Raw genomic sequence first — 144,179 nt, forward strand, 5'->3', positions numbered from 1 at the left:
TACTTGCCGTGTCTCGCACTTACTTGCCTTTATAGTGAGTCCTGTCTGGTGAAGGGACTGAAGCACTTCCTTGAGGTGTACCAGGTGTTCTCCTAGGTGGAACTAAATACAGAAGTATCATCCAGACATGCTGCACTGAAGCTTTCCAAGCCTGTAAGAACTCTGTTCACCATTCTCTGAGAGGTGACAGGAGCATTTTTCAAAACAAAGGGCATCACTCTAAACTGAAAGTGGCTTTCAGGTGTTGAAAAGGTAGCCCTCTCCTCATGTCCTTAGGTAAGGGCTATTTGCCAGTAACTTGAGTTCAAATCAAAGGTGCTTAGGTACTTGGCAGCCCCTAGTTTGTCTGTGAACTCATCAGCTCTAGGTATGGGGTGGGCATCAGTTTTGTTGACTGATTTTAGACCTCTGTAGTCCACACATAACCTGATCTCAGGTCTACCTCCTTTGGGGTTTAGCGGGGTACCAGCACCACTTGGCCGACCCAAGGACTACTAGAGGAGCTCAATCACCCTCTACTCTAGCATCTTTGCAATCTCAACTTTGATGCTAGCTTTGCCCTGATCCGACAAACTCTAAATCTTGCTTTTGACAGGCAAGCTGTCCCCTGTGTTCACATCATGGGTACACCAAGTTGCCAGACCTGGGATCGACGAAAACAGCCCAGCAAACGGTTGTAACAAGAGATGGCAATGTTTTCGCTGTTGGTCTATTTGGTTGGAAGAAATAACCACTCCCTCCACTGACCCATCTTTGATATTACGTGACAGTAAGACAGGGAGAGGCTCCCCTCCATCTGTCACCGTGATCATGGTAACCTCTGCTCTGGCATGGTGACGTTTAAGCCTGTTAACAAGACTAACCCTGTCGGGGTTTCTTGGGGTTCCTAGGTCCACCAGATAGGTGACTTCCCCTTTCTTCTCCAAAATAGATAGAGCCCAGTCCACTTGTCTTGGAGTTGCCCTAAATGCTGAAGGCTCCAGAAGCCACAGCAACTCTCATGGTTGGTACTCTCGCATTGAGGACTTCTGGTCATTCCAGTGCTTCACAGGCTCCTGGCTGGCTTCCAAACTTCTATTTGCCTTTTTCATGTAAATTGCCACCCTTGAGTCAAGGCCTAGCACGTAATCCACAATATCTTGATTAGGTTTCTTGAGAAGCCTGTCCCCCTCCCCTCTCACCAAATACAGCGGACCCCTTACGGGGTGTCCAAAGATATGCTCAACCGAGCTGAAGCCAACACCTTTCTGAGGAACCTTCTTGTAGGCAAACAGGAGAACATCCTATCTCCTTCTGAGTTCTTCTGGTAAACCCAGGATCATGTCTTTTAAAATCTTATTAAATCTTTCCACAAGACCATTTAATTGGGAATGATAGGGGGTTGTGCACTTGTAGGTCACACCACACTCATCCTGCATTGTTTTCAGATAGGGTGACATAACGTTAGTACACCTATCTGAGATTATATCTTTAGGGAACCCAACCCTGGTGTAGTATCCAAGGTGGGCCCTAGCTACTGCAGGTTCAGTGGCTTTCCTAAAGGATATAGCTTCTGGATATCTAGTGGCATGGTGCCCTACCACCAAGATGAATCTGTTTCTAGAGGCTTTGTGTCTACGGGATGAACAATTTCAGTCTCCACCCTCTCAAAGTGAGTCCCCACCACAGGTTGTGGTATCAGGGGTGCCTTTGGCTTACCCTGTCTTGCCACTGGCTTGACATGTCATAGTGGAGCCACATACCTCCTTCACCTTCTTAGACATTTGAGGCAAATACAAATGGTTGACCAAACTGTCCCATGCCTTGGTTTGCCTCAGATATCCAGCTAAGGGGATGTCACAGGCCAGATTAAGGAGGAATGGTTTGTATTGTTCGGGGACCACCACTCCTCTGGTTGCCCCTAGTTTGGGGTCCGTGCCACACTATACAGGATTCCTACCTCCCAGTATACCTTATGGGTAGCACTGGCATCTCTTTGTTCTTGCCTGACAGCCAACTGACTCAGGCCTTCAAGAGTGGGAAGCGTCTTTTGACCCTGGCTCAAGTCCTCTCTGACGGGACCTACTGATCTTTAAAGCTCTGGCAACTATGGCAAGTTTTCTAAGGAAGCAGCCACCTCTTCACCAGCCCTCCTGCCCCTTCCATGTTGCTAGAGACCTAGGCCATTCTTCCAGGCTCCAGGATGCCTTGGCTTTCCCTCAAGGTCTTTTGTGCTCTAGTGGAGACACACACCCAATCAGGAAGGCCCAGTCCTTCTCTCCACCTCTGCCCAGGCAGAAGTCTCAAGGTCATATTCAAGCAGACACTCCACTGCGATGGCAGGGGACACCGCTTCTTTCTTTGGGCAAGTGACCTCTCCCCACTCCAAGTTCACCACAGCCAAAGGATGAGACTTTGTGATATTGTCAGAGTTGACAATCTGGTGCACTTTATCAGGGATTATTTGTTCTGCCATGACCAGTTTATCCATGACCATGGTTATGCTGGCACCTGTATCCCTCAGAGCGTGTACTTAAAGCCCATTGATTCTTGGCCACTGCCTATACTGTTCCATGCTTGGAGGCCAGTGGTCAAAGGGGGAACACTTCTAAGAAGGATTTTTAGTGGCCAGGGAAAATTCTTGGCGCTCTGCTAGTTAACGCAAATGTTTGGATAAAAAACAAAACAGTATGGTGCAACCAGGTGGGGGGATAAGCCCTATAACCCCTCAATTTTGTGCGGGTGAAACCCTCACAATGATAAATAAAGCAAAAACTTAGGCACACATAATAGTAGACAAACAGTACGTAGGTAAATACAAGAAATACGGTGAAGTAGCCACAATTTTTTAAAGAAATATCTTCCGATGAGTCGGATAACGTTCAGTCTTTTAATTCATCTTAGGTTTAAGGGCCAACGAACAGAAGAAAACCAGCCAACACGTGTTTTGTCGCAATAGGAAAATAATTCAGAGAATTCCTCAGGGCTGTAAACAGAGGATAGTTGTATTGGTCGTCACTCAGCCAGTGATAATTCCAACACGGCTGGGCTAAACACTCAAGCAGATTTAGACTGACTCTAGGGATACCAATGTGCCGTGACAATGAACATCCAGCACGTTCTGATCCGATCCTGCAGTGATGGACAAGGCCGATCACTGTGTTCCGGGTGGTGTCCACAACCCGGTACACAGTGAGGCAGCCACCGACGACATTAGATCCCTGCTTGACAATGGGGAAACAGCTGCCCTCATCCTTCTGGACCTCTCAGCAGCGTTCGACACAGTATGCCACCGCACACTAATACAGCACCTCAGCAACACCGGAATCGAAGGGAAGGCACTGGAGTGGATCATCTCGTACCTCACCGGAAGAACCCAGAGAGTCCGCCTCCCACCGTTCCGCTCCGCGGCCACCAAAGTCATTTGCGGAATCCCGCAAGGATCCTCGCTCAGCCCCACCCTCTTCAACGTCTACATGAGCCCCCTCGCAGCCATCTCACGCCAACACAACCTTAACATCCTTTCCTACGCCGACGACACCCAGCTGATCCTCTCCCTCACCAATGACCCCGCTACCGCCAGAGCCAGCCTCCAGGAAGGAATGAAAGACGTTGCAGAGTGGATGAAGACCAGCCGCCTGAAACTGAACTCAGACAAGACGGAAGTCCTCATCCTGGGATCTTCCCCCTCCGCCTGGGATGACTCTTGGTGACCCCCTGCCCTGGGCACCGCCCCCAAGCCAACGGACCACGCACGGAACCTAGGCTTCATCCTGGACTCCTCCCTCACGATGACCAAACAAGTCAACGCTGTCTCGTTATCCTGTTTCAACACCCTGCGCATGCTCCGAAAGATCTTCCGGTGGATCCCCACCGAAACCAGGAAGACGGTCACCCAGGCCCTCGTCACCAGCCGACTGGACTACGGGAACAACCTCTATGCCGGTACCACAGCCAAACTACAGAAAAGACTCCAGCGCATACAGAACGCCTCCGCACGACTCATCCTGGACATCCCCCGACACAGACACATCTCCGGACACCTGAGAGACCTGCACTGGCTCCCCGTCAACAAGAGGATCACGTTCAGACTCCTCACCCACGCACACAAGGCTCTCCACGACTTGGGCCCCAAGTCACTCAACAACCGCCTCACATTCTACACGCCTACCCGCCAGCTCCGCTCGACCAGCCTCGCCCTCGCCACCGTCCCACACATTCGCAGAGCCACCGCCGGAGGAAGATCCTTCTCCTACCTGGCGGCCAAGACATGGAACTCCCTCCCCATCCACCTACGGCTGACCCAGGACCACCTCTCCTTCAGGAAACAACTCAAGACCTGGCTATTCGAGCAGTAGCGGACCCCTCCCCTCCCAGCGCCTTGAGACCCTAGCGGGTGAGTAGCGCGCTTTACAAATTTGCCTGATTGATTGATTGATTGATTGATCGGCTGTGAGGTGTCCTGGCATACACGCCACGGATCTATGATGTTACTGGGTTTATCGCTCGCATACAGATTTTCCCTCACGGCATCCTCAACGTAATTATTTCCGATACCTCCGTATAATCAATCCTTCAATCAAGCATTTATATAGCGCGCTACTCACCCGGAGGGTCTCAAGACGCTTGGGGAGGGGGGTCCGCTACTGCTCGAACAGCCAGGTCTTGAGTTGCTTCCTGAAGGCGAGGTGGTCTTGGGTCAGGCGGAGGTGGGTCGGGAGGGAGTTCCAAGTCTTGGCGGCCAGGTAGGAGAAGGCCCTTCCTCCTGTGTTGACTCTTCGGATGCGGGGGACGGCGGCGAGGGCATGGCTGGTCGATTGAAGCTGACGTGTGGGAGTGTAGAAGTTGAGGCGGCTGTTGAGGTATCTTGGGCCCTGGTTGTGTAGGGCTTTATGTGAGTGGGTGAGGAGACGGAAGGTGATTCTTTTGTTGACCGGGAGCCAGTGCAGGTCTCTTCATTCATTCATCCTTGTCCATAATAATGTTTGTCTACTATTATGTGTGCCTAGGTTTTTGCTTTGCCAGTGGGCAAAGGGCTCCATTTCCTCCACACCCAGGGAAACTAAGGTGGCATCTGTGTACCCTCTGCAATTCTCAGAGACAACTCCACCCCCATCCCTACACTAGGAATGCCTTTGGAAAGGGGACCCGTTGGTGACTTTTAGGTGCACACATCTCCCCTCCTGTGCCTTGACTGCTAACAGTCCTAGCACACCCAGCCTTTGAAGGGCCAAATTCTATCACAGGCACCCCCACCACTTGGAATCGATGTGACTCTGGGCTCCCCCTGTGCATATTTTGGGGACTCTTTCTTTTTATCCATGCCCCCTTCTCCCCCCCCCCACCCCCCTGCAGGGGTGCCTGTCTTGATTCCTTATGATCACCTCCATGGGATATTTTGGGCACCTTAGTGCCTACCCATTCTTCATCCGTCTTGCCCAGCTCTCTAGGACCAGATAGCTTAGAATCCTTTCGATGCTGGTGTAACTTCTATGAGGAACAGTTAGTGAGTATGTGTTATTTGACCATCAGATTGCAGACTCCTCCTTAATTGTTCACTCTGTTACCCTTAATCCAGTCCTCCAGAAACTCCACAGAAGCATTAACCCATGTCTCTCTTGCCCCCTTGTGCATGTTCTTGACCTTTTGTCTGTACTCCTTAGGGTTGAGACCAGAGAGCTCAATAAGTACCTCCTTCATTTGTGGATAGGACTCCGGTACCTCATCATCCAGAGTTAAAAGCTTGTCCCTCCCCACCACTAGAACTAGTTCCTACAACAAGGACCACCAGGGTTGGGCACCCACCTTCCTCATCTTAAGAGCCTTCTCATAAGATGCCAGGCACTTACCAATGCCATCCCCCTCTACATATTTAGGTACATACTCTAGGGAAACCCGGGATCATAGCCAACCCCTGCAATTGCCTCTGTGTCTCTGTTGGGGCCACCACGTCCTTGAGGTCAGTCTTCTCTCCTCCAAGGCCAGTCTCCTCTCCTCCAGCTCTAGGAAATGTATTTGGGTCTCAAGGGTTTTGAGCAGCCTCTCTGAAGTTGAGATCTTCTCACTGCCAGTTGTGGAGGTGTACCTTGAAAGGAAAGTGGGGGCTAAGATGTTGTTACCCTAAACTTGTTCCTCAATGATTTGTCTGCCATCATCCTCGACCCCACTGTAAGGGCTTATTTCACTTTCCAGTAGTGCTTGGGCTGTCCTAGCCTCCTCCCAAGGTCTGAGGACCATTTCTAGGCCCTCCTACTTTGCAGAGATGCCCAATCTGATTTTCCTGCCCTTATAGAGCACCCTCAGGTGGTTGATTCTCAGTGAGGATAGGGTTGCCAAGTGAATCTCCATGTTTATCCAAACTTTTTACACTTCCACAAAATTTTACCAAACTTTTTCAGACTTTTGCAAACTTTTCTAAAAGTTTGTAACTCCAGAAAAAATGTGCCTTATAGAATCAGAACTTTGCAGACTTTTGTCATCTCAAAGCTTTTAGTGATTCGACCGATTAAAGCCTCCCCGGCTGCCACCAAGCCACCCCAGGACGCACCCACGGACCCTTCACCTGCCAATCCTGCAAGTTCGCCTGCATCCGGACCTGCAACCCACCCGCCAAGCCAAGCACCATCAGCAATTACCTGAAGTGCATCCTGCTCAACACCCGCTCCGTCCACAGACACGCCGTGGAACTATGGAACCTGCTCGACACCACATCTCCGGACGTCGCCTTCCTCACGGAGACCTGGATGAACGCCTCCTCGGCACCCGACATCGCCATAGCCATCCCAGACGGCTACAAGATCATCCCGATGGACTGCGTCAACCAGACCGGAGGAGGCATCGCCATCGTCCACAAGAACACCATCCGGATCATGACCAACTCCGACGTTACCCCCACAGCCGCCGAACATCTCCATTTCCAGATACACACGGACCCCAAGACCACACTCAGAGGCACCCTCATCTACCGACCCCCAGGACCCCGCACACAATTCAGCGAAGACATTACAGACTTCATCAGCCCACACGCCCTTCCCTCCGCTGACTACATCCTCCTAGGGGCCCTCAACTTCCACCTGGAGAACATAACAACAACATTACCACCACCCTTCTGGACAACCTCGCCAACCTCGGACTCAAGCAACTGGTGAACACCCCCACCCACTACGCCGGACACACGCTTGACCCAATCTTCTCCTCCAGCAAGCACATCTCCTTCAGCCATTCCACCGGACTCCACTGGACAGACCACAGCTGCGTCCACTTCAGCTTCAGAAAGACCACAAGTCACCACCTCCCGCAACAAGTTCCCCGCAGGAACTGGAACAAGATCACCACCGAGCAGCTCACCGCATCACTGAATCAGAACCCTCCCACCAGATCAACGGACCCCAACCAAGCAGCCCTCAACCTCGCACAGTGGATCACCAACTACGCCGACGACCTCGCACCCCTGAAAACCCATCCCAGCAGGCCCAGAAGCAAGAAAGCCCCGTGGTTCAACGACGACCTCAAAAACTCCAAGAAGAACTGCCGCACCTCGAGAATGCCTGGCGAAAGAACCCGACCACAGACAACATGACCGCCCTCAAGCACGCCACCCGCAAACACTACCAGCTGATCCACACCACCAAGAAGACAGCATTCAAGGAACGACTAGACAACAATGCACACAACAGCAAGGAGCTCTTCAGCATCGTCAAAGAGCTCTCCAACCCCAGCGCCGGAAACAACGACATCACTCCCTCACAAGACCTCTGCGACTCACTCGCCACGTTCTTCCACAGCAAGATCGCAGACATACACAACAGCTTCGGCGAACAGACCTCACACCCCACCACGGATCCGACGCCCCCCACCACCACCCTCCGCGACTGGACCCCAGTCAGCACTGAAGACACCACCCGCATGATGAACACCATCCACTCCGGATCACCAACCAACCCATGCCCCCACCACGTCTTCAACAAGGCCGACTCCGTCATCGCACCCCAACTCCAGGACATCATCAACGGCTCCTTCAACACCGCCACCTTCCCAGAGAGCTGGAAACACGCCAAACTCACCGCCCTTCGGAAGAAACCATCAGCAGACCCCACCGACCTCAAGAACTACCACCCCATCTCGCTCCTCCCGTTTCCTGCCAAAGTCATCGAGAAGACCGTCAACAAACAGCTTGCCGCCTTCCTCGAGACGAACGGATCCCTCGACCACTCACAGTCCGGCTTCCGAGCCAATCACAGCACGGAGACCGCCCTCATCGCAGCCACCGACGACATCCGAACCCTGCTCGACAACGAGGAAACAGCGGCCCTCATCCTCCTGGACTTCTCCGCAGCGTTCGATACTGTCTGCCACCGCACCCTAGTACAACGCCTCAGCAACGTCGGAATCCAAGAGAAGGCACTGGAGTGGATCATTTCGTTCCTCACTGGAAGAACCCAGAGAGTCCGCCCCCCCCGTTCAGATCAGAGGCCACCGAAGTCATCTGCGGCGTACCACAAGGATCATCAATCAGCCCCACCCTCTTCAACGTGTACATGAGCCCGCTCGCAGCCATCGCATGCCAACACAGCCTCAACATCATCTCCTACGCCGACGACACCCAGCTGATCCTCTCCCTCACCAACGACCCCGCCACCGCCAGAACCAACCTGCACGAAGGGATGAAAGAAGTAGCAAAGTGGATGAAGAACAGCCGTCTGAAACTGAACTCAGACAAGACGGAAGTCCTCATCCTTGGACCATCACCATCTGCCTGGGACAACGCCTGGTGGCCCCCGACCCTAGGCAGCGCACCCATACCAACGGATCACGCACGCAACCTGGGATTCATCCTGGACTCCTCCCTGTCGATGACCAGACAAGTCAACGCCATCTCGTCCTCGTGTTTCAACATCCTACGCATGCTCCGAAAGATCTTCCGTTGGATCCCCACCGAAACCAGGAAGACGGTCACCCAGGCACTTGTCACCAGCCGGATGGACTACGGAAACACCCTCTACACCGGAACCACCGCCAAACTACAGAAAAGACTCCAACGCATCCAGAACGCCTCCGCACGACTCATCCTGGACATCCCCAGCCACAGCCACATCTCCGGACACCTGAAAGACCTGCACTGGCTCCCCGTCAGCAAAAGAATCACGTTCCGCCTCCTCACCCACGCACACAAAGCCCTCCACGACCTAGGCCCCAGGTACCTCAACGACCGCCTGACCTTCTACACTCCCACCCGCCAACTACGATCGACCAGCCACGCTCTCGCCGCCGTGCCACGCATCCGAAAAGCCACCATGGGAGGAAGATCCTTCTCCTACCTGGCAGCCAAGACCTGGAACTCCCTCCCCATCCATCTCCGTCTTACTCAAGACCACCTCTCCTTCAGGAAGCAACTCAAGACCTGGCTATTCGAGCAATAACGGACCCCCCTCTCACCCCCAAGCGCCTTGAGACCCTCTGGGTGAGTAGTGCGCTATACAAATTTCTTGATTGATTGATTGATTGATTGATTACCGGCTCCTAAGCATCCTTTATATTTGCAGATTAGCCTTTATGCTTGCAGAGTAACACATCGAGCAAATTTGCATTTCTTTCAGGCAAAGAGGCCCCCTGACAGGAAGGTGTGTTTAGCTGTCTGCCCGGCTCTGGCTTCACAGCACATGAGACTCCCTGAATGACACTTCATCTGAAGCATTTAAAATATCAGATTTAACCATCCTGGGATGGTAGTTTTTTAACAAAAAGTAGTGGAATGGTTTCTCATAAATAAATAAAGTAAGGGCAAGTTGTGTCCCTCCAATCTCACCGACTTCTACCTCTGGTGTCCGGTCACAGCAAAACAAGCAGTTCCCTCTGGTGAAGGCGAGTGTCGTCTTTAGTGACCACACTGCACTCCGACAACTCTCCCAGATCCAGCAAATGCGGGTGCATCTTTTGAGCATTAGGACTTGGTCTCCCTGACTGCACGTTGGCAGTCAGTGGCAATCATGCGATAGTGACCACAGACTAACCAGGATGGGCTACCTCAGCTTTTGTGACCCTGGTGCTGTAACAGGAAGTTAGCCAACTGACTCTTTGAGTTCAGCTCTTCTGACAGGAGCTCAGGAGTGACTTTTCCTCGAGCCAGGCCCCACAGGCTCTCTTTGCCAGCCCAAGGATCAGCAGGTGCAGTCCATCGATTGGTGCAGCCTCTCTTGCCAGATCCAGGGAACAGCAGGGCAGTCCCTCTTCCTTTTTCCTAACAGTCCAGATATAATCTGAGGTCTGGGTACTAGAGGTGCCATATTTATGCCCAGAAAGTGCCCTTGGGGAAAGCGGCAATTACTAGCCAATAGGATATCTGTCCGCCTCCCACTTGATGGTGACTTCTGCGATGTGGGTCATCTATCTAGTTGTTAGACCTGGCATGCTTGGTGTGGTTTCCCTCCTAACATTTTGCCTTCAACCTTCCTGTTTGCTGATTTCGATTTTGCTGGGTTGAGGATTCCGCACACTTGCCATTGCTAACCAGTGCTAAAATGCTTGTACTCTTTCCTTAAAACATGGTAGAATTGGCTTATACCCAACTGCCATATTCTATTTACTTGTAAGCCCCTAGTAATGTGGCACTACCTGTGCCCGGGACCTGTAAATTAAATGCAACTAGTGGGCCTGTAGCACTGATTGGGCCATCCAGTTAAGTAGCACTTTAAACATGTCTCAGGCCTGCCATTGCAGCTTGTGTGTGTATTTCAAACTGCCATTTCAACCTGGCAAAATAAACCCCTTGCCAGGCCCAAACCTTCCTTTTTAGTGCATGCGTCACTCCTATGGTAGGCCCTGGACAGCCCAAAGGCAGGGTACACTGGGCCCGATTCACAAAACTAACTTAAGACAAAAGCCTAAACTTACTACCATTTTGGTATTCACAGAAGGCACTTACTCATTTTGGTATTCACAGAAGGCACTTACTCATTTCGGTATTCACAGAAGTTAGGAGTCCTAACTTTAGGACTCCTAAATGCCTTCTGTGGATACCGAAAGTCTTACAATTAGGATTTTTCTCAGTTTAGTAGTAGTAAAGTTAGGACTCCTAACTTTAGAACTCCTAAATGCCTTCTGTGAATACCGAAAGTCTTACAATTAGGATTTTTCTCAGTTTAGTAGTAGTAAAGTTAGGACTCCTAACTTTAGAACTCCTAAATGCCTTCTGTGAATACCGGAAGTCTTAAAATTAGGATTTTTCTCAATTTAGTAGTAGTAAAGTTAGGACTCCTAACTTTCGGACTCCTAAATCCCTTCTGTGAATACCGGAAGTCTTACAATTAGGATTTTTCTCAGTTTAGTAGTAGTAAAGTTAGGACTCCTAACTTTAGAACTCCTAAATGCCTTCTGTGAATACCGAAAGTCTTACAATTAGGATTTTTCTCAGTTTAGCAGTAGTAAAGTTAGGACTCCTAACTTTAGAACTCCTAAATGCCTTCTGTGAATACCGAAAGTCTTAAAATTAGGATTTTTCTCAATTTAGTAGTAATAAAGTTAGGACTCCTAACTTTCGGACTCCTAAATCCCTTCTGTGAATACCGGAAGTCTTAAAATTTGGATTTTTCTCACCTTTACTACTACTAAACTGAGAAAAAATCCTAATTTTAAGACTTTCAGTATTCACAGAAGGCATTTAGGAGTCCTAAAGTTAGGAGTCCTAACTTTACTGCTCCTAAACTGATAAAAATCCTAACTTTAGGACTTTCGGTATTCACAGAAGGCATTTAGGAGTCCTAAAGTTAGGACTCCTAACTTCTGTGAATACCGAAATGAGTAAGTGTCTTCTGTGAATCCCAAAATGAGTAAGTGCCTTCTGTGAATACGAAAATGGTAGTAAGTTTAGGATTTTGTCTTAAGTTAGTTCTGTGAATCGGGCCCACTGTATTTAAAAAGTAGAACATGTACTTTTCATTTTTATATGTTTTGATAGTAAACAATCTCTTAAATTAGTTTTTCACACTGCAAGGCCTACCTCTCCCATTGGATAACATTGGAGTTACCTTATTGCATTTAATAAGCTGAATCTTCCAAATGGGACCAGGTAACTCATTCCTGTTTGGTGTCTTTGAATTGTAATGAAAAATCTTAACTTATGGTGAAGACAGATGTTAAATTAAACAAAAATTAAATGCCACTTTCAGAAAGTTCAGAACAAAAATGGGCAACCCAATAGACCCTTGGAGGCTTGGGTAATCTAAACAAATAGGTGCAGTATTCTCACATGATGTTTCATTCCCTATGTTTCTTCACTCTAGCTGCTCAGCCTGTGTGTGTCTACTTTGTATGGAATGTTGGTGAGAGGATCGTCACTAGAATGCCTGGGTGACTGGATGAGGTGTGACAGTTGGTGAGAGGGGCTGAGCAGCTAGCAGGCTGCTCCTGGGGCTGTGAATTACCATCTACAAGACTTTTACCATCTGTTAACTTACTTCTGAATAAACCTACTTGGTTTACATCATACCAGCGTAGCGTGGTTACTACATTATTTATGGCGACGAGTTGGAGACCTTCCCACGCACAGGTAGCCTGGAAAAATTTTAAATGACCCCCATAACATGTTGGGAAGAAGATACCAAAGGGAGCAGACGACAGGCGCAGCCAAGCGGTACAAGACAAAAGAAACAGGAGCCACTAGATGAAACTAAGAAACTCAAGATTCCTCAAAGTAAGGATCCACAAAGGGAACAATAAGAGCACGCCAAGCAGCCTCACCAGTGTCCTTTAGACCGGACAGGCCCTGCCCAAGCGTGCTGTGTGTGGTTCACCTGGGACATATGGACATTAATTGCGCATTCAACAAAAGTAAGCGTGATTTATTTACTTATATTTGGCTCTTGTGAATCTAATGAAACCTGCGAACTGACATTTTTTAGGAGAGATTCTGCGCCAGCTAAAGCGTGTTGTACACTGTTTAGAGAGGCCAATGATGCTGCGCAGAGTGAAGCTATAAGTGCTTTGGTCCTCTTCATCTACTTCAGTGATGCTGCGCTGATTGGACTTTCAACTGTTGTGAGGTTCCCAAGTTTACTTATAAAGGCTGCGCAGGGTGATGTGCCTACATAACGTTTTCATGTGTCACCAGCGCTTTCTACATGAACACTTAACTTTACAGTTGGCCCTGCACAAGATTGGACAGTATGCTGTGGTCGTTTTCCTTGTGGAGATTTCACACCATGAGGAGTTTTGACATTTTATGTGGTGTTATTGACATTCACTGTTTGGAAATTGTGGGGGGACAGCATGCATCAGGAACAGAGTCACGAGGAGCATGTTTTGTCTTTGTTTTTTTCAATGTTTTTTGGGACTTCAAGATTGCCGCCCTATCCAACTGCTTATTTCAAATTCAAAAGAGACTTTGCTCGCGCTCACCTTGGTTTATAGGGGCAGGACATTGGGTTATAGTCCCTCTAGTCCACATTTACATTAACATGGTTCCCTGTTTAGGGTGGGGGCAGGACATTGGGTTAAAGTCCCTCTTGTCCACATTTACATTTTTGCAAGATTTAGCTACAATTTACATGGCCCCAACAAAGGGGTGAACCCTTCATGGAGTGAGTATTCCCTTACATGAGTGTTGGTTCTAGGGTTTTGGTTGTCCTTATCATTTGTTGCAGGCGTTATTCCTGCGTGCGTAAGTCACCTTGTGCCGCACTTACATATTGTTGTCCCTTGTTGATGTGGGGGCAGGACTTAGGGTTTTAGCCCCTTTGTTCACATTACTTCACATTGTTGTCCTTTGGTTATGTTGGGGGCAGGATATTGGGTTTAAGTCCCTTTATTCCACATTACATTTTGATCTTTATTTTTTTTTCCGTATTGGAGGAGGAGGATGGGTACTGTATTTTGTATCCATCTTTTATTCTTGTCTTGGGTTCCTTTCCCTCTCGTGGTGCGGTGTTCCCGTCATCCCTGGGTCTGGGCTTTTTGACTCTATTTTAATAGTTCATTTCCTATTCGTGATGCGGGTGGTGTTCCCTTCATTTTGGGTTGTGGACTATTTACGTATGATGTACTTTTATGTTTATAGTTTATTGCATGTCTATGGTTTTTGCATTCGCTCTTTCTTCTGTTCATTAGGGAAGAGGTATGTAGTATTCTCACATGATGTTTCATTCCCTATGTTTCTTCACTCTAGCTGCTCAGCCTGTGTGTGTCTACTCTGTATGGAATGTTGGTGAGTGACCTTCACTAGAATGCCTGGGTGACTGGATGAGGTGTGACAGTTGGTGAGAGGGGCTGAGCAGCTAGCAGGCTGCTCCTGGTGGGGCTGTGAATTACCCTCTACAAGACTTTTACCACCTGTTAACTTACTTCTGAATAAACCTACTTAGTTTACATCATACCAGCGTAGAGTGGTTACTACAATAGGTAATTGAGTCTTCAAGGGATTCTTTTTCATATCAATGTTATAACAAAATATACAAAACGAATTATCTTTAAGCCCCAAATTGGTGGCTTAGTACAAACAAATGTAAAAAATAAATTATTTGATTGAACAATGAACTGAAATACATTCAGTAATGAAAACAATACTACACAGGTGTGTACTTCAAAGAGTCAAAATGTATAAAAAAAGTTGTGTTATATAAAAGGGTACAAACTACAATTTACAATACAACAAAAGTAACTGGAATGACCATTCTTTCATATAAATCTTTCTATCATGAATACTTTTGCCATAGCGCATTTCACATATTAAATAGCAGGAACAAAATCATTAGCTAAACAATGAACCTATCCTGAAAAACTAATGACAAAGAAAATTGGTCAAATTGTCGACGTTTCGGTCTCTATAGTGAAGGCATCTGTAAGACCATCTTCAGGATGTAAGTTCTTATGTGTACTGATGCCCCTGAAAAATTGAGAACCCAATCATAAGTTCCAGATTCATATAAGACAGCAACAGAAAATTTGGCATGCAAAGAATCAAAATTACATCGAAAATGGCCAAAGTGGGGCAAACGCTCACCACGAAATCTTATTTTCATGAGGTGAAGACAACCGTAATTACAGAGGTCTCGGCTGTAGACTTTATTGGAAATGTGCCTGCGTCTTGCTAGTCGTTCTCACTTTCGGACTCGAGCTTACTGTATTACACATGCCCTTTCCCACAAGGCAGCCATCAATGTGCCTTAATTGCCAAGTTAACCCTTTGCGCAGAAAAGGGGGGCACTTGTAGTATAGTTCTGTGGCATTGTACCGAGAAGGTGCATTCCACACGTTTAGTCTTTGCATGAGTCTACCTTTAATGTTCAGTAAAGTAATATGACAGATTCTTATTTCCTTATCTAGATTCACCCAGAAAGGGTGCGGGGGGGGGGGTCTGAGAAGTAATTTAAAGACCTGCAAGGGTTGACTTCCCTATTTTACTAATTTTCACAGAAGAAAAAAACCCTTGGGTCTTAGAGAAAGGACAAGAACAAATCGTGAATCACGGATTCCTGGGATATACCATTTATAGGACAAAATCCCTCACCCACTGTAGGTGGCATGCACTATCATTGGGAATCTCCTCGTACCGGGATGCCTAGTTCCGGCATGGGCTACAACCCCCTCACTGAGAGGGAGGAGCTCAGGGATGTTTTAGTTGTTAATCAGAGGTGTGCTAAATACCACAATGATGAGCTGCTAAACAGGTCAGGTGAGAGGTGCAGGCACAAGAGATAATTCTTAATTCCTTATGACATGATGGGTATTTAATGAATGGAAGTTGGAAAGAGCACCTGTTGTAGAAGGACACCCCCGACTGTGGTGAAAGGAAGTAACAAAGACGTATGTTGAGTGAAAAAAATCAATGCACCAACAGCTTGAGGTAACCGAATGACACTATGCCCCTTAACATCCCCACAGACGGTGACAGTGCATGTACAACAATTGGAGATGTATCTGGGATCACATGTGATGATGCCGAGCAATGCAGGCAAAGGCGCAGTCAACAATGGATGTCACAGAATTCATGAGTGTTATAACTGTGAGCAGGTTCAGGCAAATTGGCAAGATCTAATCTTAACGTCTACAAGAATTCAGATTTCTATTCACTTTTTCATGCAGTAAAGGGTAATCTGTACTTCAAAATCAATACATGGAATGCCTTAACAATATCGAACATGCTGGACCTATCAGTTGCCTTTGACACAGTCAGCCATACACTCTCATACACACCATGGAGTCTCCAACAGGATTCACCAACAATATCCTTCGCTGGTTCTCCTCCAACCTTTACGACCAACATATGTTTGTTCAGATGGGGACCCCAGGTCATAAAAGATCTCCATCACCGGCAGAGTCCCGAGGGTTCCATACTGTCTCCTGTCATCTTTAACCTCCACATGAAGCCACTTGGTGTCGACTCACAGATAAACGCATCAAGATCAACCAACCTGCTGATGATACACAACTCTACTAAAAGCCTCCTCTGCTCCAGGCATCCAATGCCTCAAATGCTGCTTGTACATCATCCAGATGTGGATTTACAGCACCTACTTGAAGCTCAAGCTAACCATGAAAGAATTCCTCCTATTTGCCAAGAACACCAAAGACATCAACAGGTTGGTGCAATGACATGAATCTTGATGGCTCAGAACCACAACTTTCACTGAAGGCCAAGTCACTTAAATTCACCGTGCTCACCAACCTCACGTCAAGGAGCACATTACCAAAAAACAAAGATGGCCTGGCACCTCTCTTCTAACAAAAGTTAAACAATTTCTTCCAGAACGCAACCTTAGCACTAGAATTCGTATTCAAGCCCTCATATTCTTGCATCTGGGAGGTGGTAACGCCTTGCTCCATGAACTCTCAAAGTCCACACTGCCACCCTTTAGGGCATCCTACATGCTGCGGCACGTCTCATCCAAGGACTGAAGAAATACATTCACATCATCCCCATCATGATGGACCTGTATTGGCTCTCCTTGATGGCCCGCACCATATTCAAAACCAGCCGCACCATTCACGAAGCCATTGCGACTACCATCGCTGCTTATCTTGCAGACTTGATCTCCATCTCTGATGGTCCTTGGCACATGTGGAGCCAGGGCACTATTAGACTGCAGACTAAAGTGTAAATAACAGAAATAACAAGGCCCCGGGCATTTTCCATCTGTGCACCCAGGATCTGGAATAACATCTCATTATCCATCAGGACCACCACAGCATCTGTGCAAGCAGGGTCTGGAATAACACCCTGTATCCATGAGGACCACCACAGCATCTGTGCACCCAGGATCTGGAACAACACCCCTGTATCCATCAGGACCACCACAGCATCTGTGCACCCAGGATCTGGAAAAACATCCCTGGATCCATCAGGACCACCTCAGCACTGCTACAATTAAGGAAAGAGTTGAAGACACAGGGGCATATTATCAAGGGGCTTTATCTCCGCTTTTTTGGCTTTAAAAGCCAAGAAAGCGGAGATAAAATTATCTCCCTATTACCTAGCTGTCGCTAACACCAGTTAGCGACAGCTAATAGGAGATAGTGACCATCTTGGGCCCCGCTTTGCATGTCAGTGGGGCATATTATCAAGGGGGTTTATCTCCGCTTTTTTGGCTTTAAAAGCCAAGAAAGCGGAGATAAAATTATCTCCCTGTTACCTAGCTGTCGCTAACACCAGTTAGCGACAGCTAGTAGGAGATAGCAACCATCTTGGGCCCCACTTTGCATGTCAGTGATATTTATCACTAATGACATGCAAAGTGGGCGTGCCAAGATGTTAGCGACTGGAAACAGTCGCTAACATCGCTATCTCATATTGCCAACTTTTGGAGATATTCGCGCTAAGCGCGAATATCTCCAAAAACTAACACCTGCCCTGAGCAGTTCTTAGCCATGTTATCCAATGGGAGGTGGATAACATGGCTAAGAGCATTAGCTCGGTAATGCATGAATATCGCTGACTTTTCAGCGATATTCATGCATTGCGGCCGTTTTTTATCGCATTTGCGATAAACCTTGATAATAGCAAGGTTTATCTGCGATAATTTCTGACGATGCTTAGCGTTAAAAAATTCGTTGCTAAGCATCGTTAGCGATAAATATCGCTTAACGTTGGTAATATGCCCCAGTGATATTTATCACTAATGACATGCAAAGTGGGCGTACCAAGATGTTAGCGACTTCGCTATCTCCTATTACCAACTTTTGGAGATATTCGCGCTAAGCGCGAATATCACCAAAAGGTAACACTTGCCCAGGAGCAGTTCTTAGCCATGTTATCCAATGGGAGGTGGATAACATGGCTAAGAGCATTTGCTCGATAATGCATGAATATCGCTGACTTTTCAGCGATATTCATGCATTGCGGCCGTTTTTTATCGCATTTGCGATAAACCTTGCTAATAGCAAGGTTTATCTGCGATAAAAATCGCCGATGTGCGGCGATAATTTTTGTCTCTAAATAAGTTAGAGACAAAAATTATCTCTATTGGTTGGTAATATGCCCCACACTTCTTTAAAGAACACTACATCACAATGCACTAACCATCTACAAACAGGCTACCTCTCCTGCCACTTGTTGCCGTTATGCTTTTCTCTTAGCTGAGGGTCACCTGCCTGTGCTTGAGCGCGTGCTTTCTATATGTATCACAATGCAAGTCAGTGCTTTCATGATGGAATGCTCTTCGTGTGCAGCGTTCTTTACGTTTATACTCATTTTATCTGCTTGCTTCTTGGGTGTATGTTGGTGTGGTGCACAGTAATACCATCGCCGCAGGAGAGCTTTTCCACGTACGTGGCTTTGAAGCTGTGTTGTGTGCACAACAATGAGGCATTCTGTCCAGATTGTGCAGTTTCAGCATGACCATTTGTATGTGACGCTCGAACAGAGGTGTGTGGTGTTGTTCTAGGGTATCATGTGCTGTTGGATGCTCAATGAAGTCCAAACATGGTATATCGGGGTGTGTTGGATGCGTGTGACACGGACTGTTGTAAAGTGCTGTTTGAGACTACTGGGAGTCACGGGTTGGGTAGTAAGTGTCTCTAGGTGTAGCTGGGCTCTACACCAGGTCTGCCATACACGCATTTTGATGTTATGCACAAACACTTGGAGTTTAAGAATTGTGGGGTATATTATCAAGGGGGTTTATCTCCGCTTTTTGGCTTTAAAAGCCAAGAAAGCGGAGATAAAATGATCTCCCTATTACCAAGCTGTCGCTAACACCAGTTAGCGACAGCTAATAGGAGATAGCGACCATCTTGGGCCCCGCTTTGCATGTCAGTGATATTTATCACTAATGACATGCAAAGTGGGCGTGCCAAGATGTTAGCGACTGGAAACAGTCGCTAACATCGCTATCTCCTATTACCAACTTTTGGAGATATTCGCGCTAAGCGCGAATATCTCCAAAAGCTAACACCTGCCCTGAGCAGTTCTTAGCCATGTTATCCAATGGGAGGTGGATAACATGGCTAAGAGCATTTGCTCGATAATGCATGAATATCGCTGACTTTTCAGCGATATTCATGCATTGCGGGAGTTTTTTATCGCATTTGCAATAAACCTTGCTAATAGCAAGGTTTATCTGCGATAAAAATCGCCGATGTGCGGCGATAATTTTTGTCTCTAAACAAGTTAGAGACAAAAATTATCGCTAGTTGTTGGTAATATACCCCTGTGTGATTTGCAGCTGCTGCGTTTTCAGCATAAAGATGGATTTGCTGCATTTGCCACATAATGCATCATCTGCTACAAAATCTGAAGATTTTAACAAAAAAGTTGCTTGTAGCTCAAACAGATCAAAAGTTATCAAAAACGTGCCGACATGTGTTCCCATGCTCAGGAAGGCCCAGTACAAAGGATGACTGATTCTCTTTTAGTTGCTTATTGCTGATTTGGTTGTTAAACTAATACCAAGGTTGTGAAATCTTTGCACAGACAGTGTTACCATGAGTAAACAATACAAAATAATGAAGTAATGCCATCAAGAATTGTGCCACATTATGCTGCATAATTTGCCTGTTCTTGCCACATAATGTAGACAACTTTGCCGCGTAATGTGGTCCTCCCCTGCTGCATACTTCCAGAGTTTCTGGTCATGTAGGAGAGAAGCAAGGTAAACAAGGCAGGTGAAGAGAGTGCATCACTGCAGTTTGAGAATCATGGCAGCCTGGCCGGTGCAGCAGTGGTGATGAATGCTGGGAGATAGAGAGATGTCTCATTGGTAGTGTTGGTGAGTAGCAAGTGTACCTCATACAGAGATCAGTTCTTGCAGACCCGTCCTGTCCAAGGCGCTGTACATTGGGGTGCAGTGGGCTGCAGCACCCCCAAAATACCCACGAAGGAGTTCAGAAGGTGAATGAGAAATAAATGTCTTAACATTTTGTTTTTACCTTATCACATTTGCTGTGCTTGCTGCTTCTGGTGCTTACCTTTATTTCTCTGACTGCAAAGTTAGAGGATTTTGTAAAATGTAGTATGTGAAACATGTACTGGGGAATGGGGAGTTTGAAAGAAAGGCTGTAGGGTGTCAATTTCTTTCTAACACATAACATTTAGATACTTGTAAATGAACTGTACACATTTTTCACAATATATCACCAATTAGGAAAGCGCAAATGAAGCACATTTTTTGAAGTATGATGAAAACAATGATTTGAATTTTATCAAATCAAATCAAGATGGGGGCGGCTCCTCCGTTAGAGCTGAGGAGCATCGCCCCGCCTAGTCAAAGGTTTCCAAAAGCCCCTAGATTCAAAATAAAATGGCAATAAAGTTAATTGATTACCATTTTATTTTTCATCCTCCCCATCCCAAACTGAATGTCAGGAGGGGGTGGGGCTTGTTGCATAGTTGAAGCAGGGAGACGGGTGGGCTTCCTGGGCACTTTTCAAAGTGCGCATGTCCTATTGGCCGCCCTTCACAAGATGGCCGGCCAATAGGACATGCACACTTTGAAAGCTCTAACCCATTTGTCCTAAGACAGCTGGGTTAGACCAAGCATAAGCCTCCAGTACCCTCGAGAACGCCGAGAGAGGCTGCTCCCTCCAACACTGGCGCTGCTCTCATGCTAGTTAACAGCATGAGAGCAGCATCAGGATTGGTTAAGGGAGTTGGCTGGGGTCCGCACTGAACATTGGACTGCAGCAGGTGTAGGACATGCAATGAGGATGAGGGTGTGTCGTCCATGTAAGGTAAGTGGATTACATTTTTTATTTAATTTGCGTCACACACGTGATGGTGCATAAACACCCCACCACCCATTCCTCCGCCCAACATTTCCCATAGATTCTTTGAACTCAGTGTATTTCCATTGATTTCATTGTATTTCATGTTTGAAAAACATGTATCTTCTGATTACCCCTGAGGAAAAACATTTGTGGCCCTCCTGATGAAGGCACATCCAGTGCCGAAACGCGCGTTGAGAACTTTCATCACCCAGCCATGTCATATCAGCTTCTGTTTATAAATGCTTGCTATGATTGTATGTATGAATATGTATCATATGTTGTGTCCACTCAATTTTTTGGATTAATTGTTCTTTTGAAATACTAAATGGTGAACACACTGTATTTGACTTATGACACATCAATTGGTGTTCGTACCTGTTCTTTTATGCCTATTTTTAGATAAATATGAATAAAGCTATTTTCTATATGTTTTATACAGTTGTTTTCCCTTTACAATGAGTTTGTGTTATTACTTTGGTCATGTTGAAAATAGATTAATGTAGTCTGATTCATTAGACTGCCTAGGATTTTTTTTTCCACTGCACAACTACCCACCACCCATTCCCCCGCCCACCACTTCCCATAGATGCCAGCCGCTACTGAATCAAGACACTTAACTTGGTGATGAACAAGTGATAAATATTTGTGAAACCTGATTTCCAGATACTATTGTGTGTGTGTGTGATGCATAGTTACATCTGTAAAACTGGACGTCTGTGCAAATTTAGTGGTCCTGACAATGGACAAGGTGGTGTCTGTAAATTATAGCGGCTCACGCACCATGCTTTAGTAATATATGGGTGAAAGTGTGCTCCAGAATGCACCACCCGGGGCAAACCACACCCTTACCACTCTCATGCTGAATCTGGGTGTGGCTCCAAACCACACCCTTACCACTCTCATGCTGAATCTGGGTGTGGCTCCAAACCACACCCTTACCAATCTCATGCTGAATCTGGGTGTGGCTCCATACCACACCCTTACCACTCTCATGCTGAATCTGGGTGTGGCTCCAAACCACACCCTTACCACTCTCATGCTGAATCTGGGTGTGGCTCCAAACCACACCCTTACCACTCTCATGCTGAATCTGGGTGTGGCTCCAAACCACACCCTTACCACTCTCATGCTGAATCTGGGTGTGGCTCCAAACCACACCCTTACCACTCTCATGCAGAAATAACGCATGCGTACATTCAGATAGAAAACCACAGTTTGTTAGGAATAAAGGGGCATATTATCAAGTAAAGGCGTTACATTATCGCCGCTTTTATCAGCAGGAAACTGCCGATAAAGCGGCGATAATGGGCTTGATAATATGCTCTATGAATTCCAATCGAAGCTCATGTTAGATACATGGGCTTCGATTGGAATTCACAGAGCATATTATCAAGCCCATTATCGCCGTTTTATCTTCAGTTTCCTGCTGATAAAAGCGGCGATAATGTAACGCCTTTACTTGATAATATGTCCCAAAGTTAATTTCCCAAAGAATGAGGGAGAAATGTTTCCAAGGCTCCAGCTCAGAGCATTTGTCTGCCAGGTTACAGTGGGCACTACAAGGTTTTGGGATTAGTGCACACCAGTTTTGTTAAAATAGACATTTCTAATTGTGCTCTCAGTTCTCCATTAACTGGAAATGGTAAAATAAAAACTGTACAGAAACAAAGGGTATAATAAAATAAAACCCCTGCGTTCATAGGTTATGCCTTCCTACTAGTCCGTCCTACATTTGTGCTTTCACCTCAGTGCCCGGGGCACAGCCCAGGCTGCAGAAGTGATAGGTACCACCCTGGCAGGGCTGGCTTCAGTGCTTGTGGCACCCGGTGCGACAATCTTTGTTGGTGCACCCTCGTGCGAAAGTAGTGGCATAACGCAAAACTAAGGGGGTCCCCTGCAGACCGAAATGAGGGGCCCTGAGTCTCCCATATCTCACATATATACATCAGCTTTAGGCTGTAAACGGCCTCTAGAAGCTTTGGGGTTCCCTTGAAGGGTTGTTCCCCCCCCCCCCCGCACTGGAGAGGATGCCGAGGCCTTCGTTACACCCCTTCCTCAAAGACCTCCCTCTGCACAGATTCCCTCACTATCAACCTCCAATGGTGCCCCTCATCTCAATGGAGACCCCCTCTCACGTGTATGTCATTTCTTTTATAGCGCTACTCAGCCCAGTGAATGGTGTTGGGCGCTTTAGCTCACACACATATTGTTCAGAGACAATGACTCATATAAGTGTCTAAATCAATGTAAAGGGAATGTTACTCAAGACAATAAGGGCTGCAAGGTGTAGGAGTCACATGTCACCCATACTGGGAGGTACTATTTGCTGGGCCACTGGACTTATGCAGCAGGGAAGGGCTACATTATGCTGCAGGGTTCACTAAATTATTTGGCAAGTATTTAGCCATAGAGGCCACGTGGCTTTTAGGGAAGGGGTGAGATTCACAGACCAAGGGCTACGTTCAATGAGCGCGGCTGGAGGAATGTCTGCCCCATATCGGGCTGCGCTTGGCCTTAGGACAGCCTGGGCTTAGCCTGAGGACAGCCTGGGCTTAGCCTTAGGACAGCCTGGGCTTAGCCTGAGGACAGCCTGGGCTTAGCCTTAGGACAGCCTGAGCTTAGCCGTAGGGACATGAGTGCATTTCTTTTTTTATTTATTTTTTTATTAACAGTTTTCTATAGCGCGGACATGACCCATGGGTATCAGAGCGCTTAACATCATATGGTATGGGTTAAAAACACAATGTACATAGAGCAGTAAAATCTTACAGACTTAAATATTGTCGTTTTCGACCTAGCAGCTAAAAGGGTTGTATAGGGGAACACTGAAGGGTCGGTATTGATTAATACACGAGTTAACAATGTTCTGAGGTAGTATTTCTTCAAGGCTATATCATTTCTATTCCCCTATTGGGTATCTGCTCATCAAATCAATGATAAGTCTTCGGTGGCGTTTGTCTTGTCTATGGGAGGAACTTATTCATAAGAAAGATCTTAATTTCTTTCTTGAATGTTGCAGTGTTTGTAATTTTTAATTTGTAATTAATTAATTAATGAGGATGCGAAGTGTGGTCAGTCTACTCACGACAGACAGGACCTGGGTAGGGGGGGGGCGAGGCTCTCCTCCCACAATGCAATTGGACGACTAGCCAATGCCACAAGGCATGAGATTCATTTCGGATAGCAACATATTTACAAGCATTTTGCATTGAAAAGTAAATATAATTCAGCATCAGTCATCTGGGTGAAAAGGGGGCAGTGCACATGGTCAATAATGTTGAGTCCTCTGGGCACAGAGTGGCACTGCTGCGCCTGGCAACAGCAAAATGCAAGAAAAAGAATGTCTACGGGGGTTTAAGAACCTATATCTGCCTCGGGGGCCAATAACACGATTTTAGTTTCATAGCACACAAGGGGGGCCCAGGTTGTGGCTTCTAACTGCTCTGAATTTACAGAGAATGAGATGGGGCATGCTATAATCCGGCTAAGAGCACAGGGTGTCCAAGCGCTGCACCAGGAGTTAAACTCTTAACGCCAGACTCCTGACACAGGATGTACTGAATCTGACCCAGAGCACAGGGTGTCAAAGCGCTGCGCCAGGAGTTAAACTCTTAACACCAGACTCCTGACACAGGATGTACTGAATCTGACCCAGAGCACAGGGTGTCAAAGCGCTGCGCCAGGAGTTAAACTCTTGACGCCAGACTCCTGACACAGGATGCACTGAATCTGACCCAGAGCACAGGGTGTCAAAGCGCTGCGCCAGGAGTTAAACTCCTAACGCCAGACTCCTGACACAGGATGTACTGAATCTGACCCAGAGCACGGGGTGTCAAAGCGCTGCGCCAGGAGTTAAACTCTTAATGCCAGACTCCTGACACAGGATGAACTGAATCTGACCCAGAGCACAGGGTGTCAAAGCACTGCGCCAGGAGTTAAACTCTTAACACCAGACTCCTGACACAGGATGAACTGAATCTGACCCAGAGCACGGGGTGTCAAAGCGCTGCGCCAGGAGTTAAACTCTTAACGCCAGACTCCTGACACAGGATGAACTGAATCTGACCCGGAGCACAGGGTGTCAAAGCGCTGCGCCAGGAGGTAAACTCTTAACGCCAGACTCCTGACAAAGAATGCTCTGAATCTGACCCAGAGCAGAGGGTGTCAAAGCGCTGCGCCAGGAGTTAAACTCTTAACACCAGACTCCTGACACAGGATGAACTGAATCTGACCCAGAGCATGGGGTGTCAAAGCGCTGCGCCAGGAGTTAAACTCTTGACGCCAGACTCCTGACACAGGATGCACTGAATCTGACCCAGAGCACAGGGTGTCAAAGCGCTGCGCCAGGAGTTAAACTCTTAATGCCAGACTGTTGACACAGGATGTACTGAATCTGACCAAGAGCACAGGGTGTCAAAGCGCTGCGCCAGGAGTTAAACTCTTAACACCAGACTCCTGACACAGGATGAACTGAATCTGACCCAGAGCACGGGGTGTCAAAGCGCTGCGCCAGGAGTTAAACTCTTAACGCAGGACTCCGGACACAGGATGTACTGAATCTGACCCAGAGCACAGGGTGTCAAAGCGCTGCGCCAGGAGTTAAACTCTTGACGCCAGACTCCTGACACAGGATGCACTGAATCTGACCCAGAGCACAGGGTGTCAAAGCACTGCGCCAGGAGTTAAACTCTTAACGCAGGACTCCTGACACAGGATGTACTGAATCTGACCCAGAGCACAGGGTGTCAAAGCGCTGCGCCAGGAGTTAAACTCTTAACGCCAGACTCCTGACACAGGATGTACTGAATCTGACCCAGAGCACAGGGTGTCAAAGCGCTGCGCCAGGAGTCAAACTCTTAATACCAGACTCCTGACACAGGATGTACTGAATCTCACCCAGAGCACAGGGTGTCAAAGCGCTGCGCCAGGAGTTAAACTCTTAACGCAGTACTCCTGAAACAGGATGTACTGAATCTGACCCAGAGCACAGGGTGTCAAAGCGCTGCGCCAGGAGTTAAACTCTTAACGCCAGACTCCTGACACAGGATGTACTGAATCTGACCCAGAGCACAGGGTGTCAAAGCGCTGCGCCAGGAGTTAAACTCTTAACGCCAGACTCCTGACACAGGATGTACTGAATCTGACCCAGAGCACAAGTGTCAAAGCGCTGTGCCAGGAGTTAAACCCTTAACGCCAGACTCCTGACACAGGATGTACTGAATCTGACCCAGAGCACAGCGTGTCAAAGCGCTGCGCCAGGAGTTAAACTCTTAACGCCAGACTCCTGACACAGGATGAACTGATCTGACTCAGAGCACAGGGTGCCAAAGCGCTGTGCCAGGAGTTAATCCCTTAACGACAGACTCCTGACACAGGATGTACTGAATCTGACCCAGAGCACAAGTGTCAAAGCGCTGCGCCAGGAGTTAAACTTCTAATACCAGATCCTGGCACAGGATGTACTGAATCTGACCCAGAGCACGGGGTGTCAAAGCGCTGCGCCAGGAGTTAAACTCCGAATGCCAGACTCCTGACACAGGATGTACTGAATCTGACCCAGAGCACAGGGTGTCAAAGCGCTGCGCCAGGAGTTATACTCTTAACCCCAGACTCCTGACACAGGATGTACTGAATCTGACCCAGAGCACAGGGTGTCAAAGCGCTGCGCCAGGAGTTAACTCTTAACGCCAGACTCCTGACACAGGATGTACTGAATCTGACCCAGAGCACAGGGTGTCAAAGCGCTGTGCCGAGAGGTAAACTCTTAACGTCAGACTCCTGACACAGGATGTACTGAATCTGACCCAGAGCACAGGGTGTCAAAGCGCTGTGCCAGGGGTTTAACTCTTAATGCCAGACTCCTGACACAGGATGTACTGAATCTGACCCAGAGCACAGGGTGTCAAAGCGCTGTGCCAGGAGTTAAACTCTGAATGCCAGACTCCTGACACAGGATTAGCTGAATCTGACCCAGAGCACAGGGTGTCAAAGCGCTGCGCCAGGAGTTAAACTCTTAACACCAGACTCCTGACACAGGATTAGCTGAATCTGACCCAGAGCACAGGGTGTCAAAGCGCTGTGCCAGGAGTTAAACTCCTAATGCCAGACTCCTGACACAGGATGAACTGAATCTGACCCAGAGCACAAGTGTCAAAGCGCTGCGCCAGGAGTTAAACCCTTAACGCCAGACTCCTGACACAGGATGTACTGAATCTGACCCAGAGCACAGGGTGTCAAAGCGCTGTGCAAGGAGTTAAACTCTTAACGCCAAACTCCTGACACAGGATGTACTGAATCTGACCCAGAGCACAGGGTGTCAAAGCGCTGTGCCAGGAGTTAAACTCTTAACACCAGACTCCTGACACAGGATGTACTGAATCTGACCCAGAACACAGGGTGTCAAAGCGCTGCGCCCGGAGTTAAACTCTTAACACTGGGGTCCTGACACAGGATGTACTGAATCTGACCCAGAGCACAGGGTGTCAAAGCGCTGTGCCAGGAGTTAAACTCTTAACGCCGGGGTCCTGACACAGGATGTACTGAATCTGACCCAGAGCACAGGATGTCAAAGCGCTGTGCCAGGAGTTAAACTCTTAACGCCGGGGTCCTGACACAGGATGTATTGAATCTGACCCAGAGCACAAGTGTCAAAGCGCTGCGCCAGGAGTTAAACTCTTAACACCAGACTCCTGACACAGGATGTACTGAATCTGACCCAGAGCACAAGTGTCAAAGCGCTGCGCCAGGAGTTAAACTCTTAACACCAGACTCCTGACACAGGATGTACTGAATCTGACCCAGAGCACAGGGTGTCAAAGCGCTGTGCAAGGAGTTAAACTCTTAACGCCAGAATCCTGACACAGGATGTACTGAATCTGACCCAGAGCACAGGGTGTCAAAGCGCTGTGCAAGGAGTTAAACTCTTAACGCCAGACTCCTGACACAGGATGTACTGAATCTGACCCAGAGCACAGGGTGTCAAAGCGCTGTGCCAGGAGTTAAACTCTTAACGCCGGGGTCCTGACACAGGATGTACTGAATCTGACCCAGAGCACAGGATGTCAAAGCGCTGTGCCAGGAGTTAAACTCTTAACGCCGGGGTCCTGACACAGGATGTACTGAATCTGACCCAGAGCACAAGTGTCAAAGCGCTGCGCCAGGAGTTAAACTCTTAACACCAGACTCCTGACACAGGATGTACTGAATCTGACCCAGAGCACAGGGTGTCAAAGCGCTGCGCCAGGAGTTAAACTCTTAACACCAGACTCCTGACACAGGATGTACTGAATCTGACCCAGAACACAGGGTGTCAAAGCGCTGTGCAAGGAGTTAAACTCTTAACGCCAGACTCCTGACACAGGATGTACTGAATCTGACCCAGAGCACAGGGTGTCAAAGCGCTGTGCAAGGAGTTAAACTCTTAACGCCAGACTCCTGAAACAGGATGTACTGAATCTGACCCAGAGCACAGGGTGTCAAAGCGCTGTGCCAAGAGTTAAACTCTTAACGCCAGACTCCTGACAAAGAATGCACTGAATCTGACCCAGAGTACGGGGTGTCAAAGCGCTGTGCCGAGAGGTAAACTCTTAACGCCAGACTCCTGACACAGGATGTACTGAATCTGACCCAGAGCACAGGGTGTCAAAGCGCTGCGCCAGGAGTTAAACTCCTAACGCCAGACTCCTGACACAGGATGTACTGAATCTGACCCAGAGCACAGGGTGTCAAAGCACTGCGCCAGGAGTTAAACTCCTAACGCCAGACTCCTGACACAGGATCTACTGAATCTGACCCAGAGCACAGGGTGTCAAAGCGCTGCGCCAGGAGTTAAACTCCTAACGCCAGACTCCTGACACAGGATGTACTGAATCTGACCCAGAGCACAGGGTGTCAAAGCGCTGCGCCAGGAGTTAAACTCCTAACGCCAGACTTCTCACACAGGATGTACTGAATCTGACCCAGAGCACAGGGTGTCAAAGCGCTGCGCCAGGAGTTAAACTCTTAACGCCAGACTCCTGACACAGAATGTACTGAATCTGACCCAGAGCACAGGGTGTCACAGCGCTGCGCCGAGAGGTAAACTCTTAACGCCAGACTCCTGGCACAGGATGTACTGAATCTGACCCAGAGCAGAGGGTGTCAAAGCGCTGCGCCAGGAGTTAAACCCTTAACGCCAGACTCCTGACACAGGATGAACAGAATCTGACCCAGAGCAGAGGGTGTCAAAGCGCTGCGCCAGGAGTTAAACTCTTAACGCCAGACTCCTGACACAGGATGTACTGAATCTGACTCAGAGCACAAGTGTCAAAGCGCTGTGCCAGGAGTTAAACCCTTAACGCCAGACTCCTGACACAGGATGTACTGAATCTGACCCAGAGCACAGGGTGTCAAAGCGCTGTGCCAGGAGGTAAACTCCTAACGCCAGACTCCTGACACAGGATGTACTGAATCTGACCAAGAGCACGGGGTGTCAAAGCGCTGCGCCAGGAGTTAAACTCTTAATGCCAGAGTCCAGACACAGGATGCACTGAATCTGACCCAGAGCACAGGGTGTCAAAGCGCTGCGCCAGGAGTTAAACTCTTAACGCCAGACTCCTGACACAGGATGTACTGAATCTGACCCAGAGCACAAGGTGTCAAAGCGCTGTGCGAGGAGTTAAACCCTTAACGCCAGACTCCTGACACAGGATGTACTGAACCTGACTCAGAGCACAAGTGTCAAAGCGCTGCGCCAGGAGTTAAACTCTTAACGCCAGACTCCTGACACAGGATGAACTGATCTGACCCAGAACACATGGTGTCAAAGCGCTGCACCAAGAGTTAAACTCTTAACGCCAGACTCTTGACACAGGATTAACTGAATCTGACCCAGAGCACAGGGTGTCAAAGCGCTGCGCCAGGTGTTAAACTCCTAACGCCAGACTCCTGACACAGGATGTACTGAATCTGACCCAGAGCACAGGGTGTCAAAGCGCTGGGCCAGGAGTTAAACTCTTAACGCCAGACTCCTGACACAGGATGAACTGAATCTGACCCAGAACACAAGGTGTCAAAGCGCTGTGCGAGGAGTTAAACTCTTAATGCCAGACTCCTGACACAGGATGAACTGATCTGACTCAGAGCACAGGGAGTCAAAGCGCTGTGCGAGGAGTTAAACTCCTAACGCCAGACTCCTGACACAGCATGTACTGAATCTGACCCAGAACACAAGGTGTCAAAGCGCTGTGCGAGGAGTTAAACTCCTAACGCCAGACTCCTGACACAGGATCTGCTGAATCTGACCAAGAGCACAGGGTGTCGAAGCGCTGTGCCAGGAGGTAAACTCCTAATGCCAGACTCCTGACACAGGATGTACTGAATCTGACCCAGAGCACAGGGTGTCAACGCGCTGCGCCAGGAGTTAAACTCTTAATGCCAGACTCCTGACACAGGATGAACTGATCTGACTCAGAGCACAGGGTGTCAAATCGCTGCGCCAGGAGGTAAACTCCTAATGCCAGACTCCTGACACAGGATGTACTGAATCTGACCCAGAGCACAGGGTGTCAAAGCGCTGTGCCAGGAGTTAAACCCTTAACGCCAGACTCCTGACACAGGATGTACTGAATCTGACCCAGAGCACAGGGTGTCAAAGCGCTGCGCCAGGAGTTAAACTTCTAATACCAGATCCTGGCACAGGATGTACTGAATCTGACCCAGAGCACGGGGTGTCAAAGCGCTGCGCCAGGAGTTAAACTCCTAATGCCAGACTCCTGACACAGGATGTACTGAATCTGACCCAGAGCACAGGGTGTCAAAGCGCTGCGCCAGGAGTTAAACTCTTAACGCCAGACTCCTGACACAGGATGTACTGAATATGACCCAGAGCACAGGGAGTCAAAGCGCTGCGCCAGGAGTTAAACTCTTAACGCCAGACTCCTGACACAGGATGTACTGAATATGACCCAGAGCACAGGGTGTCAAAGCGCTGCACCAGGAGTTAAACTCCTAATGCCAGACTCTTGACACAGGATGTACTGAATCTGACCCAGAGCACGGGGTGTCAAAGCGCTGTGCCAATAGTTAAACTCTTAATGCCAGACTCCTGACACAGGATGAACTGATCTGACTCAGAGCACAGGGAGTCAAAGCGCTGTGCGAGGAGTTAAACTCCTAACGCCAGACTCCTGACACAGCATGTACTGAATCTGACCCAGAACACAAGGTGTCAAAGCGCTGTGCGAGGAGTTAAACTCCTAACGCCAGACTCCTGACACAGGATCTGCTGAATCTGACCAAGAGCACAGGGTGTCGAAGCGCTGTGCCAGGAGGTAAACTCCTAATGCCAGACTCCTGACACAGGATGTACTGAATCTGACCCAGAGCACAGGGTGTCAACGCGCTGCGCCAGGAGTTAAACTCTTAATGCCAGACTCCTGACACAGGATGAACTGATCTGACTCAGAGCACAGGGTGTCAAATCGCTGCGCCAGGAGGTAAACTCCTAATGCCAGACTCCTGACACAGGATGTACTGAATCTGACCCAGAGCACAGGGTGTCAAAGCGCTGTGCCAGGAGTTAAACCCTTAACGCCAGACTCCTGACACAGGATGTACTGAATCTGACCCAGAGCACAGGGTGTCAAAGCGCTGCGCCAGGAGTTAAACTTCTAATACCAGATCCTGGCACAGGATGTACTGAATCTGACCCAGAGCACGGGGTGTCAAAGCGCTGCGCCAGGAGTTAAACTCCTAATGCCAGACTCCTGACACAGGATGTACTGAATCTGACCCAGAGCACAGGGTGTCAAAGCGCTGCGCCAGGAGTTAAACTCTTAACGCCAGACTCCTGACACAGGATGTACTGAATATGACCCAGAGCACAGGGAGTCAAAGCGCTGCGCCAGGAGTTAAACTCTTAACGCCAGACTCCTGACACAGGATGTACTGAATATGACCCAGAGCACAGGGTGTCAAAGCGCTGCACCAGGAGTTAAACTCCTAATGCCAGACTCTTGACACAGGATGTACTGAATCTGACCCAGAGCACGGGGTGTCAAAGCGCTGTGCCAATAGTTAAACTCTTAACACCAGACTCCTGACACAGGTTGTACTGAATCTGACCCAGAGCACGGGGTGTCAAAGCGCTGCGCCAGGAGGTAAACTCTTAACGCCAGACTCCTGACACAGGATGTACTGAATCTGACCCAGAGCACAGGGTGTCAAAGCGCTGCGCCAGGAGTTAAACTCTTAATGCCAGAGTCCAGACACAGGATGCACTGAATCTGACCCAGAGCACAAGGTGTCAAAGCGCTGTGCGAGGAGTGAAACTCTTAACGCCAGACTCCTGACACAGGATGTACTGAACCTGACTCAGAGCACAAGTGTCAAAGCGCTGCGCCAGGAGTTAAACTCTTAACGCCAGACACCTGACACAGGATGAACTGATCTGACTCAGAGCACAGGGTGTCAAAGCGCTGCGCCAGGAGTTAAACTCCTAACCCCAGACTCCTGACACAGGATGTACTGAATCTGACTCAGAGCACAAGTGTCAAAGCGCTGTGCCAGGAGTTAAACCCTAAACGCCAGATGCTGACACAGGATTAACTGAATCTGACCCAGAGCACAGGGAGTCAAAGCGCTGCGCCAGGAGGTAAACTCCTAATGCCAGACTCCTGACACAGGATGTACTGAATCTGACCCTGAGCACAGGGTGTCAAAGCGCTGCGCCAGGAGTTAAACTCTTAACACCAGACTCCTGACACAGGATGAACTGAATCTGACCCAGAGCACGGGTGTCAAAGCGCTGTGCCAGGAGTTAAACCCTAAACGCCAGACTCCTGACACAGGATTAACTGAATCTGACCCAGAGCACAGGGTGTCAAAGCGCTGCGCCAGGAGGTAAACTCCTAATGCCAGACTCCTGACACAGGATGTACTGAATCTGACCCAGAGCACAGAGTGTCAAAGCGCTGTGCCGAGAGGTAAACTCTTAACGCCAGACTCCTGACACAGGATCTACTGAATCTGACCCAGAGCACAGGGTGTCAAAGCGCTGTGCCAGGAGGTAAACTCCTAACGCCAGACTCCTGACAAAGGATGTACTGAATCTGACCCAGAGCACTGGGTGTCAAAGCGCTGTGCCCGTAGTTAAACCCTTAACGCCAGACTCCTGACACAGGATGTACTGAATCTGACCCAGAGCACAGGGTGTCAAAGCGCTGCGCCAGGAGTTAAACTCCTAACGCCAGACTTCTCACACAGGATGTACTGAATCTGACCCAGAGCACAGGGTGTCAAAGCGCTGCACCAGGAGTTAAACTCCTAACGACAGACTTCTCACACAGGATGTACTGAATCTGACCCAGAGCACGGGGTGTCAAAGCGCTGCGCCAGGAGTTAAACTCCTAACGCCAGACTCCTGACACAGGATGTACTGAATCTGACTCAGAGCACGGGGTGTCAAAGCGCTGCGCCAGGAGTTAAACTCTTAACACCAGACTCCTGACGCAGGATGAACTGAATCTGACCCAGAGCACGGGTGTCAAAGCGCTGTGCCAGGAGTTAAACCCTTAACGCCGGACTCCTGACACAGGATTAACTGAATCTGACCCAGAGCACAGGGTGTCAAAGCGCTGTGCCAGGAGTTAAACTCTTAACGCCAGACTCCTGACACAGGATGTACTGAATCTGACCCAGAGCACGGGTGTCAAAGCGCTGCGCCAGGAGTTAAACTCTTAACGCCAGGCTCCTGACACAGGATGTACTGAATCTGACCCAGAGCACAGGGTGTCAAAGCGCTGCGCCAGGAGTTACACTCCTGATACCAGACTCCTGACACAGGATGTACTGAATCTGACCCAGAGCACAGGGTGTCAAAGCGCTGCGCCAGGAGTTAAACTCCTAACGCAGGACTCCTGACACAGGATGTACTGAATCAGACCCAGAGCACAGGGAGTCAAAGCGCTGCGCCAGGAGTTAAACTCTTAACCCCAGACTCCTGACACAGGATGTACTGAATCTGACCCAGAGCACGGGTGTCAAAGCGCTGCGCCAGGAGTTAAACTCTTAACGCCAGGCTCCTGACACAAGATGTACTGAATCTGACCCAGAGCACAGGGTGTCAAAGCGCTGCGCCAGGAGTTACACTCCTAATACCAGACTCCTGACACAGGATGTACTGAATCTGACCCAGAGCACAGGGTGTCAAAGCGCTGCGCCAGGAGTTAAACTCCTAACGCAGGACTCCTGACACAGGATGTACTGAATCAGACCCAGAGCACAGGGAGTCAAAGCGCTGCGCCAGGAGTTGAACTCTTAACGCCAGACTCCTGACACAGAATGTACTGAATCTGACCCAGAGTACGGGGTGTCAAAGCGCTGTGCCGAGAGGTAAACTCTTAACGCCGGACTCCTGACACAGGATCAACTGAATCTGACCCAGAGCACAGGGAGTCAAAGCGCTGCGCCAGGAGTTAAACTCTTAACGCCAGGCTCCTGACACAGGATGTACTGAATCTGACCCAGAGCACAGGGTGTCAAAGCGCTGCGCCAGGAGTTACACTCCTAACGCCAGACTCCTGACACAGGATGTACTGAATCTGACCCAGAGCACAGGGTGTCAAAGTGCTGTGCCAGGAGTTAAACTCTTAACACCAGACTCCTGACACAGGATGTACTGAATCTGACCCAGAGGACAGGGTGTCAAAGCGCTGCGCCAGGAGTTAAACTCTTAACCCCAGACTCCTGACACAGGATTAACTGAATCTGACCCAGAGCACAGGGTGTCAAAGCGCTGTGCCAGGAGTTAAACTCTTAACGCCAGACTCCTGACACAGGATGTACTGAATCTGACCCAGAGCACGGGTGTCAAAGCGCTGCGCCAGGAGTTAAACTCTTAACGCCAGGCTCCTGACACAGGATGTACTGAATCTGACCCAGAGCACAGGGTGTCAAAGCGCTGCGCCAGGAGTTACACTCCTGATACCAGACTCCTGACACAGGATGTACTGAATCTGACCCAGAGCACAGGGTGTCAAAGCGCTGCGCCAGGAGTTAAACTCCTAACGCAGGACTCCTGACACAGGATGTACTGAATCAGACCCAGAGCACAGGGAGTCAAAGCGCTGCGCCAGGAGTTAAACTCTTAACCCCAGACTCCTGACACAGGATGTACTGAATCTGACCCAGAGCACGGGTGTCAAAGCGCTGCGCCAGGAGTTAAACTCTTAACGCCAGGCTCCTGACACAAGATGTACTGAATCTGACCCAGAGCACAGGGTGTCAAAGCGCTGCGCCAGGAGTTACACTCCTAATACCAGACTCCTGACACAGGATGTACTGAATCTGACCCAGAGCACAGGGTGTCAAAGCGCTGCGCCAGGAGTTAAACTCCTAACGCAGGACTCCTGACACAGGATGTACTGAATCAGACCCAGAGCACAGGGAGTCAAAGCGCTGCGCCAGGAGTTGAACTCTTAACGCCAGACTCCTGACACAGAATGTACTGAATCTGACCCAGAGTACGGGGTGTCAAAGCGCTGTGCCGAGAGGTAAACTCTTAACGCCGGACTCCTGACACAGGATCAACTGAATCTGACCCAGAGCACAGGGAGTCAAAGCGCTGCGCCAGGAGTTAAACTCTTAACGCCAGGCTCCTGACACAGGATGTACTGAATCTGACCCAGAGCACAGGGTGTCAAAGCGCTGCGCCAGGAGTTACACTCCTAACGCCAGACTCCTGACACAGGATGTACTGAATCTGACCCAGAGCACAGGGTGTCAAAGTGCTGTGCCAGGAGTTAAACTCTTAACACCAGACTCCTGACACAGGATGTACTGAATCTGACCCAGAGGACAGGGTGTCAAAGCGCTGCGCCAGGAGTTAAACTCTTAACCCCAGACTCCTGACACAGGATGTACTGAATCTGAACCAGAACACAGGGTGTCAAAGCGCTGCGCCAGGAGTTAAACTCTTAACGCTGGGGTCCTGACACAGGATGTACTGAATCTGACCCAGAGCACAGGGTGTCAAAGCGCTGTGCCAGGAGTTAAACTCTTAACACCAGACTCCTGACACAGGTTGTACTGAATCTGACCCAGAGCACAAGTGTCAAAGCGCTGCACCAGGGGTTAAACTCTTAACACCAGACTCCTGACACAGGAAGTACTGAATCTGACCCAGAGCACAAGTGTCAAAGCGCTGCGCCAGGAGTCAAACTCCTAACACCAGACTCCTGACACAGGATGAACTGAATCTGACCGAGAGCACAGGGTGTCAAAGCGCTGCGCCAGGAGTTAAAATCTTAACACCAGACTCCTGACACAGGATGTACTGAATCTGACCCAGAGCACAGGGTGTCAAAGCGCTGTGCCAGGAGTTAAACTCTTAATGCCAGACTCCTGACACAGGATGTACTGAATCTGACCCAGAGCACAGGGTGTCAAAGCGCTGTGGCAGGAAATTAAACCCCTAATACCAGCTGACACAGGAAGTACTGAATCTGACCCAGAGCACAAGTGTCAAAGCGCTGTGCCAGGAGTTAAACACTTAACGCCGGAGTCCTGACACAGGATATACTGAATCTGACCCAGAGCACAAGTGTCAAAGCGCTGCGCCAGGAGTTAAACACTTAACGCCAGAGTCATGACACAGGATGTACTGAATCTGACCCAGAGCACAGGGTGTCAAAGCGCTGCGCCAGGGGTTAAACTCCTAATACCAGATCCTGGCACAAAATGTACTGAATCTGACCCAGAGCACAAGTGTCAAAGCGCTGTGCCAGGAGTTAAACACTTAACGCCGGAGTCCTAACACAGGATGTACTGAATCTGACCCAGAGCACAAGTGTCAAAGCGCTGCGCCAGGAGTTAAACACTTAACGCCGGAGTCATGACACAGGATGTACTGAATCTGACCCAGAGCACAGGGTGTCACAGCGCTGCGCCAGGAGTTAAACTCCTAATACCAGATCCTGGCACAGAATGTACTGAATCTGACCCAGAGCACAGGGTGTCAAAGCGCTGCGACAGGAGTTTGCCGGGCCCCGGGGGAAGCACAGTCACAGACTAGTCTTCCCCCGGGGTCATTCGCGCGAGTTAGGACAGGCAGGGGAAGGGGAGGAGTTAGGGGGTGGGTATAAAGCGCAGGGGAGGAAGGGAACTTCCTCTTCCTGCGCCTAGCACCATCGGGAGGGTCTGAGCGAAAGGATAGTGATTAGTAGATTTGAGTTTTGCAGGTAGCATAGGACAGGTTGGGTGAATTTTTTCTGGCGTCGCGAGTTGCCGAACGGCAGCTGGGGCAGTCCACGCGTGAAGCGTGCCATTTCGCAGGATGTCGGGTGTTCCGGCCAAAGAGGTGCGGGCGGCTTTGTTGCTGCTCGCGAGAGCAGGTAGGGAAGATTTACTTCAGCCTGGGGTCCTGAGCCATGCGTGGGTGGGGTTGCTTCGGTGGTCCTGGCATGCCAGGAAGACGCTCGGATGCTGCCGGTGCAGGAGTCCGAGCGGAGGGGGGGCGGAGCAGCAAAAGACTCGGCGCGTGGCGGGAAGCGCAGGAGCCTGCCCCCGCGAGTCTTCTCACAGCTGCAATTCGTGCAAGGGGCCCCTGGGGCTAGTTCTGGGGGCGGCGGCCTCTCTTTGGCGCTGCTGGTGGAAGGCCCGGGTAGCGAGAGCAAGGCAGAGGGGGTGGGGCCCTGTGTCCTGTCGGCCGGTGGAGCTGTGGGGGATGGAGGGGTTGGGCAGGTGATCCTGGGGCCTGCAGTAGAGGGGGAGTCAGGGGAGCAAGCTGCAGGGCAGGTCCAGGGGAGAGGCTCTGAGTAGGCGGAGGGGGGCATTGGGACGATGCCCCCCTTGATTTGTCAGTGAGTTCTAGGGCCCACACTCCTGCCCCCGCTGGGCGTGGGCGGTGGGTGGCCCCGGGCGACTTACAGGGGGGGTTTCTGCCACCAGGTGGGGGTTTCCTGGGCTACTGCCCACCCCAGCCCCTTCCGAGCTGGGGGCCATGACGTGGGAGGACAGGGCCCGGGAACAGAGGCTCTTGGCGCAACTTCAGGAGGCCAGGTGGGCTGAGCAGACTATGGCTCGAGTGGGAGCAGTGAGGGGGACAGACATAGAAGGGCCGCCCACCCCGACCTCTGAGGAGGAGCGGGCGGCGGAATTGGAGGAGGCAAGCAGGCGGGCAAAGGGCAAGGCGAGTGCTGGGGGACCCAGAGGTAGAAAGGCATTTCCAGGGACGGCCAAGACAGCTTTGAGGCCCGATGGTGCTGGGGCCCACTCAGGCTGGAGCGACCTGAGGGGCGGGTGGGGATCCAAGCCGGCGGCTGTCGGCAGAGCTCGGGGGGGGCCTGGCGGGGTGCAAGACGGCCCTGAGATGCCGGCCGGAAGCAGTAGGGCGGTCCGCGGCGGCTGTCCCTCCAACGCGAGCCCGGGCACCGGTGATGCGTGTGTCTGGGGCGCCAAGTGCGTCAGTTGGAGTGCAGAAAGGTGTGAAGAGGGCGGTAACGGATGTGTTGAGTGCGCCTGTGGAGATGGAATCTGTGTTGGAGTTGGACTACGGTGATGAGAGTGAAGAGCTTGAGGATGGGGAGGTGCGGGATGACAGAGACGACCCAAGGGGCGTGGTGGACAACAGCGACCTTGGTGTTTTGCAGCCCCCGTCGACAACGAAAGCCAAGGACAAGGTGGAGGCGGTTAAGGCGTCGACTCCCAGAGGACGGCCCCGGGAGCTGCTCTCCGCTGTCTCAGGTGAGGGGTCTTGGTGGACGGCGTGGGAGGACGGTCCAAAAGGGGGCAGGAAGAAGCCTTGTGGGTCTGTGGGCGTTGGGGATGGGTCGATCCGGGAGCCTGGGAAGCCAGCGGGCAGTCCACCAGTGGATGGTAAGAAGGTGGATGGTAAGTCGGTGGCTATGACCGGGGTACAGACAGACAAAGGGGATGGAAAGGACGACAAAGGGGACATGAAACTGCCAAAGAAACTCCCCTATATGGGGTTGGCGATGCCCTTGGGGTCGCATTTGTCGGAAAAGATCAGCGCCAGGATTTGGAAGCACGAATATGTGGATGTTTTTAAACTCTTACATAGGGAGGTCCAAGCCAAGGAGGGCTCGAAGGAGGAGTGGGAGCTTACTAGGCGGCCCAGGGTGCGGTGACGATGGAGAACTGGACTTCTGCTTTCTTAATCTATGCTAGCATTTATTGTGAAAAGTACTTGGACAGGGCAATCGCGTTGGTGAAGTACATGGACATCATTCGGAAGGCTCAGATGCAGTTTGGCGGGTTTGCCTGGTTGAGTTATGATGAGGAATTCAGGGCAAGAGTTAGTGCGAACCCGGAGAAGAATTGGGGGGAGGTAGATCAGGAACTCTGGATGCAGTGGATGGCGTCCACGCATTCTGCTGCATCAACACATATGGCCAGCGGTTTGACGGTGGCGTATCGGTCCTTTCCGCCTTGTCCCGCCCACAGCGGGGCGGGGGGAGGTGCTGTGCCTAGTACCCTTACCACTGGCCAGCCCAGTAAACCGGGGGGATACACAACTGGGGCGTGTTGGAGTTACAACAGGGGGTATTGCTCGTGCTACCCTTGCAAGTTTAAACACGAGTGCTCCAAGTGCGGCGGGAAACACGCCCTCACTCAGTGCTTACGCTGGTCACCCCCTCAGAACAGTGGCGGAACGCCAAAGTCAGGGGCCAACTTGGACCGAAGGGCCCCTACACCGGTTAAGGTGGAGGCGATGGCCCCGAGGTTCTCGTGTTACCCGGACCGGGAGGTTGCGTCGCGGCTGTTCTGGGGTTTCACAGAGGGCTTTAGGGTGGGCTATCAGGGTCCCAGAGAACGGAGGTGGGCTGACAATTTGAGGTCGCTAGGGAATTGCCTGGGGTGGTGGCCGCTAAGTTGCTGAAGGAGGTAGAGGAAGGAAGGGTAGCCGGCCCGTTCACTGACTGGCCGTCGGAAGATCTGATCATTTCTCCACTGGGGGTGGTGCCTAAGAAAGAGGAGGGGGAATTTCGAATGATACACCATCTCTCGTGGCCGGAGGGCCAGTCAGTGAATGACTTCATTGCTGAGGAGGACTCGAGGGTGCTTTACGCGTCCGTGGACGATGCGATTCGCTTGGTGCGGGCATGTGAGCCGGGGGCGGAATTGGCGAAATGCGACATCAAGTCTGCCTTCCGGCTGCTGCCCATACATCCTGCGGATTTTTCGCTCCTGGGAATGCAATTTGGAGGGGGCCATCTACGTGGACAAGTTTTTGCCCATGGGGTGTGCCATCTCCTGTGCCTTGTTCGAACTCTTTAGTACTTTCCAGCAGGGGGCCTTTGTGAAGTTTAGTGGGTGCCGTGAGGTCACGCACTATTTGGATGATTTCCTCTTCCTGGGGAGGGTGGACTCTGGAGATTGTGGCAGGGCCCTGTCGCGGTTTCAGGAGCTGGCTTTGCGCTTTGGTGTTCCTTTGGCACCGGAAAAGATGGCTGGTCCTAGCTGCTGCTTGACGTTCCTAGGGATCGAGCTGGATTCTATGCAATGGCGGGCTCACCTCCCTGGTGCTAAGGTGACTGAAATCCAGTCATGTCTGCTGTGGGCGATCGGAGAGAAGAGGATTGCTTTGAGGGCAGTACAGAAGTTGCTAGGTTTCTTGAACTTTGCGTGCAGAGTAGTCAGGGCAGGGCGGACGTTCTGTCGGCGGCTCGGCATGGCCATGTCGGGGGCAGTGCTTCCACACCACAGAGTCAGGATTTCCATGGGGGTGCGGGCCGACTTAAGGACCTGGCTGACATTCTTGAGGGACTTCAATGGAGTATATTTGGACTTTGATGATGACAGGGCGGTTTGGCAATGTCAAATTTTCTCTGATGCAGCTGGGTCAGCGGGGTTTGGCATCTTCTGGGACCGGAGGTGGTGTGCGGAGTGTTGGCCTGCTCACTGGTTGAAACAGGGGAGGAGCATTGCTTTTCTTGAGTTCTTCCCTTTGTTGGTGGTGCTGGAAGTGTGGGGGTAGGAGTTCCAGAATAGATCCGTGCTTTTCCATGTCGATAACATTACAGTGGTGGAGTTGGTGAATCACCAGAGAGCCAGAGATCTGCGAGTGCTGAGGCTGCTGCGGAGTTTCATGTTGAAATGCCTGCGTCTGAATGTGGTGTTTAGGGCCAAGCATGTCCCTGGTGCGAATAATGACATTGCGGATGCTTTGCCTCGTTCGCAGTGGCAGCGGTTCCGGCGTCTGGCACCGGGAGTGGATCTGTGCAAGACCGAGCTGCCGGACGGCATCTGGGCCTTGGGGGAGTGAGAATGATTGGCCTGGTGGAACATTCTGTTGCTGATACTACGAGGAAGACGTACCAGCTGGCTTGGGCAGAGTTTGGAACATTCATGGCTTGAAGGCAGGATTCAGTGCTGGGTGACCGGTCAGCGGTTGAACAGGGTGTTAGGCGGTTTGTGCTATGGTGCATTGACAGAGGATTGACTGCGGCTATGATATCTGGGAAACTGGCAGGAGTATCCTTTTACTCTAGTTTGTTTTTGGGTTTTGATCCTACGAAGGATGTGATTTTGAGCAGGATGCTCCGAGGTTGGGCTAGAGAGCGTCAATCTGGGGGGGGCAGGCTGCGAGAGGCAGTCACTTTTGAGCTGTTGGTTCGGATGGTTGGGGTGTTGCCGGAATGTTGTTATGATCTCTTTGAGGCACAGGTTTTTCGGTTGTGTATGGTGTGGACGTTTTTGGGGGCGTTTCGGGTGTCTGAGTTGTTGGGCACAAGGGCCCGGGCTGGCAGGAGATATGAGGAGATTCGTTTGGATTGAGGGCGATTGGGGATTTGGCTGGGGTGCTCTAAGTAGGATCAGTTGGGTCGGGGTAAGTGGGTATGCCTGAGCGAGGCGAATAGGGGGGGCGTGTGCCCGGTGGCTGAATGGCACAAGTTTGTGGTGGCCTCGCATGTGGGGCAGGGGGAAATTTTCTGTCATGAGTCGGGGCCCCGGGTGACGGCTGGATAGTTGTTGGCTGTGTTGCGCATGGCTTTGCGGCGGCTGGGGCTCGAGCCGTCTAGTTTTGGGACTCACTCCATCCGTATTGGGGCTGCGACAGCTGCGGCCCGGTTGGGGTGGTCATGGGACAGGATTAGACAGATTGGGAGATGGAGGTCACGTTGTTGTGAGAGATATGTGCGTAAGTGATGGGTGTGTGCGGGGGAGTTTGCTAGTGGGCCTTTGTTTTTAGGCTTGGTCTAACATATCTTTCTTTCGTAGGTTGCGTGAGCAGACCGGGGGCCAAGACGGTCACCTGGATTGTGGGGCATTCCTTCGTGCATTGGGCGTCCAAGTACGCGGAACAGCAGGTGTACGGCCGTAACCTGTGACTGAAAGGACATTTACATGAGGTGCACTGGTGGGGAAAAGGAGGGATGCGATGGGGGGCACTATTGCCTTGGCTCGCCAAGATGATCACGCAAAAAGGATGCCCGGACCTGTTGATAGTTCATTTGGGAGAAAATGATTTGGTGCAGCTGTCGGGTTTGGCGCTTCTACAGCTGATGCAAAGGGACTTGGAGGTAATGAAGTCAAGGCTTGCAGGGACTTGCATTGCCTGGACAGAATTGGTACCCAGGAAGGTTTGGAGGGGGGCAATGAAGAACGGGGCAATTGAAAGGGCAAGGAGAAAGCTCAACAGGGCAATGAGACTTTTTTGTGGGGACAAGGACATTAAGGTGATTTCACATGGAGGCATTCGACTGGAGGAGCCTTTACTGTTCAGGGACGACGGTGTGCACCTGTCTCGCTTGGGGAACGCGTATTATATGATGGAGATGAGAGATGTGATCAGCAAGCTGTGGAATGAGGCGATATGGTGTTGCAGGGAGTGAGCGCGGATGGGTGCGAGCTGTGAGTGGGACCTGGCCCCGAGAGGGGGGGTGGGGCAGTGAACCGCCCTACAGGGGATTCCCTGGTTGGCGATACTTTGAAGGGAGGGGGGCCAAGAGCGGGCACACCCATCCCTTGGGGGGTTTAGTTTTGAATGGGAGATAGAGGCATGACTGGAATGTCACAAGGATCGGGTAGGTTGACAGGTGATTGGTGGATATGAATGAGGTACGGTATGGGGCATGGAGTGGTTTGAGATGATGCAGAAAGGGTGATGCGTGTGAAGTGTGAAGGGTTGTTGGGGTTTAATGTTATTTAAGGTTATTTAATGTTGATGTTTGGTTATGATGTAAGTTCACGCAGCCTGGTCTAATAAATGGCCTTTTACGCTTAACACTGCTTGGTCTGTTTATTGCGCGAAAACTCCTAATGCCAGACTCCTGACACAGAATGTGCTGAATCTGACCCAGAGCACAGGGTGTCAAAGCGCTGCGCCGGGAGTTAAACTCCTAATGCTGAGTGGAGGCCTGGGCATGTTCTCCACCTAGGCTGCAATGCAGCCCACATGGAGAACATGCGAAGTGCGCAAGACTGTTTTGAGCGGCACGAGAGGTCCGTCCTAGCAGTAATTGCGCACTTTGGGACTGTGCTATCACTCCTCCCCTGCCCCGCGCAAAGCTGTGGGCGGAAGTAAGAGAAAATAAAATGATAATAACACAAGTTATTGTTTCACTGCAAAAAAGCAGTGGGACGACGTTTCTCCACCTTAGCAGGGAAGCCGCCCCTGAGTGGCTGGTAAAACTGGTGCCTGCCGAGACCCTAGAAGGTGTCCAGCCGGGAACGACACATACCTCGGAAACTGCAGAGAGCTTCGTGCAAAACAGGCATAAACTTTCATCAGCTTCACCGGTGGGTTCATGGCCACCTGGGCTTTGGCTGATGCCCAACGCAACAAGCATTGGCAAAGCCAATTGGTCTCGCCTATTGCGTTTGTCAATGTTATTTTAGGCATGTTGTACAGCAGCGCGGCAGAGCTGAAAGTAAAAAAAAAAGTGCCATGACACTCTCTTCTGCAATACACATACACTAACGACACGCGTCGCTCCCAGACACTCATGTAACAGGTTTCATGGGGCCGGTTGTGGTAACTTGGTCCTGCACAAATATTATCGCCTTCTTAGGGTCCCACATCATTTCTACAAATCTAATGCATTGCAGCTCCCAGTTATGACTTTTTTAAGCGATAAAGATGTTTTAGGAGAGATAATATCTCACCTTTCTCAAAGTATAGGTGCCCCAGGGTGTCAGGCGGCCTGGGCTGACTGGCTCTTCTACTTGTACCCAGGAGCTGGTTCCGACACTCAAAAGTGCTGCTAAAAAAATCAGGAAAGTGCCCTGCTTAAGAGCAGGGAGGGGCGGGTGGGCCGAGGGGTCGGAGATGCTGGTGTTTGAAGGGTTTTCAGAGCTCTGCTGCTTTAAGCAGCACACAGCGCCGGGACGCTGCTCACACTGCGCCGGGACGCTGCGCACACTGCGCCGGGACGCTGCGCACACTGCGCCTGGACGCTGCTCACACTGTGCCTGGAAATTGATTTTCTGCAGAGTCTGGAGGCAAAACAGGAAGGAAAACTACTGCTGCACAGGAGTGTGTGGAAGCAATTAAATAGACCCCCTCCCCCTCCCGTCAGACGAAGTGCACCGGCCCCTCCCTCTCTTATTCTGCCCAAGGACCAGGATGTTTTGGGGCTGGTGGATTAGTCAGCGCGCGGCCCCCGACCCTTAAATCTCTTTTTATTGAAGCCCTTTCTCTGTCTCTGGGCTCTTTCCATAATAGGCTCGAGTCGAGCCTGCTCAGGGCTCCAGTGTCTGGGTTTGGACATCACAGTCCGCTTTCACCCACGACCTTTAACCCGTTCACTGCTGCCGTCGCGCGAGGTACCACCGTGGTGCTGCGCACGTCCAACGGCCAACGCGGCCGCACCCGTTTCTTCGAACGTTCAGCACTGGGGCTGAACATTCGAAGCAGCAAGCGGGTTAAGAGAAGAAACACAAAGGGGCACTCCTTCTCTCCCCGCTTCCCACCCAATGGAAGATGCTTCGATTAGCCTTTAGTTTAAGGAAACACCTGGTTCCGGGAAGGCCGCTGCAGCTCACAGGTACCGTCTTATCCTTCAGTGCAGTGTGCGCCATCCAGGCCTGGGCGGAGGGAGCTGACAGCATCCTGCAGTGCAGTGCAGTGCAGTGGGTGTCTCGCACTTAGTTCCATTATAGGCACAAGACCCCACCCACACCACAGCAGAATAGGCATGCATGAATAAATAGACAACACAACTTTTTGTTAGGAGAAAATATTGCTGCAGGTTTATTCCATACAAAAGTATGCAAATACGGTGGGTTATCTTACGGGCGATCCAAGGGCAGGCAGCTGTACCAACCTATGCTGCCCTGCCCGCCTGATGAGCCAAGCACTGTGGAGAACCCAATCAGTGCTCCCCTTATAGGGGTGATCCCCTTACTGGATCACGTGACACATTGGTCCCTTATTACTCACGCCCCTTTCAGGGCGGAGCGCAGCAAGGCAAGCCCCCGGTTGCTCAGGCCCACATCTGCCTGAAGGACTAATGGGGCGCCGACGTCATTATTCCAGATCCCTCCCCTGAGGCTCCTGGGATTTGGCTCTGGCACCCCTATTGTGCTCTTGCAGAGGTATCCTTCTGTACCCAAACTGCTTCCAGTTCGCCCTGTAACTCCGCCACAGCTGTGGAGGAGGCCCCCATCGCCTAAAGAACCCCGCACCAACACAGCTGTATTCTCACTTGCCACCTGCAATTTCCTGGGCCGCGTTCATGTCAAGTAAGAACAGATTCAAGCATACCTGTGGCAGGTGCACCCCAACTTTGTCAAATGAACCTTTGGTGTTCGCCCGGCTTAGCCCATGCCGGCTGAAGCCAAAGCCCCTTGCTCTGCAAACTTGCGCATGGAGCAGGTTATCCTTCTCCGGGAATGTACCAGTGCCTCACATGACCTGCAAGAAGGTGATGGCTTCCCAGGAGGGAGCTCTCTTAAACATCGCTAAATTACCCTGCAAGCTCATGTGGCTCCACCTCATGCAACCTGTAGTTGCAGCCCTTCTAGCATTTTGTGCTCCCTAACACCTGTTTCCCCAATTTATGGAACAGCAGCACGCTTGCTAAGAAGACCGCTTCATGCATCACTGAGCAACCCGTAACCTGCCCTGGGAGCCGAGTGCACCTACTTTGTTGAGGTTGACCAGACACGTGTGAAAGGGCGAGATTTTGATCGATACCTTATATCTATTGATCCAAACCTCGATCTGGTCGACTGAACCTTTGTTGCCTGTCAGTAAGGAAAGAAAGTGCACCTATTTCCAAGTTAGTTCACCCAAGAAAGGACTCTACCCCCAAAGATCACAAACAACTTCTAGCTTTCAAAAGTTTATTGTAAAGAAATGATAAGCTGCAAATACAAGCATCTCAGAATGAGATTCACGAGATACACAGGTCCAATTACATACATGTGCTCTCGAAAAGCCCTCAGACGAGCAACAGAAATCACTAACACAAGTTCTAAGAATAATAAAGCTATCAGCATTGACGCATATCTCTCCTTCATTTAGGTTGGAGGAAAACGCAAAGGTTAGGCTATCCCTACCCTGCTCTAGATGGTATCCCTACTTAACCAAATCCCAACCTAACAAAGGTGTCAGCAGTGAATGACCCCCAAGGGAAGTCACTCACTCTAAGTCTCTTGGTGAAAACCTATAGTTCTCCAGTCATGACCCCTCTCTGCCTACCCATCCGCTCTCTAAAGGGTCCTCAGGTATCTGCTCTAACTCCACCCAGGGGTGCTGTCCCTAATACAAAACAGTCAACAACATTTGAGACGCCCCTTGCGGAACGCCCCTCACGTGGTGCAACTTCTGGCTTTTTCCATGATGCTTTGTCTTGGGCCTCATACGTTATAGTTGACCTTGCTTCTCAGACTCTTCTCCGGCCCGCTGATACCCCTCAAACATTCCAGAACCCTCCTCCATGTCTGGGCCGTCTACTGAACAGGCCTCTATTCATTCATTTATAATTGGATCCCCCCTCTTCCTTTGCAGACAGATATCTGTAGCCAAGAACCCAACTCTCATATACTTCTAAAAAGAAAAAGGCTTGCAACACTTCTCAGCCCAGACATGTACGTGTAAATCAACGTTAAAACATTTCAGGCCTACAATATTTCTCATTATGATTATAGCATTCAACTTCTTCATTTAATTAAAGCATGTTAATACTCTTATTCTATTATTAAGTAAACATTTCTATAAATCATGGCCTATTTAATGCAATGACCAAAAACCTTAATACAATCTGTGTCGTGAAAAGAACCACCTTCCCTTTCCCTCCAGCTCTGGCCCTGAGGCCTACCCCATTCTGCGTTTAACCGCATACCATCTTATGTTTTAGCAGCTTCACGACATGGATTCAAAAATACTCACATCTAATAAAATCATATAATGTCACACATTTCTGTATTAGTTCCACTTCTACTTAAATCTCTACATTAGCTATACATTCAGAATATAATTGCAGATACTATTAGCACTCATGGCATTTCTCCTCATGATTTGTGCTTACTACAGGTAAGTGTGGTGTACTCATACATTTAAGTCAGTTTGCGCTCTCTCAGTTCCCCCCTTTGATGACCTCTCGGGGTCATCATTAACATTTAAACTGCAGTTATTGCTGGCATTCTCTGCGCTTCCAGAGCCCTCAGACTCCTGTACTGATTATCTTGTATGGCAGCCAATCTCTGCAGCTGCTCTCTTTGGGCCCTTTCTGACCTTCTTGCTCTGTACCATTTGAATACCCTCACCAATCCCCACAATATTATCCCACAGATCAATATTATGATGATAGGCTTTAGAATATACCATACAAAGCTTTTGCCTAAGGTGGAAAACCACCCTCCAACTGTACTCATTCCGTGGCCCACCTTTTCCCAGACATTTTCTCTACTCAAGTCTTCGATCTCTTTGTGAATACTAGTTATGTTCCTAATAACTTTCTCAAGGGGCTTCGAATTGTCTGGAATGTAAGTGCAACATTCCTGGACCTTCAAAGCCTTACAGACTCCGCCCTCTTTTGCTAATAGGACATCTAATGCAAGTCGGTTTTGAAGAACCATAGCCCTTATCGATTGCATCTCTCCTTCTACCAGCATTAAGGACTGTGCAGTGCTGGCAGACAACCTGTCGACAACTGTTGCCAGTCGTCTAATTTTAACATCATTAAGGATTACTCCCAAAAGAGGGAACATAGCTCCAAAGACATCTCCAACCATTTCTGCATCGCCTACATCTCTCCTTCCCCTCGAAGATGTCTTGCCCTCAATGATCACTAAGTCTTGTGCATGATATATTTTGGGGAAGACAATTGCCAAGTAACATGATCCATACCAGTTGTCAGGTAGTCTCACGTAGGCATTTCTTCCACATACAAAATACACATTTGGAATCACTTGCATTCCCTTTAGGAAATCCTTAGTGTAGTACTCTAAATTAAAAGCATGCTCACAGTCAACTTCACCCACGTATACATTTTCATAATACGTTTTGGCTCGGTGAAGACATAGCTTTCCTCTCTTCGCTTTATCTAAAGCTATTGGACCACTACTACCCTTTCTCTTGTGTGTCTTCTCTTCCTCGGTCCAATCTGTTTTCCACTGTCCTGATTTTTTCAAAATCTTTTGTCTCCTGTATCGATCATCCACCTGCCCTATGAACTTCTTCTCGACTTCTGACACCTTGCATGTCAGGTTATTTCTACGGGCATGTGAAGTATCTAAGGTAATCCAAGGAATGAAGAACTTGGCCAATCTGTCTTCACTCTTCCAGTAGTCCCATTTGTTCATCTGCTTATAATTTGGGACTTCTGGCAACACTGAATCATAATTAGAGAAATAGTATTCAAAACTATCTCTCTCATAAAATATACTAAGCAATAAGCTACATGTAATGCCATATGTCAGCGGGAGGTGATGGTATCTAATACCCTCGTCTACAGATGCCGGCAACTGCATGCAGACATAACAATCCTTAACCTCCATGGCATCCACGTATTCATACAAGAGTTTAGCATAAGCATTCGACCTAAAGTCTCCTTGGGACTCGTCTACATGTAACCTGCGGGCTTCTGCAGCCAATAACGCTTTCTCTTGAGTGTTTTCCCTTCTCTCACCAGCAACAGTAGGTGTAAGCGTCACTCCAGAATTCGCATCAGTTACCTTTACCTCTTCTTCATGTCCCTTTACATAAGAAATTGTTACCACTAAAGCTATTAATATTATCACTCCTACTATTAGTGTACCTATTATACATTTAGCTCTTCGGTTCTGGGTGCCGGCCTCCATTTCGTCAGACAATATAGCTCTCTCTTATCTTAGCAAAAAGTTCTTTTCCTCTCGTTCCTTTACAGTCTCTTTTCAATCCTTTTGTCTTTAGAATCCGCACAACTGGAGGCTGACAACCTTCTTCGCAAAAGTTCTTTAACAGTTCAAAAAGACAACCCTAGCCCTTCTCCATCAACTCAAGGGAAGTTCCCTAAAATTCTCTGCTTCCTGGGCGCTAGGTAATTTTCTTTTTCTGCTTGTTTTATTTACAAAGTTCTTTAACAGTCTACTATCAGATTTGTGGTTGCAGCTTCAATAGCATAGTTCAGTATTTCCAAACGAAGATTGTGCTCTTCATGTGCTGTTATCGTTGTACCAAAGTCGGGGAATTGCAATTCTGAAAGGAACATGTGTTTTAACTTGCTGAGGCGGGGAGGTCTGGGGAGCATGAATGTTAGTGACCCTTCTTGTTCGACACCGGGTACCAACAGTCTTATTTCCACGGTGATAATGGGCTCAGAACTGGACACCACCACCGCTCGGATCCTCCCTGTCTCCGGTTTCACAGACATTTGTCGCCAGATATGTCCACTCAGGTGTGGAGTATCTTCTGTTAGGCACACGCACTCTTCTTGACCTTCTTCGGTCCGGTGCTTCAGCGCCCTGAGCACCTTCTTCTGGGTCTGAGTCTTCTGATATCGGAGGAAGGGTTACCTCTGGAGTTGACCTCAGGCTAGAGCTCCTTCTTTGCGGCCAATTAGCTTCTCCACGTGCCCTTCTACTCCTTCTCCTCCTGGTCTGTTCTCGCTCTCTTTCAGACCTGTCAGGGTCAGACTCGTACTCCCAGCTGCTTTCTCCTTCTGTAGCGTCGTCTGTTTCGCTGTTGTACTGACCGTCCTCAGCTGGGTCAGACTCGTTCCCTGCTTCCGCTGGCACCTCTACAGCTTGGCTAGCCCCCTCTATGGCTTCTCGGTCCTCTGCTGGGCGTCTATCCGAGAGAGGAGCTGTTCCTTCCAGAGGTGCTGGAACCCTTCGCGTATGTGACGCGTGGATCCAATTGGGCAGGCCTCCCACCTTCACAGCAGTGTTCGTGATCAGGATGACCTGGAAGGGTCCACGCCAACGAATATCCAAGCAGCTTCTTCTCACATGTTTCTTCACCAGGACCCAGTCCCCAGGATACAGGTCATGGCAAGGGCCCTGGCACGCTGGAACCTCGGCAGCCTGCACCTGAAGGGACACAGAACGCATGGCGTCAGACAGCCCCTTACAATAGTCCAGGATCATATCATCTGTGATATTTAACAGTGCAGTAGCTGGGACAGATGGCAGCCTCATTGCTCTCCCCATTAACACCTCATGTGGTGACAACCCTGTCCTTCTGTCTGGGGTACTACGAAGGCTCATGAGGACCAATGGCAGGGCGTCAGGCCAACTCAGGGTCGTTGAGGAACAAACTTTTGCTATTCTGGACTTGATCGTGCCATTGATCTGCTCCACAATTCCTGAGGCTTCTGGTCGGTAACTGCAATGTAACTTTTGGTCGATATTTAACGCTACACAGACCATCTTCACAAGCTCGCTGTTAAAATGTGTTCCCCTATCTGATTCCAAAAAGGCCGGCACCCCGAAGCGAGGAATGATTTCCCTGAGCAGTAACTTGGCCACTGTGAGGGTGTCGCACCTACGTGTAGGGTATGCCTCAACCCATCTGGAGAACACACAAACTATCACCAAGACATAGCGGAGGCGGTTGCACCTTGGCATTTCAATGAAATCTATCTGCATTCGATTGAATGGACCTCCAGACCTTCCTATGTGACTTAGTGCAACTGGTGTTCTTTTCCCTACGTTCAGCTGCTGGCAGGTCACACAACGCTGGCACACTGCTTCTGCTGCTATTCTAAACTTAGGATTGTACCAAGTCTGTCTAAACACTCTCAGCATAGCATCTCTCCCTAAGTGTACGGGACCATGTATGAGTCTAGCCATTGGACTCACCATCTCATTGGGCAACACTGCTCTGCCGTCTGCTGAGACCCAAAAATGGGTCTCACCCATTACACATCCTGCCTTTTCCCATGTTTCTTTTTCAGAATCAGGAGCATTTTCTTGCATGGTTGACAGTTCATCCCAAGTATCAACAGTTTCCAGTATCATGGCTAATTCAGTTCTTACATTTATTCCACCCACATCCACCTCTGTGAAAGAGTAACCTTGTTCCGCGCAATACCGCGCAACTTCATCAGCATATCTATTGCCTTTCGAAACAAAGTCCTCATTTCTGGTATGTGCGGTGCACTTTACAACTGCGATACTTGCTGGACATTGCAATGCCTCTAACAACAGGCGCACAAACTCTCCATTGCGAATGGGAGAGCCTGAAGAAGTCATGAACCCTCTTTGAGACCATAACTGCCCGTAATCATGAACTACCCCATACCCATATTGGCTGTCAGTGTAGATGGTGACTCGAATTTGATTGCTTGCCAAGCAAGCACGTGTCAGGGCAATAATCTCGGCTACCTGAGCGGAGTGTACTCCTTCCAGGCACCCAGCTTCCACAACTCCAGTAATTGTACATACAGCATAAGCTGCTCTCAACTGCCCAACTTCGTCTCTTACACATGAGCCATCGACAAAGAAAATTTCATCTGGGTCAGTCAGTGGCTCATCCACAATGTCGGGTCTGGGTTTGGTGCATAGTTCAGTCACATCAAGACAGTCATGGTCTGTATATTCATCATCATCCTCAATATCATTTGGAAGTGGCATCAAGGTAGCAGGGTTCAAAACAGAGCATCTCTTGAGGGTCACATTCTCTGCAGCAAGAATAACTTGCTCATAGCGCGTGAGCCTGCTATTGGTCAGATGCTGTGTTTTGGTCCTGGTCATCAACAGTTCAACAGAATGTGGCACGCACACCTCTAACGGGTGCCCCATGACAATATTTTCACATCTCTCAATGCTGACACCCGTTGCAGCAACGGATTTGAGACATCCGGGCAACGCTGCGGCTACTGGGTCTAAAGTAGCCGAGAAATAAGCAACTGGTCTACGGGCATTCCCATGGATTTGGACCAACACAGACAACGCGCAACCTTCTCTCTCACAACAGTAAAGAAAAAATTGTTTATTGTAATCAGGCATTCCCAATGCCGGAGCACGACACAGGTCCTCTCTCAGCTGTAGGAACGCCATCAAACAGTCTTTGTCCCATGGTACCGGATCACTCACCTCTTTGTGCGTCAGTTTTTGCAAGGGCTTTGCTTTCAGTGAAAAGTTCACGATCCACTGTCGGCAATAACCCACCATCCCTAGGAACATCCTGACCTCTCTCTGAGTCCTAGGCGCATTCATTTTCATGATCGCCTCTATCCTGTCTGGTGACACCTTTCGTTTGCCTTTCTCAATTCTGTGTCCCAAATACTGCACTTCTGTCAGGCAGTACTGCAATTTTCCCGGGGATACCTTGTGCCCATTGGCAGCTAGGTGATTTAACAAAGCAATGGAGTCTTCCCTGCAAGCTTCTTCTGTTTCTGACGCCACAAGGAGGTCGTCTATGTACTGGACCAGAACTGACTTCTGGGGCAGCACTAGACTTTCAAGATTTCTCTTCAAAAGCTGGTTAAAGATCGATGGGCTCTCTGTATACCCCTGAGGGATACGACACCATGTTAGGACGCGATTTTCCAGCTTAAATGCGAAAAGAAAATGGCTTTCTTCGTCCAGAGGGATCGAAAAGAAAGCCTGGCAAAGATCGATCACAGTGAACCACTCAGCTTGGAATGGAATCTGAAACAGTATCACTGATGGATTCGGTACCACTGGACAACATGAAACGACTATGTTATTAATCTTTCGCAGGTCCTGTACTATCCGAAATTTCCCATTTGGTTTCTGCAGACCCATAATCGGGGAGTTGCATGGACTACCCACGATTTCTTTCAGTATTCCCTGTTTAATCATGGACTCGATCACGGGTTTTATGCCTGCAATCGTTTCTGGAGTCAATTTATATTGGGGTGTTCTTGGGAACTCAGCATGCGGTTTCACTACAATTTTCACTGGGTCCACCCCTTTGACCAATCCAATCTCTTCCCCAGTGAAATCCCATACTTCTGGTGCCACTGTCTCTCTCAAGTCCCAGGGGAGCTCCTCTACTGTTAAAGTAGGGTACAGTTCCACGCATATTCTAGAGTTTGCAACCTTGAAATCTGCATCATCATCATTGGTCAATACCTCCACTCCCTGAGGTGTACAGTATATAGTACAATTTAATTTACACAACAGGTCTCTTCCTAGCAGACACACAGGACTTGAATCGCAAACCACAAACTGGTGCTCATCGCTGTACTTCCCTATTTTCACCTGTACCGGTTCTGTCAATTGGCTGGTTATTCTCCTGTTTGCGACCCCTACCACCTGTATGGTCTCTCCAGACATGGGCAGGTCTGGAACTGCAGCTGATCTGATCGTGGATCTAGTGGCTCCTGTGTCCACCAGAAATGTCGTAGGGCACCCTGCTACTTCTGCTTCAACATAGGGTCCCCTCTGATCTACCTCCAAGGCTGCCCCGAGGGTGCAGTCTTCTCTCTCCACTCTCTGTCCGGTTAATGGGTCCACATAATAGCACTCTTCCCCTTCCACAAACAGGGGCATTTGTCTATAGGTCTTACCCATACTCCCTACTCGAGGAGGTTGCGGGAACTGGGCTCGGGGAGGAGCCCCCCCCCCTTTGAGCACCTTTCCTTGGTATGGCGTTACCCCTCTTGTAGGCGCGCTCTGGACCTCTTCCTCCTCTATCTCTTGTTCTCCTATCTCTACATTGTAGGGGCACTCGCGTTTCCAATGCCCCACCTCGTTACACTGGTGGCACCTAGTCGTTTTCTTCAAGGCAGCTATATCTATTCTGGGTCTAAAGGTGGAACTCTCCTCATTGCCCTTGTTCTGACTGTACTGCTTCTTTCCTCCTGTACCTGTTCCTTGCTGCTGTTGCTGTTGTCCCCCCTTCCCTGCTGCCTGCATCTGTACCACCATCAACTTTTCTTTTAGTTTCTTAGCCTTAGAGTCTATCTCATCACAGCAGTACCTGGCATATCTCAGTATTTCGTCTAGGGGTTTAGTTTGCCAACAAATCGAGTGTTGCTGAATCATTAAACTAATATCCGGTCTCAGTCCCAGGACGAACTTGGACACAAATTGCCCTATGTCTTTTGGATCCATTACATCCAAGCCGCTATACTGTTTAAACGCCTTCAGCAATCTCTCGTAATACTCGTGGACTGTCTCTTTGGGTTCCTGTCTTGTTCGATCTATTCTGACCCAATCTATGTCTTGCATTGGCACTTTCTCTTTCAGCCAAGTCATCACTCTCTCGTATTTTGCCATCACAATCTCGGACGGCCCATTAGTCTTGGCATCTCTCTCTGGCTCCGTTATGGGCCACTCAGCGCTAACCTTGCATGCTGTCCACAGATCGCCTGGTACTACAATGTCAAACAGTGTGTTCAGATCTATCCAAAGGACCTTTGAGATTTTTACAAATCTCTCCACTTGCTTGTACCACTCCACTGGGCTTTCACGTAATTTGGGGAAAGAGGTGGTAAAAGCAGCTAAATCTCCCCTACTCCAAGGGACATGTACATAGTTCCCATTTGCGACTTCACGCAAAGGGTATGCTTCTATTCCCTGCTGTCCTGGTGTCATACCAATCATGCTTCTCCTGCCGGTCCCTTTCTTGGACCACCTCTCTTCCCACTTATCTAGTGCCCTCCATGTCCTTATTCCAGTAATCAGTTCCCTTATGTGTGTTTTCAGCCCAATCGTTCTCCTCTCATCTAGGTCTCGATCTGAGTAATGTAGCCTGTGGTTACCCTGTAATGCTTTGGTTCTTGACAAGTCCACCATATATTTGCCTGCTAGTTCGACTAACTTCTCATGGACTGCTCTCGCTTTTCGAGTAATGTCTTTTGCCATATACAGTATTTCATCCTGTTCATACATTTCCATTCTTTCTAAAGGCAGGGTACCATCTACCATGTCATCCAGGTCTGACCTTAAACTGGAGACATCGAGTCTCTTGGCTTTTATCTCAGCTCGCAATATGTCTTTCGAAGGGGGCTCACTGGTCTCCCTACCATCCCAACTTCGAGCTCTGCGTTTGGGCTCGGGAGAGTTAATGGGTGGTCTCCCTCGCTCCCATCTCTCCAGGTCCCATGCTCGGCCATCCGATCTAGGAAGGTGATGGAACACGGGCCTGTTACCCCCACTCTCTCTCTGCCCACTCTCTTCTTCTTCTCTCCTCTCACCGCACACCTCTCTGTTAGTTTCCCTCTGTTCGCTACTTTCTCTTTGCCTCGTATTGCTCAGTACCCGATACGATCCTTCCTGGTTCCCCATATTCCCTGGGCTGCGCTCATTGCCGTCATCACAGGGACTATGGTGCGACCTCTCACAACTCCCATTCAGTTCTCTGGTGCCAGGTACACAGTGTGGACACCTAAAGCTGTTTCTGTACTCTTGTGCTCTCCTCTCCCCTTCACTGAGTATTGGGCGCGCCACCCCTTCACTCCCGGGGCCCCCGTTTTCCAGGTCTGTTCTACCTCCATTCCGGGCCCAATGGGTGACTCCCCTACTCCCTCTACAGTCCCACTCCGGGCTACTCTCCCCAGCCCCGCAGTGAGTCCGTGCTCTGCTGTCCTGACTTTCCCTTTCTGCTTCCGCAGCATTGATGCTCTTTTGAGCCTTCACTGCCTCATCCCACTGCTTCATGTACTCATTTAGCTCTTGAAAGGATTTTCGTCCAGATCCCCTCAGATCCATTGGCCATCTAGGGCCCCCAGGATCTCCTCCTGGGTCCCCTGCTGTGTGCATCGGTGTACTCCACTCTCTGGGTATCGGCATCTGACTTGGGGAATTAGTGGTATCGTTCCTCCTTGCCTTCTCTGCTCTTTCTCTGTCTTTCCGTACCCGTTCTTCCCCTCTTGCTCTCTCCTGGTCATATATCGATATTATAGGACCTATGGTGACAGGTACCTGTAGTGCATCTGGTAATGGGTAGGATGTGGCGCTTTCCGTTTCCGGCGCTCTTTGTACCACAAACCTCCCGACTACCTGTTGCACCTGACTAGGCTGGGACAGCTCTTTCTTTGGCTCAGGATCCCACTCTGAACTGGGAAGCGGTCTATGCTCTCCTGCATTGCCCCCCTTTTCTCCTTCCGTATTCTCGACCTCTCCCCCTGCTCTATTATACGGGGGTGGCCTGTCCGTCAATAATCTGTTTATCAGGCTGTCCTCTGTTTCGCTCTCATCATCTTCTTCTATGGGGCTTTTATTTACTGGCGCCTCTAACACTGGGTACAGTTTATTTATTTCCAAATTATGCACTCTCCATCTTTTAGCATCCGCATCCCACCTGGCATCCTGTACTGCCCTTACCGATCGTTTCACCCTTTCTTGTCGTCTGTTCATATTCTTTTCATGCGCTGCCCTAATCCATGCTTCAAGAGCTTCAAACTGGGTCGGTCTAGGCAAGGGTCTCATTGAGGTCATGACTGATTTTAATCGATGTAACACCTCTAATCTGAACGTCCCGTACTTCGGGAACGTCAGTTCCTCATTTCCTTCAGTAATCTTACTCCACTCTGTTATCCAAAGGATCGTATGCAGCCCAACATTTACTGCCATGTAACGAGCTGGCGTACCCTCCGGCGGGGCTTCTTCCCCTTCATACGATCCCCGCTTCTCTCTTTTAAACATCGCTTTCAGCCATTTAAAACACTTCATAATTATGCGCAAAATATCCAGCCTCGCTACTCTGTTTACTTCCTGATGACAATCCACCAATCCTGTCGCGGCTTTGCTAGCTTGGCCTATCACAGCGCGGTCTTTCTCCTGTCGGCCAATCACGTCGCGACACCACCTGACGTCACTTTTCTCCGCTTCGCAGCAGCACCCCTCCTTTCTCAACTCGTCTCCCGGTTATGCATGCGTCCCATTCATACACCGAAAAATGACTACTTCCGACCAAGCGGTCACTTCTCTCGACTGTACGTCCACAGTCTATCTGTAATTGTCAACACAACTGACGAGATGTCTATCGTCTCTCTGATAGGTTGCTTACACACACAGTAACTTCCGACCAGCGTCCGTTACTCACGCACTCACTCTTACGTTCCCCCTATCTCGGTCTCTCGGGTGATCAATGGTACCTCATGACCCCCTTCACACTAGTTGACAATTACTCTGGGTGTCCGATACACCCGAACCACTTAAGCTCTCCTTGAACTTAAGATTTCCACCGGTTGCGCGCGCTCACAACCTGTTCCACAGTCACTCTACAGACATTCAACTCCGCCAGACATTACAACATAGATACAATACAAAACACCGCAATCTAACACGCATAACCCTTTATACTCACTCTCGACCGATACTGCTGCTTTTTCTGTCTCACGTCATCCGGATCTTCTCCAGCGGGCTGTTCTTCCAATCATCGATCTCTAGGGGCCTTGGGGTAAGCTAACCTGGCCTAGGTCACCGTCCTCAAGAAGGCAACCATCCTCTATAGCTACCAACTGAAAGGGCGAGATTTTGATCGATACCTTATATCTATTGATCCAAACCTCGATCTGGTCGACTGAACCTTTGTTGCCTGTCAGTAAGGAAAGAAAGTGCACCTATTTCCAAGTTAGTTCACCCAAGAAAGGACTCTACCCCCAAAGATCACAAACAACTTCTAGCTTTCAAAAGTTTATTGTAAAGAAATGATAAGCTGCAAATACAAGCATCTCAGAATGAGATTCACGAGATACACAGGTCCAATTACATACATGTGCTCTCGAAAAGCCCTCAGACGAGCAACAGAAATCACTAACACAAGTTCTAAGAATAATAAAGCTATCAGCATTGACGCATATCTCTCCTTCATTTAGGTTGGAGGAAAACGCAAAGGTTAGGCTATCCCTACCCTGCTCTAGATGGTATCCCTACTTAACCAAATCCCAACCTAACAAAGGTGTCAGCAGTGAATGACCCCCAAGGGAAGTCACTCACTCTAAGTCTCTTGGTGAAAACCTATAGTTCTCCAGTCATGACCCCTCTCTGCCTACCCATCCGCTCTCTAAAGGGTCCTCAGGTATCTGCTCTAACTCCACCCAGGGGTGCTGTCCCTAATACAAAACAGTCAACAACATTTGAGACGCCCCTTGCGGAACGCCCCTCACGTGGTGCAACTTCTGGCTTTTTCCATGATGCTTTGTCTTGGGCCTCATACGTTATAGTTGACCTTGCTTCTCAGACTCTTCTCCGGCCCGCTGATACCCCTCAAACATTCCAGAACCCTCCTCCATGTCTGGGCCGTCTACTGAACAGGCCTCTATTCATTCATTTATAATTGGATCCCCCCTCTTCCTTTGCAGACAGATATCTGTAGCCAAGAACCCAACTCTCATATACTTCTAAAAAGAAAAAGGCTTGCAACACTTCTCAGCCCAGACATGTACGTGTAAATCAACGTTAAAACATTTCAGGCCTACAATATTTCTCATTATGATTATAGCATTCAACTTCTTCATTTAATTAAAGCATGTTAATACTCTTATTCTATTATTAAGTAAACATTTCTATAAATCATGGCCTATTTAATGCAATGACCAAAAACCTTAATACAATCTGTGTCGTGAAAAGAACCACCTTCCCTTTCCCTCCAGCTCTGGCCCTGAGGCCTACCCCATTCTGCGTTTAACCGCATACCATCTTATGTTTTAGCAGCTTCACGACATGGATTCAAAAATACTCACATCTAATAAAATCATATAATGTCACACATTTCTGTATTAGTTCCACTTCTACTTAAATCTCTACATTAGCTATACATTCAGAATATAATTGCAGATACTATTAGCACTCATGGCATTTCTCCTCATGATTTGTGCTTACTACAGGTAAGTGTGGTGTACTCATACATTTAAGTCAGTTTGCGCTCTCTCACGTGCACAGAACTTTGCGATTAATAAACCATGGTGAACAAGACAGCTCGCATAGCGCACACAATTGCAGGCACAGCAACCATATGGAGTGAAAACTTATGCCAACTACCAGGCTTGCTTAACTAAAGCTCGAGCACAGATACCCACATACCTGCTAACCAGGTGTGACCCTTGATGCTCTATAGGTCTTGCCCCCACTATTTATGCAGATTCCTGCAATGTACCCTTCTGCCCCTGTATGGGTGGGAAGATACCTGCAAATACCACTGCACTCACATTCTCAGGCAGTCCAGTGGTGGAGAGGGGTCCGTAGCATTGGTTCTGCTACATTGCCTGGTCTCCTAGCCCGCAAGCACCCTCGTCTGACAGCAGACTATCTGCTGTGTTGCCCGTGCAATGACCGCACCCTGGCGCAAGCCGTCCCGTTCTACACCTCTGCTAACAGACTACCTTCAGTGAGGCTGGAGAGAACGGTTGTATGTTGTGCATGTGACCCCGGGAACTTTGGTTTGCTTAGGCAGGGATCAGATTGTTGCATCTGTCACACTCAAAATAGTGGCACTGCAGTTCTTTTGCATTTTACACCTCAGGGATGGACTACATACCCCACGAGACCATGGAATCGCGTGTATATTACCAATGATACTATTGGGATCTAAGGCTCCCAGTGCCAATTGGTGACTATCCCGCCAACCATCCGGCCCTGGGGGAGAGAGGTGCAGTCAACATCCTGCAGGGCAGTGTGTGCCTCGCACTCTGCATCTTCCTGGCCGGGGGGGGGGAGCTGACAACATCCTGCAGTGCAGTGCAGTGTGTGCCTCGCACTCTGCATCTTCCTGGCCGGGGGGGGGGAGCTGACAACATCCTGCAGTGCAGTGCAGTGTGTGCCTCGCACTCTGCATCTTCCTGGCCGGGGGGGGGGAGCTGACAACATCCTGCAGTGCAGTGCAGCGTGTGCCTTGCACTCTGCACCACTCTGGCCGGATGCAGGGAGCAATCAACTTCCTGTAATGCAGTGCAGTGTGTGCCTCATACTCGGCGTCATCAGGGCCTGGGTGGAAGGACCAATCGATACCCTGCAGTGCAGTGCAGTGTAGTGCGTGCCTAACACTCTGCACCAAACACTCTGCCCCTCCCAGGCGGGGGTGGAGGACCAATCACCAGCCTGCAGTGCAGTGTGTGCAGTGTGTGCCTAACACCCACCACCATTTGGGGATGGGCGGAGGGACCAATCAACATCTTGTAGTGCACTGCAGCGTGTGCCACGTACTCTGCACCATCCAGGCGTTGGGGACGTGAGGTGCAATCAACAACATGCAATGCAGTGCCGTCTGTTTCCCTCGTACTGTGCACCACCCAGGCCGGGGTGGAGGAAGCAATGAACATCCTGCAGTGCAGTGTGTGCCAATTACCTGTTCACGGACGACGATACTACGCCGTAGCGAGTGCCAATTCCAAACCCTAATTACAAAGAGGGATTTGTAGAGGACGACATCATTGAATAATTTGTCGGGGGAAAATAGTGAACCAGCCCCTTGTGAAAGGAGTTCCTGGTCTAATATAAATATTCTGCGGAGGACTTAAAGGAGGTAACATCAGATTCTGCTTACAAATAGGAGAATAAAGTTACATGTCAACTGGCCAGATTATATGGCACAAATACAGTGTGTTGGGCCTAACCAGTAACTATTCAGATACATCTCCGTGGTTTCTTGACTCAGTAGAGGGTATTTAGCCCTGATACTTCATTTTAAATCATATGCCCAGTCCCGCTGAAACGATCAGCATCGCCTACATGAGGTTTAAGAGAGTCAAAACTTTTGTCTTGAAAAAGATGGTGGTATAATACGTCCATCGAAACGCGTTGACGCCCACTATAATACACAATCTGTGAAAAAGGCTGTTATCAATGAGTATTTGAATAAGTTAACAATACCAGGATTTACGCCTATGATACTGCTGCAATACAGATGTGTACTATGTAAATGACATATTGTGTTTGTCTACACAATGTACTCTCTTTGGACATTTGTGTTGTGTTTTTTAATTAACTGTTTATAAATATGTGATTGCTTTTTGAGTTTATGTGATCACTGTTGATTAGAAATATAAATTGTGCTTATTAGATACAGTGTTCTCTTTTTAAACTTTTAGTGTTATTTTGTAATATCTGTTTTTTAACAAATAAATCGATTTATATTTTTGTACATCTTATGACTCTCGAGTATCTTTGGGAAATATATGGCACTAGCTTACCCGTCGCGCGTTGCTGCGATTTCAGAAGAAAGGAAATTCAAGTAAACTCGTTATGATAACATTCAATTTACATTGTGTCATTTTATTGAAACTTATTCATTTTAATATGGAAATCATTTCAAAGTGTTGTTTTAATTCTATTTATTTATTCGAGTGCTTGTGGATACACGATTTTTAGTTTTTCCGTCTGGTCCGTACATCAGTATTCGAAAGATTATGAGGGCTCTGGGGGGCCGATATTTAAAAGAATTTTATGCCAGAAACCTTTGCGGGAGTGTACTCAACAACTTCCCAAAGTTTCCTGGCGATCGGATGAATGGTGTTTTAATTCTATTTATTTATTCGAGTGCTTGTGGATACACGATATTTTTTGTTTTTCCATCTGGTGCGTACACGGATAAATCAGAAGGTTTTCCGAACCGTGAGCTGACCACATACAGTTGTCCATGTGAGAAGCACAGATTCTCCAAATCTAGACCACACACTTGCAGCGATTGTCCTTGTGCTTTGTTGATGGTCATTGCAAAAGCGTGTCACACCGGAAACTGTAAACGTTTAAATTCAAATGGCATATCTGTTGGGATCATTGGAATACGTGGCAACAGTACATCTTCCCCCTTGAATTTCCCATTCAAAATTGTAGCTTCGATGACATTGTTCATCCTCTTTTTCACGGAAAGTCTTGTACCGTTGCAAAGTTGCGGTTGCAAATTCAGTATTCAAAAGATTATGAGGGCCCTGGGGGGCCGATCGTTAAAAAACATTTATGCCAGAAACCTTTGCGGGGGTGTACTCAACAACTTCCCAAAGTTTCATGGCGATCGGATGAATGGTGTAGTAATGCATAAAGGACAAACAGACAGACAGACATACATTTGTTTTTATATATATAGAAGATAATCCTCCTAAGCGTGTATGAGATTCATTGGAGAGTATATATCAGGTTGAATGAAATGCATAGAATGGTTGATTCTTAGAGATTGCAATCTGGTCCAAAGGATACCGCTCTTTCCCACTGCCTTGCACTCTGCACCATCAGGGCCTGGGTGGAGGAAGCAATGAACATCCTGCAGTGCAGTGTGTGCCTCGTACTCTGCACGATCAGGGCCTGGGTGGAAGGAGGCGCTCCTTCCCTACCTCCTCCCACCACCAGCCCACCAGATGGCCTGGGTGGAGGGACCACTCAATATCCTGCAGTGCAGTGCACACTTTTATCTATCTATGGATCCAGGAAAATAAAGTAAAAACCAATGTGATACACCAATATGACCTTTACATTGGATGGGGTCCCACTTGGTATTAGAAATATAGTGTGGGGGAAAGGAAAACTAGTTCCCCATCACCCCGCAAACCGTCAACATGTTTCTGCCTGTTGGCTCAAAAGAGTCCTGACAACTACGATGGACTCTTCTAAGCTGGCAGAAACATGTTGATGTTCCCCTTTTCCCTACACTTAGGGACAGATTTAGAAGCCCCCTGGGCCACCAGAACGTCACTTCTTGTGACGTACTGGTGGCGTATTTCACCATTCCATATTTACAAGGACAGGAAAAGCCACAAGGCCCCTTTGCACGCAGCACTTTGCGTGAAAGGGGCGTTTCATGGGTGCTGCTGTGGGTGTTCCCACGCAACACCCATGGGATCAGACATATTTCCAGATTTACGAGGAATTGTAAATCTGGAAATGTGTCAGTACCCGAGGGGTGGCGTAGCGAGGGGCAACAAGGAGAAAATGTGTGCTGCATTCTACAGCACGCATTAAAAGAAGAAAATGCCTGTAGTGATTGTTTTCGTGCAGGAGGGTGAGCCTTCATGCACGAAAACAATATCCCCACGACGCAGGCATCCTTGCACCATGGCAGCTGTTTGTGCGCCAGCGAAGGGGAATGCACGGGAATGCGACATATCACTGTAAATATGTCGCATCTCTGTGCTCTGAAAGTGACTCAGTGCGGCTCAGCCAAATGGCTTGTTGAATGCACTGAGCCACTTTCTCGTAAATCTGCCCCTATATTTTTATTAGCAAGTGGTACCCCATCCAATATAAAGGTTATATTGGTGCACCACATTGGTGTTTATTTTATTTTCATGGATCCATAGTTAGATAGAAGTGCCTCCCTGACTCCCGGGTGTCGGCCCGCTCTTCATCAACCAGTGTTTTTGAAGAGGGAGGGGAGTCTTGAGATGAATCATGACACCTGGTGGCGTGTGAGGACATCCCTCACATTCCTGTGTATGTCCAGTACTAGGCTGACATGACATGAGCATGGTGCATAATGTGCTGATTGAATATGTTTATAGTTTTTCACTCTGTGGCTCTTTTGTCTGCGACTGGAGGCCGGCGCACCCTTGAGGCCCCATGGCCTCTAGCTCCCTACAGTGGAGAGCCTCCATGGTTTATGTGCTTTGATGTGGGTGAGCGTCCCACCAGGAGTCGTCCCTCGGGGATGTGTTGCTCCTGAAGATGAGTACCTCTGTTTTGTCAGTGTTGAGTTTGAGGCAGTTGTTTCACCTTTGGTGACAACACAAAGTGACCATTTGCCACCAACCTCTAACCCTGGTGGAGAAGTGTGGCTCAATGGTTAGAGCGGCAGACCCTGATGCAGAGGTCTAGCCCGGGACCAGGGTTCAATTCCCCGCCTGGGCGGGTCTTGGGCTCAAAATTCCACCGACCTGATAATTCTCGCCTCGGTGCCTAGTCTAATCATGGGTCCCACTCTGTGACTCTGGGCAATAGCTTGCTTAATCTCCACAACGGCCCCCACAACACTGAGGATGCCTGGCCTCACCTTGGGGGTGCCCAGGAGTGGACACCTCACAGGGAAAAGCCAGGATGGGTTCCACAGCGGTATTCGTACAAGCGCCTAGAGACCCTTGCGGGTGAGTAGTGCTCTATACAAGTATCAATGTACATACACTAGCTTTGCTGACTGCAAAGCTGCTCTGACGCCCTTTTACACAGCCTTGTCGCTGTTGCATGGGAACCAAACAACAGAACTAAATGATCTCAGGCAGGGCACACTTCTATTTGCAAAAGAGAGAGAAGGATGACAGAGTGCACACCGATTTCTTCCACTTTTCTTAGTAAAGTTTGTTCTGATTTAAATCAGTTCACGTGCAAGCCTGAAAGCGTGGTCTGCCTTAAACCACGTACTTGTAAGAACACATTCAGAAATTGGGGTGAAGCCGCACCCCAATGCTGGACGCACAGCATATTTCTGCTTGCATAACACAGATGCCACAAGTAAGTCCAATTTCACCAATTTTTATTCCAGTTTCATCCAAAGCTTTTCATTTGTCATTGCTTTTCCTCTTGTCACATGAGGGACGGCTTACGGTTTCATTATATCCTAAATGCAACGGAAACGCCAATCCAGGCCTTATTCTGAAGCTCGGAGTGTACATAAGTGTTCCTCATTAGTAGATCTTTATAACCCAATGCATTTCGCGTCATTCCTAGCCCTTCGTCAGGGGTACTCTACAAATTCAAAACATCATAATTAAACTGTGTATTTAAACCACTTAAACATGTTTGTTGCTTCTCTTAACCCCTTGCATGCTGATGACGGCCGTCCATCATGCGTCACAGTGCTCGTGTGCTGATGACGGCCGGGAGCCGTCATGACCACGCCCACGATCGGAATGTCCAGCACAGGAGCGGAATTCCGGCCGCGGGCAAGGGGTTAAATATAGAGAATCCATGCTTTTAAAACAGTTCACGCCATAATGAACGTCTTCCCGCTAAAAATTTAGCCAAACACTGCTACTCAGTTGATACCCAAACCCACCTCTTCCAAACAACTTAATTTCTCTCATTTTCACGACCTCCTATTAAACCCTCACTAATCAATTCCTGTGATCATGCAGAAAACTCTAGAAGAATTGTTACCCACCAGCAAAACATTATTTACGCAAGCCAATACCTACTGAATCTGTTATGGTAATCGCCTTCCCGCCATGCTTGTAACCGTCCAAATGCTGCCTTCTTTCCTCGCTCTACTTTTTCAACGCCTCTAGCGTGTCCCCGCCCATCCATGTGACCCTTTCCCAGTTAACTACCTTCTACTCTTTAAGGGGCATATTTGCAACAGGCAGCGATAATTATAGCTGACCTTGTATACCGCATTTTTTTCTATCGCTGGAATATTTTGCCAGGCTAGCGTTGTATGAACAATGTTTAACGCCATGGCAATGAATATTCCAGCAATAGATAGCGCCCTTTTCCATGGAACATCGCTGGTTTTTCAGCGATGTTCCATGTAAAACGGCGATATGCTTGATAATACGACCCTGTGGTCGTATGACATGAATCCACCCCCATGTCAGGTATGCCTTAGTCAGGAATTTAACAGACGTTAAATTCCTGCGTTAAGGCATACTTAGCACAATTAAAATAATCGCTTCCCTGCGTTGTAAATATCATGAAGCTGCCTTCACGATATTTACCCATGTTGTTTCCACAGACACGCCTACTTTGCGTCTCATTAGCGATGCGACGTTAGGCTTGCTGGAAACGGGAGCAAAATCAGCAAAACACGCGATAGCGTGTCCTGCTAATAAGGCGATAAAATTATCGCCGCTTTTCGGCCGAAAACGTCCCCGCAAGCGGTGATAATTTTATATCACCGCCTTGTTAATATGCCCCTAACTTCATTACGTGCTAGGCTATTAACCTAAATCATATTCATTATATTAACACTCTTGTTTTTAATGTACCCTAGATTTCACCTCTACTACCATGACTATAAACCTTTGATTTTTGCATATTTGACCCCCTTGTGTTCACCTTTATTTATCCTTCCATATTCTATTTGCAGCATTTTTAGAAAAGGGTCTCTCTTCCCCTCAGCTCCAGGCTGAGAGGTGCCCCCTCGTGCCCCAGGCTGAGAGGTGCCCCCTTGTGCCCCAGGCTGAGAGGTGCCCCCTTGTGCTCCAGGCTGAGAGGTGCCCCCTCGTGCCCCAGGCTGAGAGGGGCCCCCTCGTGCCCCAGGCTGAGAGGTGCCCCCTTGTGCCCCAGCTCTGAAGCTGCTTGCATTTGCAAACCCTGTGTGCATGGAGCCTGACACAGGGTGCTGGAAGCCTCCACCCAATGGCAGCCTCCCTTTTATTTAAGAGAATAGCCCAGGACGGGTTATGTTGAAACCTCTTATCCGAATAGCAGAGAACTTGACATCATTAACCCTTCTTTTGCTTAATGGACTGCAAATGTGAAGCCCTTTTGTGCTGTGGACCAGAATGAAGAGCAGCAGCAGGAAACAAACGTGCATTAACACCAGTCCGGATGTTTAAAAATACACCCCATGCATTTTGTTTACTTATTAAAAGCAGCTAAAATGTAATTTCAAATCTCCGCATGTCTGTTTTCAGATATTGTCACCTTCAGCAATTTCCATGCCCAGTTCCACATCAATATGTGGAAAAAATGCAAATGATGTATAAAAAGACAAACAGAAAAAAATATTTTCATTTTACTTTCTGTTTATTTTAATTGGCTGTTTTTGTAAAAGAGGTCCTTAACCTTTTAAATTAGGATTATAATTTGCATACGATAATTAGCCACCCCACTCCTTCCTTGGGCCTTGAGCCCTGGTCTCAGAAGGAAAGCCCCCCCCTGGCTGGGCTGATGCAGAGTCAGTGGAATACAGATATCCTGCCTTCCAGGGATGCTGAGGCTTAGGGGGTCCCAGAGGATGCAAAGCCTGGGACAGGGGCTGAGGCTTAGGGGGTCCTAGAGGATGCAAAGCCTGGGACAGAGGCTGAGGCTTAGGGGGTCCCACAGGATGGAAAGCCTGGGACAGGGGCTGAGGCTTAGGGGGTCCCACAGGAAGGAAAGCCTGGGACAGGGGCTGAGGCTTAGGGGGTCCTAGAGGATGCAAAGCCTGGGACAGAGGCTGAGGCTTAGGGGGTCCCACAGGATGGAAAGCCTGGGACAGGGGCTGAGGCTTAGGGGGTCCCACAGGAAGGAAAGCCTGGGACAGGGGCTGAGGCTTAGGGGGTCCCACAGGAAGGAAAGCCTGGGACAGGGGCTGAGGCTTAGGGGGTCCCACAGGATGGAAAGCCTGGGACAGGGGCTGAGGCTTAGGGGGTCCCACAGGATGGAAAGCCTGGGACAGGGGCTGAGGATAGGGGGGTCCCACAGGAAGGAAAGCCTGTGACAGGGGCTGAGGCTTGAGGGGTCCCACAGGATGGACAGCATGTGACAGGGGCTCAGGATTAGGGGGTCCCACAGGAAGGAAAGTCTAGGACAGGGGCTGAGGCTTAAGGGGTCCCACATGATGGAAAGCCTGGGACAGGGGCTGAGGCTTGGGGGGTCCCACAGGATGGAAAGCCTAGGACAGGGGCTGAGGCTTGGGGGGTCCCACAGGATGGAAAGCCTGGGACAGGGGCTGAGGCTTAGGGGGTCCCACAGGAAGGAAAGCCTGGGACAGGGGCTGAGGCTTAGGGGGTCTCACAGGATGCAAAGCCTGGGACAGGGGCTGAGGCTTAGGGGGTCTAACAGGATGGAAAGCCTGGGACAGGGGCTGAGGCTTGGGGGTCCCACAGGATGGAAAGCCTGGGACAGGGGCTGAGGCTTGGGGGTCCCACCGGATGGAAAGCCTGGGACAGGGGCTGAGGCTTAGGGGGTCCCACAGGATGGAAAGCCTGGGACAGGGGCTGAGGCTTAGGGGGTCTCACAGGATGCAAAGCCTGGGGCAGGGGTTGAGGCTTAGGGGGTCTAACAGGATGCAAAGCCTGGGACAGGGGTTGAGGCTTAGGGGGTCCCAGAGGATGAAAAGCCTGGGACAGGGGCTGAGGCTTAGGGGGTCTAACAGGATGGAAAGCCTGGGACAGGGGCTGAGGCTTGGGGGTCCCACAGGATGGAAAGCCTGGGACAGGGGCTGAGGCTTGGGGGTCCCACCGGATGGAAAGCCTGGGACAGGGGCTGAGGCTTAGGGGGTCCCACAGGATGGAAAGCCTGGGACAGGGGCTGAGGCTTAGGGGGTCCCACAGGATGGAAAGCCTGGGACAGGGGCTGCAGCTTAGGGGGTCTCACAGGAAGGAAAGCCTGGGACAGGGGCTGAGGCTTAGGGGGTCCCACAGGAAGGAAAGCCTGGGACAAGGGCTGAGGCTTAGGGGGTCCCACAGGATGGAAAGCCTGGGACAGGGGCTGAGGCTTAGGGGGTCTCACAGGAAGAAAAGCCTGGGACAGGGGGTGAGGCTTAGGGGGTCCCACAGGATAGAAAGCCTGGGACAGGGGCTGAGACTTAGGGTGTCCCACAGGAAGGAAAGCCTGGGACAGGGGATGGGGCTTAGGGGGTCCCACAGGATGGAAAGCCTGGGACAGGGGCTGAGGCTTAGGGGGTCTCACAGGAAGGAAAGCCTGGGACAGGGGCTGAGGCTTAGGGGGTCCCACAGGAAGGAAAGCCTGGGACAGGGGCTGAGGCATGGGGGGTCCCACAGGAAGGAAAGCCTGGGACAGGGGCTGGGGCTTAGGGGGTCCCTGAGGATGGAAAGCCTGGGACAGGGGCTGGGGCTTGGGGGGTCCCACAGGATGAAAAGCCTGGGACAGGGGCTGAGGCTTGGGGGGTCCCAGAGGATGGAAAGCCTGGGACAGGGGCTGAGGCTTGGGGGGTCTCACAGGATGGAAAGCCTGTGACAGGGGCTGAGGCTTGGGGGGTCCTACAGGATGGAAAGCCTGGGACAGGGGCTGAGGCTTGGGGGGTCCCACTGGATGGAAAGCCTGGGACAGGGGCTGAGGCTTGGGGGGTCCCACTGGATGGAAAGCCTGGGACAGGGGCTGAGGCTTAGGGGGTCCCACTGGATGGAAAGCCTGGGACAGGGGCTGAGGCTTGGGGGGTCCCACAGGATGCAAAGCCTGGGACAGGGGCTGAGGCTTAAAGGGTCCCACTGGATGGAAAGCCTGGGACAGGGGCTAAGGTTTAGGGGGTCCCAAAGGACGGAAAGCCTGGGACAGGGGCTGAGGCTTGGGGGTCCCAGAGGATGGAAAGCCTGGGACAGGGGCGGAGGCTTAGGGGGTCCCACAGGAAGGAAAGCCTGGGACAGGGGCTGAGGCTTAGGGGGTCCCACAGGATGAAAAGCCTGGGACAGGGGCTGAGGCTTAGGGGGTCCCACAGGATGTAAAGCCTGGGACAGGGGCTGAGACTTAGGGGGTCCCACAGGAAGGAAAGCCTGGGACAGGGGCTGAGGCTTAGGGGGTCCCACAGGATGGAAAGCCTGGGACAGGGGCGGAGGCTTAGGGGGTCTCACAGGATGGAAAGCCTGGGACAGGGGCTGAGGCTTAGGGGGTCCCACAGGAAGGAAAGCCTGGGACAGGGGCTGAGGCTTAGGGGGTCCCACAGGAAGGAAAGCCTGGGACATAGGCTGAGGCTTAGGGGGTCCCACCGGATGGAAAGCCTGGGACAGGGTCTGAGGCTTAGGGGGTCCCACCGGATGGAAAGCCTAGGACAGGGGCTGAGGCTTAGGGGGTCTCCCAGGATGCAAACCCTGGGACAGGGACTGAGGCTTGGGGGTCCCACCAGATGGAAAGCCAGGGACAGGGGCTGAGGCTTAGGGGGTCTCACAGGATGCAAAGCCTGGGACAGGGACTGAGGCTTAGGGGGTCCCACAGGATGGAAAGCCTGGGACAGGGGCTGAGGCTTAGGGGGTCCCACAGGAAGGAAAGCCTGGGACAGGGGCTGAGGCTTAAAGGGTCCCACTGGATGGAAAGCCTGGGACAGGGGCTGAGGCTTAGGGGGTCCCAAAGGACGGAAAGCCTGGGACAGGGGCTGAGGCTTGGGGGGTCCCAGAGGATGGAAAGCCTGGGACAGGGGCGGAGGCTTAGGGGGTCCCACAGGAAGGAAAGCCTGGGACAGTGGCTGAGGCTTAGGGGGTCCCACAGGATGAAAAGCCTGGGACAGGGGCTGAGGCTTAGGGGGTCCCACAGGATGGAAAGCCTGGAACAGGGGCTGAGACTTAGGGGGTCCCACAGGAAGGAAAGCCTGGGACAGGGGCTGAGGCTTAGGGAGTCCCACAGGATGGAAAGCCTGGGACAGGGGCGGAGGCTTAGGGGGTCTCACAGGATGGAAAGCCTGGGACAGGGGCTGAGGCTTAGGGGGTCCCACAGGAAGGAAAGCCTGGGACAGGGGCTGAGGCTTAGGGGGTCCCACAGGAAGGAAAGCCTGGGACAGGGGCTGAGGCTTAGGGGGTCCCACCGGATCGAAAGCCTGGGACAGGGTCTGAGGCTTAGGGGGTCCCACCGGATGGAAAGCCTAGGACAGGGGCTGAGGCTTAGGGGGTCTCCCAGGATGCAAACCCTGGGACAGGGACTGAGGCTTAGGGGGTCCCTCCGAATGGAAAGCCAGGGACAGGGGCTGAGGCTTAGGGGGTCTCACAGGATGCAAAGCCTGGGACAGGGACTGAGGCTTAGGGGGTCCAAGCCTGGGACAGGGGCTGAGGCTTAGGGGGTCCCACAGGAAGCAAAGCCTGGGACAGGGGCTGAGGCTTAGGGGGTCCCAGAGGATGGAAAGCCTGGGACAGGGGCTGAGGCTTGAGGGGTCCCACAGAAAGGAAAGCCTGGGACAGGGGCTGAGGCTTATGGGGTCCCACAGGAAGGAAAGCCTGGGACAGGGGCTGAGGCTTAGGGGGTCCCACAAGAAGGAAAGCCTGGGACAGGGGCTGAGGCATAGGGGGTCCCACAAGAAGGAAAGCCTGGGACAGGGGCTGAGGCTTGGGGGGTCCCACAGGAAGGAAAGCCTGGGACAGGGGCTGAGGCGTGAGGGGTCCCACAGGAAGGAAAGCCTGGGGCAGGGGCTGAGGCTTAGGGGGTCCCACAGGAAGGAAAGCCTGGGGCAGGGGCTGAGGCTTAGGGGGTCCCACAGGAAGGAAAGCCTGGGACAGGGGCTGAGGCTTAGGGGGTCCCACAGGAAGGAAAGCCTGGGACAGGGGCTGAGGCTTAGGGGGTCCCACCGGATCGAAAGCCTGGGACAGGGTCTGAGGCTTAGGGGGTCCCACCGGATGGAAAGCCTAGGACAGGGGCTGAGGCTTAGGGGGTCTCCCAGGATGCAAACCCTGGGACAGGGACTGAGGCTTAGGGGGTCCCACCGGATGGAAAGCCAGGGACAGGGGCTGAGGCTTAGGGGGTCTCAGAGGATGCAAAGCCTGGGACAGGGACTGAGGCTTAGGGGGTCCAAGCCTGGGACAGGGGCTGAGGCTTAGGGGGTCCCACAGGAAGCAAAGCCTGGGACAGGGGCTGAGGCTTAGGGGGTCCCAGAGGATGGAAAGCCTGGGACAGGGGCTGAGGCTTGAGGGGTCCCACAGAAAGGAAAGCCTGGGACAGGGGCTGAGGTTTATGGGGTCCCACAGGAAGGAAAGCCTGGGACAGGGGCTGAGGCCTAGGGGGTCCCACAAGAAGGAAAGCCTGGGACAGGGGCTGAGGCTTAGGGGGTCCCACAAGAAGGAAAGCCTGGGACAGGGGCTGAGGCTTGGGGGGTCCCACAGGAAGGAAAGCCTGGGACAGGGGCTGAGGCGTGAGGGGTCCCACAGGAAGGAAAGCCTGGGGCAGGGGCTGAGGCTTAGGGGGTCCCACAGGAAGGAAAGCCTGGGGCAGGGGCTGAGGCTTAGGGGGTCCCACAGGAAGGAAAGCCTGGGACAGGGCCTGAGGATTAGGGGGTCCCACAGGAAGGAAAGCCTGGGGCAGGGGCTGAGGCTTGAGGGGTCCCACAGGAAGGAAAGCCTGGGACAGAGGCTGAGGCTTGAGGGGTCCCACAGGAAGGAAAGCCTGGGACAGGGGCTGAGGCTTAGGGGGTCCCACAGGAGGCAAAGCCTGGGACAGGGGCTGAGGCTTCGGGGGTCCCACCGGATGGAAAGCCTGGGACAGAGGCAGAGGCTTAGGGGGTCTCTCACGGGAAGGAAAGCCTGGGACAATGGCTGAGGCTTAGGGGGTCCCACAGGAAGGAAAGCCCGGGCAGGGGCTGAGGCTTTAGGGGGTCCCACCGGATGGAAAGCCTGGGACAGGGGCTGAGGCTTAGGGGGTCCCACAGGAAGGAAAGCCCGGGCAGGGGCTGAGGCTTTAGGGGGTCCCACAGGAAGGAAAGCCTGGGACAGGGGCTGAGGCTTAGGGGGTCCCACAGGATGGAAAGCCTGGGACAGGGGCGGAGGCTTAGGGGGTCTCACAGGATGGAAAGCCTGGGACAGGGGCTGAGGCTTAGGGGGTCCCACAGGAAGGAAAGCCTGGGACAGGGGCTGAGGCTTAGGGGGTCCCACAGGAAGGAAAGCCTGGGACAGGGGCTGAGGCTTAGGGGGTCCCACCAGATCGAAAGCCTGGGACAGGGTCTGAGGCTTAGGGGGTCCCACCGGATGGAAAGCCTAGGACAGGGGCTGAGGCTTAGGGGGTCTCCCAGGATGCAAACCCTGGGACAGGGACTGAGGCTTAGGGGGTCCCACCGGATGGAAAGCCAGGGACAGGGGCTGAGGCTTAGGGGGTCTCACAGGATGCAAAGCCTGGGACAGGGACTGAGGCTTAGGGGGTCCAAGCCTGGGACAGGGGCTGAGGCTTAGGGGGTCCCACAGGAAGCAAAGCCTGGGACAGGGGCTGAGGCTTAGGGGGTCCCAGAGGATGGAAAGCCTGGGACAGGGGCTGAGGCTTGAGGGGTCCCACAGAAAGGAAAGCCTGGGACAGGGGCTGAGGCTTATGGGGTCCCACAGGAAGGAAAGCCTGGGACAGGGGCTGAGGCTTAGGGGGTCCCACAAGAAGGAAAGCCTGGGACAGGGGCTGAGGCTTAGGGGGTCCCACAAGAAGGAAAGCCTGGGACAGGGGCTGAGGCTTGGGGGGTCCCACAGGAAGGAAAGCCTGGGACAGGGGCTGAGGCGTGAGGGGTCCCACAGGAAGGAAAGCCTGGGGCAGGGGCTCAGGGCTTAGGGGGTCCCACAGGAAGGAAAGCCTGGGGCAGGGGCTAAGGCTTAGGGGGTCCCACAGGAAGGAAAGCCTGGGACAGGGGCTGAGGCTTAGGGGGTCCCACAGGAAGGAAAGCTAGGACAGGGGCTGAGGCTTAGGGGGTCCCACCGGATCGAAAGCCTGGGACAGGGTCTGAGGCTTAGGGGGTCCCACCGGATGGAAAGCCTAGGACAGGGGCTGAGGCTTAGGGGGTCTCCCAGGATGCAAACCCTGGGACAGGGACTGAAGCTTAGGGGGTCCCACCGGATGGAAAGCCAGGGACAGGGGCTGAGGCTTAGGGGGTCTCACAGGATGCAAAGCCTGGGACAGGGACTGAGGCTTAGGGGATCCAAGCCTGGGACAGGGGCTGAGGCTTAGGGGGTCCCACAGGAAGCAAAGCCTGGGACAGGGGCTGAGGCTTAGGGGGTCCCAGAGGATGGAAAGCCTGGGACAGGGGCTGAGGCTTGAGGGGTCCCACAGAAAGGAAAGCCTGGGACAGGGGCTGAGGCTTATGGGGTCCCACAGGAAGGAAAGCCTGGGACAGGGGCTGAGGCTTAGGGGGTCCCACAAGAAGGAAAGCCTGGGACAGGGGCTGAGGCTTAGGGGGTCCCACAAGAAGGAAAGCCTGGGACAGGGGCTGAGGCGTGAGGGGTCCCACAGGAAGGAAAGCCTGGGGCAGGGGCTGAGGCTTAGGGGGTCCCACAGGAAGGAAAGCCTGGGGCAGGGGCTGAGGCTTAGGGGGTGCCACAGGAAGGAAAGCCTGGGACAGGGCCTGAGGATTAGGGGGTCCCACAGGAAGGAAAGCCTGGGGCAGGGGCTGAGGCTTGAGGGGTCCCACAGGAAGGAAAGCCTGGGACAGAGGCTGAGGCTTGAGGGGTCCCACAGGAAGGAAAGCCTGGGACAGGGGCTGAGGCTTAGGGGGTCCCACAGGAGGCAAAGCCTGGGACAGGGGCTGAGGCTTCGGGGGTCCCACCGGATGGAAAGCCTGGGACAGAGGCAGAGGCTTAGGGGGTCTCACGGGAAGGAAAGCCTGGGACAATGGCTGAGGCTTAGGGGGTCCCACAGGAAGGAAAGCCCGGGCAGGGGCTGAGGCTTTAGGGGGTCCCACCGGATGGAAAGCCTGGGACAGGGGCTGAGGCTTAGGGGGTCCCACAGGAAGGAAAGCCCGGGCAGGGGCTGAGGCTTTAGGGGGTCCCACAGGAAGGAAAGCCTGGGACAGGGGCTGAGGCTTAGGGGGGCCCACAGGAAGGAAAGCCTGGGACAGGGGCTGAAGCTTAGGGGGTCCCAGAGGATGGAAAGCCTGGGACAGAGGCTGAGGCTTAGGGGGTCCCACAGGAAGGAAAGCCTGGGACAGGGGCTGAGGCTTAGGGGGTCCCACAGGAAGGAAAGCCTGGGACAGAGGCTGAGGCTTAGGGGGTCCCACAGGAAGGAAAGCCTGGCACAGGGGCTGAGGCTAGGGGGGTCCCACAGGGTGGAAAGCCTGGGACAGGGACTGAGGCTTGGGGGGTCCCACAGGATGCAAAGCCTGGGTCAGGGGCTGAGGCTTGGGGGGTCCCACAGGACGGAAAGCCTGGGACAGGGGCTGAGACTTAGGGGGTCCCACAGTATGGAAAGCCTGGGACAGGGGCTGAGGCATGAAGGGTTCCACAGGAAGGAAAGCCTGGCACAGGGGCTGAGGCTTAGGGTGTCCCACAGGATGGAAACCCTGGGACAGGGGCTGAGGCTTCGGGGGTCCCAGAGGATGGAAAGCCTGGGACAGGGGCTGAGGCTTAGGGGTCCCACAGGATGGAAACCCTGGGACAGGGGCTGAGGCTTAGGGGGTCCCACAGGACGGAAAGCCTGGGACAGAGGCTGAGGCTTAGGGGGTCTCCCAGGATGCAAAGCCTCGGACAGGGGCTCAGGCTTGAGGGGGTCCCACAGGATGGAAAGCCTGGGACAGGGGCTGAGTCGTAGGGGGACCCACAGGAAGATAAGCCTGGGACAGGGGCTGAGGCTTAGGGGGTCCCACAGGATGGAAAGCCTGGGACAGGGGCTGAGGCTTAGTGGGTCTCACAGGACGGAAAGCCTGGGACAGGGGCTGAGGCTTAGGGGGTCCCACAGGATAGAAAGCCTGGGACAGGGGCTGAGGCTTAGGGGGTCTCACAGGAAGGAAAGCCTGGGACAGGGGCTGAGGCTTGGGGGTCCCACCGGATGGAAAGCCTGGGACAGGGGCTGAGGCTTAGGGGGTCTCACAGGATGGAAAGCCTGGGACAGGGGTTGAGGCTTGGGGGGTCCCACAGGAAGGAAAGCCTGGGACAGGGGCTGAGGCTTAGGGGGTCTCACAGGATGCAAAGCCTGGGACAGGGGTTGAGGCTTGGGGGGTCCCACAGGAAGGAAAGCCTGGGACAGGGGCTGAGGCTTAGGGGGTCCCACAGGAAGGAAAGCCTGGGGCAGGGGCTGAGGCTTGGGGGTCCCACCGGATGGAAAGCCTGGGGCAGGGGCCGAGGCTTAGGGGGTCTCACAGGATGCAAAGCCTGGGACAGGGGTTGAGGCTTGGGGGGTCCCACAGGAAGGAAAGCCTGGGACAGGGGCTGAGGCTTAGGGGGTCCCACAGGAAGGAAAGCCTGGGACAGGGGCTGAGGCTTGAGGGGTCCCACAGGATGGAAAGCCTGGGACAGGGGTTGAGGCTTGGGGGGTCCCACAGGAAGGAAAGCCTGGGACAGGGGCTGAGGCTTAGGGGGTCTCACAGGATGCAAAGCCTGGGACAGGGGTTGAGGCTTGGGGGGTCCCACAGGAAGGAAAGCCTGGGACAGGGGCTGAGGCTTAGGGGGTCCCACAGGAAGGAAAGCCTGGGGCAGGGGCTGAGGCTTGGAGGTCCCCCTGGGTGGAAAGCCTGGGGCATGGGCCGAGGCTTAGGGGGTCTCACAGGATGCAAAGCCTGGGACAGGGGTTGAGGCTTGGGGGGTCCCACAGGAAGGAAAGCCTGGGACAGGGGCTGAGGCTTAGGGGGTCCCACAGGAAGGAAAGCCTGGGGCAGGGGCTGAGGCTTGGGGGTCCCACCGGATGGAAAGCCTGGGGCAGGGGCCGAGGCTTAGGGGGTCTCACAGGATGCAAAGCCTGGGACAGGGGTTGAGGCTTGGGGGGTCCCACAGGAAGGAAAGCCTGGGACAGGGGCTGAGGCTTAGGGGGTCCCACAGGAAGGAAAGCCTGGGACAGGGGCTGAGGCTTGAGGGGTCCCACCGGATGGAAAGCCTGGGACAGGGGCTGAGGTTTAGGGGGTCTCACAGGATGGAAAGCCTGGGACAGGGGTTGAGGCTTGGGGGGTCCCACAGGAAGGAAAGCCTGGGACAGGGGCTGAGGCTTAGGGGGTCTCACAGGATGCCAAGCCTGGGACAGGGGTTGAGGCTTGGGGGGTCCCACAGGAAGGAAAGCCTGGGACAGGGGCTGAGGCTTAGGGGGTCCCACAGGAAGGAAAGCCTGGGGCAGGGGCTGAGGCTTGGGGGTTCCACCGGATGGAAAGCCTGGGGCAGGGGCCGAGGCTTAGGGGGTCTCACAGGATGCAAAGCCTGGGACAGGGGTTGAGGCTTAGGGGGCCCCACAGGATGGAAAGCCTGGGACAGAGGCTGAGTCTTAGGGGGTCTCACAGGATGCAAAGCCTGGGACAGGGGTTGAGGCTTGGGGGTCCCACAGGGTGGAAAGCCTGGGACAGGGGCTGAGGCTTAGGGGGTCCCACAGGAAGGAAAGCCTGGGGCAGGGGCTGAGGCTTGGGGGTCCCACCGGATGGAAAGCCTGGGACAGGGGCTGAGGCTTAGGGGGTCCCACAGGAAGGAAAGACTGGGGCAGGGGCTGAGGCTTGGGGGTCCCACCGGATGGAAAGCCTGGGGCAGGGGCCGAGGCTTAGGGGGTCTCACAGGATGCAAAGCCTGGGACAGGGGTTGAGGCTTAGGGGGCCCCACAGGATGGAAAGCCTGGGACAGAGGCTGAGTCTTAGGGGGTCTCACAGGATGCAAAGCCTGGGACAGGGGTTGAGGCTTGGGGGGCCCCACAGGGTGGAAAGCCTGGGACAGGTGCTGAGGCTTTAGGGGGTCCTACAGGATGCAAAGCCTGGGACAGGGGCTGAGGCTTAGGGGGTCCCACAGGAAGGAAAGCCTGGGACAGGGGCTCCTCAGGCTTAGGGGGTCCCACAGGAAGGAAAGCCTGGGACAGGGGCTGAGGTTTAGGGGGTCCCACAGGAAGGAAAGCCTGGGGCAGGGGCTGAGGCTTGGGGGTCCCCCTGGGTGGAAAGCCTGGGGCATGGGCCGAGGCTTAGGGGGTCTCACAGGATGCAAAGCCTGGGACAGGGGTTGAGGCTTGGGGGGTCCCACAGGAAGGAAAGCCTGGGACAGGGGCTGAGGCTTAGGGGGTCCCACAGGAAGGAAAGCCTGGGGCAGGGGCTGAGGCTTGGGGGTCCCACCGGATGGAAAGCCTGGGGCAGGGGCCGAGGCTTAGGGGGTCTCACAGGATGCAAAGCCTGGGACAGGGGTTGAGGCTTGGGGGGTCCCACAGGAAGGAAAGCCTGGGACAGGGGCTGAGGCTTAGGGGGTCCCACAGGAAGGAAAGCCTGGGACAGGGGCTGAGGCTTGAGGGGTCCCACCGGATGGAAAGCCTGGGACAGGGGCTGAGGTTTAGGGGGTCTCACAGGATGGAAAGCCTGGGACAGGGGTTGAGGCTTGGGGGGTCCCACAGGAAGGAAAGCCTGGGACAGGGGCTGAGGCTTAGGGGGTCTCACAGGATGCAAAGCCTGGGACAGGGGTTGAGGCTTGGGGGGTCCCACAGGAAGGAAAGCCTGGGACAGGGGCTGAGGCTTAGGGGGTCCCACAGGAAGGAAAGCCTGGGGCAGGGGCTGAGGCTTGGGGGTTCCACCGGATGGAAAGCCTGGGGCAGGGGCCGAGGCTTAGGGGGTCTCACAGGATGCAAAGCCTGGGACAGGGGTTGAGGCTTAGGGGGCCCCACAGGATGGAAAGCCTGGGACAGAGGCTGAGTCTTAGGGGGTCTCACAGGATGCAAAGCCTGGGACAGGGGTTGAGGCTTGGGGGGTCCCACAGGGTGGAAAGCCTGGGACAGGGGCTGAGGCTTAGGGGGTCCCACAGGAAGGAAAGCCTGGGGCAGGGGCTGAGGCTTGGGGGTCCCACCGGATGGAAAGCCTGGGACAGGGGCTGAGGCTTAGGGGGTCCCACAGGAAGGAAAGACTGGGGCAGGGGCTGAGGCTTGGGGGTCTCACAGGATGCAAAGCCTGGGACAGGGGTTGAGGCTTAGGGGGCCCCACAGGATGGAAAGCCTGGGACAGGGGTTGAGGCTTGGGGGCCCCACAGGGTGGAAAGCCTGGGACAGGGGCTGAGGCTTAGGGGGTCTCACAGGATGGAAAGCCTGGGACAGGGGCTGAGGCTTAGGGGGTCCCACAGGAAGGAAAGCCTGGGACAGGGGCTGAGGCTTGAGGACCAGCTCTGACCCCCAGGGGTTCCCTTCCTCTGCATAGAGGCTTCTTGCTTCTGGCCATGACTTGCTGTTCATGTGGGGGATGGGCCTGAATTCCACACATTAAATGTAACCTAAACAAGCATAGGCAAATACACCAGCATTAGTTTAATGAAAACACTGTCAGTCTTCATGCTGTTTTGTGCACAAACACTCAAATGATGGCACTTTTCATAAATAACATTACATAACATAACATAGCATACCATAACATAACAAACATAACACGGCATAGCATACCATTACATAACAAACATAACACGGCATAGCATAACATAACATAACATAGTGTGTCGCAAGAGTGCAGAACAACTTTTGCTCCACACTGTTGCTGCACCACAGCAGTGAATAACCAGATGTAGAGACTGGGGTTTCAACTAGTGGCACTCAGTGAGACCCATGCGTAACAATGGTCGCAATAACATTATTAATAATAATAACGTGCTTTGTTTTAGTGCTTACTATTTCTGCTTCATAGCGCTGTAAATACAAGTTGATATCTTAACGCTCATCCGGATTCTCACGCACACTCCCGTCAGAGCTTCGGCCAAACCTGCCCTGAAACTCCTTCACTGGCTCCCAGTGAGGGAACGAGTAACATTCAAAGCCCTAAGCCTGGCCCATAGGCTACTGCAGAATCAGGGCCCCCCCATTTTGAGGAAATTTATACAACCTTACAAAGCCCCCAGATCTCTTCGATCAGACGAGGAGTCCTTTATCACCGTGCCTAGATTCAAGAAAGCCCGCACGGGTGGTAGACGTTTCTCGATCCACACAGCGCGTCTATGGAATGCCCTTCCTCGAGACCTGCGGAAAGAACCGAACTACCTGAGATTTAGGAAACGACTCAAAACTCACCTGTTCCCTTAAACCATAACCACCCCGGCTCAATATCGTCTCTGTTTATACTGATTATGTTTAAAATTACTCTTGCCCCTTCCCTCCCCCAAGCCTCCTCAGGTGTAGGGTTCTTCAGCGCTGGGATACCCCAGGGTGACTACGCGCTCTATAAAATTTTTTAATAATAATAATAATAATAATAATAATAATAATAATTTGAATCCCATGGGATTTCATGGTGCGCGGTGCCTGCACTTTCAAAGCATTATCAAAGAGGTTGGCTGGTGTATTCCTGACATCTGGGGCGTGGCTACCACAGGTGCAGTACGCTGACTCTGCTGAATATTACTAGCCCAACTGCAATCCAAAAAACACAGTTGATGGACAGAATGTAGAACAATGTCATAGATTCACCCCAGTACAAAGATCTGGGCCTAAATCCATCGTTTTTTTGCACTCCACACCACCCTGGGTTAGACACTGGCTATATGCAAATCAGCTCTGACCCTGTGCCTCATGGGAACAGTCCAGTCCGAACTACCAAGCCATGTCTTTCCCAGACCGGAATCAAGCATCCAAGGACCGGTTTCTGGCTATCAGCCTTCATCAGCCTGGATAGCTTGACTCCAGTGGTGTGGAGAGCCTGGGACTCACGTCTGAGCATACCCAGCCCACTCGGGGTGAAATTGCAAAAAACACAGTTGATGGACAGAATGTAGAACAATGTCATACATTCACCCCTGTACAAGGATCTGGGCCTAAATCCATCGTTTTTTTGCACTCCACACCACCCTGGGTTAGACACTGGCTATATGCAAATCAGCTCTGACCCTGTGCCTCATGGGAACAGTCCAGTCCGAACTACCAAGCCATGTCTTTCCCTGACCGGAATCAAGCATCCAAGGACCGGTTTCTGGCTATCAGCCTTCATCAGCCTGGATAGCTTGACTCCAGTGATGTGGAGAGCCTGGGACTCACGTCTGAGCATCCCCAGCCCACTCGGGGTGAAATTGCAAAAAACACAGTTGATGGACAGAATGTAGAACAATGTCATACATTCACCCCTGTACAAGGATCTGGGCCTAAATCCATAGTTTTTTTGCACTCCACACCACCCTGGGTTAGACACTGGCTATATGCAAATCAGCTCTGACCCTGTGCCTCATGGGAACAGTCCAGTCCGAACTACCAAGCCATGTCTTTCCCTGACCGGAATCAAGCATCCAAGGACCGGTTTCTGGCTATCAGCCTTCATCAGCCTGGATAGCTTGACTCCAGTGGTGTGGAGAGCCTGGGACTCACGTCTGAGCATCCCCAGCCCACTCGGGGTGAAATCCAAGGCAGTGCTGGGCTGTGACTGACCTACAGCTGTATCAGTAACACTCTTCAATTCATGGAAATAAAAGAATCAGCACAAAGGTGGGGAGATTATAAATGACCCCAAACCCTTATTTCGTTTCTTTTCACAACAGAAATTCTTTCATTTTGAAGTCATCACAGCATAGATTTAATTCTAGGGTCGTGCATCGGGTGTGCTCAACGGACATCACCCGGCAGCGCCTCGAGTCCGTGTTGCCCCATCGTGGAAGGAGGGTTTATTATCACTAGCATCACCAGCACCAGTCTGAGAATGGTCATTCAAGGCTTGCACTGGTGGGGGACCTGGGAAGAAAGACGCAGGTCTGAGGAAGTTGGGGTGATTGAAGAGTGTGTGAGAGAGGAAGTAAGTGAATGCAGGGAGAGAGAGAGAGAGAGAGAGATAGAGAGAGAGAGAGAGAGAGAGAGAGAGAGAGAGAGAGAGAGAGAGAGAAAGGGAGATGGAAGAGATGGAATAATCTTAGTGTAATAGGAAGGTGGAAGAGTGTGTGAGAAGTGAGCCCCAAAGATCATGGGCGAGTCTTGGAGAAGTACATGATGAAGACCGAGTTAGAAAAGGTGTGAGGAGGAGACGAGAAAGAAGTAGAGAGGAAAGGTGGGCGAAGAAGAGAAAGAGCTCAAAGAAAGCCAGAGGGAGAGAAAAGAGGATGTAGAATGTAGAGAGAAGCAGCAAAGAAAAGTGTGTGGAGCAGGAGGATGAGCGGGGAAGGCACCTGAGGGGCAGGAGAAAAGGGTGGCAGGGAACAGGGGGTTCATGATAGCGGTTCAAGAGAGAGGAGGGCAGAGGGTGTACGAGCCAGCGGAGAGAGTCTTTTTAGACAGCAGGAGATGAGGTGACGCCTCAGCTGTCAACGGAAGGGGATGTTATACTGTCCCTCAAGCTGAAAGTGCAAAACTCTGACTAGAGATGGACAAAGCATGTTCCTGTGTGACTCTGCGGCAGAGGCAGCATCACTGGGCGGTAAAACTAGAAATGCAGGGAGAAGACGTGATGCCTGACCTTCACATCTGTCCGTAGGGCCTGAGACGCCATCTTAGCTCTCACCTGCCTCCCACCTGCATCTCTCTCTTCCTGTGCGTCTCGCCGCCTCCACTGCTGACCATTACCCATGATGCAGGCGGCTGGCTTCCATCCTTCTTCTGCAATGGACATGGGGGACCCTGCTGTATGACAGAAGCAAGCATGGCTAAGCTATGCGTGCCTCTACCACGCTGCCCCAACGAAGAATGAGTCTTAACAATGCATTCCTTTACCATGCATGCCTCTACAGCGCTGCCCTAGCAAAGAATGAGTCTTAACAATGCATTCATTTACCATGCATGCCTCTACCACGCTGCCCCAACAAAGAATGAGTCTTAACAATGCATTCATTTACAGTGGGTGCCTCTACCACGCTGCCCCAACAAAGAATGAATCTTAACAATGCATTCATTTACCATGCATGCCTCTACAGTGCTGCCCTACCAAAGAATGAGTCTTAACAATGCATTCATTTACAGTGGGTGCCTCTACCACGCTGCCCCAACAAAGAATGAGTCTTAACAATGCATTCATTTACCATGCATGCCTCTACCACGCTGCCCCAACAAAGAATGAGTCTTAACAATGCATTCATTTACCATGCATGCCTCTACAGTGCTGCCCTACCAAAGAATGAGTCTTAACAATGCATTCATTTACCATGCATGCCTCTACCACGCTGCCCCAACAAAGAATGAGTCTTAACAATGCATTCATTTACCATGCATGCCTCTACAGCGCTGCCCTAGCAAAGAATGAGTCTTATCAATGCATTCATTTACAGTGGGTGCCTCTACCACGCTGTCCCAACAAAGAATGAGTCTTAACAATGCATTCATTTACAGTGGGTGCCTCTACCACGCTGCCCCAACAAAGAATGAGTCTTAACAATGCATTCATTTACCAATGCATGCCTCTACAGCGCTGCCCTAGCCAAGAATGAGTCTTAACAATGCATTCATTTGCCATGCATGCCTCTACAGCGCTGCCCCAACAAAGAATGAGTCTTAACAATGCATTCATTTACCATGCATGCCTTTACAGCGCTGCCCTAGCAAAGAATGATTCATAAGCGTGCATTCATTTCCCATGCATGCCTCTACAGCGCTGCCTAGCAAAGAATAAGTCTTAACAATGCATTAATTTACCATGCATGTGGTGCCTACAGCGCTGCCCTAGCAAAGAATGAGTCTTAACAATGCATTCATTTACCATGCATGCCTCTACAGCGCTGCCCCAACAAAGAATGAGTCTTTACCACACATTCATTCACCATGCGCGCCTCTCCCATGCTGCCCCAGCAAAGAATGAGTCTTAACAACGCATTCATTTACTATGCGCGGCTTTACCGCGCTACCCCAACAAAGAATGAGTCTTAACAATGCATTCATTTACCATGCATGCCTCTACAGCGCTGCCCTAGCAAAGAATGATTCATAAGAACGCATTCATTTACCATGCATGCCTCTACAGCGCTGCCCTAGCAAAGAATGATTCATAAGAACGCATTCATTTACCATGCATGCCTCTACAGCGCTGCCCTAGCAAAGAATGAGTCTTAACAATGCATTCATTTACCATGCATGCCTCTACAGCGCTGCCCTAGCAAAGAATGAGTCTTAACAATGCATTCATTTACCATGCATGCCTCTACAGCTCTGCCCCAACAAAGAATGAGTCTTAACAATGCATTCATTTACCATGCATTTCTCTACAGCGCTGCCCTAGCAAAAAATGAGTCTTTACAACACATTCATTTACCGTGGGTGCCTCTACAGCGCTGCCCTAGCAAAGAATGAGTCTTAACAATGCATTCATTTACCATGCATGCCTCTACCACGCTGCCCCAACAAAGAATGAGTCTTTACCACACATTCATTTACCATGCGTGCCTCTCCCATGCTGCCCCAGCAAAGAATGAGTCTTAACAATGCATTCATTTACTATGCGCGGCTTTACCGCGCTACCCCAAGAAAGAATGAGTCTTAACAATGCATTCATTTACCATGCATGCCTCTACAGCGCTGCCCTAGCAAAGAATGATTCATAAGAACGCATTCATTTACCATGCATGCCTCTACAGCGCTGCCCTAGCAAAGAATGAGTCTTAACAATGCATTCATTTACCATGCATGCCTCTACAGCGCTGCCCTAGCAAAGAATGAGTCTTAACAATGCATTCATTTACCATGCATTTCTCTACAGCGCTGCCCTAGCAAAAAATGAGTCTTTACAACACATTCATTTACCGTGGGTGCCTCTACAGCGCTGCCCTAGCAAAGAATGAGTCTTAACAATGCATTCATTTACCATGCATGCCTCTACCACGCTGCCCCAACAAAGAATGAGTCTTTACCACACATTCATTTACCATGCGTGCCTCTCCCATGCTGCCCCAGCAAAGAATGAGTCTTAACAATGCATTCATTTACTATGCGCGGCTTTACCGCGCTACCCCAACAAAGAATGAGTCTTAACAATGCATTCATTTACCATGCATGTGGTGCCTACAGCGCTGCCCTAGCAAAGAATGAGTCTTAACAATGCATTCATTTACCATGCATGCCTCTACAGCGCTGCCCCAACAAAGAATGAGTCTTTACCACACATTCATTCACCATGCGCGCCTCTCCCATGCTGCCCCAGCAAAGAATGAGTCTTAACAACGCATTCATTTACTATGCGCGGCTTTACCGCGCTACCCCAACAAAGAATGAGTCTTAACAATGCATTCATTTACCATGCATGCCTCTACAGCGCTGCCCTAGCAAAGAATGATTCATAAGAACGCATTCATTTACCATGCATGCCTCTACAGCGCTGCCCTAGCAAAGAATGAGTCTTAACAATGCATTCATTTACCATGCATGCCTCTACCACGCTGCCCCAACAAAGAATGAGTCTTTACCACACATTCATTTACCATGCGTGCCTCTCCCATGCTGCCCCAGCAAAGAATGAGTCTTAACAATGCATTCATTTACTATGCGCGGCTTTACCGCGCTACCCCAAGAAAGAATGAGTCTTAACAATGCATTCATTTACCATGCATGCCTCTACAGCGCTGCCCTAGCAAAGAATGATTCATAAGAACGCATTCATTTACCATGCATGCCTCTACAGCGCTGCCCTAGCAAAGAATGAGTCTTAACAATGCATTCATTTACCATGCATGCCTCTACAGCGCTGCCCTAGCAAAGAATGAGTCTTAACAATGCATTCATTTACCAATGCATGCCTCTACAGCGCTGCCCTAGCCAAGAATGAGTCTTAACAATGCATTCATTTGCCATGCATGCCTCTACAGCGCTGCCCCAACAAAGAATGAGTCTTAACAATGCATTCATTTACCATGCATGCCTTTACAGCGCTGCCCTAGCAAAGAATGATTCATAAGCGTGCATTCATTTCCCATGCATGCCTCTACAGCGCTGCCTAGCAAAGAATAAGTCTTAACAATGCATTAATTTACCATGCATGTGGTGCCTACAGCGCTGCCCTAGCAAAGAATGAGTCTTAACAATGCATTCATTTACCATGCATGCCTCTACAGCGCTGCCCCAACAAAGAATGAGTCTTTACCACACATTCATTCACCATGCGCGCCTCTCCCATGCTGCCCCAGCAAAGAATGAGTCTTAACAACGCATTCATTTACTATGCGCGGCTTTACCGCGCTACCCCAACAAAGAATGAGTCTTAACAATGCATTCATTTACCATGCATGCCTCTACAGCGCTGCCCTAGCAAAGAATGATTCATAAGAACGCATTCATTTACCATGCATGCCTCTACAGCGCTGCCCTAGCAAAGAATGATTCATAAGAACGCATTCATTTACCATGCATGCCTCTACAGCGCTGCCCTAGCAAAGAATGAGTCTTAACAATGCATTCATTTACCATGCATGCCTCTACAGCGCTGCCCTAGCAAAGAATGAGTCTTAACAATGCATTCATTTACCATGCATGCCTCTACAGCTCTGCCCCAACAAAGAATGAGTCTTAACAATGCATTCATTTACCATGCATTTCTCTACAGCGCTGCCCTAGCAAAAAATGAGTCTTTACAACACATTCATTTACCGTGGGTGCCTCTACAGCGCTGCCCTAGCAAAGAATGAGTCTTAACAATGCATTCATTTACCATGCATGCCTCTACCACGCTGCCCCAACAAAGAATGAGTCTTTACCACACATTCATTTACCATGCGTGCCTCTCCCATGCTGCCCCAGCAAAGAATGAGTCTTAACAATGCATTCATTTACTATGCGCGGCTTTACCGCGCTACCCCAAGAAAGAATGAGTCTTAACAATGCATTCATTTACCATGCATGCCTCTACAGCGCTGCCCTAGCAAAGAATGATTCATAAGAACGCATTCATTTACCATGCATGCCTCTACAGCGCTGCCCTAGCAAAGAATGAGTCTTAACAATGCATTCATTTACCATGCATGCCTCTACAGCGCTGCCCTAGCAAAGAATGAGTCTTAACAATGCATTCATTTACCATGCATTTCTCTACAGCGCTGCCCTAGCAAAAAATGAGTCTTTACAACACATTCATTTACCGTGGGTGCCTCTACAGCGCTGCCCTAGCAAAGAATGAGTCTTAACAATGCATTCATTTACCATGCATGCCTCTACCACGCTGCCCCAACAAAGAATGAGTCTTTACCACACATTCATTTACCATACGTGCCTCTCCCATGCTGCCCCAGCAAAGAATGAGTCTTAACAATGCATTCATTTACTATGCGCGGCTTTACCGCGCTACCCCAACAAAGAATGAGTCTTAACAATGCATTCATTTACCATGCATGTGGTGCCTACAGCGCTGCCCTAGCAAAGAATGAGTCTTAACAATGCATTCATTTACCATGCATGCCTCTACAGCGCTGCCCCAACAAAGAATGAGTCTTTACCACACATTCATTCACCATGCGCGCCTCTCCCATGCTGCCCCAGCAAAGAATGAGTCTTAACAACGCATTCATTTACTATGCGCGGCTTTACCGCGCTACCCCAACAAAGAATGAGTCTTAACAATGCATTCATTTACCATGCATGCCTCTACAGCGCTGCCCTAGCAAAGAATGATTCATAAGAACGCATTCATTTACCATGCATGCCTCTACAGCGCTGCCCTAGCAAAGAATGAGTCTTAACAATGCATTCATTTACCATGCATGCCTCTACCACGCTGCCCCAACAAAGAATGAGTCTTTACCACACATTCATTTACCATGCGTGCCTCTCCCATGCTGCCCCAGCAAAGAATGAGTCTTAACAATGCATTCATTTACTATGCGCGGCTTTACCGCGCTACCCCAAGAAAGAATGAGTCTTAACAATGCATTCATTTACCATGCATGCCTCTACAGCGCTGCCCTAGCAAAGAATGATTCATAAGAACGCATTCATTTACCATGCATGCCTCTACAGCGCTGCCCTAGCAAAGAATGAGTCTTAACAATGCATTCATTTACCATGCATGCCTCTACAGCGCTGCCCTAGCAAAGAATGAGTCTTAACAATGCATTCATTTACCATGCATTTCTCTACAGCGCTGCCCCAACAAAGAATGAGTCTTAACAATGCATTCATTTACCATGCATTTCTCTACAGCGCTGCCCCAACAAAGAATGAGTCTTAACAATGCATTCATTTACCATGCATTTCTCTACAGCGCTGCCCCAACAAAGAATGAGTCTTAACAATGCATTCATTTACCATGCATTTCTCTACAGCGCTGCCCTAGCAAAGAATGAGTCTTTACAACACATTCATTTACCGTGGGTGCCTCTACCGTGCTGCCCCAGCAAAGCATGAATCTTAACAACGCATTAATTTACCATGGGTGCCTTTACTGCGCTGCGCCAGTAAAGACAGAGTCTTAACAATGCATTCATTTACCATGGGTGCCTCTACAGCGCTGCCCTAGCAAAGAATGAGTCTTTACCACACATTCATTCACCATGCGCGCCTCTCCCATGCTGCCCCAGCAAAGAATGAGTCTTAACAACGCATTCATTTACTATGCGCGGCTTTACCGCGCTACCCCAACAAAGAATGAGTCTTAACAATGCATTAATTTACCATGCATGTGGTGCCTACAGCGCTGCCCTAGCAAAGAATGAGTCTTAACAATGCATTCATTTACCATGCATGCCTCTACAGCGCTGCCCCAACAAAGAATGAGTCTTTACCACACATTCATTCACCATGCGCGCCTCTCCCATGCTGCCCCAGCAAAGAATGAGTCTTAACAACGCATTCATTTACTATGCGCGGCTTTACCGCGCTACCCCAACAAAGAATGAGTCTTAACAATTGATTCATTTACCATGCATGCCTCTACAGCGCTGCCCTAGCAAAGAATGATTCATAAGAACGCATTCATTTACCATGCATGCCTCTACAGCGCTGCCCTAGCAAAGAATGATTCATAAGAACGCATTCATTTACCATGCATGCCTCTACAGCGCTGCCCTAGCAAAGAATGAGTCTTAACAATGCATTCATTTACCATGCATGCCTCTACAGCGCTGCCCTAGCAAAGAATGAGTCTTAACAATGCATTCATTTACCATGCATGCCTCTACAGCTCTGCCCCAACAAAGAATGAGTCTTAACAATGCATTCATTTACCATGCATTTCTCTACAGCGCTGCCCTAGCAAAAAATGAGTCTTTACAACACATTCATTTACCGTGGGTGCCTCTACAGCGCTGCCCTAGCAAAGAATGAGTCTTAACAATGCATTCATTTACCATGCATGCCTCTACCACGCTGCCCCAACAAAGAATGAGTCTTTACCACACATTCATTTACCATGCGTGCCTCTCCCATGCTGCCCCAGCAAAGAATGAGTCTTAACAATGCATTCATTTACTATGCGCGGCTTTACCGCGCTACCCCAAGAAAGAATGAGTCTTAACAATGCATTCATTTACCATGCATGCCTCTACAGCGCTGCCCTAGCAAAGAATGATTCATAAGAACGCATTCATTTACCATGCATGCCTCTACAGCGCTGCCCTAGCAAAGAATGAGTCTTAACAATGCATTCATTTACCATGCATGCCTCTACAGCGCTGCCCTAGCAAAGAATGAGTCTTAACAATGCATTCATTTACCATGCATTTCTCTACAGCGCTGCCCCAACAAAGAATGAGTCTTAACAATGCATTCATTTACCATGCATTTCTCTACAGCGCTGCCCCAACAAAGAATGAGTCTTAACAATGCATTCATTTACCATGCATTTCTCTACAGCGCTGCCCCAACAAAGAATGAGTCTTAACAATGCATTCATTTACCATGCATTTCTCTACAGCGCTGCCCTAGCAAAGAATGAGTCTTTACAACACATTCATTTACCGTGGGTGCCTCTACCGTGCTGCCCCAGCAAAGCATGAATCTTAACAACGCATTAATTTACCATGGGTGCCTTTACTGCGCTGCGCCAGTAAAGAAAGAGTCTTAACAATGCATTCATTTACCATGGGTGCCTCTACAGCGCTGCCCTAGCAAAGAATGAGTCTTTACAACACATTCATTTACCGTGGGTGCCTCTACCGTGCTGCCCCAGCAAAGCATGAATCTTAACAACGCATTAATTTACCATGGGTGCCTTTACTGCGCTGCGCCAGTAAAGAAAGAGTCTTAACAATGCATTCATTTACCATGGGTGCCTCTACAGCACTGCCTCAGCTAAGAATGAGTCTTAACAAGGCATTCATTTACTAGGTGCCTCTACCACGCTGCTCCAGCAAAAAATTAGTCTTAACAACGCATTCATTTACCATGCGTGCCTCTCCCATGCTGCCCCAGCAAAGAATGAGTCTTAACAACGCATTAATTTACCATGCATGCCTTCACCACGTCATGTTGTAGTCAGGGCATATGGGTGGTAAAGATCTCAGGCCCCCTGAGAACCAAAAACACGGCCCCATGTACTAAAAACTACCTCGACCCCAGACCTGCCCTTGAGCCCTAAAACTGCCCCAGCCCTGCAAACTGTCCCCACCCCCGCCCTGAGCCCTAAACCTCGCCCCTATATCCTAAAAATGTCCCCAACCCTGCCCCCCTTGTGCTGAGCCCTAAAACTTCCCCAGTCCTGAAAACTACCTCAGCCCCCATGCCCTGAGCCCTAAAACCCAGCCCCCAGTTCCATAAACAACACTGACACCCCAAGCCCTACAAACTACCCCCAGCCCTAAAAACTACCTCCCCACCCACCCAAAACCCGGCCCCAGGCCCAATTACCAGACCGAGTGCTCTGCTAACCCTTCCTCTTCCTGTGCCCCTCCATCTGTGCATCTAGACTGCGCACTGCCTTAACCACGCAAGCGCGGTTCCGCATGAGGGAAAATGGCACGCGTGGCTCAGCCCACATTGTAAAGGCCGTTTCCTGTGGAACCCTTCACCCTGTTGTGTACAGATCAGTATTGCTTTGTAGCTAGTTTCACGCTATGTAAGCCCCATGCACATAAGAGGTGGTGGTGCCACTGGGCAGGCCCTCAAAGGTGGCCCTGTCCTTGTGGAGGGCTACCCCTTAACCCACTGCACCCTGTTCCTGGGGGGCACCTCTACAATAACAAAGGTCCTTCTTCTCTGTAGAGACAGCATTGATTCCCACCCCTTTCAGCGGATCAATGCTCAAATTGGAAGGAATGAGAAAGTCAATGTGTGAGATGCTGGTGACAGCAGCGATGAAATGTGACTCCGCCTTCACCCCTCGCGCTCCCACATTACCCAAGCCAAACAAATTAGGAATGATGGCGAACATGGCTCCTAGACCAGGGCTGCCTGCCCAAGAGGCTTTCAGAGTATTACTAAAGCTCTAAATCAGCTCCATCTCCCAGGAATCAACGCGTGATGGTGGGTGGGAGGGGCTACTTGCAATAAATTCCACGTCCTGCCTCGCTCTTTGCAGCCATTGGACAAAAGAGGGATTGATATGCGTAGGATCAGAGCGGAAGTGCATACTTCAAAAATAGAAAGTACAAAAATGAAAGTTAATAAAAAGTGCATAAAATGAAGGGTAAAAATCTAGAATGTCGGAATTTTAGAACGTCCACAATCTAACTTACCCCCACCCTGCTGTAGGGCTGGCTAGATTGCCCATAACAAAAGTTGTCTTGTGTATTTATTTATTCACGCATGCTCAGACTGTGGGTGGGGTAAGTTCCCAATAATGGCACTAGGATTCAAGCCAGTTTTGAGTCTTATTCTACCAGTATTTCCTGACCGGCTGGTGCTCCGGATAGTTAGGGCTGGGGCGCAGTCAGGCACACCTGTGGCATACTATTGTTATGGCAAAGTCTGATTTTATTTATTGAAAACCATTTTAGTTCGGGCTACAGGGAGACTAGGGGGTCCATTAGGATGACGGGCCGACAAAGTCTGCCCGTCATCCTTCTGGTGCATGGGACCACCCGCCATAAGGGCGCGGTCCCGTCCTACAGATTAGGATGCGCCCGCCACAGTGGCGGGCGCTTCCCACATTTTTAGCATTGCGGCGGCACCGCCCGCTGTAATGCTAAAAATGCACGTTGTGCATTTCAATGCACAACATGACAGGCACCGCGAGGTGCCTGTCATGTTGTGCATTGAAATGCAGGGGGGTACCATAGGTACCCCCCATGTGCACCCCCCATTCCCCGGAGTCCCTGGGGGCCCGCAACGGGCCCCGGCAGGGGGACTCTGCATGCCTTTCCACGCTAAGGCATTGAAAAATGTCCATCATAATATGGCTGGCGGTGTCTGATAGACACCGCCACCATATTATTCCTTTTCCGCCCCGGCCGCAAGGCGACCGGGGCGGAAAAGTGGCGTACAGTCTTTCCGTCCGCCGAGGTCCCCCCGCCATACTAATATGGCGGGGGGGAAAACGAATGTGGATGTCGGGCGGATTGCCCCCGCCAGGCTGGCGGTATCCACTGCCAGCCTGGCGGGGGCAATCTTAATGGGCCCCTTGGTGTTTTATGTTGTATTATGATAGCGGCAATCAGGGCCACCTGTTACTTTCTCTTTCATGTTGCCTCGTATTTAGCAGCATCCTTGCACCCGTGTCGCTGGACCTGAACGCAGGCTGCCACTCACTCTGCTTATTTCAGGCCTACAGAGGTGAGTGACTACAGCAGAGGTGCACATCAGTCACTCAAGAGAACTTAGGTGACGTCAGTGACCCATTAACAACCAGTCAAGGAAGTCAGTGACATGAGTCAAGAGACGCAGACAGTCACCAGTAAATTACCAGCCAATAAACCCAGCCTCTCACTAATCAATGAACCTAAGCAAGGACCAGCCATAAGACAATTAACAGGCCTAATTAATTAACAGTCAACTGGCCCAGTTAGTGCCCCGTCAGTGATTAGTAAAGTGACTCAGTGGCGGCTCCTCTGCTAAGGCCCAGGATCATCGCCTCACTGCTTTCAGCAATGGAAATAAAGGAAACATTAAATGATAGTAACTTTTTGATATTATCATTTTATTTGTTCCTGCTGCGGCGTCTTTGCCGGCGCAGGGAAGGGGTTGCTCTGCTCTCAGAGCAGCGGGGAGGAGTGGTGGGCACATTGTAAGTGCGCAATGAACGATCGGCCGGACCTCTCGGGCCGGCCAAACAGTCATGCGCACTTTGCATGTTCTCCACCCAGGCCGCATTACAGTCTGGGTGGAGAACATGCTCGTGCTCCCATTCCCTGGCTGAGCACCGAACTACGGTGCTCAGACCAATCACAACACTGTATTTCAGCCTTGTGATTGGTCAGGGGAGCCTGGATGTGCTGCTTGTTCCTGACTGGAAGAGAAGCGACAAGAAGACAGAGGAGTGACCGGCGAGGGGGTAAAAAAATGTTTCCATCTTTTTTTACACCCTCTCCACCCCTCCACCACCCGTCGCACCACCCCCGATCAGTGCGGGCCGCCACTGCTGATAATGTCTGGTCAACAGGACAGGTCAACATGCTCGCTGCCCAGACAAGAGATTCCTACAATGGTCAGCCAATGCAAGCAGCCAAGCAGTCAAAAACATCAAACTATTTTACAGCCAACATCCCAACAGTGGCCAGCGCGGAGGATTAGTTTATGACTGGCAAAGAGGTAAAGCAAACTCGCTAAAAGGCAGTCAAGGATTAGTAAAAAGGCCCAGGGAATTATTAGCAAAATGACCAGTGAAGGACGAGGTAGTGGGTGACCAGCCAAGAAGCCCAAGCAGTGAACGGTCAGTAGCCATTTAATGACCATCCAAGCAAACTATTTAATAGCCAGCAAAGAGGTCATGTCAAAACCTGGCAAAGGCCCTGGCAAATGACCAGTCAATAGGTTCAGTGAGTGATCAATGAACAAGTCAGTCAATTACCAGTCAGTTACTTTCAATAACCAGTCGATTACCAGTTTCCAGTCAGCTACTAGCCATTTACTTGTCAGTAACCAGTCAGCTACCAGTCAGCTATTAGTCACATACCAGTCACTGACCTACCAGAGAGATAGGGGCCATTATAGTTTGGCAGACAGGGTACTTTCTATCCACCAATTCCCCAAACTGATGGCCTGCCCCCTAACTCCCTATATAGGGTCAGGCGGACCCTCAGCTTTCTGTTGGTAGGGCTCCCATTGGCTCCATCAACGGAAAGGTAGGAGAAGGAAGGGTATTATAGTATCCGCTCAATTTAGGGTAGACAGTGTGATGTCCTTTTTTCGGTCCGGGTGGTGGGCGACAGAAAAAAACAAATAATGACCCCCAGAGAAAACATTCCTCAGGTTTAGGGGTCATTAGTTCCTTGTTTTTCAATAATAAGCATCCCACTTTGGGACTTTGTTTTTGAAAACCAGAAACTATGTAAAAGTTTGGTGAATGGGCATCCATTTTGACAGGATGCGCCATTTCCGGTGTATCCTGTCAAGGTACAGAGCTCATTGCTGGGCTAGCGGTGGTTTCTAAATTTGACAGTTGGTAGGCCATGAGCATGGCAGACATAATGTCATCCGTCACCCATACGGAAGGAGTACCTTCTGCCAAACTCTAGGTCAGTGATACTCAAAGTACGGCCCGGGTGGCCGCATGCGGACCTCCTGACCTTGACATGCGCCCAGTTGAACAGCAGCACTATGCTGCTGTTTACTCTACCAAGCACAAACTGCTGTCATGTATTCCGGGGTTCTCCTATATGTGCTAATGAAGAAAAAAGGAATCAAGTTGAAATAAAACAGTTGCCTAGGATTACACAATTTGTTCAAGTGGGGAAGCCGGGATTTATCCCAGGTGCAATTCAATCGGATCACTGACACAATATTAAAACAAAAAATATAGTGACACAGGACTATTGTGTCAAAAATCTTGATAATCTATAATGGTAAGTACAGAAATAATGAAAAAAATATCGTTTTACACTAATATATTGTTAAAACTGAATATTAAATATTTTCACATATAACATTAATATAATGTAGATTAAATATTTTTAAGTAATATTTAAACATAAATACAAAAGTATTTAAAGAAGCACACACACATATATATGAATGTGTGTATATTTATGTACACATATATCATACAAACTATTTAAAAAAATATTAATTATGAACTATATTTTAATTTTCTAATGTTTTTGAAATATACCTTTATAACAGATACACATCTATATATATCTACATAGATATATATCTATATATATATATATATATTTTAACATACATATATGAAAACAATTATTAAATGTAACAAAAAAGGCAAGAAATATAAAATATTTCTAATTTAATTATTCATATTACAGTAAACAATATATAAAAATATGTTTTACTAAAAATGTTACAAATTACATGCATTTATATATATAAAAATATCAAATTAAAGACATAAACACATAATAATAAATTTGTAAACAATACTAAAAAACGGAACTCCAAGAATAATAAATATACTGCTCCCACTCCAGTATATGCATGAGTAGAGAAAGCATTGGACACCGAAGGGGTAAAATTTACTATTCTCACTCCAGTCTATGCAACAATAGGAAAAGCATTGGACTCAGGAGGGGTAAAATGTACTATTCTCACTCCAGTGTGTGCAACAGTAGGGTGAGCGTTGGATTCAGGAGGAGTTAAATGTACTATTCCCACACCAGTCTGTGCAACAGTAGGGAAAATGTTAGACGATCCAGTCACTGGTACAGTACAGAGAGAACACTTCACTTCAAACAAGTAACATATTTTAACAACTCTATTAAATACCCAAAATTATCAAATGTTAAATATAAAATGAAATGTCTTAATTGTAACATTTTTAAAAATAACATAACTATTAAATGTTTCCATAATTGTCAATTAACACAAATATTATTAATATAATTAAAATACCACGCTATATTCCCACAAATCAATCAATCAATCAATCAGCGAATTTGTATAGCGCGCTACTCACCCGCTGGGGTCTCAAGGCGCTGGGGGGTGGGGGGGTCGCTACTGCTCGAACAGCCAGGTCTTGAGTTGTTTCCTGAAGGAGAGATGGTCTTCGGTCAGCCGTAGGTGAGTGGGGAGAGAGTTCCATGTCTTGGCCGCCAGGTGGGAGAAGGATCTTCCACCGGCGGTGGTTCTGTGAATTCGTGGGACGGTGGCGAGGGTGAGGCTGGCGGATCGGAGCTGGCGGGTGGGTGTGTAGAATGTGAGGCGGCTGTTGAGGTATTTGGGGCCCATGTCATGGAGAGCCTTGTGTGCGTGGGTGAGGAGTCTGAACGTGATCCTCTTGCTGACGGGGAGCCAGTGCAGGTCTCTCAGATGGGCAGAGATGTGGCAGTGACGGGGGATGTCCAGGATGAGACGTGCAGAAGCGTTCTGTATCCGTTGGAGTCTTTTCTGGAGTTTGGATGTGGTACCAGCGTAGAGGGTGTTCCCGTAGTCCAGTCGGCTGGTGACGAGGTCCTGGGTGACCGTCTTCCTGGTTTCGGTGGGGATCCACTGGAAGATCTTTCCGAGCATGCGCAGGGTGTTGAAACAGGATGACGAGACGGCGTTGACTTGCTTGGTCATCGTGAGGGAGGAGTCCAGGAAGAAGCCTAGGTTGCGTGCCTGGTCCGTTGGCTTGGGTCGGTGCCCAGGGTAGGGGGCCACCAGGAGTCGTCCCAGGCAGAGGGGGATGGTCCCAGGATGAGGATTTCCGTCTTGTCTGAGTTCAGTTTAAGACGGCTGAGCCTCATCCATTTTGCGACGTCTTTCATTCCTTCCTGGAGGCTGGCTCTGGCGGTGTCGGGGTCGTTGGTGAGGGAGAGGATCAGCTGGGTGTCGTCAGCGTAGGAAATTATGTTTAGGTTGTGTTGGCATGCGATGGCTGCGAGGGGGCTCATGTAGACGTTGAAGAGGGTGGGGCTGAGCGAGGATCCCTGCGGAACGCCGCAGATGACTTCGGTGGCCGCGGATCGGAATGGGGGGAGGTGGACTCTCTGGGTTCTTCCGGCGAGGAACAAGATGATCCACTCCAAAGCCGTTCCTTGGGTTCCGGTGTTGCTGAGGCGCTGTATCAGGGTGCGGTGGCATACGGTGTCGAAGGCTGCTGAGAGGTCCAGGAGGATGAGGGCAGGATGAGGGCAGCTGTTTATCCGTTGTCGAGCAGGGACCTGATGTCGTCGGTGGATGCGATGAGGGCGGTCTCGGTGCTGTGGTTTGCTCGGAAACCGGACTGCGAGGGGTCAAGGGATCCGTTTGTCTCGAGGAAGGCGGAGAGTTGTTTGTTGATGGTCTTCTCAATGACTTTGGCAGGAAAAGGGAGGAGCGAGATGAGGCGGACGTTCTTGAGGTCCGTGGGTTCCGCGGTGGTTTTTTTCAGGAGGGCATTGAGTTCGGCATGTTTCCAGCCAAACATAACAGCCAACAATTAAAATGTAATAGAAATAAACAGTGTAACACAATTAACATATTAAATAATATTTTTTTTTAAATAATCAGAAACATTCTCTTGATTTATGATTACTTAAATAACTTCCCCCATTCCTCTACAAACTAAACAACATACACCTAAAAAATAACTTAACAAATATGACAAGTTCACAATTAACCTATCAATGAAATAATTAATATTAAAGTAATAATTTATTATCAATACATTATTTCTCAATTAACTTCCCACCCTGTAACCCTAAAAACACAACAACCTGCACTTGAAATATAATTTAAAAAATAACTTTACTGCACAATTTATATAATGAATTATCAATTAAATAATTAGTAATAATTTCAATTAATTATTACATAATTATAATTAATTTACTCCCCACCCTGTACCCCTACAAACCCAGCAACCCACATCTGACATAGAATTAAAAAAAATCTTAATTACATAATTTATAGAATTAATTATCAATGAAATAATTAATAATTGAAATTAATCAATTATAATGAATTTACTTCCCACTCTGTACCCCTATAAACTCCTCCACCGCCTGCACCTAAAACATAACTTATTAAATTAATTACGTAATTTAAATAATTATCAATTAATTAATAAATTATTAAAATGTACTATTAATTAACAAAAATAAATGTATTTCCCACCTTGTACCCCTATAAACCCCACAACCGGCACCTAAAATATAACTTAAAAAATAAATTAATAACACAATTTACATAATTAATTATCAATTCAATAATTAATAATGATAACAAATTAATTATTAATTCATTATAATTAATTGCCTTCCCACCCTATACAACTACAAACCCCACAACCCGCACCTAAAAGTTCATTAAAAAAACACAATTTACATCATTAATTATGAAATAAATAATGAATAATTACAAATTAAATATTAATTAGTTATAATTAAACTACTTTTCACCCTATACTCCTACAACACCCACAACCCACTATGACACTAAAAATGACAATAAACATTTAAATTAAATTTTAAAAAAACAAGAAATGTACAAACTATATTAAAAAACATTAACAATGATTATGCAAAAAATGTATAACATATACAATTAAACGTATACTAAAATACATGAAAATAATTAAAAAAGCAATATTATTGACAATAAAATGATGTTAAAAAAAATTAACAACATAGGGCCTCATTACAATGGCGATCAGACAAGCATCTGACTACCATTGCTGCAGGATGGAGACCGCCCGACATGTAGTCGGCAGTTCCCTCAGCTATATTATGAGACTACCACCGTATAGTCGGTTGGAAAAATTTATTTTACTATTGCAGTTTGTGCAACAGCCCAGAAAAAGGCTGCAGCACAAGCTGCAGTAGTAAAAGGCTTGTTTGCAAACATCCATGCACCGTGTACCAGGCATAAAGTGGTGTGTTTTGAGTTTGAGTTTTAAAAGTTTTATATAGCGCTCTTTCACCAGCGGTTTCATGGCGCTGTAACTGGCAGATCTCCACAAGGGACAAGGGGTGGAGGACAGGGAAAAAAAGGAACTACATAAAAATTTTACTGAAAAAATAAGCTTTAAGTTTCTTGCGAAACTGGGAATATGAGGTAAGGGATCTGAGCTCCAAGGGTAATGAATTCCAGAGAGCTGGGGCAAGGGTCGCAAATGTTGACCCCCCCCCACTTTTTCCGACGAAACCGGGGAACTGTCAGGAGGAATTTGGAAGAGGATCGGAGCTCCCTGGCTGGAAGGTAAGGGACAATCTCCGAGGAAATGAAGGCAGGGGCCGTGCCCAGTCGAGCCTGGTAGGTGATGGTCGCCAGCTTGAACTGGACACGTTCCCGAACCGGGAGCCAGTGTAGGGTTTTCAGGAGGGGAGTGACATGTGAGGATTTGGGAAGGTTAAGGACCAACCGAGCCGCTTGGTTTTGAATCATCTGCAACAGCCTGAGACTATATGCAGGTATGCCTGCATATAGGGCGTTGCCATAATCCAGGCGGGAGATGACCATCGCAAGGACGATCAGCTTCAAGGCCTCGAAGGTGAAAAATCGAGAAACCTTGCGGATAGTACAGAGAGAAAGAAAAGAAGAAGAAACCACAGAGCTAACCTGGGAGTGAAGGGTAAGGTGAGAGTTGAGTTTGATGCCTAAAGTTTTGACCGAGGTGGTGCCTGCCACATGGTGCATGGATGTTTGGGGGGCACCATATGTGTCCCCTTGACCACATAGTGGAGGCCCACAGGCGACAGGGGCCCTGCTAGGGGCCACCAAAGTCCCTTTCCGACAGCCTTTCCATGGCGGAGGGACCACCATGAAAAGGCTGTGGGAAATGGACATCGTAATCCCTATAGTGGCACTGCCTTCACTGTAGGGGTTACGGTCCGATTGCCACCCGACGGGCTCTTTGAGCCTGTCGGAGGCCTGTCCCGCTGTCCGCTGATGTCCAACTGAACGCATTGTAATGCAGCAGTCAGACCGCTAACCTTGATGTTGGTGGGACCGCCACCAAAGGCCTGTCGGTGGCGCTCTCACCAACATCATAATAAATCCCATACATATTTTCAACATTGATATTAACAATATAGATATTTTTGTAAACGATATTAATGACATAGATATTTTTGACATCGAGATAACTTACCTTATAAGATCAATATTCTTGTCAACGATATTCCTGCATCACATTACTTGTGGATCACGATATTAAAAACTCAATATTTCTGCATCTCGATATTTTTTACTCAATAATGCTCTAGATCATTGACACTCAAAGTACGGCCCGGGTGCCGCATGCGGCCCTCCTGACCTTTACATGGGGCTCCCTAGTGTCCAGCAGCACTCAGCTGCTGTTTACTAGAGATGCTAATAATAATAACAATGTTAAAAAAAACACAGTATGTATTTATTTAAAAATTAATTGGTGTCAAAGAAAGAAAGTAACTATTGAGCCCTGCACCACTTAACTTTAGGAGCACCTTCATCTTGCAGCAAAAGTATAAAAATATGATTAAGTTTCTTCAAGATTCAAAAGTGTATTTAATTAACATGCCGAACCTTTCCACTTTAGTACAGCAGATGATATCAAGGCATTTAGATGTATTATTGTAAAGTGAACATTTTTTAACATGAATTTAGAAATATTATTTCTCTCCCCCAGACCCTGGCGACACTGCCAATAGTGAAGTAAAGAGGCAAGTTAGTTGTTATGCGCACTATTTGGGTGAAATGGGTTGCTGTTATACAAGTAAATCATTACAGTTTATTAACCCCTCCCACGCTGGTGACGGAACCGCTCCGTCACGCCCCTTGGGTGGGCTGTGCTGGTGACGGAGCGGTTCCGTCATGGCCCGCTCGCCGCGCCTGCGTGGCACTGATTTTGCACCTGCGCGGCGCGTTCTATTGAGCGGGCGGGGCCGTGACGGAACCGCTCCATCACAAGCACAGCCCACCCGAGGGGCGTGACAGAGCGGTTCCGTCACCAGCGTCGGAGCGCCGCGCGCCCCCCACCCCGCCCCTTAGTGCTGCGGCGGAATTGCCGCCACAGCGAAAGGGTTAAATCAAGCACAGGAGAAGGTTTTGTACAGGTTGCATCCTGAAGTCATGTATTTCAGGTCCTTGTTTATGTGATTATGAAGAAAAGCCGGGAAAGTGAAATAAAACTATTGCCTAGGATCACACAATTTGGTAAAGTTGGGAAACCGGGATTAATTCCAGCTTTTCTGGTTTCACATTGTGAAATTCAGCAACTAGATGTATATGCTTTGCTTCCCCTGCACCCATCTTACCGCCAATGCTCCCCAGACCCCCGGCCTGACCGCAACCCACTGGCATCAGTGCGGCCCTCTGTCACATCGCAGACCATACCTTTTGGCCCCTGGGAAAATGTTTGTGAGTCCCCGTGCTCTAGATCAAGCCCATAGTTGTGGCGGACGACCCTACAAGTCTCACTAAAAGCTGGTCTGCGCCGCCACCAACACCGCGGGTCCCTTCGGGTAAACTCTGCAGTTAGAGGCTCATTACCGCTTTAGTGTTCACCGTCAGGTTGTTAAATTCATTGAGGTGTGTGCACATTGTATTAAAGACTATAATGAATAGCTTTGCTACCTTTTAATAAACAGCCTGGACACTTGCAGAGCACTGAAGGGGAACCCTGGTCTCATTGAAACCTGTTATAATGGAAGCAGGAAAGGACAAGTTACTACAGAAAATGACTTGCAAAGAACAGCACACTCCATGAACTGCATCCTCTTCATGGCACATAATGAATATTTTGATGTAACATGAATATTCAGCAGTTATTGTTCAGTTGTTACAAAAAAGTTTGGCACTCTTTAATTCAGCAGAACTCCAGGTCTTCACTTTGGGGGGAGATAGGGATGGGGAGGTTTGTCAGTGTGCCAGTATTTGGTAAGTTTTGGAGGACCTGGTGTTGAGGAAGGAGGTGGAAGATGTAGCAGTTAATCGGGGCTCAGATTTACACCGCTTTGACGCAACGCAGGGCGGCAAGCAAAGTTGATGCGATGCGCTGCGCCACGTTGTCTTAACTGTAGAGAACTGAACTACACCAGGGGCCTCATTTATGAAAAGTGACGCATCGCTGCGTGAAAACAGCGATGCGTCACTTTTTACTGCGCTCTCCCTGCGACACTAACGATGCGTCATATTTACTGAATGGCGCATCATGTCACAAAGAGTTACAGATATGTCAGTATTTCTGACGTATCTGTAGGCGCAAAAGTGACGCATTGCTGGAGTGTGTCACAAAAGTGACGCAACTCCAGCAATGTGTACTTTCAAATGGGCAAGTCCCATGTTGTTAGTGCCTGCGTCAGTCTTACGCCTGCCATGAGGCAGGCGTAAGATTTTGACGCATTAGCGGCCAAGAAATGGCGCAGTGAAATCTCAGAGATTTCACTGCGTCACTTCTATGTCTCTTTTTTGCATCAAAACGCCCCCCTTGCATACATTATACCTGGTGCAGGTATAATGTGGCGCAGGGGTTTACAAAGTGACGCATCTACCTAGATGCGTCACTTTGTAAATATGGAGCAACAAGGCGCTTTTTGTGACACTGCTGGTGCGTCACAAAAAGTGACGCACCAGTGGTGCAAAGTGACGCAACTCCAGCAATGTGTACTTTCAAATGGGCAAGTCCCATGTTGTTAGTGCCTGCGTCAGTCTTACGCCTGCCATGAGGCAGGCGTAAGATTTTGACGCATTAGCGGCCAAGAAATGGCGCAGTGAAATCTCATAGATTTCACTGCGTCACTTCTATGTCTCTTTTTTGCATCAAACCGCCCCCCTGCATACATTATACCTGGCACAGGTATAATGTGGCGCAGGGGTCTGCAAAGTGACGCATCTACCTAGATGCGTCATTTTGTAAATATGGTGCAACAAGGCACATTTTTTACTCTGCCGATGCGTCACAAAAAGTGACGCACCGGTGGCGTAAAAGTGATGCAAGGGCTCATAAATAAGCCCCCATATCTACAAAGAAGTGGCGCAGTACTGCTCTTTCCCTGCACTGGAGCAATTACTGCAGCTCTGCGCCAGTGCAGGCTCCCTTGCGCCATAGCGCAAGTATGTCTGCGTTGTGGTCAGCATAGTTTGTGTGCAGGAAGAGACCCCTTCTGCTGAAAGGCAGTTTCCTCTTTGTATCTGTGCTGCACAATGCACGCAAAGAGATAAAAGCGAGGAGAAATAAAAGTAATTCTCTTCGTTTCGGCAGTCTCGGGGAGAGGCATGATTTTGGTGCAAATCCAGGTCTTTATAGATATTGATTTGCATTACAGTCCACGGGTGGATACACTAGAACCCCCATGCACCAGCCGAGGAACGCCCCCTTGACGCAAAGTAACGCAAGGCAGAGCATTGCACTGAAGTGCGTTACATTTGGTTACAAAGCAATGAAAATCGTCAATTACGTTGATTTCTAAATCACAAACAGGATTTTGCTTGAGGTCTGTGTTAACAAAAAAAGGCACATCAGACACAAAGGGGCTCATTACAATGGTGGGAAAAAAAAGCCACCGCCGGGCCGGCGGTGGCAATCGTTCCGCCATCGTCATGAGATTTACCTCAGTCATATTATCGCGGCGGTGGGTATTGTGGCGTTCGGAAAGCCCGTCCGCTGCTTTCCTGCTGGTAGCAATCGTTATGATTGCCTGGCACAATTAGGATGCCGGCGGAAGCCAGCCTTTCCGTGGTGGTTGAACCGCCATTGAAAGGCTGGTGAAGAATGTCTTCAGGGGCCCATTGCGGGCCCCACTTGTGTTGGGGGGAGGTGTGGGTGCACTAGAGGGTACCATGGTACCCCCAAATATTTCACTGCCCCAAGTGGCAGGCACAGTGTAGTGCTTGCCACGTTGTGCCGTGAAATGCACAACATGCTCTTTTTAACACCGTTGAGTTGCTGCTGTCAGCACCCACCGCCGCAATGTTAAAGGTGTGGAATCCGACCGCAGCTGTGGCGGTCCCATCATAATTGTATATGTGGGCCAGCCGCACGCATGGTGGTCGGACCCAATCACCGCTACGATGACGGGCGGACCAAGTCAATCCGCCATCGTAATGAGCCCCAAAATTTCTGCACATCTGGGCCCTGAGATTTTTTTCAATGTTTGGACAGGTGATGGGGATTACTGAAGAAGGCGGGAGAGGGTGGAAGGAAACCAGATTTTTTTAAATATTTGTACGGGGTGGTGATTACTGAGGAAGGTGGTAGAGGGTGGAAGGGTGGCAGATATTACTTGTAATATTTGTACAGGGGTGGGGGATTGCTGATGGTGGTTCGAAGAGGATGGCAGGAAACCAGAGTTTTAAAAATATTTGAACCGGGCGGAGATTAGTGAGGGAGGTGGAAGTGGGTGACAAGAAACTAGATATTCTTCAAAATATTTGCCCAGGTGGTGGGGAGGTGGAAGAGGGGGCAGGAAACCAGATATCTTTTGTAATACTTGGATAGGTGTACTAGGATTAGCGAGGGAGATAGACTAGGGGGTCAGGAAGGCAGATATTTTTTGTAATGTTTGTACCAGTAGTAAGGATTACTGATGGTGGAGAGAGAGGGTGGCAGGAAGCCAGATGTTTTGGTAGTGTTTAGACAGGTGTTAGGAATGACTGAGGGAGATGGTAGAGGGTGGCAGAAAGGCAGGCATTTATTAATATATTATGAAAAGGAGGCAGGAAAGGCAGTGAGGTGGGGCGTGTCCTCACCCTCACTGGAAAAAGGCATTCACACTGCCCACGAGCGCGCCACAAATCTTCTAGTTCAGAGTTCTGCTAAAGCCCATGCTCCTATCCTTGGCCTCTCTGCTGAGACCCTCATCTCAGTTTCCAACAGCTCCACCTCTCGAGAAGCAATCGACCCGTGCACTGCAAGCATTTTGGAAAGATATTTATTTGTATGGTTGGTCGTTTGAAATATGTTACATGCAGAACAGGCACCACTTCAGAGAATATAGATTTATAGAATTATAGATTGGGACTTAGGAATTCTAAGTGACATCAGAGACAGTGTGAGCAAAGACTGGGTGATATGTGGTTCACTTGGGGCTCTGTGGTTGAAAACTCCAAGTTATTGACACCTGACCCTGCCACAGTTCAGTGTTGTCCACGCGGGGCACTCATGAGCCCCTCTCTAGGTGCTGATCACATGGATCAGACGTTCAGATGGTGGTGAAGTCCTGGGTTTGTTATGAACAATGCACCCTTTCTGCACCTCATATCTTCCTCAGGCTCCCTCGTCCCTGAGATTTAAACACATAGATACACTCATCACCCCCTCCCTCCCTTCCTTCACTCTTTCCTCCCTTCCTTTTAAAATATCTTTAAAATAATGCCTGGTTCCCTGTCAGTCTCGCCCATCCCCCTGAGTATTTTCCATGACCCTGTCTAAATATTACAAAAAATAATCTGGCTTCCTGCAGCCTTCTTCCCCTTCCCTCTAAAATCCCGCCCACTCAAAATCTTACAAAAAACCCTGGCACCCTCTTGATTTGCTGTAAAAAGATTTGATGATACCAATTGTCCTGCCTAAACAACCCAAATGTTATGTATGGACTTACACTCATTTGTATATGGTGTGACTCTCCTTATTTAAGGGTGGGGGAGGAGGATGGGACAAGTAACTGAACTGTAATGCTATCTTGTTTCTAAAATCAATAAAAAAACATACAAAATAGAAAAAAAAAACTGGCACCCTGCTAGCCCCTATCACTCCCTGCCCCCATGCTTTCTGCAGGTCTGTCACAGCCACAGTCCAGCATGGAGAGAAACCGGCTGTCTTCCGCAGAAGGGGGACGACCCCCGGGTGGTGGGGGTGCCACGGTTGGCGGCACCACAGCATCACCCACTGTCGCGGATCTTCAGAGACTTGAGGGAGGCGGGTGAAGACGAGGAAGACCACTTTTATGCCATTCCACTGCCTTCTTCTCAGCTCTGAAGACCAATGGGAGGTGGTGGGTCAAGTTCCCCATCTCATCACCTCTTCTCTTGGGTCTCCAGAGACCCCCCTACAGCAGAGAAGGACAGCGGAAGTGGCAGTACAAAAAGTATCACCTGGTCTTAGCTGCTGTGGCATAAGCACAGCCAATAACAGAGTTTAGAATCCAGTGTTGACGTCAGAGGCTTCATATATGGACACCATAAACAACACATGTTATTTGGATGAATGCTTGATGTTTTGGGGGTCATTTTTTTTTTTTTTGCAGAGTTTTATATAGCGCGAACTAGACCCGAACCGAATCAGGTATCAGAGCGCTCTACATAGCACACGTTACGTTTTTACATGAGGACACACACTTAAATTTTTTATTTTTTTTAGGCACGGGGAGATTAAGTGATTTGACCAGAATCACAGGAGGTTTTGGCGTCCTTACCGAGACTCGAACCCAGATCCCCAGGTCCGAGGTCGACCCTTAGCCGTTAGGCCAACCCCTCTCATTGTTCATGCCTTTTGTGTTGGATCCAGGAAGTTCACGGTCATCTCTTCCCCCTCAAAACTACTCAATGAATATTCTTTTTCTATCAATGATTCACTCCTCAGAAATAGATGTTACTGAATAGTGTAGCTTCTTTAGGGACTGTCTGTCTGTCTGCCTGTGTTTTACAGCTGGAACTCCCAACCGCTCACCAGTGAACACAATGTGTTAACTCTAATACCAAAGCATACATATAGTTCAAATTGGAAAAGTTGACGGATGCAAGGACGAGCACCAAGATGTATGGATGAGTAAAGTATGTCTTTATTTTTCAACATTCTTCTTCATTTCATCGTGCAAATCACAAAAAAAGGAATGGCAGGCGACACGTGTTTTGTCACTTGGTCTTTCGCAAGGCTGACAATTTGGCAAGTTTACTATAAGTATAAGTAGTCTTACATTTATACCCCATATTTTTAATACAGGTGTCAAGAAGAGAAATTCTTTTCATCTATGTGCAGTACCTTTGGCTGCATTCAGGAAGATTAATGCATTGTTTCCAGCCCCTGGTAGTTGATTCATCAGCTTGGTGAAATATTTAAAAAATAATTTTGGATTGGGAAAGGTTTTCATAAAGCCTGAGGTGGGTCATCTATTTATTGTTTACATTTCAGGGATTAGCACAGGAAGGTTAATGAAAACAGGCGTACAAACAGAAAGCCATTACATTCACTTTATGTATATTACAGAATAACATACATTAGGCGAGGACCAGAGAAAAACAATCAAAAACACGTACGTCAAGCATGTAGCTTGCCAATATTATTACAATAATCATGAGTGAGACAAATATATGTCAACTTCACTCTCAAAAGACAATCAAAAGAGCATATCTATGAGATGTAGATTTAATTCTAAAGGTACATAAGTTAGAGGAGAGCAGGTGAACTTTGTAAATTACCCTTCTGTAATTTACTAATCATTCGAGTAGCTACTACAGTGCATGGCTATGTTCTTCTTCTTGGTTTTGAGAGTGGAGTTGACACATGAATGCAATAGCTTTATTTTTCTATGTGTATTTTTCATCCATTTCTTGCATTAATTTTATTACCCATTAATGTGTTTGTTTATCCAGTTCAATTTATATTGCGTATTTGCTTTAATACGATTAAACACCTGATTACATTTAATGTTTATGATTCAATTCAATGTGTCATATACCATAGACGCCGCAGTACCTGGACTAAGTATACTCTGTTCACGATTCGCTCCCTGCGCTCTTGTGACCACCACCAGGGGGCACTATAATGTGACTTTCCAGTGTTCTTATAAGCTCCCAGACAGTCCCCTACATGCATATCCTGACTTCCAGCCATTTGGACAATATTTGGGAATTGACATCCATTCCCAATCTATGCCGGTTTTTGTGGAAGCCAGTCTGCTCATGCTGGTACCTCCATTACCTATAATCCCCTGCTCACTGCTCCATCTTCACCCCTGCAGGCCAAGGATGGGTAGCGGAATTCAGCTCACCTGTGGCTGGCTGCTGCTAGCCTGCTCACACCTGCTGCGTGTGATTGCTGTGATCTCTTTTAAGCCCCAGCTCCCTTCAGTTCAGCATTAGTCATTGTAGCTGTGTACCAGTGAGACTGACTCTTGTTTTCTGAGCTTTTGATATCCTTGTCCCCAGAGTTTCTGAGCTATAGTTATTCCTTGCTCCTGAGCTGTAGCTGTTTACCTTGTTCCTGAATTAGCACTGCCTGTAGTGCTACCTTGACTCCCGAGCCTTAGCATTCCTTATTCCAGTTTCTGAGCTATAGTTTTTCCTTGTTCCTGCCCCAGCACAGCCTTCAGAGCTACTTTGTTTTCTTGATTCCTAAACCAGCACTATTTTAGTATATCTTTGTAGCCTCACCTTCTGTATATCCTCTTCCAGTCCCTACCTTTTTTTACCCATTTCCTTTGTTCCATTTCCTAGTTTGCTGTCTTTCGATTCTGCTGTCTTGCTTCTTTTATCTTGTATGCTTGTTACCTGATTTCTGCCAAGTGTGCCCTGTGATTTCCTTCCTTTCATGTTAAGCACTCCTCTTTGCAAGCTCCTTGTGTTTGTGCTTAGTTCTACCCCCTTGCTGTTACTGCCTTGCTTGTTCCTGTTTGATCGCTAGGATCCGTGGGTACAGCTGTCAACCGAGGTGGTGTTTCTTGTTCACTGAGTATTGTCTTCTAAATACATTTATAACATCACCATAGGTATAAGCTCGACAGACCCTGCCTTTTCCTTGCATATCTTAAATGTGGGTATTTGCAGTCAGTATCTGTAACAGCATGTGGGTGAGGAACTTACTGAGCTTCAGTCTAACCGTGTAGAGCTCCAGAGTGCTTTACCCCACATTCCTTTATTGTTAACGTTGTTATTACCTACTGGCGGTCGCCAGTAGGTATATATAGTTAGGATTTTTTCTCTATGGGATTTTTGAAAATTCTATGTCTAATAACTTTGGCGTTTGTGGACGGAATTGGCTGAAATGTTCAGGAAAATGGCACATTTTGTTTCTGAGCAGCCCTTGAAAATTTGGGGGGGGGTTCGTCAAGGGGGGGCCGAGAAAAAAGGGGGGTCCCAAAACGTGTTTTTAACATTGAGTTTTCCATAGGGCGGTTGGCCTCACTTTTAGCCCGAACGGCTGAATGGATTTGCACGAAACTTGGCAAAATTGTAGGGACTGGTAGCCCGATGTGCCTTTTGTAGGTCTCAATATATGTGCTACAGTGGATTTTGAGAAATTAACGTTTAAAAAAAGATATATATCTGTAACAGCGGACCGGGCAGCGCTCCAGTACGCGTACTTTTCGCGCAACGGAGCTTTGTGAAGCGAAGCTGATTGGTTCTCCAGCGTCTGTAAACATTCCAAACAGTCCGTAGCGGCCGCCATCTTGTCTCTCGGTAGGATCGAGAGAGAAGAGGAGGCCAAAGCGAAGGGGCAAATGACCATAAGGGGGCATAGTAGATCCTCGCTGACCCCCTAGGTTTGATGTGGAGGTTTTAAAAGGGCCCCGCGGGGCAAAAAAAAAAAATAATAATAATAATCGAACGGCTGAATGGATTTGCACGAAACTTGGTAAAATATTAGGGACTGGTAGCCCGATGTGCCTTTGCTAGGTCTCAATATATGTGCTCCAGTGGATTTTGAGAAATTAACGTTCAAAAAAAGATATATATCTGTAACAGCGCTCCGCTTCGCGTAACGGAGGTTTGCGAAGCTGATTGGTCATTCTGTCACTGGGCTATAGTTGGGCTACATCTGGCTGATATTTGGGCTACATTTGTTTTTTTTGTCTCTGGCGGCCATCTTTGGGCTACATTGGGCTACATTGGGCTTCATTGGGCTTCATTGGGCTACATTTGGGCTCCAACATATATATAGGCCAATGTAGCCCAATATATATTTTTCAAAGTTAATTTTCGTAAAAACCACTGGAGCATATATCTTGAGACATAGCAAAGGCACATCGGGCTACCAGTCCCTACAATTTTGCCAAGTTTCGTGGAAATCCATTCAGCCGTTCGAGCTAAAAGTGAGTCCAACCGCCCTATGGGAATAAAGGAAATGAATGGGTAATTTGTAATTAGCAAATAGCTCATCGCAAACTAGGAATGGTAAAGAATCGCTATTTATTCCTTAAAGTTCGCTATTTAGGAAATGCAAAAAACTTTGATGATACATATGGCGGTTCATCTCTAACAAGATAAGAAGCATAGGGATAGATTTATGATGACTGGCGCATCACCAGGGATGTGTTAGTCATTCTGTGCCGCTGTTCCGTCACCTATGGTGTGCTGCATTTACAATGCGGCGCATCATGGGGCAAAAACAGCACAGATGCGTGATGTATCTGTGCCGTAAAGGTTGCGCATTGCTGGAGTTGTATCGCAAGTGTGATGAAGCTCCAGCAAGGGTCGGGGGTGCCCCTGTCGCAGGGTTTCTGTTCTCACACAGAACTGTGGACAGAGGATTGGAACCTCGGCGAATTAGGGTGTCCCAAAACTCACCTTAGTAATCAAAAACCCCTTAGCAAGCTAGGTACAGTGTCACATTGGATATAACAAACTCTCAATGTTTAGACAATCCAGAATATGAACTTATAGTACCTCAGGATACGTGGAACTCATGAACAGTCGGTCGTTATATATTTCTTAGAAACCAGAACATGGAGTTAAGAAGAACACATGTGTATTTGAAATGTTTATTTACTAATGCCGTCTTCTCAGGCGTAGTATCTTAGATAATACAAGTACACATATTATCAGTAGCAAAATTACCAGCATAGTTACTAGTACATAAAAAGCGAATGGTGACAGTATGTTAACATGCTGTAAATGAATAAGAGTTAGCAACACTTATAAGCAGCCGCGGGCCGTGGAGGGAGTTACGGTGGGGCAGGGAGGCGGGGAGGGGGAGGGGCAGGGTGGAGAGGGCTCCACCCTGCCCCTCCCCCTCCCCGCCTCCCTGCCCCACCGTAACTCCCTCCACGGCCCGCAGCTGCTTATATCTCACCCTCCCTAATACACATATTATATTATTTGCTAAGAAGGTCTCTTTGTGTTGGTTTAGGGCGTGCCCATACTTTAGTGTCTTAGATTTGAAGGAATCACATCAGCATACACCAGCTCTCTCTTCATGTGAACCGCATCAACTGTTGTGTATGTGTGTTCGGCAAAGCAATATAAAACCCGCCTCATGCCCAGAATTGGCAGAAGTTGCACTTATGTTATGAGTATGAAGTCGTGGAGATCAGACCTCATAACAATTCTGTATCGTGTTGTTCTTGAAACTTCAGCACTCGCTGTACAGATATAGTTTAACAAGCAAAGCAGATAGTAGAGCAATAACATATTATTCTCATGTAAACCACGATGAACTACTAGGTTGAAAGCTAAAGCAACAACTAAGTGTCGTGTGCAGAAGTTGCAAAAAAGGAAAAATGGCGTTTAAACCGGTAATGAGCCCATGCTAACTTAACACGGTGTAAAGATATCCAGGACCTAGATGACACCTCCCCATGATCCGGAAACGAACTGAATAAGATAATAGAAGTGCCATCTCATGAGAGCAGATTGCAAGTTTATATGTGGACGGTCCGCAAGGTAAAGCATTAAAAACTAGGAAAATTTAATGCTAAAGAAAAATAAAACAGCCAAGTACTTTATCGAGTCTTAAGCCAATAGGCAAGCTAAATAATAAAAACTTGACAAATAAGTCAATGAATTGTCAATGAAATGCTAGTACTCAGCATATCAAACATGAAAAAGGTCTATGACATAACTGTGTATGCAAAATAAGCTGCAACAGCCTCCAATAGGAAGTCACCGTCTTCATCCGAAAAGAGTTCAGCCATCCAATTTAAAAGCGGAAAAGAACATACGTGCTCTCCCAGCACCGGATCCTCTATCACCATCAGAGGACAGCTCGGTGGGTTTTCAAGAAAGCTCTGTTCCAAGAAAGACTGTTGCCGCCAGTAAATTCCAGGGACCAATTAGTCCATGCATCAATGCCACAGCCATAATCCTTTCGCCAGGACAAACCAACTCGTGAGTAATGATAGGAGTCATCAGCTGATTAAAGTCGACGTCAGGAGAAACCGGTCTGCAGAGACACAAATCAATGGCCCAATCGAAATCACAGGTCAGGCAGTGAGATACAGGCTGGACACAGGTGAAGTAGGAGAATCGAAAAGATAATCCATATGCCGTGCTTAATATCGCCAACGGCATTGTGCCATAATATTCTAGCATGCGATTGCGGAACAGTGTCAGCAGCTGCAGGGCGGGAGCTTGCACAGGAGGGACATCCATATTTAAAAATGTAAAAAAGCACAAGAGCGTCCGCTGGTAATGCAAGTAAAAATGGGAATCCACGAAGCAGAGTGGAAAAAATAGAATGAAAGAAAGCAGGGATGACTCCAAAGATTTTCTCAAATGAAGTCACGAGACCACTGGTAACAACTTTAAAAAAGTGCGCCAGGGCCTTTGTGGAGGACGCGTTAAAGATAGTCCGAACCATCTTGCTGAAATGGAAAGGCAAATCTGTATTGAAAAGGGTCTGCACCTCTGTACGGGTGTTCGCTATGTGAAGCACGAAAGTTTCACGGGCCGAACTCAAGGCCACCTCTCTCTGAGACAAAAGAGCTCCTATTCTTGCCATGCCGTTGAAATCTGCTCCCAAGGTTGGTATTTGTGGCGAGATTGAAAACTCCCTATGTTCATGTGTGGGAGGAAATAGAACATTTCTGCAGCAAATAACCCGTTCACTTACTGTTACGATAAAAGGAATACTTTTAATTAACCCAGAACAATCTTCATTATTGAGCATCAAATAACTACCATTTTCCAACAACTTGAACGTGGGGATGATAGCAGGAACTGGCGTGCCTTGCAACACGCAAGCCATATTTGGTCGGTGTTTGTTGCATGAACCGTGTAACTGTATGTGCCTACACATTAGTGAATGATGTGGCGTCTCAGTGCATTCCTCTCCATTCAGATAAACTTCTTGATCATCTTTGAAACATCTGCATGGGTATGGAAGCGACCAGACCTCATGAAGAAAAGCACTACCTAAAGGTTCATAACGACCTATTGGTATATATTTCATACAATTTGAAAACTTATATAAAGCAAAAGGCAGCGTTATTAAACCGTGGATAAGGCACGTTGCCAAAAAACCCGCAATCCTCTGCTGATGATGTCACTGAGCATGTCATGAATGATGTAATATGTGACATCATCAGCAGTGGATTACGGGTAATAGTATCTCTAGTTTACTCCCTTATAGCTGTCTTTCTTTTAACATAAGTGTCTGTTTCCTTCCCTTATACTTACTGTTCTTTTTTAAAAAAAAAAATTTTGGTTCACTTCCGGTTCGCGTACCGGCGAGCGAACTGGGAAGCGAACTACGAGAAATAGAGGTTGGCACAGTTCCAAATATTGTACCAATTTTTTAATAACGGGGAGGTAGTTCTGAAAAGAACTTTTTTTTTAATTGTTTTTGTTGTTTTATATTTTTTTTATTATTTTTCTGAACATTTTTTTACTTTTTTTGAATTTTTCTGAACAGTTTTATATTTTTTTTGGTTTTTCTTGGAGGGGGCAATGAAAACGATTCATTGTAAAGGGCTCAACAGGAGCAACAAAACAAAAAAAAAGTATTTATTATTCTGGGCGTTTCGTACAAACTTGCATATGATAGTCAATAGCTCTGTTGATCAGAGTGATGCTTCTTTCTCCGTAGCAAATGAATCCATTGCAATGTACGCAGACGTGTTTTACTTCACCAAATCTCATTTGTATATTTGGCACCGTCTCCCTGCCCTCTGGTCCCGTTACTTCTGGTACAACAGATCTTCTGGCCATAATAGGGAGATTATCTAGGTCGTTCCGAAACTGTGCAGCACTGTAGTTGTTAGGATGCCACCTAGTCATATGGCGATGCATTGTGTAGTTTCCGAAACTGTATTTTTTCTCGGTCCCTCTGGACAGTCTATCTTGACATATAAGGCAAGTTACGTATCTTGCATTTACTTTTTTCTGACCTTTGGGAATTTTAAAAAATTGCCAAATGAAGTTTTCTTTCCGGTGAGACGTCCTGGGCTCCTCAGGCAAAAACTGCCTCTCTTCGTGCTCGTCGTCCTGTTCCTCTTCTTCCTCTTCTTGTTGAATTATAACTTGAGCAGGTGGTCCACTCTTCCTTGGATGTGGAGGAGGTGGTGGGGAAGCACCAGCTGAAGCTACTAAAGAAGCCATTGCTCACTGGTAACAAAGGGTCTTTCTCTCACAATGATGAAAGTCAGAGTGAGGAAAGAAGGAGGGATTTTCATCATTTGGGAAAAACAAGAGTTCTCAACCAATGAAAAGTGTTCATTTTAGATTATATGACCTAGTCTTACATCATTAGGAAACCAAAAGTGAAATGAACCAATGAAAAGTGTTATTACCAAGTCACATGACCTGCTGTGTTTACGTTAAGCGCTTTGCAGGGCCTCCCGGTTTGCTTCCAGAAACCTGCGCTTTGCGACTCGCTTCGCGTACCAGTTCGCTAACGTAGCACGTCATATGACGTATCACGCGACAACGTGAAACGTCATGCGGACGGGAGGCGTCACGATGTTGTTTTCTAACGCGGCAGTTGCGGTAAAGAAACGTTTACCGGCTCGCGGTCTATTTCGCGGCATCAAGGTCAGCTAACGGGAAGCTTCCCGATTCGCGAAGCGGGAACGAAGAAAAAAAAATATTTAAAAAAAAAATTATTCATAAACATATAAAATATATTTTTGGATTTAAAGAAGAATACATTTTACAGCTACAGATATTAGCTGTTAAAAAACCAATGAAATTCACTGAAAAAACCATAGGTTATAGACCATATATAGTTAGGAATTAGCATTTACAAAACCTTGAAAATTCACTGAAAAAACCATAGGTTATAGACCATATATAGTTAGGAATTAGCATTTACAAAACCTTATTTTACTCACACAAAACCATTGAAATTCCATATATAGTTAGTTGCACTAACTATATATCGCGCACCCGCAATCCACTGCTGATGATGTCACATATTACATCATTCATGACATGGTCAGTGACATCACTGATGACATCACTGATGACATCTCAAATGACATCACTGATGACATCACTGATGACATCACTGATGACAACATCCAGTGACTGTATGTTTCTGTAAAGTTAAAATGTGTCTTACATATTGAAGAATGAGTGGAAGTATAAGTGTCTGGACAAAGGATTTAGTAGGTGCATGACTGAATGTATGAGTGAGTGATTAAATGTGTCTCACTGAGTGCATGGGTTAGTGACTAAACTGTCTTAATTTGTGCATCATTATGTCTGTTGTTCTGTAAACTGCTGCATGTGTTGATCAGTAGCTATATGATTAACTATATGGGTTACTGATTGATTGTCCAAGTATTTGTATGGGAGACTGAGTGTGTGTGTGGCTGGCTGGGAGGTGTGTGACTCTGTGCAGATCAATGTGTACTTGTATCAATGATTGTATAAGAAGGTAAGTATGTGTTAGTATATGTTTGAAAATGTAAGGTGCTCTATGTTTAACTGTATAGACAAGAAAATGGAAGTGTCATTGATTCTTTACAGGACTGACTAGGTGTGTGAGTAACTCCATGGATGAGTGGCAGACTGTGAGTGTCTGTATAGGTGTATGAGTGCATATGATAGTGTTGTAAAGATGAGTGATTGTATGTATGAATGATTGTATGGGTGAATGAGTGAATGTGTGTGTAGACATAGGAATCAGTGAGTGCGTATGTAGTAACTAGTATTGGTGTGTCAATGGTTTCAAAAATTATACTCTGTATTTAACACTGGGTGAAACAGAGGTTATATTAAAATGTGAGGAGATGCATTGTATTGTCACATGAATGATATCATCAGTGATGTGGTCATTGATGTCAAATGAGATGTCATCAGTGATGTCATCAGTGATGTCATTTGAGATGTCATCAGTGATGTCATCAGTGATGTCACTGACCATGTCATGAATGATGTAATATGTGACATCATCAGCAGTGGATTGCGGGTGCGCGATATATAGTTAGTGCAACTAACTATATATGGAATTTCAATGGTTTTGTGTGAGTAAAATAAGGTTTTGTAAATGCTAATTCCTAACTATATATGGTCTATAACCTATGGTTTTTTCAGTGAATATATATATATATGTCTTGCACATTCTTCATGGGTGTTAGTTAGTCTAAATGCCACATTGCCTCTTGAGTGACTGTCCTTTCTGAGCCTCAACTTTCTTCTTCTCTTGTGCAGAGCTTCCTCTATTTATTCCCTTTCTCCTTTGACTCGCTGTGTGATCTTGGGTAGCTCTGTACTAATTTTTCTGTCTACTTTGTCTTTCCTTCTACCAGTCCTTGCCAGAGTCCCTGACACATGTCAGTGTCCCAGACTGAGTCCTGACAGTTTAATGAAGGACCCCCTTGTTGGCCATTGACTTCAGTTGACAAAATGTATGTAACTAGTTCAAAGATCCCCTCTGTCTACACTAGGGGCCAGCTCATCGCCACATCTCAATTTACCCTCTTTCCATGATCAGAAGCCGCCGTGACCTCACTGGGATAGAAGAAAGGAACAACAAACCGAGCAGACAAGTTCTTAGTTTCTCTGCCCACACGAGGTGTGGGTGCTCCCTGAATATTTAATCCGGATAATCGAGGCATGCAAATATTGAGGCCAACATATTGAATCCAAAATATCAAAAGGTAAGTAAACACAGACTTTATAAACTTAAATCCATGTATAGGTGCCTTGATGATATATATCTTGAGGTACGATACATTGCCGCTCAATATTCGTTCCACGATACTGTTATGGTATGGTATGTTTCTATCCTTGGGCTCGCTATTCAGTAGTTCTACAACCAGCTGCCTTCATATGTTAGTAGTGTCATGGCCTTGTGATGGTGACAGCTGCCACCCATGCGATAAGAATTACCACTACAGGGTACAACTGTATCCGCGAACAAAGTTTAGAACTTTATTGATGGGAATAATATTAAAAATGTACATTTCGGGAGACTTATGATACTGGGATCCTAAACAAGTTAACATAACGGGCCTGACAGAATGTTATGTTGTGTTATGGTACATTTTGTTATATTATATTGTGTTATGTTATATTATGTTATTTTGTGTTGTGTTATATTACACTATATTATGCTGTGTTACGTTATGTTGTGTTATGTTACACTGTTAAGTTGCATTAAGCTATAATGTGTTGAGTTATGTTACACTGTGTTTTTATATTATGTTAACTTCTGTTGTGTTGTGTTATGTTACACTATGTTAGGTTGTGTTACATTATGTCATGTTACATAGTTCCTCGACCTGTTTCAATAGCCTCCGCCTGCTGCAAAAGACCTTCATATGGATCCCCACCGAATCCAGAAAGACAGTCACTCACGCGCCCATCTGCAGCAGACTCATCTGCGGCAACGCACTCTACGCCAGTATCAACCAGACAATCCTCCGCAAGTTCCAGAATTCTGCAGCCAGAGTGGTCCTCGACCTCCCCCTGCACATCCACATCACTCAACACCTCCACAAACTCCACTGGCTCCTGGCAGATAGAAAAATAACATACAAACTCCTCACCCACACTTACAAGGCCCTCCACAACGCCGAAACAGCATACCTAAACAGCCGCCTCTCTTTCCAGACACCCATATGACACCGCTGCTGCGCTCAGCTGGCCCTGGCCACCGTCCCACGGATCCGCAAGACCAGAACTGGAGGAAAGTCCTTCTCCTTTCTTGCTGCCAAGACCTGGAACACCCTACCCCTCCTTCTCAGACTATCAACCACGCTACCCCAGTTCAGGAAGGACCTCAAGACCTGGCTCTTTGGATGACCCCAGCACTTAGACGGATCAGCTCCCTACCTCACTCTGCTGTTTGAGACCCTCACAGGGGAGTAGTTGAGCTTTACCAACCCTTGATTGATTGATTGACTGTGTTATTTTAAGATTGTGTTATATTATGTTAGGTTATGTTGTGTTATGTTATTGGTATAACACATGTTCACCACAGTTTCATGGCAGTGTAGAAGATAGCGCATGAGGAAAACAAGAGGCTCATGCAGCCACATGGCCACAGTGCCTGGGGCTGGTACTCTCAGCTGTACTTCTGGGGTAAGCGGCACTCAACAGGTGCCCCATCTACAGTCACCCTGCAGGTAATCACAGGGCCACTAGGCGCACTCCAGAGATGACGCAGTAATTATGCGCAAGGGACTGAAGAGGAGCCAGCTTGAGCAGAGAGACAGAGGGAACACAAGGTGGGCATGAAGGATGTCTTCTTACCAGTCTGGAGCGAGGGGTGCCCGCACCGATTCCAACCACAAGGCGCAGTACACAAGCAGCAGCACAAAACGCATACACCACATAAATCAGCACTGTGGTTCTTCCCAGCTTTCTTGTAGGAAGCTACTTCTTACAAACTGAGGGCCATATGTATTATTCAAAATTGTGATCCCAAACACCGAAATTCGTGATTCCTTATTTTGCAATTGCAGTTAAGGAATCGCAAATTGCTATTCCTTAAATGTAATGTAAGAAGCACAGAAAAAGAGCAATTTGCCCTTAAGGATTCGTAAATTACCACCAACTTCAAGTTGGTGGAAATTTGCGATTTCCTTGAAAAATTCACTTTTTTGCATTTTTCAAAGTGCCATGTGACGCACATACATGCACTTAGGGCATGTATGTGCGCCACATGTGCACACATGTATTTCAGGGGTGCAACAGGGTGTCCTTTTGACACCCTTGCACCCTTGAAATTGCATTCTCAATTTGCGATTCTCTAATTGAGAATCGCAAATTATGAATGTCTCCCCATTCATTCCTGTGGGCCTCTAGGCCCATAGGAATGAATGGGGAGGTATTCCTTAATTGCGAATTGAAATTTGCGATTCGCAATTAAGGAATATGTAGGATTCACACAAATATTTGCAAATCCTACATACATAGCATTTTGCAATTCTCAAATAGCGATTCTCTAAATATCGCTAATTGAGAATCGCAAAACCAAAGTTTCATACATATGGCCCTGAGAGTGTTCAACAAACAGACACTGCAGCATCAATGCTAAATGTAGGTCACCTACATCAGCATCACAGCTGGGCGTCTCCTCTCTACCACCTCATTGCCTGGGCCCTTCAGGTTAAAGTTGGTCTTACCATCCCTCCTTACCAACATCCAGGTCTTACTAACAGAATATTGAGTCACAAATATAGTGCTGTAAAAATATCATAGCAAGAATATCAGTAACTCAGAGTATATATGGGTACGTTTAGGTTTACTATAATTAACGCCACAAATCTATACCCTGATGATATATACATATCCATCTTCAAGGTGCGCAAATGAGGATAGTAAATCTATGCCTACCTCCAGTCTGCCTTCTAAATCTAGACTGACCTTCACAATATTTTGCTGTGGATAATGTTGCTATGATTTTGTAGCACAACAATGTTGTGGTCAATTTCCTGACTTAAAACCACACCCATTGCCCAATGGATTTCCATAGAACTCTGTCCAGTGGCCAACTGGTGAATGACGTCACGACAGGGCTCAAAACAGGCATCATTGGTCAAAGGATCATTCTGGAATGACAACTGTTAGCAGTGCCAAGGCTGTTATTTGCCTCCACACGGGATGCCCCCTCTCTGCCTGTTAGCTATCCTCATTGGCACTCGTATTTTTTAATTCTTGAGATAATCAGGAGACGTCCTCATCCCCATGAACATATGGGCTATCCGGGTGAGAGTAGCCAACCCGGAACGTATCAACCCTAGGCCAAGACCTGGGTGTCCAAATGTCAACTCAAACCGATTCCTAAGGATGGGAGTCCAGTGTCGGGTCCTACTCTTGAGACCAGACTCCTGCTTCTGACCAGAGTCTGTGGGCACTTGACTTGTCCTGACCCAACGGGCACCATCGGACACCGGATGTGTGGCATTGCTGTTTGTACTGTGAAACACAGCTTGACTTTGAAGCAGCCGCTCCGCATTCCACTAATGTGTTGGCCGCAGGGCAATGCAAGTTTGCGGCTGGCCAGGGGTCAGTGCATTCATCATGGGGGACACTGTCCTTGACTTCATCAGTTGCACCTTCTGAAAAGTGCACCAGGGCACACACAGGGAGAGTGCGCCCCAGAAACAAGAAGGCCCCTGGGCACTGAACAATGTACAGCTGACCTTTGAATCGCACAGCTGTGTACTTTCCAATCAAGAAGTCCATGCTGGAAATCAGTCAAGATTGACCTGAGGGTTTCCTGAGGCACAAAGTGGGCAAGACAGCTGTGAATTTATAGGCACACTACCACACCACCGCCATCCTTCTACCCAGTGCTTAATTTGTGCCAGAGCTCTCATCAGGAAGCCACTGCAGCTGGCACCACACATTGCCCCTCACAGCGCTTCCAATAGCATTACCAACACAATTACTAATCTTCAAACTCCTGCAAGTGTGACAATTCAGACTATTCCAGGCACCCACAGCTGTAAAATTGGCTTGGGCAGCAGTCAAAAGTCCTTTTTAATGTATATTGAATTAATAAACAGCTGTTGTTGTGCTTATCTTTAAATTAGTCAGACAGCGCCACCATGTGGCAGACTGTTAAAAGCCCCGGTGTTGACATTTAAGTGTTGGTGCCGAGCACCTGAAACCACTGGCTCAAATTAAGCACTGCTTCTACCCTACTAACCACTATCTTAAGTGGGTGGGAAATGCTTACCACAATGCTGATGTGATGAGAATTCGGCCGGCCTCTGGCAATGGTGGAAGTAAAAAACACCATCATATTGGCTCCTCCCCTCCAGTGATGCCTTTGGGTTGTTGGCTGATTGGAGAGACCTCCACCAGGGTGTAAATACAGGCTTTATTGTGCTACTGCTATAAAAACATATAACATGGTAATCAAAAGGCAAAGGGTCACATCTGTTTGCTAAGGGGCATGTTACAGATCGAGGCTAGAAGTCTGATGCAGGGACTTTACTACAGTGTTTATTTTCCAATCTCAGTCGACAGGGCTGTGGTGCCAGATAGTGGAATATGATATATCTAGATGACGATGTCTGCCCTCTGCCACAGCCTTATAAGCGTTGAGTATAAATCAGTACAACTTAGTAGGTTTGAGACTCTGCAACTGATTTCAAACGAAAGGAGTTAAAATATTCATTACTCCAAAAGGTCCACTACCAGGGTTGGCTGGCACCACCCAAACAGGAACAGAAGAAGTTTAGAAGATGCAGCTAAGTTCCAAAGGGCAGTTCTGTACAGCTCAATAATCAAAAGGGAGGGAGAGTGAGAGTGGAGGGCTGTAGAGCTCTTTAATGGAAATATTTGTTATCACACACTAAGTAATGTTAGGATCCACACACAGACTGGTTAAAATTACCCAGAGATCACCTAAACAAACCTTGTTACAGTCACCTATGTTAATAATTTAAAAAAACGCAACAGGGCTAACTGAGGATAATCAATGATCCTTAATCCCTCTGGTCAACATGTTTCAGCCTTATCCAACATGTGATCCCCGGCTTTCTTCAGGACCCATATTCCTTCCTTACAACTTCTATTTATTGTAACTGTTGCCTCACAATTTGTCTGGAGAGTCAACTAGGTGTAAAGTGCAGGTGTCTCTGTCGCAAGTACTCTCATACCAGGGGCGTAACAAAGTCCCCCGCAGCCCCCGTGGTGCGGGGGCCCCGAGCTCCAGGGGGCCCCTTTAGCCTGGTACCCTGTCGGCAGAGCTCCTGAGTGTGGTCGGAGGGGGCCCCCTTCATGTACTGTGCAGGTGGGCCCCTAAAGTTTCGTCACGCCACTGTCTCATACATTATTTCCCAGTACCAGTGCCACAAAATTAAGGAAGGCAGTGAGCAGTCAAGTCCCAGTCACTGGCAAGCACCATCTGCACACTAGTGTGAAGACTCTTATCGATGTTCAGACATTATACTAAAATCTTTGCAGAGAAGGACAGTTTTTTAAATTATTTGGCTGGAATTCAGAGATATTCAAACCCCAGTGTGGTGTCCTGGTGTGGGTGGGAGCAGGCCCGGCTCCAGGACTCAGGATCTGGAGGGCCATGAAGAAGCATGAGTGGGCCATGACGATGAATGGAGTTGTCCAACGTTTTCCAGGTGTCCGAGATAGCGGTGACTCGCAAAGGTAATGCTGTGGGGCGGGGAGGCGGGGTAGGGGGGTAGTGGAGTCCGACATACGACAGCAGATATATATATTTTTTATTACGTTCACCTTTGCCGTCGTATGTCGGACTCCACTACCCCTCCCCACCCAGCCCTCACCTGCCCCGCCCCACAGCGTTACCTTTGCGAGCCGCCACTGGTCCGAGAGCTGGGTCTGGGCATGCTGGAGGGTTTTGTAGGGGGATGAGCTGCATACTGGGGGGGTTGTACTTACTATGTTTATATCTATTTCTAGGGCTTTGCACCAAAGTCTTTTATTTCTTTTGCCCTCTCTGCCTCACCCTCCTTTCTTTATGCCTCATTCTCTTCTCTCTCTACCTTACCTCCTTTCTTTCCACTCCACACTGCTCTTCTAAACCTTTGAGTCCTCCTGCCTCGCACTCTTTCATCTTCACCTCACCCTCCTCTTTCCTCTTCACCTCACCCTCCTCTTTCCTTGTCTCATTCTCACCCTCCTCTTTCTCCATCTCATCCTCTTTTCTCCCTACCATGGCCGCCTCTCTCTCTTGACATCGCCGTGCTCTCACTTGGCCTCCACTTTTCCCTCATCCTTCTGTGTCTGCTTTATTCTTCTCTCATACCTCACCAATCACTCTCTTCTGTGTCTTTGTCTCGTTTTCTTCCTCACCCACCTCAATCTACTCTCCACCTCACCACCTACACTCTCTCTTCCTCACTATCCTACCTCTCTTTGCCTCATCCTCCACCCTCTTTCCCTCTCTCCCTTATATTCCTTCTTATCTCCCTCTCCTCTCTGCTTCACCATCCCCTCATTCTACCTCAACCTATTCTCTCTTCGCCTCAATCTTTGCTCTCTCCATCTGACCCTCTTCTGTCGGCTTTACCCTGTCTGCTTCTCTCTCTGGGGTAATGATTTTCTGTATCTAAAGGAAGCTTGATCTGCTTCTATACCAGCAGGTCTGGATGGGAAACCCAAGGCAGCCCTGGTCAAAATGCTCAAACCAGCCCGCTGCCTTTGTCTTCTCAATGTGCAACCTCTTGCTGTCCATCCATGCATTCTCTCGTCTCCCTCTCTAATCGCTTTCGCTCTACTTTCACCGTCCCCTCCCCAGGGCCGAACTGGGAACCCAAAGCAGCCCTGGCAATTTTGTCAGACCGGCCCCCACCCTCTGCAGGGGTGCATGTGTCAAGCACTGCTGCTTAACAAAACGGGGAACAGCGTTTACAACGCAACTTTTACAACGAAGTACCTTTACGACGCAACCATTACAACGCAACTTTTACAACGACTTGCGCTGGGGGGCACTCTAGGATAGGGAATAGTTTTAATTTACTATCCAACACCTTCCCTACTATCCACAGGGACTGGAGTTGGAATAGTAAATTAAACTATTCACTGTCCAGCGCCCCCAACGCAAGTGTTGTAACGACTTGCGTTGTAAAACTTGCATCGTAAAGGCATGCATTGTAAAAGCATGCGTTGTAACGACGTACATCCTAACAAAACTGGTCCCAAGCACTGCTGCTTTTGTTACTGGGGGCCGATATTGCAGCACAATGCAAACAGTCCCCCCCACTCCAAACCATCCCCAACCGCCCAGCCTGATGCCCGCTGTGGCCAGTCCAGCCCTGTCCCTCCCTCTTTCTCTCTCTCGTGAAGTCTCCCTGTGCCCGCTGCAATTAACCTCGTTGGGCAGGGGAAAGTGACAAACACACCAGCAGAGGCCTTTCAAACCCAGCCTTTGAGGGCTCCGGCTCACCAGGGAAATGCCTGGTGAGTCAAAGGCCTGTCCAGCCATGCATTCAGTTGGTTGTGCTTGTGTGGGCGTGCAGAAGTGGACCTCGCAGTCCTGCTCCCTTGTTATCTGTTCTTCACTAGCAGCTCTCCGCAGCCGCAATAAGGCCTTGATTACACAGAGCCTGCTCATCAGCACACAGCAGGATCTGCAAAGACTTGGGGGCCTTCCATAATTTAAAGAGATAGTAAAGAGCTGTGCAACAGTTTGTAGTTATGGCTGAATAACTACTGCTGTTCATGCAGTTCAACGAGGTACATTACCAATTGGAAAAGCAACCAAAGGTGGCAACTGGTCAGACATCAAAGCTCAAAACAGTAGCACCCCCATATACTGGGGTGTGTCCCCCTGGGCACAAACCAAATCCTCGGTAAGGATCACAACTTTCGCTTCTTTCAAAATGACAACAGTAATCCGAACTTATTTGTTCAAACATTCAATGCATTGCTTGTTAATTCATCACAAGACATAGATTGATTATCCAAGTCAAATCATGGTATCAAACCGGACGACTACAGTATCCAGAATGCATTGCTGCATCACCCTCTGTCATGAACTAGAATTCAACTCATTTCATTTTTATACATCCCAATGCATTTCGGGCATTCTGCCCTTCATCAGGGGATGCATTTCGGGCATTCTGCCCTTCATCAGGGGATAAATTTACAAGTGTAAAACAAAATACAATGAGGAAACCAATACGTCATATAACTGAAAGAACTTTTTCACAGTAAAGACCTGGGTGAACTTGGTAGAGTCATGCTTAACATCAAATGTATGCGATACCTAGGTATATCAGAGATCGCCTAGAGAAATATGTTCCCAGTCGGACACTGCGATCATCTGAGACCTGCCGTTTAGCTTCCCACTGGTACCCTTCTAAATCTAAAGGGGGTAGAGCATTTTCTGTTTTGCTTCCGCAGATTTGGAATAAGTTACCTGAGTACTTGCATAGGGAATCGGTTCTCCTCACTTTTAGGAAACAATTAAAAACGTTCCTATTTAGAGAGGTGTTAACTACAGTGTAATTTGTGCCACCACTGCTGATTTTCCATCTGCACCAGTGACTTGCTCACTTTTCTCTATAGGCTTTTAGAGACTTGAAGGTGATTTTGCGCTATATAAAAGGCATATAACATACCTTCAATGCAAGTGAAATTGAACCGGCCACCGCGGTGGAAAAGAAATTGCGTGAATCTCTGTGAACCGTCAGAGTAGTCACCCAGTGTTAAAGATAACTGTGCACAACCGCTGTATTACGTTCAATGCAGGTGAAATGGAAACCGCCATCGCAGCGAAAAGGAAATTGCGTGACCCAAATTGATATCAGACATCAAAGCTGACATTAGCTGCCCCCTGTGGCAATAGCACAGCTTCTGAGGTTGACGATTGGACTTGACAATTTGGTGGCTAGTTTTTCTAACAATATTCAGCTGTCAGTCCTTTGAGTGGAATGTATTTTAACCCCTTCCATGCGCCGCGAATTCCGCCGCGGCGCGGGGGGTTAGAGGGTGGGCTTGGCACTCCGGTACTTATGAAGGCTCCACTCCGTCATGAGTCACGGGCGGTGTGTCCCGCCCACTCATTAATTCGCCCCCACAGGTGGGGAATTAGTGCCGCATGGGCGGAGCGGCAGCGGCATGACGGCTCCACACCGTCATGAGCACATGCCGCCCGTGACTCATGTCGGCGTAGAGCCATCATGCGCACCCAAAGAGTTAAGGGAACAAAGTGGAAATGTGCAGCTCATGTGAGTGCCTCTAAACTGAACTTTCTCTGGCATGTGCCCTCTTCTTTCCTGTTCTCTTCCTTTCTCCCACAGTTTTTTTCATCTTCCCCTCGTCTCCTCTGTCTCCATCGCCCTGTCCATCCATCACTCTCTTGTGTTACCACTCTCCTCCTAACACTCTTCTCTGCCGCACCACAATTTATCATTTACCCATCACCCTCACCTCTGATATTCTTCCTGTCTCATCAGTCCTACACTCCACCACCATCATTCTCCAGTCACCCCTCCCTACACCTCACCCTCTCCCTCTCCCTCTCTCTCTCTCTCCCACTCCCTCTCCCTCTCTCTCTCCCTCTCCCACTCTTTTTTCCTCTCCTCACCTCTCATCCTTTCCTCAGTACTGAACTATCAGTTACCCTATTCCCATCACATGCTTTGCTCACCATCCTCTTCCTCCATCTCTAACACCATCTTCATCACTTTCTCTACTTTATGACACACATCTCTCTCTTACTCCTCTTTAATCAGCCCTTTCAGTCCTATTTCTTCTCTTCCTTCATACATAGTACTTTTTTTTTACTTACTTACTTATTTATTTATTTTAAACAAAATGTTATTCTTTTCATAAAACATAAAACAATAGCTGCCAGGACAGAGTACATCAGAAGCAAACAGTGGTCCACGCACTGGGAGGTACAGAGTAAACAGGTAAATAGAGTTATTCTAACATATACAGTCCAAGTGCATAACACATTTTACATGCCATTTGTCCTCTTCAGCTAGCAACTAACAAACTTTATCACCTAGCTCCCCGTCTTCAGCTACCCCTTGCAAGGCTTCGTATGCAGACTTTCATAAGGTCAGTAAGAGCTTGAGTTCTCCCCTTTCGTTCCAAATCCCCCTCCCAAGGCGTCCCATGCAGGGTCAGTCGCTTCCACCCTCTGAATCCTCCACTGAAAGAAGGGGGATGTCAGGTGTATCTGTGTCAACGTCCAGGGCCAATGGGCCTGATTCACAGAACTAACTTAAGACAAAATCCTAAACTTACTACTTTTGGTATGCACAGAAGGCATTTAGTAGTAGTAAAGTTAGGATTTTGTCTTAAGTTTGACTTAAGACAAACTTAAGACAGACTTAAGACAGAGAGACTTAAGACAAACTTAAGACAGACTTAAGACAAACTAAAGACAAACTAAAGACAGACTTAAGACAGACTTAAGACAAACTTAAGACAAACTTAAGACAGACTTAAGACAAACTAAAGACAGACTTAAGACAGACTTAAGATAGACTTAAGACAAACTTAGGACAGACTTAAGACAGACTTAAGATTAACTTAAGACAGACTTAAGACAGACTTAAGACAAACGTAGGACAGACATAAGACAAACTTAAGAAAGACTTAAGACAAACTTAAGACAGACTTAAGTCTTAACTGTGCAGGACTCCATTTGAGTGTACAACATGGGTTCAATCCCTCTCACTTCCTCTTATAAACAAAACCTACATTTTCTTTGCACATCTCCCTTTTCCCCCACTTACTGACCCATGGTACTTGACACCCTAGTTAGGTACACATTAGCCTTTATTTAATTCTATCACTTTTCTGTAAATATACAGATTTTGGTAAAAATACGTGAGTAAGGTGGGGATTTGTGCACCCCATCCTGAAGAAGGAGTACCACTCCGAAACATGTTGACGCACACATGAGGTGATGTACATTATATTACATAAGAACCTCACAACACACCATTTCCAGCCCGGAGGAGCATTACATTTTTTTTAGTATAGCCCACGAGCCAGGCACTTTTTAACCATCACTTTGAAACACTTCAAACCCCACTACTCACTCAATATCACAAACACCCTCACACACACCGCACATAGTCTGAGTAAATAGTGCTCCCACATAGACGTAGGTCGTAGCACGCCGCATCCGGTAGAGGGGTGCGAAGACCCCAATGATGAAGCATGACACCAAGGGGCCTTTTGGTGTGTGAGGGGTATTTAAAGAACACTTCATGCTCCCCACCATTGTAGGGACCACCCATACCCACCAGTGGATTCCATTTGCTTATATATACTTGGCTAGGGAGAATGAATCCATGCCTTCTCTCTCTCTCCCCTCTTTGTTATTTTCCTCAACCTATGACTCATCATGCTGGTGTGAAAAAAATGACCTGCTTCAAGTTGGTAGTCATAACACCTGCCATTGATTGTTGCTCTTGGGGTGTAAAGGGTCTCAACCCATTACTCTACCTGGAATTTAGGTGTGCGGCACACTCAGAGTTTATCAGTCACCAACATTCCCTTCTAGGACAGCCAGTCTCTGAACAGGGCCAGACTGGCCATGAGTATCACCACGCCTCTTCTGGTGGAGGCGGTGGAAGGTGAGGTTAGAGCAGGGAGTCTTTGGAGACCACTTCTGAAGAACCAGAGCTGCTTTAGATCCATCATCGAGCTCACTTCACCACCCCAGTTCAGAGCCAGCAAATGCACATCATACTTGACACAGGGTCTCATGGGAACAGTAGTTCAGCCCGATCTGCCAAGCCATGCCTTCCCTGGACCGGAAACAAGCATCCTGGGACCGTTTGGGGGTAGCACCCCTCATTATTATTATTATTATTAAAGGGGCTTATAAAGCGCCTGGTGACGCCTCCCGGCGTGTCCCCGCGCTGTGTGGAGAGAAAAGTCTTGGCCAGAGATCAGAGAAGCTGTACATTATAGAGTAAATAAATGAGTTTTCAGCAGCTTCCTGAAAGAAGCCTCATTTTGTTCTAATCTAATGGATGCAGGGAGGGCATTCCATTTCCTAGCCGCAAGGGTGCGGAAGGACTTGCCACCCATCCTGGCTTTTTTTATGCGCGAGGTTTTAAGCAGCCCCATTCCCATAGAGCGTAGGGTCCTGTTCGGCTCATAAGGTATGGCTAAGTCGGACAAATAAGACGGGGCTTTTAGATGGATGATCCTGTGACACCATAGGAGGGCTTTAAATAGTATCCTATGTCGGATGGGTAGCCAATGAAGGGAGGCCAGGGAAGGTTTAGACGGAGCCCTACGAGGAAGTCTCAGCACAAGGCGAGCCGCTGAGTTTTGCAGGACTTGCAGCTTTCTAATGTTTTTATCCGATGTTCCCAGCAGCAGTACATTGCCGTAGTCTATTCGGGAAGTGATAAGTGCCTGAGTCATTGTGCGTCTGGAATTCAGGGGAAGCAGATCTAGGGTGCGGTTAAGAGTTTTCATAACTCCAAAACATTTGCCCACCGTTTTTTTGATATGGCTGTCATATGATAGCTTGTTGTCTATCCAGACACCCAAGTTTTTAGCTTCTTGACTAGGAGTAGGTACAGGACCCAAACTAGTGGGCCACCAATCCTTTGTCCACAGAGAGTCTCCTCCACCTATTACCAGTACCTCCGTTTTTGTGCCATTTAATTTGAGGCAATTTTCATTCATCCAGACAGCCAATTTACTCATGCAAGATTTAAAGTTTTCAGCCTCTGCGGATGGGGATTGTGAGAGGGAGATCAGTAGTTGGGTATCGTCAGCGTAAGAGACCAGCTCTACGCCGAACGATTGTACCACCTCTGCCAGCGGAGCCATGTACAGGTTGAACAGGGTGGGACTCAGGGCAGAACCCTGAGGTACCCCCTGTGCAAGTGTCATGCTATCTGAGAGGAAAATCCCTCTTTGGACCTGAAAGCTTCTGTTGGTAAGAAAAGCTTTCAACCAACCCAGAGCCTCTTTGATGACACCCGCTCGGTTTAGACACTGTAGCAAGATGTGATGAGCTACAGTGTCAAACGCGGCACTGAGGTCTAGCATAATGAGGGCCATAGTTTTGCCTTCATCGGCTCCTTCCCTCATAGTTTCGGTGGCTCTCAGGAGGGCTGTTTCAGTAGAGAATCTGGGTCTGAAACCGGACTGAGATGTGTGAAAGGCATTATGGGCTTCAAGATGTGCCATGAGTTGGACATTGGCAATTTTCTCTGCTAGCTTGGCCAAGTAAGGTAGCAGGGAGATGGGACGTAGATTCTCTAACAGATCCTGACTAACATTGGGGGTTTTTTTGATGGGGAGGACTATGGCTTTCTTCCAGGCAGCGGGTAGACAGGCAGTGGAGAAGGAAAGTTGCAGGATGTGCCTAAAATGGGGCTCTAGAACTGACAGACTAGCTGCTAAGATTTTAGGAGGGGCTGGGTCACTAGGAGAGCCGGATTTAATGCTTTTGCAAGTAGATATTAGAATGTCGGCAGAGGGAACAGAGAAGGCGTCTAAGCAAAATTGAGTGCTAGTATGCTCTTTATATTCTACAAAGTCAGAGCCAGACATTTTACTACCAGAAAAGCTCGCATATATCTTCTCGATTTTACCAGAGAAGTAATTCGCGATTTTGTTGCAGGTTTCCACAGAATCAGTGTGGGAGACAGGGCTGGAGTCAATTATTGATATTTCCTTAAATATCTGAAAGAGCTCCTTGGAGGAGTTCTCGGCTTCTTGAATCCGGTCATTATAATGAGAGGCTTTAGACGCACGTATCATTTTATTATATTCTTTTTGTGCGGCTTTATAATGGATTTTTTTATCCGGACAAAAGTTTTGGCGCCATTCCCTTTCAAGCTTTTTGCAAGCAGTTTTGGCATTTTGTAGCTCCTGACTAAACCAAGGGGACGATTTAGTTTTCCTCGTGGCACTAGTCATGATGCGTTTGGGGGCAATGCTGTCAAGGGCCTTAGTGATGCAGGTTTGAAGGTGATTATATGCTGTGTCGCAATCCCGACCTTTGGGCGGTCCAGCCTCTTGAAGGATTTTACTAAAGGAATCAATAGAAAATTGTTTCCATTTCCTGCAAGTGTATTGTTGTACACTTTGTTTGTGACGTTCATTGCCGTCCATTAGGAGTCTTATCGGGATGACAAAATGGTCAGACCAAGGTATTGGCTGGTGAGGAAGGACTTGTACTCCCTTCCAGTTCCCAAAAACAGGATCTAATAGATGTCCTTGTTGGTGTGAGGGTTCGGAGTTTTTTAACTCTAATTGTATGGAGAGTAGCTCCGCTATAATATCAGCTGCCTCCTTGTCTGTGGAATCCTCAAAATGGACGTTGAGGTCGCCTAATACCAGTAGGCGATTTCTCCTGAGAGCAAGATGAGTTAGGGACTCCATGAGAGTGGGAATAAAGTTGTAAATCCTGCCAGGGGGGCGATACATAAGGATACCCGAGAGAGAATGATTAGGCCCTGTAGTAATTGTGAAGGATCCAGCTTCACAGTGGTCAACAGAGATGGTAGTTAGGGTACATTCAAAAGGTGCTTTAGTAGCGACAGCGATTCCGCCTCCTCTACCATTCTGTCTATCCAGTCGTGATAGGGAGTACCCAGGTGGTAGGGCCTGGATAATATCTGGGTCTGAATGACTGTCCAGCCAGGTTTCCGTGAGAAACAGGATATCAATATTGTCATCCTCAAGTAGATGAAATATCTCTACACAATGTTTCCGCATGGATCTACAATTCAATAATGCTGCTTTTACTGCGCTTATGGTTTTGCCAGAAGTCATGTTAATAAGGGGCGTAAACATACATAATTTACAATTTTTCAGTGATAGAGCGCTCATGGCATGGTTACAACACAAGGGAGTGTGGTGCTGTAAGTCTAACAGTTCCTGTCTGCCATACCTTATAGTGTCAGGTGTAAGAGAGCCAAGGGTTTGTGCCCCACGCCCCGTCCAGTCGCGGACGGGCGCAGACGGGCATGACTTTGGCTCGACTTCGGCTCGCTTCCGGCGCGCCCGCTGCACGCGTCCGCTGCGCGGACGCTGACCCAAACACATTTATAGAGGGGGGAGGGGGTCGCCAGAGCGCTGCGCTGTGAGCCCTGAACCCGGAAGTGCTGGGCTCCTCCTCACCCTCCGCTCAAACGCCCAGGATTGGACGCGGCGGAACAGGGCGGGAGTGGGCGGACTATGTAGATTCCCCAAGCTCTGACTCAGCCTGGAGAATTACGAGGGGAGCAGGTATAGTGCAATGCAGTTTTCACATTCAAATTCAAGTTTTTAAAAACAGTATCAACATACACAGTAAAATATTTTAAAGGAGCTTCAATCGCAACAATTAAAAATAGCGCGCTAAACGTGCAGCGCTATCCGTGCAGCTGATAACACCCAGAGCGCTAAGTGGATTGAGCCTGCCTCTGCCACCGGCAAGACTCTACTCCACAGCGCGAGTGCGTTTTACCTGGACTTTAAGTAGTAGCCACTCACAGTGTCGCCAGAGCGCTGCGCTGTGAGCCCTGAACCCGGAAGTGCTGGGCTCCTCCTCATCAGCCAGGCTAGCTTGAATCCAGTAGCAAAGTGAGCAAGGTACCCTACCAACTTAGGGCGAACAAAGCAAACACATGGAGATGATGGACGGATCGCTGAAACTTTTCAGACACCCACCCTCAGTCACAGATCTGGGCTGAATCCGTCATGTTCTTTAGCTCAATTCACCACTCCAATTCAGACCCAGCTATATGCAAATCAGTCTGACCCTGTGCCTCTTGGGAACAGTCCAGCCAGAACTGACAAGCCAGGTCTTCCCCGGACCGGAAGCAAGAATCCTGGGACTGGTTTCAGGGTAAAACCCCTCATCAGCCAGGCTATCTTGAATCCAGTGAGAAAGTGAGCAAAAGACCCGTGTCTGGGCATACCCTGCCAATTTAGGGTGAACAAAGCAAACACAAGGAGATGATGGACGGAGCGCTGAAACTTTTCAGATACTCACCCCCAGTCACAGATCTGTGTTGAATCCATCATCGTTCTTTAGCTCATTTTGCCATCCTAGTTCAGACGTAGCCATATGCAGATCAGTCTTGACCCTGTGCCTCATGGAAACAGTCCAGCCCGAACTACCAAGCCAGGTCTTCCCTGGACCGGAAAAAAAGCATCCAGGGTTCATTTCTGGTGTAACACCCCTCATCAGCCAGGCCAGCTTAAATCCAGTGACAAAGTGAGCAAGGGACCCACGTCTGGGAACACCCTGACAACTTAGGGCGAACAATGCAAACACAAGGAGATGATGGACAGAGAGCTGAAACTTTTCAGACACTCACCCCCAGTCACAGATCTGGGTTGAATCCATCATCATTCTTTAGCTGTATTGTAGTAGGCACAGTGGGGTGGAAAGAAAGGAAGAGAGAGAAGGGAAAGGGGAGAGGTGAACAGTGGAGAATGCAAGGAAAAAGAGAAAGGAAAGAGAGACAGAGGTGAACGAAAGAGAGCTAAAGGAGAGAGAGAAGGTAAGAGGGAGGTGAACAAAGGGAGAACAGGAAAGAGAGAGGAGAGAAAGAGAGACAGGAAAATGAAAGAGAGCGGAAGGAAAGAGAGAAAGGAGGGAATAGAGATACAGAGGTAAATGAATAGAGCGTAAGGAAAGAGAGAGGAGGGAATGAGAGACAGGAAAATGAAAGAGAGCTGAAGGAAAGAGAGAGAGGAGGGAACAAGTGACAAAGGTAAATGAAAGAGAGTTGAAAGAAAGAGAGAGAGGAGGGAACGCGTTACAGAGCAAATGAAAGAGAGCAGAAGGAAAAAGAGAGAGAGAGGTGGGAAAGAGAGAAAGAGGTGAATGAAAGAGAGCAAAAAGAGAGAGATGAGGTAAGAGACATAGAGGTGAATGAACTAGACCAGGAAAAAGAGAAAGAGAGATGGAAAAGACAGACAGAGTTAAATGAAACAGAGAGTGGAAGGAAAGAGAGAGAGAGAGAGAGAGAGAGAGAGAGAGAGAGGAGGGAACGAGAGACAGGAAAATGAAAGAGAGCGGAAGGAAAGAGAGAGAGGAGGGAACGAGAGACAAAGGTAAATGAAAGAGAGTTGAAAGAAAGAGAGAGAGGAGGGAACGCGTTGCAGAGCGAATGAAAGAGAGCAGAAGGAAAAAGAGAGAGAGGTGGGAAAGAGCGAAAGAGGTGAATGAAAGAGAGCAAAAAGAGAGAGATGAGGTAAGAGACATAGAGGTGAATGAACTAGACCAGGAAAAAGAGAAAGAGAGACGGAAAAGACAGACAGAGTTAAATGAAACAGAGAGTGGAAGGAAAGAGAGAGAGAGAGAGAGAGAGAGGAGGGAACGAGAGACAGGAAAATGAAAGAGAGCGGAAGGAAAGAGAGAGAGGAGGGAACGAGAGACAAAGGTAAATGAAAGAGAGTTGAAAGAAAGAGAGAGAGGAGGGAACGCGTTGCAGAGCGAATGAAAGAGAGCAGAAGGAAAAAGAGAGAGAGGTGGGAAAGAGCGAAAGAGGTGAATGAAAGAGAGCAAAAAGAGAGAGATGAGGTAAGAGACATAGAGGTGAATGAACTAGACCAGGAAAAAGAGAAAGAGAGACGGAAAAGACAGACAGAGTTAAATGAAACAGAGAGTGGAAGGAAAGAGAGAGAGAGAGAGAGAGAGAGAGAGGAGGGAACGAGAGACAGGAAAATGAAAGAGAGCGGAAGGAAAGAGAGAGAGGAGGGAATGAGATACAGAGGTAAATGAAACAGAGAGTGGGCTGTGTGGTTCCCGCTCCGGCCTTGACTCGGAGGGCCTCAGGCGAGTGTGAATTCACCAGGGACTTGTGGAGGCGCAACAATAAATTCAAGCGCGCCGCCTTAGGCGTCCACTATTAATATTGAAGCAACATCAAGCGCAGGAGCACCGCCGGCGGGGAACGGGGGGCGCGTAATGGCCATTTTCACTCCTTCTGCATATTCAGCTCTCTTCCCCCCCAGCAGCCTCTCAGGTTGATGCTAAGAACCCCTGACAGTGGGATGGCACCTCCATGGACCAAAGACTAAGAGGCATATTTACAAGCCCCGTATCGCCACCACAATGTCACTTTAAGTGACGTTGTGATGGCGATAGGGGTTTTGCCTTATTTAACTTAACCTGGCTTAACGCTGCCTTGTAAATAAGGCCCCCTTTTCACTCTGTACTTAGCGTGGAAGGAGAGGGCAATGGGTTTTTGGTGGGTGTTCCGCTGCAACACCCATTGATTTTAACGCTGCCCCCTATTTACAAGGGCAGCATAAATAGGAGGCAGCGCTAAAATTAAGACCAGGGAAAACCTGGTCTTAAACAGGCAAAAGGAGGAGAAATGCTTTTTTTTATCCTTGTATTTGCTGTTTCTATGTATGCTGCCTTGTGCAGCACACATAGAAACAGCAATTGGCTATGATTGTTTATGTGCAGGAAGTTCCCCCTTCCTGCACATAAACAATCTTCCCCCCAACGCAGATACCCTTGCACTATGGTGAAAAGGTGACTGCGTTGGCGCTAGGCAGCTAAACTCAGCACCAGCACAGGAGGAAACGCAGGGGAGCGCCGCCTTCTTGTGAATACGCACTTCCCTGCGTTTTCAGGATGGAGAAGCGTGGCATTAGCAATGTTTGCTTAATTCCATGCTTCTGCATTCTGCTGTAAATATGCCCCTAAGTGTACTCTACCAGATAGCCAGAAATGTCGGAACAGAAATGAAATGAGTCCTGAGGCCTCATGGGGCTTTAAACAGCTGGCTCGCCCCCTCACCTGCTCAGTAGCCAACTGCGGTTGGGTGTACAGAAAGGTGCCACAGTCCCAGGACCAGATTGACAGAAAGGGTGGAAAGTGTATTTTATTATATTTTCAGTACCAAAGCCAGCAGCAAAGTGCAAAGCTGTGCCACACTGGAAATTGATCCACAAATGTCTTTGCTATCCCCCCCCCGCTCAGAAAAACAATGGATTCAGGCCCAGATCTCTTTACTGGCGTGAATGTATGACATTGTTCTGCATTCTGTCCATCAATTGTTCTTTTAACACTTGAAATGGCTCCACAAATGTCTTTGTTACACACCCCGCTCAGAATGTAAACCCTGCATGCCAATGTTGTTAAAGTAGGACTTTCTGGCAGCCTTGTCTTTGCAAGAGGCACCTTTTCATATCCCGGTAAAAGAGGACAGTTGCAAAGTCTCAGGTTTGCGATACAGGGCCAACGTTTACAATTCAGGGCACTCGCCTTTATCCTGTCCTCGTCACCCACAGTGTGAACAAAGGTGTTACCACCAGGTATGGCTTTGCTTCAATTGCAAGGTGCTCAATTATTTCTACCTTGGATGATAGGCTGATAGCTGAATCTTCTTTTGTAAAGGTAACAGCATGCAAGACCCATTGAATACTTGATAGATGGTATTCCTACGCTTACCGAGTTGTTTTGTCTGTTTTATATGTGTTCTCTCTTACAGACTTTATCAGCGTTTTAGAACTCCAGGCGGCCCCTACGGTAAAACCGTGAGTTTACACACTACATCCCCCACAGGTTAGGGTGCACCTTAGAGTGGGCATACCACTGTGGAGGATCGGTCCTGACGAATGCTTCACGAATTGCATATCTGAAGCAGAAACATGTTGACCACCTTTCACACTTAGTCTAAAATTGGATGTGCCTGGTCAATCTAGCTAGTTAACAAACATCCATATCACTTGTTTTTATTGATGCAACAAACAATGGTAACGGCAAATGAGAGCGCACAGCACAGTCAAGGTGTATGTAGTCCAACAAACGTAAATGTGGTGCTCAGGAAGAGTTGGGGGCTGGTTACCACAGCCTCCAAGGCAAACCAATGGTCCAAACAATGTATATGTTCCTCCGAGCACTCATTCAATATCCCAAAGTCTTTATGCAGTTTTCACTGTTCCATTTATTTTCCAATTCTTCATTCGAATTCAAATTAAAGATTTCATCAATGATAATTCGCAGCCAACACGTGTTTCGTCAAGTCCGTAAGACAATTGACTTCTTCAGGGCTGCAACCTAAATATTTACAATAAGTCATAGTTTATGTAAATCATAATCACAGAACAGTACATGTTCTACAATTCTACGTAAAGTGTAGCAATTAAAAATTATTAGAAATTATAGTACAACCTCAGTCATAATCCAAGAATTGTTTCCTGGTGCTCACATAGTAATTAGTCGAAAGAAGGAAAATGTCCACCAAATTCGTGCTCTTATCACCTGTGACCAATGTACATTCATAAATAAAGAAATAGAGAACTGTGGTTCTATGTAAGTCAAAAGGTAAATGGCTGTGGTCAACCGATAACCCCAACAAGTGCCAGGTTCACGCCTCACGAGATTTTATAAATCATAACAGAGTCAATAACTCACCAAAATTATAGTAGATATCTCCAAGTATGGAAAACCATCCATTAAATTGTATTTCAAGATAATCAAAAAAATCCATGTCTCTTAATATCCTAAGACGAGCATTGCATGTACCGATTCCTACAAGTAAATCAATAATGCTGTCAATGCTATATGTTTCTTGCATGACAGCATATAATTATCAGTCTTATAAATAGCGTGCACTCGTTATGTGCAAGTAGGTATAATGCAAGTCAAACGATAATAATAACTCACCAATCGTAGAGTTAATATCTCCATAAATTGAGGGACCAGATTCAGTATTTATTTTCAACTTTAGTCCTCAGATTCAGGTAACATAATATCCAAATACGGGCATAGTATATGCATACTCCTACAATTAAGGCAACATTGCTGTCAGTAATATGTATTAAAAACATGACAACAAGTAGGTAACTACGATACACAAGTCTCACCTCTAACGTTGTCAACTGGAGAAATGCTCTTTAAGTGTATCGAGAATATATTTTTCAATATCGGAAGTGTCCTCCACATGAGTCCATGTCTAAAACAAAGAGGTACACTTGTAAGTAATATAACTTTATGGTAGTAGTCCCTATACATTAACCTGTTTCGCGCACTCACCGATCAGTATGTATCTGCTAGCGTGGGTTTGGCGTTCAGCGCGCGCGCCATCTTGGAATGGCTTTTTATAGCTATCTGCAAGCCTCATGGTTTTAATATTGAATATGTAGTCTAACCGTCGCTCCATCTTGGAATGGATATATAAGGTAATTCTGAAACCCTAATCCAAAATTATTGTCACTATTTGAACAATTTAAAGGTAAATATCGATTGCCCGTTAACGCTTTCTATTTGCGCGGCCCCCCTAACATATCTGTGGGTAAATTATAATTTGTAAGTATATCCACGTTTGAGGTAACGATAAATTTGATATAAACATATAACAGTATAACAGAGTACAAATTATGTGAAGACTCTCGGTAGTATATCGCACCCACTCGGTTTATAATAACCGCGTGTTATCTATATCAAACACAATATCTAGTCATTGAATAGCTATTCCGAGTGCCGAAAAACAGTACTAGTCTCTGTTTAGAGCTTTATCTCTAATGTAATCTCTACAATCTTCACCTCCATAGTTATTTCCAGACCGAACATCTTATTCAGCTTATCAGCCCGTGAACCTGGAGACCAGCGGAGCCCCCAAGTTAACCGCAGCCCATTTTCTACTATCATATTGAAAGCAACAAAAAGCAGTTCAGAGGGGGAGTAGGTCAGATATTAGTTATCATTTCAATATCCAATGAACTAGATTGTCATATAAACATATAATAATAATTATATACATACTTTGTACAAGAGACAATTTCATTCAGTAGAGTTGTCAGTTCTGGGAGGGTAAACATTAACACAGTGTGTTTAGACCTTACTCATTTAGAATATCGCACTTATACCTTGTTCATTGTTTCAATTCCCCAAGTAAAACTCATACTCATGATCAACATTGAGACCACACTCTACAGCCTTCAATCTAATCAACCAAAGTACTTCACGCCTTCTCAGTGTTAACAGTCTATTTCCTCCACGGGGATCAGATTTTATATGGTCGATCCCATGGTAGGAGAAAACATGTTGTTCCTTGTTCTCAAAATTTTGTACCAAATGCGATGCAATTGGGTAACCCGTGTCGCCATTTTTTAAAGCTCTGAAGTGCTCCGCAATTCTGTCCTTGAGCCTCCTCATCGTGCTCCCCACATAGATTTTTCCACAGGAGCATACAATCACATATACTACAAATGTAGTATCACAATTAATAAACATTCCAATAGTATATTTTCCGGAATCATTATAATCAAAAAACAGTACTTTATTTTTCGCCCATCTACATGAGATACATCTTCCACATTTGTAGAAGCCTTTAAAACTATTCAGCCAATCTGTTTTGTTTAGTTTGCTCGGGTAACTGGGACTCAACATGTTCCTCAGAGTTGTTGCTCTTCTAAATGTCACACTCGGTCTCTCATAGAGATACGGTCTCAAATCATGATCTATGAGGAGGAGATGCCAATGTTTGTTCAAGATCGTAAATAGCTTCGAACTATCCATACCATAGTTAGTTACTAGTCTGATCTTATGATCAGTTACTCTGTCAACTTTACTCTGTCTCACTAGTGTAGTTTCTCTTTTTACTTTCTTAACTCTTGAAACAGCTTTAGTAATTACATCCTGTTTGTATCCTCGATTCAAAAATCTGGTTGACATATCTGCAAGATTATTTTAAAATTCTTTATCTAATGTACAGTTGCGTCGAGCCCTAATTAACTCACCATAGGGTATGGCTCTTTTCTGACAGCTGGGATGACAGCTTCCTGCATGCAGAATCGCATTCAAGGTCTAAACACACTGTGTTAATGTTTACCCTCCCAGAACTGACAACTCTACTGAATGAAATTGTCTCTTGTACAAAGTATGTATATAATTATTATTATATGTTTATATGACAATCTAGTTCATTGGATATTGAAATGATAACTAATATCTGACCTACTACCCCTCTGAACTGCTTTTTGTTGCTTTCAATATGATAGTAGAAAATGGGCTGTGGTTAACTTGGGGGCTCCGCTGGTCTCCAGGTTCACGGGCTGATAAGCTGAATAAGATGTTTCGGTCTGGAAATAACTATGGAGGTGAAGATTGTAGAGATTACATTAGAGATAAAGCTCTAAACAGAGACTAGTACTGTTTTTCGGCACTCGGAATAGCAATTCAATTACTAGATATTGTGTTTGATATAGATAACACGCGGTTATTATAAACCGAGTGGGTGCGATATACTACCGAGAGTCTTCACATAATTTGTACTCTGTTATACTGTTATATGTGTATATCAAATTTATCGTTACCTCAAACGTGGATATACTTACAAATTATAATTTACCCACAGATATGTTAGGGGGGCCGCGCAAATAGAAAGGGTTAACGGGCAATCGATATTTACCTTTAAATTGTTCAAATAGTGACATTAATTTTGGATTAGGGTTTCAGAATTACCTTATATATCCATTCCAAGATGGAGCGACGGTTAGACTACATATTCAATATTAAAACCATGAGGCTTGCAGATAGCTATAAAAAGCCATTCCAAGATGGCGCGCGCGCTGAACGCCAAACCCACGCTAGCAGATACATACTGATCGGTGAGTGCGCGAAACAGGTTAATGTATAGGGACTACTACCATAAAGTTATATTACTTACGAGTGTACCTCTTTGTTTTAGACACGGACTCGTGTGGAGGACACTTCCGATATTGAAAAATATATTCTCGATACACTTAAAGAGCATTTCTCCGGTTGACAACGTTAGAGGTGAGACTTGTGTATCGTAGTTACCTACTTGTTGTCATGTTTTTAATACATATTACTGACAGCAATGTTGCCTTAATTGTAGGAGTATGCATATACTATGCCCGTATTTGGATATTATGTTACCTGAATCTGAGGACTAAAGTTGAAAATAAATACTGAATCTGGTCCCTCAATTTATGGAGATATTAACTCTACGATTGGTGAGTTATTATTATCGTTTGACTTGCATTATACCTACTTGCACATAACGAGTGCACGCTATTTATAAGACTGATAATTATATGCTGTCATGCAAGAAACATATAGCATTGACAGCATTATTGATTTACTTGTAGGAATCGGTACATGCAATGCTCGTCTTAGGATATTAAGAGACGTGGATTTTTTTGATTATCTTGAAATACAATTTAATGGATGGTTTTCCATACTTGGAGATATCTACTATAATTTTGGTGAGTTATTGACTCTGTTATGATTTATATAATCTCGTGAGGCGTGAACCTGGCACTTGTTGGGGTTATCGGTTGACCACAGCCATTTACCTTTTGACTTATATAGAACCACAGTTTTCTATTTCTTTATTTATGAATGTACATTGGTCACAGGTGATAAGAGCACGAATTTGGTGGACATTTTCCTTCTTTCGACTAATTACTATGTGAGCACCAGGAAACAATTCTTGGATTATGACTGAGGTTGTACTATAATTTCTAAGAATTTTTAATTGCTACACTTTACGTAGAATTGTAGAACATGTACTGTTCTGTGATTATGATTTACATAAACTATGACTTATTGTAAATATTTGGGTTGCAGCCCTGAAGAAGTCAATTGTCTTATGGACTTGACGAAACACGTGTTGGCTGCGAATTATCATTGATGAAATCTTTAATTTGAATTCGAATGAAGAATTGGAAAATAAATGGAACAGTGAAAACTGCATAAAGACTTTGGGATATTGAATGAGTGCTCGGAGGACCATATACATTGTTTGGACCATTGGTTTGCCTTGGAGGCTGTGGTAACCAGCCCCCAACTCTTCCTGAGCACCACATTTACGTTTGTTGGACTACATACACCTTGACTGTGCTGTGCGCTCTCATTTGCCGTTACCATTATTTGTTGCATTTTTGGGTAAAAGAGCTGCCGCTGAGGTTATAAGATGAACAGAGATAAGGAGGCCGAGTTATTGTTTGGTAATTTAGCTGCAGGAGGTACCATAAGAAAAGCTGTTGGTCCTCCGTTGGGCACTAAGAAAGAAGGTCTTAGAGCCAAATTCGTGAAATTAGAGTTATTGAAACATACAGAACTAAATAAATGGTGGGATGCTGCCACTCTAAAACAATACTTAATCCAGAATAGAATACCACGTGGATTAAGATCCCACATAATACCGACATATGAAGATTTGGAACCAGATTTGTATAACATATGGGAAAAGGAATTAAATAATAGTTCACATAACCTTATACAGATTTTGATTGACAATGCAGAAAGGAAGATAGCTAAACTACTTATCGAAATAAATAAAATAGAAGATGAGATAAAAGAAATGAATTTACCTGAACTTACGATTAAAAACTATACTATTCTTGACGAAAAATTGAATGATCTACAGATGGAAATAAAGAGAAGAAAGGCTCATAAACTCAAACGAGATGAGAAAGATTACAATACAGGACGAGTATATACATTTGCCAAAAGATTTGACTACTTGGTTAAGAAAGGATCCTCTAATACAATGAGTGGCAGCACCCCAGTGGTTAGTGATACTGATGCATCTTCGGTAATGTCCAGTAGTGAAAATGAAGATGCGCCTGAGTTGGTCCCGATTACTGAGAATAATTTTTTAGAGGAGGTTCAGAGATTGAGGAGGGGGAATCGGGACTCAGAAATGAGAAATCGAGATTTAACTGCAAAAAGACAAGGAGAGGTAGTAGGGGCGGCAGGAGATCCAGGCGCAAGAATAAGGAGCCTGAGGTCATGGAAACAGTGATGACAAGTGGTGATTCCATTACATGTGACATAGAGGTGATCAATCTATCTTCATGTGAACTGTCTAACAATATGATAACTGTACTGAAGAAAGGTTTAGGTTTCTGTCCAGCAACGAATTTAGATTGGTGTATGACTAAAATAGATCTTTTTAGATTTGTAAGGAATCTAAAAATAAAGAAATTCTTTGCTAATGTAACAGAGAAAGATAAACAATCTTCTAATAAAACATTAAGTCATTTGACAATACAAGAATTGGAAGATACTCAGCTTCTTTTGTCACTAACGGAGAGAGAGGAAGATCCTGTAACCATGTTGAAACTTATAGAAGATTTGGAAATAGCTAGATTTCAGAGGGAAGGAAGTGGACTCAAGGTTAAATCAAAATGGACCCCACAACTTATACCGGGAAACACTATTGATGTGTTCTTTAAGATGGTCTATATTGATATTGATAAAGCAATTGACATGTCTCGTTTAAGGGACACCAAAATACTTCGTGATAATCTTACTTTTGGAGAAAGAGAGGCTTTACATGAACTCATCAATAATAAATCAATTGGGGGCGTGGCTAGCAGCCAACGATGGCGGCCGCAGCTTAGGGAGGCTCCAGCGGTAAGGCGGCTTCCCACCTAAATCCGGCACACTAATCCGCACATTTATCCACGCTTTCGGGGCGGAAAGGGTCTGGTGACCGTGCGGCGCCCAGCGTGTAAGTTTGGGAGAGTCAGCGGCTCCGCAACCGGCAAAGCTCCGAGGCGCGAGGAAGGGCCTGCAGCCTTCGCTGAGACAGCGAGGTAACCTGTGGACGGTGGCTGGGCGGAAGTGCGGTGAGGCCGGGCACTGAAGCCGGAAGTGGCGGACCCCCGGCGGACTCGCTGACTGCGCGATCGAGATATCCCCCTGGAGAGCCTGTGGACTGGCGGAAGGTGTGGACGCCGGTGCCGCGATACCAGCGCGGCTCCGGGGACGGGACGGCGGTCGGGAGCGGCGGAGCGGCCCACGCATCGGCGCACCCGGGACTCGGACATCCGGTACCTTAGGCGGGTAGGTCCGCCACTGAATACAGAAGAGGGGGCCCCGGAGGTGTGTGAGGCAGAGAACGGGAGGGGTGATCGGCGGTGGGCCGCGAGGCTCCGCGAGGCGCCGCACTCCCCCCGCCCCCCCACGTTCTGAAGCACCGGACAGCAGCCCATCGGCCTCCTTGATCCGAAGTCCCGCTGGGGGCTTCCCCTGGCAAAGGAGATTTCTGCAAAACAGCGCAGCACAGACACGAGGGGAGGGGGGCCAGTTCTACGAGTCTTGGTCCACAACTTTCGGATGGCCTGAAGTGTAGGTGGACATTGAAGGTGGGGGTCCCATAGGCGGGCTGCAGCACAAATGAGAGGCAGTCGAGAGTCCTGAACAGCAGCCGGCGGGTGCGCAGATACCGTCCAGGAGGCTCAAGCACGACTTCTGGCCCGATCAAGTGAGCTCGTGCTCATCCTACTTGCAGGCGGACCAAGATGGCAAATAGGGGTCCTAGAAACAGTTCCACGCAAGCCAAATTGGACAAATTTGCCTACGAAAAGCACACTCCCCCGCAGGACCAGCGCAAGCAGCCTGTGAAACCGGCAGACGCGGAAGGGTCGAAGAAGGCTACACTGGAGGACGTCCTGATGGCGCTGGCTCAAGTGCAGGCGACGGTGGGGGCGACGGCAACGGAAGTAACCCTTATCCGAGCAGACCTCCAGAAGATTAATGAAAGAGTAAAACAGGTCGAGGTGGTCACCAAGTCGCTGGTCGAGGATGTGTCGGACCTCCAAATCGAAATGGGTAAGCTACGGGCGGACAACAAACTACTCAAGGAGAAGCTGGATGACCAGGAAGGACGTTCGCGATGGAACAACGTCCGAATTTTGGGGGTACCGGAATCTGAAACTAAGGGAGCGATGGACCTCTATGTGGAGGATATGATTAGGAACAAACTGCAACCGAAAGGCCTGTCACATTTCTTTTCAGTGGAGAGGGCACACATGGTGCCGGGGGGAAAGCCCAAAACGGGAGGACCCCCGAGGCCGATCCTGGCGAGACTCTTCAACTTCAGAGACCGGGACGCCATTTTACAGGCAGCTAGGGTGGCGCCGGACATTCAGATTCAAAACTCTAAGGTATCCTTCTTCCCGGACTATACAGCGGAGGTCGCCCGAAGGCGGAGGACCTTCCACGAGGTAAAAAAGACGCTACGTGAAAAACAGCTGCCTTACTCCATGTTATTTCCGGCCAGGCTCCG

This window comes from Lissotriton helveticus, chromosome 11 (assembly GCF_964261635.1).
Source record: "Lissotriton helveticus chromosome 11, aLisHel1.1, whole genome shotgun sequence".
Taxonomy (NCBI): domain Eukaryota; kingdom Metazoa; phylum Chordata; class Amphibia; order Caudata; family Salamandridae; genus Lissotriton; species Lissotriton helveticus.